Raw genomic sequence first — 144179 nt, forward strand, 5'->3', positions numbered from 1 at the left:
AGATAGTTGGTAATCACCAAAACTGTCAAACTACTTAACTATTCTCCTAACTATCTAAAGTAAAAATTATTACAGAATATTACATAGAGGGTAAAAGACACCTCATTCTCAAGAAAATAAAATAACTAGAAGTAATGAAAATTAGAAGGAGATGGTTGTTCGTTGTTCAAATTTGTAGCTTGAGCCTGTGGTTCTGCTAATGTATCTTTGTGTTTCTCTATCATCCATTAATGGAGTAGTGGATGAAGTGGCGGGGTATGGTGAGTGACGTGGGAAATTAACAGATGAAAGCGGTGGAAGATGTGGAATGAGCGACATGGGGCAGAAAGCTTTGGGAGCTCACCGTGGGGGTAAAGAATGTATGGGAGCTTCAACAAGGTTGAACCCCTGCAGTAATTTCAGGCCACACATTGCGGTCAACCATGCTAACATCACGGTCAACTGTGGGGATTGAGCACTAATTAATCTTCATGCTCATTACTTCCCCGCAACACACCTCAACGTACTTATCAAGCTATCGCTTGATCGTGCCTCTTGAACTTGCATGACCTTTAGACAATGGCAAACCTTCGATTACCATGGAACTCAAAAGAATTAACACGCTGGTTCATAAACCTGTTGCATCCGCCTGAGCTGTACACGATCACTGTCCGATCACCCCTTCAATGGACGATCTGATGCCTTGGAACTCACAAAACTCTAAACATGTTTGAACTAAACCTTATCGAGTCCGCTTTTTCAACGCCCCTTTGACTCCCATACAAACCCAATAGGAAATAAAAACTACCAACTAATGATTTATCAGGTCCGATTTTAAAGATAAAACCCGATTACTTTCTGACCCGATATCCGTCGGATCCCGTCTCTTTCGATGGATGGCTGAGATTGGCCCAGACTTCAGTGAATTAAACTGTATTTGATACACCATCACGTCCGATTTCCGAAATAAACTTTGTTCTAGTTACCCACGCGATTGTCGTCGGATCTGTGGCATGTTGATTGGATGGTCCAGATCTTCTCACTGGTTTATCACTTTCAAAAGCCATTAATAATATAAAATCAACCATTTCTTTCAAATCTTCGCATTTCTTTTTATTTCTGTTATAACATAATATTTGGTTTTTCTCTCATTTTGTGATAAAACTGAAAATAAAACTTAAATAACAATGGATGCTACAACATCTAACTCCACTTGGCGATAGTGATTTTGCCACAGAAACACTAAGAACCACAGATCAGTGCCTTCACCTCGGACATGGAGTCATATATTGCTTAACCAATTCAAATTCTATGGCATTTGTACACTGAATTCACTCCAGTATTTACAATGATAGGATGCTTGTGCTTCAGAACTAGAAATACTGCTTAAGGTACTGCCCATTGACAGGCAGCTGTAGAGTTTTACCATCAAGATTCTCTGCAGTAGTTTCCTTAAGGATTCTCATCAAAGTTTTGTTAGTGGATTCATCCAATCCATTTCCCTATGGATGATAAACAGTTGAATGAGATAAAATAGCATTATACTTCTGACAAAAGGCAACAAACTTACTTGAACTGAACACTTGAGCATTGTTTGTTATGACTTTGACAGGCCATCCAATTCTGCTAAACATGTTTTCCTCATATGTCTTGAGATCCACATAGAACCAAGCCAACACATCAGTGTATTTCCTGAAAAGCTTAATATATCTCTCCTTATAATTAAGTGAAACTTCCTTGAACAATTTGACCAGCTTGGGCTCCTTCTAGGTTCCAATATTGTGATCTTGAATCTGTTCATCCTGTGAAAGGAAACCATCACCTGTTCCTTCTTTAGAATAGGCTCCATCAAATAAGCACTTCCACACTCCTTCTGTTTGCATATTTGTATTTACACAGGCTAAAGTAAGATGCCTCTAGTTATCTTCAGCCAATTCTGCATTGTCATGCAGCATGAAGCAAGAAAAGTCATCTTTTTCCTGGCTATATACAGGTGAATTACTTGCTTCGTTATTTGCGATTGTTCTAATAAATCTTGTTTCTCTGTATATCCTCCTTTCTTCCCCACCAAAAATTGGTATGACAGCATAAGAAATATCTAGTTTTAAAACACCACCCAATTTAGCCCCCCATGACCTAGATAGTAACATTCCAAACCTAGCAGGGATATCTGCTACCACTATATCCATTACCAAACTTTTGGCTGGAATCTGGGCTAGTGACACCACCATATCTTTAATGCCCCCCAGACACTTGACTTTATGTGAATCAAAAGAATACAAGTATCTGTAAGGTTTAGTAACTTGTAGGTTTATATGTTGCATCACTGATAATGGCATAAGGTTATATGAGGCTCCTGAATCAAACATACAATTGTGCAAGAGTAAATCATGAACCAATAAAGAAATGTAGAAAGGAGGTGTTGAAGAATCTACCTCCTCCACATGTGAACCAAAAACCACTACTGGTTTATCTTCTTGCAAATTCACAATGTCATTTATATTCACATTCTGAGATAGATTGATAAACTCTGTAATATCTCTTTGATAAGCTGGTATTTTAACCAACTCTGTGAGGGGTAACTGAATTCTAATCTTTTCTAACTCTTTGGGGAAACTAAACACATGGCTCTGTTTAGTATTCCTTTCATTCTCATCTTCACTTTTCTTCATGACTGAAATCTCTTGTGGAATGGAAACAAGTTTCTCTAAAGGAATTTTTTCACTTTTGTCTTGAGAGGACTCACCTTGAAGCATTTGAGTCTTGCTACTTGTATTCTGCTGCTACTTTCCTTTATTCAATTGTTTTTCAGGTTGTGGTTCTTGTTCTTGTGGAGTCACCTTTTGTAAGGGAGCTGGAACTTGTTGCTCACCTTCATCTTCTTGACTTCTAAATCTTTTCCTTGATCTCAAGTCATATTTCTTATGTAGTTCTGCCTGCATAAAATTAGAAAACCGCTTCCAACATTCATCAATTTCATTATCATCATAGATGAAATCTGTTTCACTATATTCTCCTCCCTCAACACCAAGTTCATCTTCATCTACTGCATACAATTTGAAAATATGGTCATCATGATCCTTTGAATGCATTGGTACTCCATCAGGATCTGCCTCTATATACAGTGGTGCTTGAATCTAATCTTGATCTTTTCTCTCCCTCTGTAAAATTTGCAAAGGTTGTGTTCTATATTGAGGATTAAAATTTCTATTATGTTGTACTTGTCTCTAAGAATTCTTACTCTCTAATTCCAATTTAATCAATTTATTAGACAAATTTCTAATTACATTATTCATATCCTCTAATGTTTGATCTTGAGAGGATTCTAGTTTAGCCTTTCCCTTATCTTGGATAGGTTGTGCATCTAGTGTTTTACCTGTAGCCACCAGATTTTCTTCTATCTCTAATGCATCTGTTTGGATCTGATCAAGGGTTGGGGATCTCCTCTCCCTCAATGTGAATCCAAAATTTGACTCAAAAGCCCCTGCAAAAGTTATTTTTGCACCAGCAGGAGGGGGCTTAATCTCCATTTGAAGATTATTGTACAATTTATTGAACCTTCTGATGAATTCAGCAACACCTTCATCATATTTCTTCTTGATAACATTAAACTCTATGAGTGAATACCCATGGTCTCTTTTTTCTCCCCATCTCTGGGTGAACAGGTGCTCCATCTCTTCCCATGTTGTAATAGAGTTATTAGGAAGCCCTTTAAACCATTTTCTTGCTTCTCCATCCAAGGATTGGACAAAAAGTCTTAGAACAACATCCAGGTGTTCAACATTTAGGTTTTCTGCGAAATTACAAAATACTGATATATGATTCTCTGTTGTTTGTTCATCCTCCCCTGTGAAACGAGGAAGAATCTTCAAGTATTCTTGCAGCATTTGATTCAACTGTTGTGGCAACTGAATAGGTGCATGCCTATTTATTAAAAATGCAGGTGCTACCATATTTGCTCCTCAATTTACTGAACCTTGATTACCAGCAAATGTGGAACCTGACTGAGGAGTAAATGGAGTGTGCAAAGGTGGAAATGTAGTTATAGGTTCAAGCTGAATAACTATAGCAGATACTGAAAAAGAAACAGACTCTAAAGATTGTTCCTGACAGTTGGGTTCTTGGAATGAATTGGCTGTAGAAGGTGACACTTAGTCAATAAAAGATGAATGTGAAAGATGTGATGAATTGTTGTCTGGTGCAGACAGTGTAGGACTTGGTGTAAGTGAAGTTTTAGGCCTTCCAACCCTCTTGAAAACTATCCTCTCAGGATATGAAAGGGCTTGAACTTTCTGTTGTAAGGTATCTGACCTTGTATGGGGTCTCTTTGGAACCAGAGTTATTACTTTTATCCAAAACAGCCAAAAATTTCCTCCTCACTGAACAACCAAAGGAAACTATTGAAAACCCAGGGAAAAGTGTTCTTGTCTTCTCTCCTTGGCAATGGCATGAATTAATGTTGTCCCTTAAGAAACCAATTTCTTGGCTGTGTAGAAATTGTGCTTAAGACATTAATGTTTATAATTATTGTTACTTGTTTGTCACTTAATTGTATGTTGTATTCTCAAATGAAGGACCTGAAAGACTTTGTTTTAAACCCTCAATACTTAGGTGATATGAAAACCTCAGAATGCCATTTTATTGCTGAATATAAATGATAAATGAAGAAAGCTTGAAGAAGTCATAGACAATATGTTGTTTTACACAGAATCTACTATCTGTGACACTTGGAGAAGTTAAAGATAATATGTTGTCTTACACAGAAACTACTATCTGTAACTTAGAAGAATTGCAAAGGTGGGAACTTCAAGTATAGGAGCGCTCTTTTAAGGGATTTTAACTTCATTTACATAAGAAAATAAAGACCTGCAACTTCATTACCATACTTAAAGGAAGAAAACATTTAATGACACATAACAGAGAAGTCACAAAATCATACCCAACAATGTGTGGAAAACTTCTGATTCTTTCATTAATCAATAGTTTTATCAAGAATATAGTGGCCTAGTCTCCAGGTTCTCCAAAGTTCGAACCCCTTTCTCTGTAAATTTTCCTCTTTTTATACATTATGAGACAGTTGGTAATCACCAAAACTATCAAACTACTTAACTATTCTCCTAACTGTCTAAAGTAAAAATTATTACAAAATATTACATAGAGGGTAAAAGACACCTCATTCTCAAGAAAATAAAATAACAGGAAGTAACGGAAATTAGAAGGTGATGGTTGTTCGTTGTTCGAATCTGTAGCTTGAGCCTGTGGTTCTGCTGATGTATCTTTGTGTTGCTCTATCATCCATTAATGGAGTAGTGGATGAAGTGGCGGGGTATGGTGAGTGACGTGGGCAATTAACAGATGAAAGTGGTGGAAGATGTGGAATGAGTGACGTGGGGCAGAAAGCTTTGGGAGCTCACCGCGGGGGTAAAGAATGTACGGGAGCTTCAACGAGGTTGAACCCCCGCAGTAATTTTAGGCCACACATTGCGGTCAACCATGCTAACGTCACGGTCAACTACGGGGGTTGAGCTTTAATTAATCTTCGTGCTCATTGCTTCCCCGCAGCACACCTCAACGTACTTATCAAGCTATCGCTTGATTGCACCTCTTGAACCTGCATGACCTTTAGACAATGGCAAACCTTCGATTACCACAGAACTCAAAAGAATTAACACTCTGGTTCATAAACCTGTCGCATTTCCCTTATCTGTACGCGATTATCGTCTGATCAACCCTTCAATGGACGGTCTGATGCCTTGAAACTCACAAAACTCTAAACCTGTTTGAACTAAACCTTATTGAGTCCGCTTTTTCAACACTCCCTTGACTCCCATACGGACCCGATAGGAAATAAAAACTGCCAGCTAATGATTTATCGGGTCTGATTTTAAAGATAAAACCCGATTACTTTCCGACCCGATATCCGTCAGATCCCGTCTCTTTCGATGGACGGCTGAGATTGCCCTGGACTTCAGCGAATTAAACTGTATTTGATACACCATCGCGTCCGATTTCTGAAATAAACTTCGTTCTAGTTACCCACGCGATTGTCGTCGGATCTGTGGCCTGTTGATCGGACGACCCAGATCTTCTCGCGGGTTTATCACTTTCAAAAGCCACTAATAATATAAAATCAACCATTTCTTTCAAATCTTCGCATTTCTTTTTATTTCCTTATAACATAATATTTGTTTTTTCTTTCATATTTTTTATTTTTCTTTTATTTTGTGATAAACTGAAAATAAAATTTAAATAACAATGGATGCTACAACATATACCATCATATTTTCAAATCCAGAAAAATGAAAGAGTTTATAACCATGAGACTTCATTGCGCCAACCAAGAAGTGCATTCTACAATCCAATATGAAAAGATGTGTAAGTATGCCATATCTCCAATAAAAAATTAATGTCAACTCACAACAAAAATGAAAATAATCATACATATAAAAAATTTGCAATACAATTCAAAGCACAAAAAAAATAAAAAAATCCTGCTCATTTCTTTTAATGTTTTATTTTACCGAGTTCATTTTATATTTTAATGTTCTATTTTACAGAGTTCATTTCATATTTTGTGGTTTTGTTGTGCAACTAAGTTGCATTTAACATTAAAATGTGGAAATTAAAAAACTTAAAATAATTAAACATATTTCCTAATTTAATTTTCATATTTTAATGTTCTGTTTTACAGAGTTCATTTCATATTTTGTGGTTTTGTTTTGCTACTAAGGTGCATTTAACATTAAATGTAGAAATTAAAAAACTTAAAATAATTAAACATATTTCCTAATTTAATTTGGAACGTCTCTTCGAATTTGAAGTTATATCCACTTCTAATTTAATTTGGAACATCTCTTCCAATTTGAAATTATATCCACCTATCAGTATAATTAAACCTAACGAAGTCAGTCAATGGCACGATGATTTTCTGGAGGCTGCCATCCTTGCAGTGGTCACTTTCAGAATCCAAAAGCAGCTTGGGGTTCCCTCTCACTTTAGAGACCGGATGAAGCCGGTAGCCTACCAGCAAAAGCGACATCCAATGCTCGGACCGAACTTGATTTACCCTCTCTAGGCTAAATTTAGTATACTGGGTTCAGAGTGGCTATGGAAGCCACATGAGATGACAAGGTGACCCACGATCCGACGGCATGTCATGTGGAAAACATAAAACCGACGCTGTAGCAGCGACCTATAATGGCATCTGCACAGAAAAGTCTGTCATCTCATGGTTCCGATGATTACAGTTTCACCAAAGGTACATCAAAGTTACTGTTACATGAGTATGAGAATTGCAGGCCCAATCTTGATGCATTTTTTACGAAAGAGTGTATCTGACCTTTAGCATTTAAGGTGGGTTTGTATAATGAATAGAGGTTTGGTTCAATTTTAATGAGAAAAATTGAGGTGGGTTTGTATAATGAATAGAGGTTTGGTTCAATTTTAATGAGAAAAATTGAGAAAGAAATAAGAGAAATTATTTTTAGCCTCTTCGCCATTTGATTCTTGTAATTAGCAATCTTCATGTGAAGCCTCGCTCACTGCTTCTCTACAAACCCTGGCTGAATAAATTATTCCCAGAGTCAGCTGCCAGAATATAACTATCATTGCTATCTCTAAAGGTCTCATATTCTAAAATGAAATATTTTTTTGTTTCCATTTTCCGGGAAAAACAAAAAAATAAGTTATCTTTCTTCCCAAACCTTTTTTGGCATTTTGGGAAGATCTGTTTCACAAGGGCACTTGATGAGAATTAGTAGCAATGAGAAATATTGACCCACCCTTTTTTTATGATGATTATGAGTGGCATTAAACTCTTCAATATAGTACTTTCTCTTTCTCCCCAGCCATTTCAATTAACACGGGATATGATAAAAACTACATTTTTTATTTTGAATTTTTGTAATAAAGGGCTTCTGAATTTTCTCAATTTGTTTCTAATGTATGTTGGATGCACCGCTGGGCCACAGTTCACAGCCTAGAGAATTAGTAAAAATCCAAAAAGAGTTTGAGTGGTCTTCCAATCCCATAGTGCTCTCTCTACACCTATTTTGAAAACATAAAAATTTTCCAACCCCAAAATTCTTTTCTATTGACAGCCTTCTCAACTTAGAAGATGCAAGCACAAAAGGTTTGGTCCAAAAGATGTGGTCCAATCATTACATCGGGAGGTTTGATCCCATGGTGGTCCAATATTATACCAGACTATGTATTCTTCAGTTGAAAAGAATACCACAAAAGAGAAAAATGATAAAGATAATGCTCAATCAAAGAGAATTATAGGGACGAAACACTGCACTATGCAGAGCCCTGAAAATAATACGTCTCGTGGTCACATCCTGTGCCAGACTATTTGGTCAAATCCTGTACCAGACTATGTATACCTGCCAGCGGCTCCAGATACAAGTTTTAGGGTTGAAAAAGAACCACAAAAGAAAAAATGATGAAAAAAACGCTGAACCAAAGACAATTGCAGGGGATGAAGCCGCGCACTAAGCTTTTGTAGGGCCCCGGAAATGATGATTATTTCAAGCCTCTGATCAATTAGTTTTACCGCGGTCTGACTCCTATTTCCGCGGTTCTTTTTGTGGATTCATCGGAAAATTCCGACTCCCTTCTGAGTTATCTAATTTTTTACTCCTCAAGTGCGAAGTATAGCCCGAAAAACCGGTCGTTCGGAAATATGAACCGCCAAAAAGCCTCAGGCGTCGCATCTCTCGTCGTTTGCTTGCAAAACAGAGAGAGCACGGGCTCTCTGCTTCTGGTAAAATCCTGAAGGTGTTGATTCTCCGAAGCCCTGATTTTAGCGCTCGGAACCGGGAAAATCAAGCGTATGCAGAAGTTTAGGCTCGTTTGGAGCTGATTTTCCCTAACAATTTAGAACATCAAGCCTGTTTTGTTAAAGATCGCCCCAAACTAGAGTTCCCGGCATTCAGAAGATGGACTGGGGTTTCGAGAAGTGAACAGAGTAATTTTGCCGGCCTATCCTATTCAGAATTGTGAATAGAAGCATTCCGCTTGTTTCGAGAATCGCATTATGTAAAGAACCATCCCTTTCTAGGCAATCAAAACGGTTTTCCGGTAAAGATGTCATCGTAAACGACCTCGTTCGAGGTGTCAGCCCTGAGCAGTGGTGGTTTAGTATCTTGAATCCAGCTCAACATAGCCGGAACAACCATGGCATACAGAAAATGGCTTTTCTTCATATGCCAAATTATTGGAATTGAATATAGGCAGTCTCCCAACGCGATCGTTTTACCTATTTCTTGCTCGTTATTTTTGTTTTTATTGTTTATTTTTGTTTTTATTGTTTAAACTGAGATTACTCAAAATTATTTTTATTATTATTTTTGTGAGAATATTAAATATTTACACATCAGGGTTATATTGAGTTGTGGAATGAATGGGTTGTAGATGTTGACTTAAATAAAAAATGATTTTATTATATGAAAAAATTCTATTTATTAAATTAGCTTTAAATTGCTTTAGGAATTAATTATTAATCAATTTAATTCTACAATATATATGATAGTATAGTTTTAAAAACTCACGCTCCTTTATATATATGATAGTATAGTTTTAAAAACTCACGCTCCTTTACATGCCAATCAGCTTTTATTTTATTAAACTTAGTATCACAAGAAACTTTTTATACACAAACATTTAAGATAAATATTTAAATGTTAATATGTCATTTGAATATAAATATTAATATTTTATTTTGATTATAAATTTTTTAATTGGAAAAACTTTTCTATGGTTATTTTTTTTTCGGAGTTTTTTCACAATTAACCCTAATATTAATATATTATTAGTACAACTACATTAGTAAAACCACTTTAGTAAATGTGATTGATATAGATGGAAAAGCGTCATTTTCCATCATTTATATACCAAACAACTTTTATTTTATTAGCTTAATCTCCCCTAAAACCTTTTATACACAAACATTTAAGATACACATTTAAATGTTAATATGACATTTTGAATATTTTATTAGCATGATCTTACTGGAAGCCTTTTATACAAAACGTTTAACATCAACATTTAAATGTTAATATATCATTTTGAATATAAATATTAATATTTTATTTTGATTATGAATCTCTAATTAGGAGAGAGTTGTCATGGTTATCTTTCTTTTTAATGGTGCTTCTTTGTGACAATCAACCTAATATTAACATATTATAAAACATGTTAGCATCTAATGTGATTTAATGGACTAAAACCTAAAACTGATATCATTTTGAATATAAATATTAATATTTTATTTTCATTGCGAATCTCCTAATTAGGAGAGCTCTGTCATGGTTATCTTTCTTTTTATCGGTGCTTCTTTGTGACAATCAATCCTAATATTAACATATTATAAAGCATGTTAACATCTAATGTGATTTAATGGACGAAAACCTAAAACTGCTACTCTAGATGCATAGACTTGTACCATTAAATGTAATAGTCTAGAACGCAAAACTAACAATTTTAAAATTATCTCACAATTCATATAATCAATATCCATTAAAATAGAACCAAAAATGCAAAATATATTTCACCACAATATATATTTGTTATTCTTATATATATCCTAACTACTTATTAATGGGAATGGGAAAGACTCACTACTTCCTTTCATGGTTTTTCCTCGGTTATTTTGTGATATATATGTGGGTTTTTGTTTGTTTCCATTTGTACTCAGTAACTCATTCCCGTGTTTTGCATATTTTCTAGGAATTATCGGAGTAACATATATTTTGATGTTGTTAAAAGAGAATAGTCAAGTTCTGTGAGCAAAAATGTGCTCCAATAAGTTACAGATGGCTCAGATTAAGAATTTTGTAAACTTTTAGATGATGCCAGTAATAGTTATATCTATGTACTCTCTAAACATGTTTGTGATTAATAAAACATTTTGTGCCAATGTACAAAAAAAAACTTTCAAATGATGCAAGTAATAGTTATATCTATGTACTCTCTGTAAACACATTTTTGATTAATAAAATATTTTGTGCTAATTTACAAAAAAAATACTTATTAGCAGTTGCGTGGAACTATGATAAACAAACCACCCCTACATGAGTAGGACATCAGGAAATTTCTATTAATATAGAGTATGTTTTTATTCTTATTTATGTGGTTATTGATCGAATTCATGATCCCCGCCATAAATATTTGTTTTTTTTTCCTTTCATCTTCACATGAATTCATTGCTTTGCATTAATTCGTTCAATATTGTAAACATAAAACCCTAACCCTAAATGCATCAACGCCTCAGCTTCTGTGTCAAGCTTGCCTAATTAAATTAAATTTATTGCACAGGTAATTATAAGGAAAACAAAAGATGGAGTGTTTGAAAATGAGATCCTCTTCTTTTTTTGTAATATTCGACCAAGATTTCTATTGATATTCAAAAAATAAAAATGCAACTGATGTTTGTTGTAACATTATGTTGACCTTGTCAACCATTCCAGAAACTACTAACCTCACAAGCCCGAGAGTTACTGACATACTTTGTCATCAAACAACAAGACTTTAGCATATGTATCGCCCTAACAATTGTCCAGACATACAAAAAATACCATACTTGCTATGAATTTGATATATCGACTACACAATCGATAACCATTGGCAAAAACAGACATGTTATGGTGATAGAACAAACACAACGTAAAGTAGCAAGAGAACATGAAAAACACATGAGAGGAAATATGAATAGCAGAAAAGCATAGGTGGAATAATTCATCAAGAATGATTATTGGTTGGTCTGGAGAAGAATTTCCACTAACCATATTAACTGGTGTAGCGTTGATGATCACTTCTCCATTCTTGGGTGATATGGAATCAGTATCTGAATCTGAATTGATGTAGACCTCAATTTTACTCAGACGAACTGGGATGTCATCCATATCATATCTAATATCCCACATTATCCTTTTCAGTTCCTCCTGGCCCACAAATAGCTTATAATTATCAACATGTTTGTCTCTCGACACAATCTGGAGCAGAGAGCTCATCTATCTGTGTGAAAATATTGAGTGCGGGAAATATAGCTTGCGCTTTCTACATTTACCTGCATCTGGTACCCACTTTGGTTTCCTTTCACATACTTTGGAATCTGAATGGTACAAACTTTCACCATACTCTCATGCTTCCAAGGATTGAATTTCCCTTCAAACCTCTAGAGGCACAACATCAAAGAAATTTACCATTAACTCCCAACCAAATAGATGTTGTTTTCTAGATGAGAATGCCACAGATGAGCCTCCCCTTCGATTGATGAGTCGTTGTCGTGGTGCCATTGGACACGAGAACCTGCAATAAATCTTCACAAAAACACTTTTGGGACAACCCACAATAGAATTTTTATGAGATGATGGGTAAGGCCACAACACCAATCTCCTAATTACCAAAAACTAGAACGTGGATAGTTATGAGAAGGACCCAATATAAACATCAACTAAGTACCTATAACAATGAATGTTTCGAGCGAACGGGACACTACACCAAATAGAGTTTATAACTAAAGATGATTTATCCTCCTGAGAAATCGTAAATACCCCCTAGACAATTTAAAGGTGGACACTATTAAAACCAAATCGAAAATGAACCATTATACCAGACACCGGTGACCAATATAGGGCAGTTAAAATATATGCATGAAGGTTTGAGACATTGTAAATCAGTTGACAGGAGTACCACGCCCAACTTAAAAGAAGGCCTAGATGAGGAAGTGTGTAGAAAAAACAAAAAAACATTTGATGGATTCCCAACCCTTTTGATAACAAGGTTTGAGTGAAAAATACAGCGAGAAAATAACCCGAAGTAACCACCACCCATGACAATATCCAACTACGGAACTTGAACTAGGATGGAACACAAAGAACACAGAACAAAGATACACCATATGCATTTAAATGGCCTAGAATAACCGCATGACCACCCCGGGCCCAAATAGACTGATGAATACCTACTAGATGTTGGTCGCAAAGAGATTTGAACTGTATAACAATATTTCAACTTGAATGTAGAGGGTCCAAGTAAATTTGGTTGATAGCTCACCAGAACCCCTTGTCTAAAGATGGAAATGAAAACAACTTGTGAAAATAATTTAACATGGAAAACATAATCAACCAAAGCATGCCCTGAGAGAGTTATAACAGTATGGCACCACCCTAGAGACAATGGTGCTCTCTTCCATGCTACATTGTCAAGAGAGCATGTATATAACAAAGTCGACGAGACTTTTCTAATCCATGAATCAAAACAGGGCATGTTTCATACATTCGTCAGACGCCAAGTGTTAAACCTTAGACAACATTTCGTGTGCCTGAAAACTCATATAATTTGTCTATCATAAATGCAAGATGCTCACCTATCAGGGAAAATCCACCCTACCTCTAATCTCCCACAAGTTTGCTCCTCCATTCCTTCTTTGAAAACCTCCATAAAATGTTTGATGGTGTGATCAAAATCGACTTCCTTATACCACACCCTCATGAAATAAATGTCGCAAATAACCCACCATATGCCTTCCTTGCATGACACCTTTCTCCCTCTCCACGCATTGAGGACTTTGCGCCAAGTGGATGGCTTGGCACACTCCTCTAGGGCCACCTCCACCTTGGCCACCCAAATGCATTGCATGTCACTCATGCTCATTTTGCTGCTCATTCATCGGAAAATAGCCATCCTGAATTCTTTGGTGATTTTCTATCAAAAAAACACCCCCATCAGGGATTGAAAATGATATCCTCAATCAAAATACAATTACTAATTTCGATTTAATTATATGAATCCATAAAACAAAAACGATATTTCTAAAATATATTTTTTAATCAAAATAAAAGCTAGTTAAAATCCCCCCAGCTAACATTCCAAATCCCACTACAACATCAGCGATGACGGTTGCAGCATGTAGTTGAAACCCTCCAGCTCCCTCTGCAAGGATGGGTAAACGATGGTGGTTGAAATCAAAATGCACATATTTTCACTTTAAAAACAACTAAAATCTATGCTTGAAGAAGTTGAAATAAATAATAGCAGATTGGAATGACAACCATATTTTCATGGATTATTTTTTAATAGATTAAAGATAAAAGCAAAACAAAGAAATTGAAAAATCATTCACATACTTTTTATACTATTTGTTGGATCATATATTAAAAGGACAATATTCCTCAATTATCAAATTATGGGTATTTAAAAATTAAAAATCCTAGATACCAATATAGACCATGCCTTATAAAAACTTGTCAAAATCGAATAGAATATACAAACTATAATAGATCCATGAACACATTTGATGATGTACAACCACAAAATTGAGATGATTAATGAAATGGCCATTGGCCATGACATGAAGATTATTGGCATCATTTGAAAATTCCCACCTTTATTGAAAATAACTTAAAATGATTGTTTTTTTCCCTAAAATAATTCATTGTTATTAATCATCCACATTTTTTAAACAAGGGCACCTGCATAGTGGTAGTCCCTGCTGATATGCCCAGGTTATAACATAGTATATCCAGGTTATCTGCTGGTTTTGACAATATGTTATGATTAAGATTAATTGTTTAATATTAACATTTTCTTATGTGATTTATATTTTTCTAACAAGGATAAAAGGTACTTTTGCTTCATAACAAAACGTTGCAGCCAAAAATGCTATATAGTCTAAAGAAACCCATTCAACAAAAGTAAATTCGACGATCAATAGGTTTCCTTGCCTCGTGCTTGTAACCAACCAATTTTAACCAACGAATATCAACAATAATCATACTGCAAATGTATTCTCTAAGAACAAAGCCAACTAAAAGACAATTGTCTAAGTATTGTTAATTCATAATCTGGTTAAATTCTTTGAGGCCTTGAGTATTGTTACTTTAGAATCTGGTTAAATTCTTTGAGGCCTTGCCTGAATATGTTTGAATAGAACATTAACCCTCAAAGTCTTATATGCTGCAATTTTTAGGAAAACACCTTAAGGTACAAAAACATGTTGATAATTCTTTGTAAGTCGATTTGCCAATGTCACCCTGTTAGGTTGCACAAGTATAGTTTTCTTCTTTTTCAAAAGCAATGAATATCTCATTGAACTATAGTCATTAAAAACGGGTCTTGCAAATCAATATGCATTTGCAGACTCAACTATTCAACTATTTCAACACAGAATGTAGTACTTGTTGCACCCCAGTAAGTCCCTATGAAATGAGGTTGTGTCTCTGTAATATGTCCCATAGCAGCTGTCATTACAGCCAAAGCATAATCCAATGCATATGCAAATCCCAAAAATAAACCATATTCTTGTACATGGAATGGTCCAGTTCAAATAATGGCTAAGGCAGCAAAACACCAATGCAAACAAAGAGTGCAAATTCTTGAGAGAATTTTTTAGCGAGCAAAAAATTGGACCAAAACTAGAATGTAAACAAATTAAGAAATAACAGCAAATGGTTGGTTAGATAATGTGGATATGAATCAGTATGAATGTTAAAACCTAACTTCCAAGAATACCAAAATTGTTAAGATGTTACAAACCGTATTTCACAACAAATCCTAAACAAAATAAAAACCACCCACTAAAAAAACTTGAATGCAAATTTCATAAATTGCATGTTTAAGTACAATTGAAAAGTCGGTAAAAGAGTCTTAGTACAGTATTTGATTCATACGACCAGAAGAAAAAGGAAGGATCTGGGTCTACTCTTGTCTCCACTAGCATGGTATTTAATTGATATGATCAATGCAAATAATGGGAAAATGAAGCATATGGGTTTGCATGGGTGGTGTTGCACGGGATTGCTAAATTCCTTTCATCATCATAATCTAATATATATAAAAATTAAGGTAGCGACGAATGTATAGTTTATTAATGGTATATGCTACAGTATGGGCAACTCTTTTTTACTTTTAGACCACCATATTTTAAACTCCAAGGATAGAAAGCCTTAGCTTTGGGGATTTCACAAGGCCCCATTGAATCTTGTAATACATTATCTTTTGCATTTGGGGTCCTAAGAAATTTCACCCAGTGCCAACTCTCAGCAAGCTGGCAGGACTGGGTTATGAGTTCTTTGGTTTAGATTAGTTGGGCGGGTAGGTAACAGCTAGGCATTGTGTTGTCCAAAGCTAATAAATCTCATATTTAAGCAATTGGGCTTCTGAGAATTCAGGATTGTGGTATTGGGTTATTTGTTTAGAGTCTTGTCACAAACTCAGGTGGGTTCTCTGAAATTTCTCATTACAGAGATGGGTGATATTGAGAAACAAGTTAAAGAGCAAGTTGAAGGCCTGAAGAAAATTCTAAGCAAGGGATTCAAAGTGGTTAAGCATGCATGCGATGGCACTAATTTCTCTGTTTGCTTAATGTTCAATACTTCAAGACAAACAACATGTCAGTAGATTAGAGAAAATTTTCTGCTTAACAAAGATGAGAGAAGCCTAGTATCTTGTGTTTATGGTTAACTGATATATAATATGATTTCTTCACTTTCTTTTAGATACAATTACAAATTTTTACTGCTTTATATTCTTTTAGATACAATTACAAAATTGAAACCTAGATGACGTGGATCAAGATCATTGAGGGTAAGAGAAATTGAATTCTCCTCAAGCTTGATGCCTCCTCCGCACCTACAAAGGATCTGTATATTTGGAAAACAAAGATAATATTCATAAAAAAAAAAACTATCGAAAAATCTTCTTTGCCAGAGTCACATATTGATAGCATGACATGACAATTGTTAAACTTAGGTGAACAGTAGGGCATAGTCAAGATTGGCACTTGTTAAAATTTAACGATGGTAGAGCATGGTTCCATTGTCTATGGTTTTAAGTAAGGATCACAACTATGTGCATTGAAAGTTGGATGAGGATGTGCTTAATGGGTTTTATCATTCACCTTCTAAATTCACTTGTCAATATTGGGAGACATGTCCAAAATAAAAAGCATGAAAACTCAAAAAAAAAAAAACACTAAAATTCAAATTTAAAGTGACTTCAATGGAGACTCGAGATACCTAATAATATGGCTCAGCAGAATTATAGACCCTAAGATCTTTTTCATGAGTCTATGTTGCTCCCCTCCTTTGAACAGACACTAAGGAGATTCTGGTTGGGTAATACATTGTTGTGTATATTTCGATTTGGCCCTCAGATTTTTGTTAGTGGCATTGTTGCCTTTCTCTATTAGATGGATCATCCCACCCCACCACCTTAAGCACAATGCCTGGCAATGGAAAATTAAGTACTGATTGCAGATCCCCTGCTCAAGCTTCGAAGCAGTTGGTTTGGTTGTCCTCTTATAAGGATACACCCAATTGAACTACATGTAACGAAACTTCCTCCACAGTGGAATTCGCATTCCTCACTGATTTTCTAGATGTGTTGCACATAACCTTCATGATCCCACAAAGTAGGAAGTTGTTGAAGCCAGGCATTATATTCGTCAGTAGACGGGCGATCTCTAATTCTTCCATGAAATTGATGTCTAGGAAGAAACACTCATTTCTGAATTTCGTTCCCTTGATAACCACATCAATGAACTCATAATCTCCTATACAGCCAAAAGAGATGTCAGGTGTATTTAAATAAATCATAAGAGTGGTAGTAAATAAATCTATGAGCTGCATTTATTCCTATGATATGTTGCTAATTCTATTTCAAGAACACTGATTGACCCATATATATCATGTCATTTCCTGATATGATGCAGGTCAATTACTGATACAATGCAGGTGAAGGAAGGTAGAAGATATTTCATGATAATATTGAAATATTTTTGTGAGAGAGGGAGGGCGGTCTAGTAGAGCATTGACACTGAGGCAAAGGCACAGGTGAGTTTTATTTTCTTGCAAATTTTTTGTACCTTCGGTATGAAATAGTCCTCCTTATCTGATTAATGATGGATGTAGTTATTCCTCCTCTTGTTGGGTAGTTATTCTTCTTCTTGGGTATTTATTCTTCCCGTTTTATTGGGTATTTGTGATCTTTTGATTTTTGGCTTTTGCACAGAATGGGTGCATACACCTAAGCATTTCATAATCAATAAAGGCTCTACCAACTAACTCGAAATGGGAATCACCTCCCAAGCAAGTTATCCTGCAGGACCGACTTCACGAGCTTCCTATAGCCAATAAACTCAAGGTGCAGGGATTATCCTCTTCTTAACACTTTAAAAAATTCTCAGTGGCTTAAAATAGATATAGTCTAGGATTTCCTTTTGTATTTAGATCTTAGATGATGCCCATCAAATTTACGGTGATCATGGCTATATATTTATATTTTATTCTTCTTGATCTACCTTTCCCATAACAACTTCCCATCCAACATTCTCCAAAATCCCTCTCTAAACATGAGAACAGAAGGCTGGGATATTAACTTTTTCTACCCCTATTGCAACCTAGAACTAAATATTATTCACCGGAGCTTCTTACCCTGCTATATTTATGTATTTCCTTGGATATCACTCTGGTTGAAACCATCCCGTGGCTTCTACCTTTTAATCCATCGCATGGCTTCTACCTTTTTTCTTTACTTTTGAGACCTGATAACTATATTTATTGCTAGAATAATTACTAAATTGTTGTTTAAATAAATTTCGGAATTCTACCTCTAGGTAGAGATTAACCAGAGAAGAAATTTGTAGTGCGAGCTATGCAAGTGGTTGAGCCTGGCTCTTATCTTTCCATGCTCTGAAGTGAATAGAACCGTCTGCAACTTACCAATTCAGATCTGTTGTGAGTTATGATAACTCACAGACGGCAATGAGCACATGTGGCATCAAAGAGTTGTGACAAAATGCAGGGCAATAAAAACACATGGCATTCAAGAAATTGGTAATGGTAGTGGCAGCATGTGGCATACAAGGAAATGGTAGTGGATGGTAGTGGTAGCATGTGGGAAGCTAAAATATAAATCAAAGTTACTTTGGATACAACAAAATAGGCAAAGAAGAAATAGGGACTTTGGATATGTTAAAAGCGCAGTGGAAACATACTCCTTAAAACTTTAACTCAGACTTTGGATAAGTTATAACTTGTCACAACATGATATTCGAACCCTGCAATAAGAGGTTGATCCAAAAATTTCGTTCAAATTTCAATGAATGAAATTTTCCATTATAAAACTTTGGTTAAACTGTAATAAAACGAAAAAGAAATTGGTCAACGCATCAATTAATTGGGTGTCAACGATCTATCGACCACTATAGTCCTGCTAGCAAGGACTAATAAATAAGGCTTCATCTCTCGAGTTCAAAGTTTCTCTACACACATTTATCTTCATTATCATAATATCAAGTTACTTGTTTGCAAAGTCGAAATTTTGGTTGATCTCCTTGAAGTACTCATCATCAAGAGTGTGTTCCCACATCAACTCATTTAATTATTGCTTTAATTTATTCATTATATTATTTTATATTATATTATATTAATTAATTTTAATAAATAAGTAATCTATTTCATGACTAAAGGAAAAAAATATTATATCATTGAATCGGGTCAATTGTTAAAGAAAGCCTATTTTAAACATAAATTTATTAAATATTGAGGGATCAAATTTCTTAGAGTATAATTTGTTTTTATCATTTAATTTCATATCATGTATTAATTTCCTCAGTTTAAATGATAAAAAAATACCTTAAAAAATCGATCTATCTCAATAATGCTTAATAGATGTGGCATAACATCACTCAGATCCATGTGTCTCATCTTTGAACATGCCCCATTCAATCTTAGTCGACACCTTCAACGCTTGGTATGAAGACCACCTTTATCTGGCAGCCTAGAATCATTACTTATCTCCATATGTGTTGGCTCTCCCATTCAAAATTTCATTGACAAGGATTGCAACCAACAACTTCTCCACTCCATTGTTTCTAAGTTCATTGACAAGATACCCACTCCTTAGTGACTTAACCCCTTCAGATGCTACATTGAGGAGGAAATTCTAGATGTGGGCCCCTATAAAACTAGGAGAAATATTGAAGCAAGTCCTAGCTATGAGAAGTCGGCTCCTTCTAAATCGCAAGGCAAACTCCTACCATGAGCAGGTTCACTTTTTGCTTCATTTTCCTCTGCCTTCTTATATTTTCACAATGGATCATGCATGGACAACCAAATCTGCAGTCACTTTCGCAGAAGAATTTTCCACCCTATCTATGTTTTGTTTTTTCCTAGATAATGAACTTGTTTCAAACTTTTCCACTATCAAAAGACCATCTAGTTTCCCCTTTTCGGGGAAGATGGTCCCCTCTAGGATTTTACCAATGAAGTCTTCGTGCCAAGGTTCATAATGCTTTTTTCCCTGTATCCTATGTACAATATTTTTGTAGTTCCTTTGCCCACAAAAAAAAGATCTACCTTGACATGGATATACTTTGGTTTCTTTTTTATATGTTGCCCTATACATATGTACAAGTCTATTTGTTTTTTCGAATGTTGTCATGGACATGTGTACATATTCAATTACTTAATTTTTGTTTAATAAAATTGCGTCATTAAGCCTAGAGGCACTTTATAGCCTAGTATGAAGGAGATGTTGTTACATAATGTTACATTTAAAAATAATAAAAAAATACTTAAGTAAATTCAAAAATAGTAATAACAAAAATAATCAATGTAGTTCATAGGTAAAATATTCAATTTCCACCTTAATTTTACATCAACTTTATATAGAGAGATAAGGTAATTGAAAGTAAAAAAAATAATTTACTTTTTAGTATGAAGGAGTTGTGTAATTCCTTCACTACTTAATATAGGGTTGAGAAATGACATGTAAAAATAATATTATTGATATTATATAATGTGTCGTTTGCTTAATGTTCAGTTGACATATAATATTTAAAACAAAAATTTATTAATAGAAAAAAAATTATTTAGTGTGATATATAAATAAATTATTTCAAAGTATATAGTAAATAACATAATTTTATGTCAAGTTTATTCAAAGAAAAATAAAATAATTTAAATTAATAATTTTCTTATATTTTCACTGTTCATTGTGAGGGAGATGTGTAATTTATTTAATTCTTATGTTGACATATATTTCAAAAATATTAATAACAAAAAAAAGTGAATGTGGGTTATAAATCAAATATTTTAATATGCTTGCTAAAATATTTTAACATCATATGAGAAAGAAAAGGAAGGAGAAAGATCACATTCCATTAATAAGTGTTTCCTAATTCAAAGTATGAGAAAGATTTGTAATTACTTCAATGTTTAATATGGAATTGACATGTAACATTTAAAAATAATAATAATAACTAAATAATTCATTGTTTATATTTATATGAGAGAGATAAGATAAGATAAGATAATTATACTTATGTCCAACTAATGACCACAAAGTAGGTCAAAGGGACTATTGAGTACACTGATGTATATACAAAGCGGGAGAACCAAACGGCCTCCTATAAAAGCCACAATGCATGAAGTAAATCAAAGACATAATGCATGAAGTAAAGCAACATTTGGCCCTAGCGGAGAAGATCTAGGACCTAATAGGTCTGAGAATCAAACCCATCTCTCCAACATTTGAGGCTGAATGAATAACACTGAAGAAACTCAACAATGTTTGTTGGTAATGGCAGAAGTGTCCTCAGACACGTAATTTTATTAATCAAAAAAAAACAATTACATAATTGATTTTGCAAGAGTTTACACCCGAACAACCAAACACTCTTGCAATGAGCTATTTATAAGCTCCATGTCCTAACTACCTCTAATTATGGATCACTTATTAAATAACAAGTGTCCATTTACATTAAATGCTATTCAAACCAACTAGCTAACTAATCTCCTAAAATAGAGCCTAAGATACGACACATTTGGAGAGTCATATCTTGTTACAACAATATACTAATTTCTAATTGTCTCCATTAAATCATTAATCATTCTAGAATAATAATTATTAATTTAATTTCTTAAATTAATAATTATTTTATTTCAATTTTATAACCTATGATAATAAATTATTTTTTGATCATCTAACAGTTGGCCTGATGAAGAGCCGATGGCAAGTGAAAACTATCCACTAAATCTTGTCTAGGGGGGTTCACACATTGTTAAATGCTGGAGGACCTAGCATGTTTCCCAAGAACGAATCTGAGACGAAACTGTTGCTGAGATCTCATGTAGTAGGGTGAGGTCCCATGGATCCTCACTGATCTAGAGTTTGGATACTTACTGGTATCAATCGATCTCTTGGTGCCCCTATCTGAAGGTAGTAGCCTGAAAAATGTCATGATCCTCTATGTGGGGTCTGGTTTGATGGGAGGCTGAAGAATATGCACTTGGAACCTAAGAGCCTCCTGCATATATAGGGCCAAACATCTCTGATCAGGGTACCTGAAAAAGTCGGCGAGGGTCCGAGAATCTCTGAACAAGCAATGAAACCTTCCTCTGATCTCGTAGTAGACAGGGCATCCAAGGATGAAGTGCACCTCGGTCTCCACTTCGTGTAAATGACATACCTAGCAGAGTCTGTCTAGTCTATCCACCTGGTGGTCTGTCTCTACCTGAAGTCTATGAGAACCTACTCTGAACTGGCCTAGAGGAATGCAAAGAGCATGCATCCAGTGGTGAAACATATACTAGGGTCGAACAATGAGCCCATCTCTCAACTCCAAGAAGTGCTCAGCATAGAAGGCCATCTTTGGGTGCAACCCTCCTGGAGGATTGACCTAGGTGACCTAGACAAACTGCCTGTAGATTTCCTCCCTGATGATATTGTTTAGCTCCTGTCTAGTAGGTAAAAGGTGACCAGGAGCATCTAAGGAATATCGGAAAGGAGGGAGACGATCCAACTGAATTCCCACTGACTCTAAGAGGTTTGAAACTCCTGTAAACCAACATCTGGCTCGGCCTGAGGGAGTAGAACGGGAAATAGTCTCAGAAGAGCAATATGCCAAGTAAGGATAATGGTCCCTACTCTTTATCGAGTCTGCCAAGCCCTGGACACGATGCAAGAATGAAACCAATCTGAAGACTGTCTCAAGCCGAAAGGGCTGAGCTCCAAACTCTACAAGGATGATGTGCTGCGGCACTGTCAGTTTGCACCTAATGATGCAGCGGAGAAGAAGAATCTGGACTCTCTCAGTTGAAGCCTAGTCTGACGCAAGTAAAGACGATCACAAAATCTCTGAGCCATATAGAATATTGGGACGAATCAAGGTGTCCATGAGGCTCATCTTGGATAAGATGTCTTGGAAGTGATGTCGAAAGAATTGTTTCTCGAGAAGGGCTAAGGATCCATATCCTTTGTTGATCTGAGGCTGAAGCATTGGTTGCAAACTGAAGCGGGGACCTGAAAATTGCACCCCCAAGTAAGTATATGTGTTGGTGATCTCAATCTCCTACCCTCTGAATAGAAAGTGAAGGTTTGACATTTTCTTCACCCCATTGAAGATCATAACCTTGGTTTTACCCAAGTTGACTGTCAACCGTCAATGGTCACAGAATAGAGCTAAGGCATCCAACTGCCTTTGTAATCCTTCTAGGGATGAGGATAGGAGGACCACGTCGTCAGCAAAGAGTAGAATAGATATCAAAACCTGGTGAAGAAGGAAGCCATCAGTGTCTTGGATATGCTCGTGTAGAAATGCTTCCAACTCATCAATATAGATCCCAAACAGGGTAGGGGATAGTGGACAACCCTGTTTAACCCCAATAGTGCTTCGAATGAAATCAGACATCCCATGGGCTGTGTGAAGACAACCAAGAACAAACTCATATAAGTGCATAATAGCGATCAATAGGGTTGCATAAATGCCAATATCTCCGAGTCTCTGGAGCAAGGGCTCCCTCAGAATACAGGCAAAAGCTTTCCAAAAATCTATGAAATAACAGTAGACTTTCAAAGCGCGGTGTCATGCCTCCTCAATCATAGCACGAAGGGTGAAAATGTGGTCAATGGTCTGATGATCCGGTCAAAAACCTACCTGTCTCCTAACTCTGAGTTGTCTCTTCTCAAGATCACTAGAGAGCTTCCTATGTAGAACAGTAGCATACAACTTCAAGAATGTGTGACCCACCATGATCATTCTGTAGTTATTGGGATTTGAGCTGGAACCTGATTTGTGGATCGGATGGATGATGTGGTGTGCCCATGTCGGTGGAAAACCTTTACGAACTACATGGTTGAAGAGATCAGCCAAGTAGCTAACCAAAGCATGGAAACCATGCTTAAAGAACTCTACTTGGTAGCCTTCCTCACTGGTTTCTTTGTTGTTGTTCATCACCCAAATGGCCTCTCTAATATCTTTGTCTGAGAATCGATAACAGGAAGAGAGTGGGGAGGTAACATGAATATGGGCCTACCCGGGAATATCATAAAGGTTGGAAGTGTGAGAGAACATGGATGTAGGGTTGAGGTCAGGTGGAATAGGGGATCGTCGGGGAAGGATTTTATATCATATGGATATATGTTTTTTACTTCCAAATATGAGGTGCATGTATTGACATTTTAATGTTGAGAATCTAAATCATAAATAAATTATTTCGATCTCAACTACAAATATTTTGTAAATGCACTCCAAATTTTCTTTACATGAAAATAATAATACAATATAAATACATCAGACTATGTCTCAAGATAGCTAGTATATCTTGAACGTACAAACTCTTGGTTGAGTGAATATCTCAACCACACACCAATCTAGGAGGCTAACTAGTTGGAGGGAATCTCTCAACCAACTAGACCTCAGCAAACTCTCAAATATTAGGAATAGACTCATTCTAGAATTGATGAGCACACCAAAGACAAGTAGGAATTATATTTTTCAAGTCCCCCCTTTAATGACTACTTGTCTTGATCTCAATCAACAAATTCTAACTGTGGTCCTCATGTTTACAAACATGATAAAAAATAATATGTCGATGTCCATATAAAGGAACAACCATCTACCGAAATGCATGGGTACCAACCACTGCAACTGCCAATCTACTAGGATGTCCTTTATGTACATGGTTCAGTCAACCATTATCTACATACCTGTACCTGTACCTGCAAATCCCCCTCCATCATCATCATCATGGGTTTTCTCGGATTACCCATAACCATGCTTTGGGTTTTATCAGCTTACCCTAAACCATGCCCAGGGTTTTTTTGGCTGACCCTAAACCATGCCTATAGGAAGCCCTGTCCATTTCACTCTCATGCTTGGTTTTTAGCCTACCACAAACCTACACTGCAATGTTGTTTCCGGCTTACCACAAACCTGCACTTACATACACTATCACAAGTGGTTTCTGGCTTACGCCAAAACTACACTTACATAGTGGTTTTAAGATTACCACGAACTTTATCGGGGTACACATGCCTCATCAGGCTTACATTACACATTCCAACTCTTGGAGTTACCAGGTACATACTTTACAAATACCACTACAAAACATCCTAGACTTTCTTAATAATACATGTGTGATTCACATTACAACATAATATTGAGTATACTTTATTATTAAACACTCAATTGTTTACCTTGTTTTTCCATCTATTGCTACTTCAACTAACTAATATCCACTGCTTCAACCAACTTCTGCTAAAATCATATTCAAACTTGGTATCTTCATCTTGAATCTTTTCAGCTTCAATTCACAGTTGAGACATTGATTAGTTCTAACAAATTGCATTTACATATCAAGTCGATCAAGCTCAACATTTTTCTGTTACAAAACCCAAAAAAAAAATCAAGAACATATGATGCAGGAGCATCTGGCTAACAGGGCAAAGACGGAAGGAAGGTTGACATGGTTTCTGAAAAGGACAGAGAACACAGCTCACTGGACGGACAGTATATCTGTCTTTATTTTTATTTTTTGTTTTTATTTTACTTTTCTGTTTAAAATGCCTAAGAATAATGTAATGACTTCTAATTAGGAACAGTAGTAATTAGTTAGAATCATTTGTTTCCGAACAATTATATTGCTGTTGTAAATACATGTAAAGGGAAATGTGCTAGTTATGAAGAAGTTTCATAAATGAAATAACTACTATAACCGACAACACAAACTAACAGCAGTTATCCAGCTGTTTGAGAAAAGTGTTACAAAAGGAGGAAAACAAGCCCAATATGGGTTCGACTGTGAAAAAGAAATTACCAGTAAAGAATATATTCATTTATTCAGTGCACTTACAATCCTACAAGCGTCCTCAAATGATGTATAACTTAATATTGTGCAATTCTTTTATGGTGTGAACATTGTTAAATTACCACTATAGGTTCTGAACCAGAGCGAAAAGATATTTAAATCGGACAAAGAGTAACAACGACCAGTACAGGCCACACAACCAAGACGTTCAGGCATATACAATCATAGCAGGTATGTAAAAAAAACTACGAGAGCGATTCAAAATTTATTTCCGCACAAATTCATAGGGTTATAAATACAATCATCCAAAGTCCATATATATATATTCACATTCTCTGTTCAAAACAATTACAAGACCAACCCAGTTCGCAGACGTGGGAACTGACACAACTACAAACAGAAGCCAACTGCATAGGGTCCGAACTCATTTCTTGAATCTACCACCAAGCCTAATAGCTAAGGAACCAGGAATAGACAGCGGCACAAGGCCAACGAAAAACAAACAGACCCTACAAGTCGGAAAACCCAGACAAGCAAACCACAACAACAGAATGATTCTACCCGTATATTGTTTGGGGCAGCCGAAAGTCCAGTAATCAAGACCAACGAACGGCTCCACCTGCACAAAGGCAAACAGAACAAGGGTTAGGTTCCAACCACAAAAAAACAGAGAACTGGAATGAAGAAATTGAACAAAAGGAACGAGTGTCGTTACCTGACAGGCAAGCCATAGCCGTATTTCTCACCCGGACGAACCTCCTGCTCACAGAGGAGCCAGGCCATTAGACTCAGGAAGAACAGCAAAGGAAAAGTCTAGCATGGAACGGGAACTTACCAAGCGAAGCTGACGGAGGAACGAACAGAGCATGCCACCATAACCTGTCGAATTTGGGAGCCAACGAACCAGAGCCGAAGCGAATGTCACCATGAACCTTGCAGCTCTCGACTAGCTGTAAACCCTCATGAGTTACAGGCAGAAATTGACCAAAACGCACAGAGGCAGACATTAAGGAAGAATATATACACACAGAAATAGAGAATGTACAATGCAAAAAAATCCCACAACGCAAACCTTACCAGGGTTTCGCTGAGCGAACAATAGCATACAGGCCGAGTCTTAGAACGACCGAGACCACGAACACAACCAGGAGCACATCACTCTGTCGACCAGGCAGACAAAACTCATAAACTTACAACGGAAAACAGAGAAGTCACAAGGAATCGCCAGGAGCTCGCAGAGCCAAAGACCGGAGGAACAATGAAAACCAAATGAGCGCGAATGGTGTAAAACCCCAAGCCAAGGCGGGTTTTGCAAAATCCCGAGGAGGGACAGTTGTCCAATAGACAGACAATCAAGGTACACATACCGTAATCCAAGCAGATTAAAAATCAAATGACATTTATATCCAAATTCAATTGCATTGTTATATATATTGTGAGTACATAACACATCAGCGTTTAGATGGCGGGACCACGTGGGCTGGCCCCATCAAGTGGTATCAGAGCAGCATTTTGAGGAAGTAGAGGAAGATGGAAGTACAAAGACGAGGACGTGGGAGAGGTGCACGCAGAGTAACAGATGAGGGTTTGAGAGAACAGTTGAGAATCCTTACAGCTCGCTTGCAAGCAGTAGAGGCAGGTAGGCGAAGAGACCCGGAACTTGGGGATGATAGTGAAGATGAGGCAGCAACTGTTACAAATGGGTCAGAGGAAGAAGCCCCAGAGTTAAGACTGTTGCGATCGGTACTGTTAGCCAGCAGCAAACCCAAACCTGAGATCCCTAACTATGATGGCAGTCTGTCCGCAAATGTCTTGCTGGATTGGGTAAGTGAATTAGACAAGTATTTCAAAAATGAGGAAATTAGTGAGGACAAAAGAGTTAGATTTGCTGCGACTAAATTAAAAGGACACGCCGCCTTATGGTGGGATAGTGTCCAAGCGGATAGGAGACGAATGAACAAGTTGCCAATAAGAAAGTGGCCAAGGATGGTGGAAAAATTGAAGGGCAGATTTTTGCCTAAAGACTACCAGGTTGAGCTTTATCGACGAGTACAGAATTTAAGGCAGAAAGGTATGACTGTAAAGGAGTACACTGAGGAATTTTATCGAGTAAATTTACGTGCTGGTTATACGGATGATACTCCAGAAAAAACAGCGAGGTATGTAAATGGCTTGAGGTTGGAAATATTGGACGAGATCAGTATTCTCTCTCCCCGAAATATTGAAGAAGCCTTTCAGAGTGCTGTAAAGGCTGAAGAGAAAATTAACAGGAAACAGAACAATAGGAGAGGGAGAGGAAATGGCAGAGGACGAGGATAGTCCTACGGCAGAGGGAGAACTGCCACTAACAGCGAAGAAGGCAGCAGTTCCAGAGCTTCAGGGACAGCAGAGAAGGGAGATAGCACTAGAGGAGGTCGGCCATATCAGCGGGGAAGAGGAAATGGTCGCGGAAGGGGGACTAATGTCCAGTGCTACAGGTGCCATAAGTGGGGGCACAGATCCTTCGAATGCCTGGAAGCTGAGCACGCTGGCCAGAGGGGAGCATTTGTTGCGCAGCCTGAGGAAGCTGAAGCACAACCCCGGGAGATAGAAAACGTGGCGGAAACGGGGGAAGCTCTAATTTTGAACAAAGTGTTGTTGAAGCCAGCCAAAGAGATGGCTGAACAGACCCAGTGAAAGGCGTTGTTTCGAACAGTTTGCAAATCACATGGGAAGTGTTGTAAATTGATTATAGACAGCGGGAGTACAGACAATTTGGTTGCCACCGAAATGGTGGAAAAGCTGGGATTGAAGCGGCTTAAACACCCCACGCCTTACAAGGTGTCGTGGCTACAAAAAGGCCACCAGCTATTAGTTGATGAATAGTGCGAGGTTGAATTCCACATTGGCAAATACCAAGACACGGTGGTCTGCGATATTATGCCAATGGACGAGTGCCATATACTGCTAGGGAGACTGTGGCAGTATGATCGGAAGGTGACGCACGATGGGAAGACAAATTGCTATAAATTTGTGAAAGATGGAATCAAACATACGCTTGTATCCATCAAAGAGGAGGATGCAGCAGAACCGAGTGGAACAAAAACATTGTTAATTGGAGGAAAACAGTTTGTGAAGCAGATTGAGGAAAATGAGGTCAATTATGTGATTGTAAGGAGGACAAAACCGATGTTGCTAAACACAGAAAAATCAGAACTGCCTGTAGAAATTCAAGAGTTGTTAGAAGAATTCCAAGACATTGTAGTTGACGATCTTCCAGATAAGTTGCCTCCCAAGAGGAGTATTAGCCATCATATTGATTTTATACCTGGAGCAAGCTTGCCGAACAAGGCAGTGTATAGGATGAGTCCGAAAGACAATGAAGAAATTCGTAAACAAGTGCAGGAGTTGCTGGATAAGGGACTGATCAGAGAAAGTTTGAGACCTTGTGCGGTACCAATAGTACTTGCACCTAAGAAGGGTGGAGAATGGCGTATGTGTACAGATTCGCGGGCTATTAACAAAATTACTATTTTATATAGATTTCCCTTACCCAGGATGGACGACATGATGGATTGTCTTAGCGGAGCAGCTTATTTTACAAAGATTGATCTGAAGAGTGGTTATCATCAGATCAGAATTAGGGAAGGAGATGAGTGGAAAACAGCTTTCAAGACTAATGAAGGGCTGTACGAATGGCTGGTCATGCCATTTGGGTTAAGCAACGCTCCTAGTACCTTTATGAGATTGATGAATGAGATGTTAAAGGAATTTATTGGCAAGTTCGTGATAGTTTATCTTGATGATATCCTAATTTTCAGCAGAACGAAAGGGGAACATCTTCAACATGTTCGAAGGGTGTTAGAGAAGTTACAGCAGAACAAACTGCTGATAAACTTAAAGAAATGCACTTTCCTGCAGAAGGAGCTGGTCTATCTGGGGTTTGTAGTTGCAGAAAATGAATTGAAAATGGACCCCGAGAAGATTGCAGCAATTATAAGTTGGCCGTCACCGAAGAGCTTATTTGAGGTACGTAGTTTCCACGGATTGGCAAGTTTTTATCGAAAATTTATTAGAAATTTCAGTGAAATCTGCGCACCAATGTTAGAGACCATCAAAAAGGCTAGTCAGCCTTTTTGTTGGACCAAGATGGCAGAAGACAGTTTTCAGCTTTTGAAGCAGAAGATCACGGAGAGGCCAATCTTGAGGCTGCCCGATTTCAATAAACTTTTTCAAGTTCGATGTGACACAAGTGGAACAGTTATTGGCACTGTGCTCAATCAAGAAGATAGACCAGTGGCACTTTTTAGTGAAAAACTAAATGAGAGCCGGCAGAAATATTCCTCGTATGACAAGGAATTTTATGCAGTGGTCCAAGCTTTAAAACATTGGAGGCACTACCTGCTGGGCAATGAGTTCGTCTTGTTTTCCAATAATTCGGCATTACAATATGTAATGCAGCAGCACAAGTTAAACCATAAGAACGCCAAGTGGGTAGAATATTTGCAGAGTTTCACTTTCGTGTTAAAACACATAAGTGGGCAAGCCAACAAAGTGGCGGATGCCTTGAGCAGAAGAGCCTTTCTCTTACAGGAGAGTAGCATACAGGTACTGGGATTCGAACATTTGAAAGATTTGTACCAAACCGACATAGATTTCAAGGAAGCTTTTGAAGCCTGCCAAAATCTCGTATTGAGGAATGCAAGCCCATGGTTGGACTATAATTTACAGGAAGGATTATTGTTCAGAGGTGGGCATTTATGTATCCCGGACTGTTCAATGAGGGAGAATATTGTATGGGAGAAGCATAGTGGTGGATTAGCGGGACATTTTGGCGTCAACAAAACTTTGGAGCAACTCGGACATTTTTATTATTGGCCTAAAATGAGCAGGGATGTACAGAGATATGTAAACAGGTGTAAAGTCTGCCAACTGTCAAAAGGACACAGTCAGAATACTGGACTTTACACACCACTACCTGTTCCAAGCAGGCCATGGGACTCGGTCAACATTGACTTTGTCCTCGAACTGCCTAGAACACAGTGGGGGTATGATTCAGTAATGATGGTGGTAGATAGATTTTCAAAAATGGCTCATTTTATTCCTTGCTGGAAAACTAGTGACGCCACGTACGTGGCACACCTGTTTTTCACGGAGGTTGTTAGATTACATGGCCTACCCAGAACTATCATTTCAGACAGGGATGTAAAATTCACAGGACACTTTTGGCGCACCCTGTGGAAAAAGTTGGGCACGCAACTAAATTTCAGCTCTACGTATCATCCGCAGACTGATGGACAAACGGAAGTGGTGAACAGGAGCTTGGGGAATTTATTACGGAGTTTAACTGGAGAAAATTCACGATTATGGGATCGAGCTCTCGCCCAGGCAGAATTCGCTTATAACGATTCGCCCAATCGTAGCACCGGACACAGCCCATTTCAGATCTTGTATGGCATGCATCCTCGGGGAATACATGAACTGCGAGATTTGGGAAAGTTGGAATGGAGAAGCGCGGATGGGGAAGACTTTGCTGAAGCAATGAGCGAACTTCATGAAAAAGTCAAAGTAAGGTTGCAGGACAACGTACAGAAATATAAGCAGCAAGCAGATTCAAAGCGACGAGAGGTGCATCTTAATGTTGGGGATGAGGTCCTTGCGCACCTGCGCCAGGAAAGGTTTCCTAAGGGCACGTATGATAAACTAAAATATAAGAAAATTGGTCCATGCAAAATCCTACGTAAATTTTCAGCCAACTCTTACGAGATTCAACTGCCACCTGACATAGGCCTATCACCTATTTTCAATGTGGCGGATCTGTTCCCATATAATGCCCAAGCAGAGGATGATAGTGTGTGTTATAGACATTTTTGTGCCTAACAGCATGGAGCATGAAATGTCAATAATCTGAGGGATCCAAAGTCCCTAAACATGTTGTTCTTACCCTTAGAGGAACAAGGTCAGCAAACCACAACAATGAAAATCAGTTCTCCACCTGAATACACTCAAAACCAGGCTATTTCTGGATCATGTCAGCTGCTCCACTGAGCATCTGCGCTGAATGTCAACTGCTCCACTCTGTACTTGCGCTGAATTTCAAAACTAATGAAGGCTACCTGCGCTGGGCGAGATTGGCCAAGTGGCACAGTCATTCTGCAAGGTGTCAATTGCCCAGGAAGCTTCCAAACTGACACTTGGGTCAAGGAATTCACCTTGTGATGAGTCAGAGGGTCTTGATCTCCAAGTGGAAGCAAGAATCTCCAAGTGGACTCAAGAACTGAAGATTAACTAAAGTGGGAGAGGACACTAGTCAGCTTCATGCCAGCCTCAAGCTGACTCATCCTTTCTCCAAATCTCCTATATATAGAGCTCTCTCATGAGGTCTAAGGAGGCTGGAATTTTGGGCAAGTAAGGAAGTGTTGTTGGTTTGAGTTTAGAACTATTGGGTGATTGCTTTGAAGGAGGTGAAGAGGAGATTTCTTTCTGCTGGGAGGTGTTGCTGGATTGGGCCTATTATGGTTGTAACACTCTCAGAACTTTACTTCTTCTATTAATAAAGTATTTGAGGTTCTTCTATATGCATGTGTCTCTATGGCGAATTGATGCTTGTATATTTGATTTATTCTAATCCTTGAATCAGTTATGGATGTATGCTTCTTGTAGTTTCCTTTCTTTGTGCTTTTACAGGATCTTGGTGTAGCTGGGCTGGTGAAAGAGCAAGGAGCTAGGAGCAAGCAGCACGGAGTGAGGATTGGATCGACTATTAGCGCAAGATAACGGTTAGTAGATCATCCTTCTTTTCTCTCTCTCATCTCATAAAGAAGTAATCTTGAATAGCTTTGCATTCAGTTGTTGCTGAGGTACTATCACCCTTAGAGTGGGATAGGGTCATTCCGTATTGGATACTTTTCCCAACAACAAATTGGCGACTCCACTGGGGATCGTATCTTGTTGGTTGTTTGTGTTTTTGCTATTCATTTCATAAACAAAGGGAGTACTGAATCGAACTGTGTTTGAATCTTTCAAATACAAAGTAGAGGGCAGCTACTCTAGCTCAGTTTCTGGGCAAGTTTATGATTTGAAGAGCTGATCCACAAGGACTCTAATAAGCTCTTAGTGATAGCTTTTCATCCTCCTTGTCATCCCTTTGTGTGTCCTTGACTGATAGCTTCTGATTTGAGCAAAAACTGTGAATTTTTGAGCAATCTGTGACCCGGAAACCACCAGAAACGAAAGTTTCGTTCTTCAGTGCAGGATGTACAAAGGCTGTTTGCATTTCAGCGCAGTTCCCGAAGGGGCTACCTGCGCTGAAGGTCAAACATGCAGTATTCCACCTGCGCTGGACCAGTCCTGCCTTGTGCTGCTGGGGTTTCCTGCTGGTTCTTGCCTTGTTTTCACTCTTGTTTTTGCTGTTTGTTACCAGTCAGTAGGCCTATCTGAAACCAACTTTACTTGTCATTATTCCACCTCAGTTGTATAAAGAAACTGTGTTTGTTCTTTGAGTATTTCTTGTACATTTACAGTTTCCCATAACGAAAGTGAACTAGTCTTGTTGTGGCCTCTTAGATCTAGACCTGTGATAAAGTGTCGTTTTGATCTTAAGAGTTAGTTTGTTTGCTGTTCATAGCTGATTGAGCTTTTACTTTCGTCATTTGGTTTGAGTTTAAATATTTCTAGTGTCGAAACAAGTAAATCTTAAGGTGTCTTTTGATTTTGGACAAGTTTGTTTGCTTTCACTTGAAATTGAATTCAAAATTATGCAACAGCTTTTTTTTGTATTGTCGCACAAACATTAAGAAAGAGAAAAGAAATACCTGCATCTTTGCATTTTGCATATAAGTTTGTATGTTGATTTAGGAAAAAGTGCATTAGCGAGTGCTCTTTGATCTGTGTGAAAAGATTTTTGTCTCTCTTTTCCCTCAGTAGTTAAGATTTTCATAAGTCGAAAAGATTGAAAAAGCTTGCTTCTCATCTTAGACTGCATTTAGGAATTTGTATCAATACATCTCGTGGTGAACCTTGAAAGGCAAACTTTAAAAAGATCAACTTAAAATATATTGAATGAACCTAACAACGCTTTGAAACATAACGCAAACATCTAGAGGTCTAAGCTAGAGACGTGTTCCGGCGTCGTTAAACGTAGTGACTGTCGATCTCGACGAAGGTGGGTGATTCCTCCTGAGAGTCGGTGGCACTAATACGGACTTGTGCTCCCACGTACCGTCGCGTATATATTGGGAGACCCCTATAGGAATAAAGCCTTTATCCAATAGGAAACCATGTCGGCCGCCCTACTGATCGCAATGCAGTGAACACAGCATTCACGAAGATCGACCACTCGTACCGTAAAACATATTCTGTGGTTTTGCGAAAGGTTTGGCACACCCTCTGCCTAGATCTCTAGAGCAGTTTCTTTTGGCCTTTTTCAAACTCTATAACTGAAAAAGTCCAACCGAGCATTTGTCACTTCGGGCTCGTTAATACATCGAAGGAGACTAGAGTCATCTTTAGCTTTTTCTCGACTCTTAAAAAGTGAAAAAGCAAGTTGTGTCTAAAAGCGTCTAATAAAATTCATTCAATTCGGAAACACAAATTTCCCCTTTTAATATTTTAGTTGATCGAGTAATCCGCAATCGTGGAAGAAAGTCAATTGAAAACCCGTCGTTCGCAGAGGCTTGCGAGTCAACCGTCTTTGTCCCCGGAATTGAAAACAGTACGGGCAAAGCGAACTCGTTTAACCAGTTCAAAATCCCCTTTGAAAGTTAGAACAAGTGTTCCGACTGCATCTGAGGTTCCGGTTACTCCTAACATTTCTGGAAACCCTGCCTCTATAGAAGAAGTTCAACAGCCACAGAAGGACAGTAATACTGATCCTAGTCTGGGGGCAAATACTTGTGTAACTGGACCAGTTCCATCTGTAACCGATCCAGAAAATTTTGTTCCCCAAACAACTGTCGCTGTCGAAACAACCACTTCTTCGGCACCAGAAATATTTTACGAATCTGACAGTCTTCCTCTTCCACCGGGTTTGATTGCGATAGAGGAAATTGCAGAGGATCCGCAAGCAAGTACTCCAACTCATTTTGGAGTCGGGGTCACTCTATTTCCTTCATCAAAAGTTAATCCACCACAAGTGGAAGTCCCTGTAGAATCGCTAGGCAATCTGTTGGATAGACTTAAAATGTCTGAACAACCGTCATCATCTAGGACTGTGTCAAATGACACAGCGACAGCAGAAGCCCCTGCCGTCACTCCAACGATGTTTGCCGGCATACCAGCTGTCCCAACTAGCTCTCAACAGCTAGAAGGAGTCCACCAAGGGACTATTTCGACAGTATGGTCTGTTCCAGTTTGTTCATCCGGAGTAATACCCGGTAATTCTTATGTTGAAACTCGACAGATTGATCCTCATGGAGGTCAATTTGGGCCATCTAGTCCTCAAGGATTGACAATCCCTCTGAGTTCCGGATTGCTACCATATGGGGGGCAGTATGCTCTTTCATTACCTCCTCCGGGAGGATATCCATATGGCAGTTCTCAACAGTATTCAGGTTATACTGGAATTGCATCAAGTAGTTGGCTACCTATGCTACCTCAACAACCAAGGATTGTATATTCTATGCAACAGTGTGTACCTGTGACGAACATCCCAACCACCCCGGCTATTGTAACCGTGTCCCAAGTTCAAGCGATACCCGTTACATGTCAACCTCAGATTTCTCAGGTTGTAATGCAACAGTCGCTTGACCATGGGTCACAACCACAATCGCCAACTGGTGGGACGACACAAGTACAAACGGGTACAATTACCCCACACCTTGGTCCAATGGTTAGCATGGCGCAACAGAACATGGCGTCACAACCATGGCTTGTACAATACCAACAACCGCAGTTCCAGCAAGTGTACCAAGGTTCTGAGCAGCAGATCTTTGCGAACAGTGGACAACCGTATATCCAAAACGGTCAAAACCAACCACTTTACAGTGGTCAAGTCCACCAGCCATATCAGTCATACCAACATCAATTACATTATGCGGGTATGCAAAGACCCACTGCTCAAGCGATTCCATCGTACCCTGGTTACGCTTCGCCTAACCTGAATCAACAGTTACCATTCGTGGCAACTTTAGAGTTACCCGATTTACACCGTTTAACGAACGATCTGATTGCTTATGCCCCTTGGTGGCCAGCGATTCCTCTTAAACTTCCATCTGACATTCCTAAATTCAATGGAAATCCAGGTGAAGACTCGTCGAATCACGTGATGACTTTTCATCTGTGGTGTTCGTCGAACACCCTTAACGACGATTCGATAAGACTTCGCCTTTTTCAGAGGACATTGACAGGTCCAGCGGCTAAATGGTATATTGAATTGCCAAGAGCCTCTTTCGACAATTTTAGTTCCCTAGCCACGACTTTCTTAACCCACTTTCAATTACCGATAAGGTATGAAACGGGAACAGAAATATTAACCAACTTCAAACAGACAACTGCTACCCATATATCTGATCATATACATGAGTGGCGTCGTCGTCGTAGGATGGTGAAAACATATGTTCCCGATCAGCTGTTAGCTGAATGGTTTATAAAGTCGTTACTTCCGGCCATTACGGAAGATGTGGCCAAGGGGGGAGTCGTAACAGAGGAGCAAGTAATTGCTCGTGCACAGTATTTGGACTTATTTTATACCCAGTCTGGCACGCTCTATGACAAAATACCTGACGCCCCTAGACCAGAGTTTTCAATTCCTCCACCTCCTAAATCAAATAGTGACTCTCATGCCGGTGATGGCGTGATTGGCACAGCAAACGCGAAATCGATAAAGGCTTCGTCAAAGAAAGCCTGTAAGAATTCGGATCAAAATGCAAAAGAAGAAATTCTTGCTTCGGAAGTAAATGCCGTATCGGAAGATAAGGGCAAAGAAACCAATCAACCAGGAAGCAAGAAGAAACAAAACAAAGGGAAGAAGAAGAAACAGGGTGAGTCATCCCCTGGAAAAGATTCTTCAAACCCTCCTGGCAAAGGGAAACAAAATTATCCATGTCTAATATGTGATGATAAGGATCATAACACAAAGAATTGCCCATTCAAAGCTGAGTTAAAGAGGTCCTTCAAAAGTTCCCAAACCTCAGCTATGTTAACTGATCCATTTCCCAACCCAGGTCAAAATCTGGTTGATAGTGGAAATGCTTCCCCGTCGCAAGTCCTAATGTTGTCGGTTTCAAAACAGCAGAATGATGCTTTGATTTTGACAAGGAACAAAGATTATGGGAATCCTCAGGTGTCGAACGAAAGAGGTAAAGATCAACCAAGTAGTTCGACAACAACTTCAACAGAAGTTGTAACGCCCACCATCCCTGAATTAACAATAAAACCGCCAAAGGGTGTAGTACACAAGTCGACATTTAATCCTCGCGCCAGAGTGGCGCAGCATTATAACATAGTGGAAGATTTGGCCCAATCGCCATCCGCTATGTCGACTCTTGAAGTGCTACAAAATTGTCCAACCCAAAGGCAGGCATTGTTATCGGCAATTGGTGGGGTTGATCCTAAGGATTCGAATCTAGTATCCTTTGATCACAAGGGATATGATCCTCAGTTACCAGCTCAGCTAGCTTTCCTTATCCAAGTGAAAGCACTCAACAAAAATGTTCACAGAACGATAATTGATGAGGGAGCCTCGAAATGTATTATGTCAATGAGTTGCTGGAAAACATTAGGATCTCCGACCTTTTCGCGATCTTCGACGACATTAAAAGCTTTCGACGAAAGGACTTATACCCCATACGGTATCCTTAATAACTTGAAAGTGGAACTAGGAGGAAAAACAGTGGAAATTGATGTAGAAGTCATTGATGGAAATCTTGACTATAACATCCTACTGGGTAGACCATGGATTTATGCCATGGCAGCTGTCATGTCGACTTATTTTAGGAAGATCGCATTCCCGTTTGAAGGAGGGATTATGATCATCGACCAACAGAATTTCCTCCCTAATGGTTCACAAGTTACAGGAAGCATTCCCATGATCCATGAGAGCAACCATTCAATTCAAGATATCGGAGTAGGATTATTGAAAGACCCCACATTAATGGGAACTTTCGCGCTACCACCTCCTATTTATACAGGAAATGTACCGTTTGTAGCGACCTACAACATGATATCTTCCACGAAGGTCAACATGGATCATTCAATGGTTTTGCCCCCAAGCCCTTTAGAAATATTGTAGCAATCAATGTTTCAAGCATGGGAGGCGAGCCCAAATCAACGCTCGTCAAGTGTTTGGGTAGATAGATCTAGAGAATATGGAACCCCATTAGATCCTTGGTCGAAAGTACATGGGACTGACGAAGGAATCTTACAATCAATGATGATTGAGGGGGCACCATGGAATGATCACCACCATCGTTCCCTTCTTCCGGAATATGAAGAGGATACTCAAAATGACCTTTATCACCCTTCAGTATTTGAATTCCTAACGAATACTGTAAATACGGTGGATTCCGAGCGAAACCTATCCAATATTGAAGAGACTATAGCCATAAATATCTCGACTAAAACAGATGTTGTAGAGAATATTTATGTCGGCAAAGGTTGTTCCCCTTCAGAACTGGAAATATATAACGCTCTTTTTCGCGAATTTAGAGATGTCTTTGCATGGTCATATGATGAAATGCCAGGCATCGACTCGAGTATCGTTGAACATGAAATTAAAATGTATCCTGATGTCAAACCAGTAAGGCAACGGCTTCGGCAGGTGCACCCGAAGAAAGCCGCTGCCATCAAGGCGGAAGTTGAAAAACTCCTCCATGCTGGATTCATCTACCCGGTTCCGCTAACCGATTGGGTATCGAATATTGTCCCTGTTATGAAAAAACAAGGGACGATTAGAGTGTGTGTCGATTATAGGGATGTAAACCAAGCTTGTCCGAAGGACAACTACCCTACACCCTTCATCGACCAGATAATTGATGAATGCGCCGGATGTGAAATCTTTTCATTTATGGATGGATTTTCCGGGTATAATCAAATAAATATCCGCCCACAGGACCAGTCAAAGACTGCATTTATTTGTCCGTGGGGCACATTCGCTTATCGAAAATTACCCTTTGGTTTAAAGAACGCAGGGGCGACGTTTCAGAGGGCGATGAATTATGCCTTCCATGACATCAAGAACATCGTTCAACCTTATCTCGATGATCTTCCGGCTCATTCGCGAAAGCGGACTGATCATCCGCAGCATTTAAGAGCGATATTTCTACGTTGCCGACACTACAAGATAAGACTCAATCTGCACAAATGTGTGTTTTGCGTCGGTTCTGGTCGTTTACTTGGCTTTGTAGTCTCTAAAGATGGGATTCGTCTCGACCCCTGTAAGGTTCAGGCAATCATTAATTTGCCTCCACCTTCAAATTTGCTTCAGATTCAGAAACTCCAAGGGAAAGCAAACTTTCTGAGGAGGTTCATTCCTAATTACGCAGAACTTGCTAAGGGTTATACTCGTCTTTTGAAAAAGGATGTACCTTTTGTCTGGGACCAGGTGGCGCAAGCTTCCTTTGATGCTCTGAAAGATTGTCTAGTAAAAGCATCATTAATGTACGCCCCGGACTATCAAAGAGATTTAAACTTGTATCTAGCTGCAGCAGATACGACCATTGCGATGGTTTTAGTTCAAGAAGTCGATGGAATTGAACATCCTATCTATTATTTAAGTAAAAACTTAAACGATACAGAAAGTAAATATTCTTATGTTGAAAAACTAGCGCTTGCAGCTGTTCAAGCGATTCAAAGATTTCGACATTATGTCCTCTTTCGGAAAACTACCATCCTGTCAGATTTCAACCCCATGACTTATATACTGTCACGACAGTTGCTGGGGGGCAAATATTCAAAATGGATAGCAATCCTTCAAGAGTTTGATCTGGAATTTATAAAATCCAAATCAAAGAAGGCCCTAGTTTTCGCAGAATTATTATGCGATCTCCCATCTTCGTCCAACGATGAAACATCGGAAGAGTCAATCGTGGACAAAAGTTTGTTTCTGATATCTGTAAGCGATGAGTGGTATGGAGATATCATAGTTTATCTCCAAACCCAAAAGTTCAGGCCTAACACCTCTCGCTCCGAACAAAAACGTATACGATACCAAGCAAAAGATTACATGATCGTCGGTGACACACTTTACCGTCGTGGTGTCGATACAGTTCTGAGGAGGTGCCTTACCCATGAGGAGGCCGAAAAAGCATGAATGATTGTCATTTAGGAGCGTGTGGAGGGCATCAGTCTGGATATGCAACAGCACAAAGAATCTTACGAGCAGGATACTTCTGGCCAACCATGTTCAAAGACTGCATAACCGCAGTCAGAAGTTGCCATGCTTGCCAAATCTTTGATAGCAAAACTAGACGACCACCCGCACCTTTACAGCCAATAGTTGCTGTTGGGCCCTTCGCCAAGTGGGGCATTGATTTCATGCAATGTAACCCCACCTCGACCGGGAGGCATGGGTATATTATAGTCGCTATTGACTATTTTACCAAATGGGCCGAGGCGATGCCTACATTGGATAACACTGGTGAAACAGCTGCCCTTTTCTTTTTCAATCATGTAGTCGCCAGGTTCGGCATACCACAGGCTATAGTCACAGATCATGGGTCGCATTTTCGTAATCACATGATAGTCGAATTAGCTGCCAAGCTAGGGCTATCTCACGATAGCTCTACCCCATATTATCCGCAAGCCAACGGACAAGTTGAGGCAATCAACAAGGTCCTAAAGCGTATGTTGCAAAGGATGATCAGGGTTCATAAAAGAAGATGGCACCTAATCCTGTACTCAGCTTTGTGGGCTTACCGAACCTCGGTAAAGAACGCAACCGGGTTCACACCCTTTCAACTGGTGTATGGCCTGGAAGCAGTCTTACCGATCCAGTGCGAAATTTCGTCACTTAAACTCGCAATTGATCTTCTCCCCGGAACCTCAGAAGAAGAGGCTCGTTTCTTGGAATTAATCCAGTTGGATGAAACCCGTCGTGACGCCGCTTTGGCTAACGAAGCTCATAAGAAATGATTCAAGGCTCAGTTTGACAAAAATGTCAAACCCCGTGTCTTCTCAGAAGGTGATTTGGTCTTGCTTTATGACCAAGAATCCGATAAATTGGGAGCGGGTAAATTCAAGTCCTTATGGATGGGCCCCTATATTGTTAAAAGGGTGTTAGCAAAAGGAGCCTACGAGTTAATGGATTACGATGGAATTCCACTGGCGCAGCCCCGCAACGGGTTGTACCTCAAGCGTTACTATGCTTAAATAGTAACCGGCATGCTTTTGTTGTATTTTGTTTTCGCTAAAGTGTTTGTTCTGGTCGAATGATCCACCTTTTTCCGTTGCAGATGTCAAACCTTCTGGAGACATGTGTTGGGTATGCCGACGGAGCGAGTCGTAGTTCGCGGAACCTGTCCTCCGCAGCCTGGGCCATTTTTGATCCAAGCGGCGAGTTAGTAAGTTTCAGAGGTGTGTGTATTGGGCAATCAACGAATAACATCGCTGAGTATAGCGCGTTGATAGAAGTACTCTCTGATGCCATCACACGTGGCATACGCCGACTAATTGTCAGGCTAGACTCACAGCTCGTAGTACTACAACTCAATGGTATATATTCTGTTCGCAATCCAGCTATTTATCGCATGTTCCTAAGGGTTAAGATCTTGGAAAGACGATTTGATTCAATTCAATATCAACATATTTCAAGAAACTTAAACACATTAACTGACTCATTAGCAAACTATGTGTTAGATAGACATTTGCAACATTTATAAAAAGGACACATCATCAAAAATTGTACATATGGATCACATAAATCAACCAGAATAAAACCCGAAAATCAAAATATATAAGCTGTTTATATAAGTTCATACATAATGTTCTGTAACCAAGACAAAATTGGTCATATGACCTAAGAACTCAAAAAGATGCTAGGGGGCACCCTAGCCTAGTGGTGCTCATGATAGTACGTCACGGCCTATGCAATCATGCGCAAGAGACGAGTCCATCGTCTAGGCACACCAATGGTATGCCGCTGCATCTGTAAAGGTAACTCGTCAATCTGTACATCCGGAAGGCCACGAGTAAGGCTCTCAACCTGTTCCTGCACAGCTGTAAGGGTCTCAGTGTCGTCAAGATCGCAAATAACAACTCTCCTAGCAGGCTCCCCTGCTGGGGCAGCAACTGGCGATCTCGGACGAACTGCTGGACGAACAGGACCAATATCTGCATGCACCCAAGAGTACAATTAAAAGTCTTGACAGAATAAAGCACAACAACATTATGATTAAAGAACAATAAACAGTAATATGGTCAAAGAGTTTTACCAATGGCACCCCACTGCTCGCCATCCGGTAGCACCAAATCCGGATCACCTCGGAAATCCATACCCACATATGGATACTCAGAAAACGCCATCTCCTGGCGCTCGAACCACCTAAAGAAGGCCTCAGTAAAAGTAATATGAGGTTGATCTGCATGCCTAGACATGTGGTCAACCCACCTCTGCATGCGTGGCTCGGTCGGGGAAGGCAAGTCAAGTATGATGTACTGAGGCTGCATCAGTGGGATTTTCTCCAAGGCAAAGGCAATCAGAATAGAACCAAATCCAAAGTTCTTCAGCTTCCCGTCCTTTACCTTGGTCAATTGACTTTTCATCTGAACAAGTATTGCATCACACCAGTTGAATACTTTCGGTTGGAGACACTCCAAGGCGTGCTGCATATAAGACCTGTTGGCGACATGTAGAGCTGCGCTACCGGCCATCCTACCAATAGTAAACAGAATGGACCTGAGAGCCCGATCAGTAATCTCACGGATAACAATATTGCCGTCTCTGCTCGGCTGAGAACCTTCCCTGCAATACTGGCGGACATAATCTCTGGTGGAATCAGTCCCCCGGGCCGTACCTGATAAGGAAATGGGGGCACCTCGTCTTGACAACCCAGTCAAGAAATACATGTCCTCTATAGTCAGGGGGATGGTCTTCCCCCTAATCTGAAACACTTGGTTAACAGGATCCCAAGCATCAAGCATGTACTGCAGCAAAGAAATCTGTGCTCTCATGCTAGAGATACGGAAGAACTTCAGCAGGCCACAGTTCCGCAGCACGTTCACCGTGACCGGGTCATGGAGGGCAATCATGTCCTCCTCTTCATGTTCTCGTTCTCGCCATGTAAGGGACATTTTGTTCAAAGTTCCCTGCAAAGCAAACAAGAGAAAGAGTGAATTCCTGATTTGATAAAAAACTGGCGAAAAATTCATCAAAAATAACCTTAAAACTCAGTCCTTTTGAGCCCAGCGCAGGCAGGAAGTCTCCCACTTGCGCTGAGGGTCAGGCTGCCTTAAGGTTGCTTGACCTTCAGCGCAGGTTTCCGATCCTAGGGCGCCCTGGCAAAACCCCAGGGGCTCAGAAAGACCGAAAACAGGCAGAAAACAGGAAAAGGAAACCATGAAAAGAAAGAGCTAGGATTTAGCTCCTACCTGGTCCAGATGGCGCCGAAAATCGTCCGCAGAATCTCTCGGAATCAGCTAGTAAAAATCAAGGGGGAAGAGGCACCTCCAGAGCTCCAACAAACCAAATGCAAATGAAATGGTAAATGAGAGGTAAAAACTTCTTTTAATGGCTTTTTACACAGTTTAAAGTAAAATATTAGGGTTATAATCTCATTATCATGCAAATATTATTCATTTCTAACAAAGTTTGTTGCAGCAATTGAAAATGCAGTACTATATTTGAAAAAGAGAAAAGCTAGTAATAGTAAAAATCAAAATTTGACCATATAATCGAGTAGTTTTACCACGGAATTTATGCTCGTTAAAAAATAAAAAAGTGAGATCCGAGCAGTTTTAGCGTCATAGTTCATGCTCGTTAAAAAATAAACATAAGCTTTTGAGCAAGAGTTTCCTCCAGAGTTCAAGCTCATTAAAAAATGAACCTATTCCGGTAAATAACCATTGTGATCGTAAATTTATTAGCCATAAAAGCCTTGGTCGTGTTTGCACCCGCCACCTCCATTTCATTTGGCCAATCGTTCACCTTCATATGATTGTTTACCCATTTTGAGGAACAGCTGCGAAGAATGATTTCACTTAGCCATCCTTGTGACACTGCCGTGATTGGAAAATTCCAACCTGTACCTGGAATCTGCTGCTATCCCTGTTTATCACTCGTTCCTCAAAAGACGAGTCTTCTTTGAGCTCTTCTCTTTTGACTCGTAAAATATGAAAAGTTTGTCGAGTTTTTGGCCTTCCAGCTCGTTAAAGTTGACCGGAAGAGCTATCCCTCCTCTAGATTTTAATCTTTTTGGACCTAAGGGATTATTACACAAAAAGGTCAAGCGCTTGTTTTATTCGGCTCGTTAAAGTTATCGAAAACTCATCCCTTCTGTATTGTTTTATACTTTTTCGGACTTAAGGGATTAGATGACGAAAAAAGAATTTTGGAGTTAACTTTCTGTACCTTTTCAGACTCTCTAAAAATGAAAAGGACCGAGTTTTCCTTGTCGTTAGACTCGTTAAAATGATTAAATAGCGACAAACTTGTCTTTAGACGAGAACGAGTTTCCCTATCGCTAGGCTCGTTAAAACATAGCGATGGGCTTGCCCGAAGGGTAGGTTATAGAACAAGCATATGTTATCCTCCTCAAGCTTGACAAAAATAAAGAGGTACTGGTCAGAAATGGCTGGGGAAAAATTGGGAGAACCTCAAAGCTTTAATGGTAGCAAGTCGCTCTTGAACATGACACTTTGTCCTCCGTATCACATCGGGTTGGGTTGTTTCATTCACCGGTCTCATCACCATGGTCCTCGCCAAACCATCCACATTTGGGGTAATGCTACCGATCCATCACATCAGTGTCGTTATATGTTCAAGAGATGTGTTCAGAAAGATTCAACCGTGTCCCATCCACTGCCATACATTATCCTTCATCCACCCATGATCGCCACCCTGAATCATATTTCACAGATTGTTTTCACCTCCACTAAAATCATTAGCTCCGTTCCGTGTCACTGATGTGGGATTCATTAAGGCCCTCCTTTGACGGATCGCTTATTGTCGACTTCAGCTCATTATCCAAGAAGTCGATCTAGGAACAAACCCCCCAGTACTTTGAAGCTTGCATGCCTCAATGGCAAGTTTCTCACTTCCGGCGACAGGTATACATCAATGACCTTCGACCAGAAGATTTTGCGTGGTGTTCGACGCCAAGTCCTTTATTCACACCACGTGAATTGTACTGCAGTACCTTGAGGGTCATTGTCATTATTGGTGATTCCTCTCGCGCTTGTTAACGGTTTACATTATTGACCGGTAATCAAGCGATGTCTTTCCATGTTCGACTTCAGCGTAATTCTCACATGGATCGACTTGTACTTAGAATGAAGATCGAACGAGATTGAAGACCCCGGATCTAGTTTCATCCATCCGGGCTGCAATATATATTCGGGATATAAAGACATTTGTTATGTACATCATTACAACAGATGATTATCCTACTCAAAGGATGATAATTTCAGCAGAGAATTATCAGTCTACCATCAGACGATCGTCTGTTCTATGTACCAAAATGAATTTATAAAGCTGAGCATGGGAATGCCCGCCTCAGCTAGATCATGAAAGCAGAATGAAAAATAATGTATTGTATTGTATTTTATTACAGGGCACCTCTCAGCGATTGAATGAACTTCGGATCCTCCTGATAAAGCATTTCACCCGATAAACGACCTCATACTTTAGGGGGCAACTGTTATAGACATTTTTGTGCCTAACAGCATGGAGCATGAAATGTCAATAATCTGAGGGATCCAAAGTCCCTAAACATGTTGTTCTTACCCTTAGAGGAACAAGGTCAGCAAACCACAGCACTGAAAATCAGTTCTCCACCTGAATACACTCAAAAACAGGCTATTTCTGGATCATGTCAGCTGCTCCACTGAGCATCTGCGCTGAATGTCAACTGCTCCACTCTGTACCTGCACTGAATGTCAAAACTAATGAAGGCTACCTGCGCTGGGCGAGATTGGCCAAGTGGCACAGTCATTCTGCAAGGTGTCAATTGCCCAGGAAGCTTCCAAACTGACACTTGGGTCAAGGAATTCGCCTTGTGATGAGTCAGAGGGTCTTGATTTCCAAGTGGACTCAAGAACTGAAGATTAACTAAAGTGGGAGAGGACACTAGTCAGCTTCATGCCAGCCTCAAGCTGACTCATCCTTTCTCCAAATCTCCTATATATAGAGCTCTCTCATGAGGTCTAAGGAGGCTGGAATTTTGGGCAAGTAAGGAAGTGTTGTTGGTTTGAGTTTATAACTATTGGGTGATTGCTTTGAAGGAGGTGAAGAGGAGATTTCTTTCTGCTGGGAGGTGTTGCTGGATTGGGCCTATTATGGTTGTAACACTCTCAGAACTTTACTTCTTCTATTAATAAAGTATTTGAGGTTCTTCTATATGCATGTGTCTCTATGGCGAATTGATGCTTGTATATTTGATTTATTCTAATCCTTGAATCAGTTATGGATGTATGCTTCTTTTAGTTTCCTTTCTTTGTGCTTTTACAGGATCTTGGTGTAGCTGGGCCGGTGAAAGAGCAAGGAGCTAGGAGCAAGCAGCACGGAGTGAGGATTGGATCGACTATTAGCGCAAGATAACAGTTAGTAGATCATCCTTCTTTTCTCTCTCTCATCTCATAAAGAAGTAATCTCGAATAGCTTTGCATTCAGTTGTTGCTGAGGTACTATCACCCTTAGAGTGGGATAGGGTCATTCCGTATTGGATACTTTTCCCAACAACAGTTTGGTACAGCCAAAACGGGACACCCAACTTGGAGACAGTTCTTGGAAGAAACAATTGCCTTCGGCCCAGTCCCATGAGATTGAAGGGATCCTCAGCACCCAGGTAGCCAAGAAGACACGTAGGAAAGAATATCTACATTACCTCGTCAAGTGGAGAGACCGTCCAATGGAGGACAGCTCATGGCTCGACGCGGCGCAGATACAGAAGGCTCGTTATTCGGTGGAGGAACTCATGGAACGGAGCCATTTCTTTTACCCCGGGAGCCTGATGCAGGAGCATCTGGCTAACAGGGCAAAGACAGAAGGAAGGTTGACATGGTTACTAAAAAGGACAGAGAACACAGCTCACTAGATGGACAGCATATCTGTCTTTATTTTTATTTTTTGTTTTTATTTTACTTTTCTGTTTAAAATGCCTAAGAATAATGTAATGACTTCTAATTAGGAACAGTAGTAATTAGTTAGAATCATTCGTTTCCGAACAGTTATATTATTGTTGTAAATACATATAAAGGGAAATGTGCTAGTTATGAAGAATTTCATATATGAAATAACTACTATAACCGACAACACAAACCAACAGCAGTTATCCAACTGTTTGAGAACAGTGTTACAAAAGGAGGAAAATAAGCCCAATACGGTTTCGACTGTGAAAAAGAAATTACCAGTAAAGAATATATTCATTTATTCAGTGCACTTACAATCCTACAAGCGTCCTCAAATGCTGTATAACTTAATGTTGTGCAATTCTTTTATGGTGTGAACATTGTTAAATTACCACTATAGGTTCTGAACCAGAGCGAAAAGATATTTAAATCGGACGAAGAGTAACAACAACTAGTACAGGCCACACAACCAAGATGTTCAGGCATATACAATCATAGCAGGTATGTAAAAATAACTACGAGAGCGATTCAAAATTTATTTCCGCACAAATTCATAGGGTTATAAATACAGTCATCCAAAGTCCATATATATATTCACATTCTCTGTTCAAAAAAATTACAAGACCAACCCAGTTCGCAGACGTGGGAACTGACACAACTACAAACAGAAGCCAACCGCATAGAGTCCAAACTCATTTCTTAAATCTACCACCAAGCCTAATAGCTAAGGAACCAGGAACAGACAGCGGCACAAGGCCAACGAAAAACAAACAGACCCTACAAGTCGGAAAACCCAGACAAGCAAACTACAACAACAGAACGATTCTACCCGTATACTGTTCGGGGCAGCCGAAAGTCCAGGCATCAAGACCAATGAACGGCTCCACCTGCACAAAGGCAAACAGAACAAGGGTTAGGTTCCAACCACAAAAAAAACAGAGAACTGGAACGAAGAAATTGAACAAAAGGAACGAGTGTCGTTACCTGACAAGCAAGCCATAGCCGTATTTCTCACCCAGACGAACCTCCTGCTCACAAAGGAGCCAAGCCATTAGACTCAGGAAGAACAGCAAAGGAAAAGTCTAGCATGGAACGGGAACTTACCAGGCGAAGCTGACGGAGGAACGAACAGAGCATGCCACCATAACCTGTCGAATTTGGGAGCCAACGAACCAGAGCCGAAGCGAATGTCACCATGAACCTTGCAGCTCTCGACTAGCTGTAAACCCTCATGAGTTACAGGCAGAAATTGACCAAAACGTATAGAGGCAGACATTAAGGCAGAATATATACACATAGAAACAGAGAATGTAGAATGCAAACAAATCCCACAACGCAAACCTTACCAGGGTTTCGCTGAGCGAACAATAGCATACAGGCCGAGTCTTAGAACGACCGAGACCACGAACACAACCAGGAGCACATCACTCTGTCGACTAGGCAGACAAAACTCATAAACTTACAACGGAAAACACAGAAGTCACAAGGAATTGGCAGGAGCTCGCAGAGCCAAAGACCGGAGGAACAATGAAAACCAAATGAGCGCGAATGGTGTAAAACCCCAAGCCAAGGCGGGTTTTGCAAAATCCCGAGGAGGGACAGTTGTCCAATAGACAGACAATCAAGGTACACATATCGTAACCCAAGCAGATTAAAAATCAAACAACATTTATATCCAAAATCAATTGCATTGTTATATATATTGTGAGTACATAACACATCAGCGTTTAGACAGCGGGACCACGTGGGCTGGCCCCATCAACATAATTCATTTCACCAAGCATATACTAATTTGCGACATAGTGGAAGTTTTGGTTTCATCTTCACTGCTGTAATAGAAATGTAGCTACTTAACCAAGCATATACCAATCTACTCTACCCTGTTGTAATAGAAATGTAGCTACTTAAGCAAATGAACGATTAAACCATGAATCTATGCGCTACCCTGCTGTAATGGAAATGCAGCTACTTAAGAAAATGAACGATTAAACCATGAATCTACGCTAACATACATGTACAATAAGGAGGAGCCTTAGCTACTAGGGTTAGGCCCTAACCCCAAGAGCATCAGCCCTTTGAGTTAACTCAGTGCTGGATCAAAACAAAAATCATTCTTATTATCAAAATAATGGATTACATTAAAAACTGTCACAAATATTGCAGCTTGAAAATAAAGTAGAGTTTTACAATCAAAAGTCCAAATCCTACTGAGGTCCTAAGCCTATTTACTTATACGATTGAAGTCTCCAATGACTTCCTTAAAATTAGGGAGGCTCAGCTCCCAAACTCAAGATAACTGGTGCTTTGACTTTCACTTGCTCGGCTACATTCTAGTCCTCATGATTTGGCTAGTTGCACTCCGAGTTCATGAATGAATATTCGAATGGAGGGGTAGTAAATGAGGAGGATTTACCTCCTATAATTCCTCTCCCTTGTCCCATTCGAGTTTTGACCAAGTTCTTTGCTAAAAACCCTTGCTTTTATCCTTTAATCCTGCATTACATGCACATTAAACTACAAAGAAAAATATCCAACTCTAACTCATCTCATAAGCAAAATATAATCAAAAGTATGCAATAAGTTGTGAGAATAGTTGGTTTGACTAAGCTAGGAGGTGAATTAAGGCCCATATAAGTACCCAATGATGAGGCTCATCAATTACATGTTTACATAAATAATCTCATTGGCCTTTAGCACCTAGGCTCACCAACATAGAATCACATAAGTGCTCATACATCAAAACATATATACATAGGCACTCTAGCCTAAAACACACACACACACACATATATATGGTTCATAGTCCCAAAGGTTGGTGACTCGTTACGTCCACGAAATATTGTTCCAAGAAGAACCACCCGAAGGGACCACTTCCCACCGACTCAAACATAGAGCATGACCCCAAGAGTGTTGAGATAATATGAACCCATGACCATAGATCTCCTTAACTAGGGGGACTCAACCAATTGAGCTAACCATTGGGGATACACACACACACATGGGCATGCAGGCCCCAAAATATTTCCTAGCTCACCAACTTAAACATGATATGTACAATATGTATAAATTACGATGTATATTTGCAACTACTCATGAAGTGTTAATCAAAATCACAAGACACAAACTTACTCTATTGCTTTGGGGAAAGTAATTCACAATCTAGAAAAGAAATCTCAGACATGCAATAAGAAATCACACACATGCAAATAGTATTTTTCCTAGGGAAAGAAAACTGCTAAAAACCCCAATGCCTTCTTGCATTAATCTGATGAATAAAGATGTATTACAATTGGTTTTCTCAACTGAGCACAACCTGCAAGTGCATAACCTATCTCTCTACTCACTAAGAACTTCTGACCTAGATTTAGTCAAATTTTTCCTCTCTTGAGCCCGTATTTCCTTGTGTTGTTCCTTAAGAAATTAGGCCCCTATTATTTAGGAATTTTTTCAAAATGGATTCCACAATTCCTTAGGTTGATCATATGACTGCATGCAACACCTATACAGTCAAGGCTAGTTTACAACTAATGTTACATTTCCTTGAATCTCCACCAAGCCTGGGGAACTCAAATTCTCTGCATGCAATAGCTATTTTGGGTTGATTGATCAATTAACCGAATTATCCCTAAGTTTGACTGAAGTTCCACTGCTTAACTAGCCTTCCACTAGTTCCTCCAAAAGTTGAAACTAGTTTAACTGAAAACAACCTGAGATAACTGACCTTCGTTGCTACAAATTAGTAATCACACATGCTTAACTGAACTCTAACTCCTCCAACTCAAATTTACTGATTAAACTATGTGACACAAGCCATGCCACACAAGTTAACTGCATCCAAGTTATTTGTTTATGTGGAAATTCAAATTTTCTCAATTTAATAAAGGAAAATAAAATTGAGAATTTCTTGCTACATTTTTTAACACTCCCTCTCAGTAAGAAAGGGATTATCAACCACCCCTATCCTAGACCTATGGAACTCAAACTTCCCTCTTGAAAAGGCCTTTGTCAAAATGTCAACATCTTGTTCATGTGTCAAAATGTACTGCAACAACATTATCCACCTCTGTACACAATCCCATAAATGGTGATATTGGATACCTATATGCTTGGATCAATTGTGAAAAATAGGATTCTCAGTGAGCTTGATGTAACTCTAATTATCACAGCAGATCATAGTTAGATCCATCATCTGACCAAAAAACCCAACAAGTATATTTCTCATCTAGATTGCCTCATATGTTGCTTGACTTGAAGCCATGTATTTTGCTTTTTTCTATCTAATAGCCATAAATATTTGCTTCCTACTGTACCAGGAAAAAGCTATGGATCCAACACTGAAAATTCCACCTGATGTACTCTTTCGGTCTTATGGACTCCCCACCCAATATGCATCTGTGAATCCACACATCTTCACTCCCTTTGTCCATTTGTACCATAGTCCAAACTGGGTAGTGCCTCTGACGTATCATATAACATGCTTAGTTGCCATCCAAAATAATTTGGTTGGCCTAACCATAGCTTGGCTCAACTGGTTAATTGCATAGCACATATCTAGTCATGGGTTCAAAAGGTACATCAGTGAACACACTAGCTATCGATAAATGGTAGCATCCACTTCCTCACCTAAATTGGCATCCTCCTTCCTCTAGTTGGTCACTACAAGTGTCTCTATTGGTTTGCGACTCTCCATGTTGAATATTTGTAGTATCTGATTTGCATACTTTCCTTGAGATAAAAATAGTTCCCCATCACCTTGTCATACTTCTAACCCTAGGAAGTAGTGCACGAGACCCAGGTCCTTCATTTAAAATTCTCTTGCAAGATTTGATCGGTTGTTCATATCCAGTTAAAATTAAATCATCAACATATAATACAATAATGAGAAATTTACCTTCTACCGATATATGATATAGGTTTTCATTCGCTTCACCAAAACAAGTGAGATAGCTATTGATCCTGGTGTACCAATTATGGGGTGCTTCTTTGAGATTGTAAAATTCTCCCTTGAGTCTACACACATGAGACTCTCGATCAAAAGTCTCAAAACCTTCGGGTTGCTCAATGTACACCTCCTCCTTAATAACCCCACTGTGAATTTCTTTTTTACATCCATCTAGTGGATCTTCCACCCCATCTACATAGTGAGAGAAATAATTGATCTAATGGATGAGTACCTTGCTACAGTCGAAAAGGTCTCCTCATAGTCAATTCCCTCAACTTGAGAGTACCCCTTGGACACAAATCTAGCCTTATACTTCTCTATGCTCCTGTTTGCTACCTGTTTCACCTTGAGGATCCATATCGAACCCACTACTGATTTATTTGCTAGTCTTGGGACCACTTTCCAAACACTTTTCATTACAATGATTCGTATTCCTCCACCATTGCATCAACCCATACAAGTTTCTCTATTGCTTCCTCGAAAGAGGATGGGCTCAGTCTCTGCAAGCTTAGTCATTAGAGCCATGTATCCAGTGTACCGATTAGGCGACCTTCTATGCCTGCGTTGATTTGAAGGAGCACCCACATTCTCCCTCGCATCTTGCACAAATCTCTCCTCTTCCCTATTTCTTTTTCTACCTTCTCTAGATGCTTCTACTTGAGTGGTTGTCTCCACTCTCTGCTCCTCAATTTATGGCTACTCCAAAACTTCCTGAGGTTCCCCCTTTGGAGCTAAAATCTCCTCTAGTGGTGGGATCTGAAGCTCCCTCTCAAGAGAGCACTGCATCACTTTCTCCTCATCAAACTTTACCTCCCCTTGCACAACTTTCATTCTGAGGGATGAAAAGTACACATGGTAGTTGTGAGGAGTTTCTGTGTAACCCACAATTATCGGTTAAAGCTTCTTCTTTGATTATTTAGAGTCATGGTAGTAAACAGAGGCTCCAAAAATCCTGAAGTGTGACACATCCATCTTTCTCCCCGAGAAAGCCTCCTTCGGTGTAATCATGCCCAGAATCCAATGAGCACTCTAGTTCTATAAATAGACTATTTTGTTACATGCCTTAGCCCACAAATGTAGAGGTAGGCCTTGGTCATGCAACACCACCCTCGCTACTCCCACAATGCTACAATTGTTTCTCTCGACCACCCCATTTTGTTGTGGGTTGTGGGGTGCTATCAACTCTCGTCGAATTCCTTAATTTGCATAGAAAATTTTAAATTCATTCGACATATACTCACCTCCATTATCGCTCCTGAGAACCTTCACCTTCTTATAGGATTATTTCTCAACCAGTGCCTTTAATTCTACGAGCTTGGAGAATGCCTCATCATTCTTCCGCATGAAGAAGATCCAACACTGTCGTGAGAAGTCATCAATAAAAATGACAAAATATTTGTGTCTGGTAGGGGAGGCTATCTAGAAAGGTCCTCAAACATTAGAGTGGATCTTTTCAAGGACTGTATGTGCTTTGTTGTCCCAATCATGGAATGTGGATTTTGTGTGCTTCCCCAAAGTACATCCTTTTCATACATCATGTTTCTCAAGTGCTCCTTTGAGGAGGCTTGTGGTTATCTGCTACATAATATTCAGGGAGCTATGATGCAAATGGCCAAGTCTTCTATGTCAAATTCCAATGATATCGCGGTTCTACACCTTCTTCACCTTTGTGCTTAATGCATTACAGTCTTCCACATTTAGCTTATCCATGTTATTCACACAAACCTTGATCTGCTTCACATGTCATGTGGCTATGTGTCTTAGGAATGCCATTCCTTTGTTGAACATCACATCATAATTATGGTCTTCCAAAACTGCAATAGATATGAGATTTGTTTTTAGGCTCAGAACAAACATGACATCCTTGAGCCTGAGGGGGGAGCTTGACTCCCTTCGAAAGGTGACTGTACCAACCCCAGGTGCTCTATACCTTCCATCATCCCCCACCTTGATGTGCATCTACAAATATTTTTCCTTTAGGTCACTGAAAAAAATCTCTACGCCCTGTCATGTGGAACGATGCACCTGAGTCCAAGTACCACACCTCCCCATCACTATGCTGTCCATGCACGCGATAAGGGTAATGTCAAGCTCGAACTGTGAAGCCAAGAATTCACCCACTTTTCCTCCTGAGGTATTACTAATTTCCTTTCTGTGTGGACACGTCATGGCATAGTGCCTGAATTCATGATAATGGAAGTATTTAATTTTGGAAAAATATTTCTTCTTTCCCCCTTCGCTGGACTTTGGTTCGGCTTGATATTTCTTCCCTTTTCCCTTATTTGCCTTTTTAGCCAATGCAATTTTTCCTTCATCTTCACCCTTGGATAAAGTCCCATATCTGGTATTCATCCTTATTTCTCCTGTACCAAATTGTACCATAAGCGCTCCCAATTCGATAGTTTCTCCCCCCCATTCTCTGAATCTTGATAGCTATGCTAGCTCTTGGGAAGGGCTAGTCTTACCAAGTCTTCTTCAGGAACATTAACACCGGCCCCACGAAGTTCATCACGACATTGTGTGAACTTTCTCAGATATTGCGAAATAGTGCCATTCTTCTGAATCTTGATACTCTGAAGTTTATCCTTGAGCGTCAGCTTCTTGCGGTCACTATTATCCTCAAACAATTATATCAGTGCTTTCCACATTGAGAACATAGTTTATTTTCCGTGGATATTTGATACAATTTGATCACGTACTCCCTCCAAGATTATTCTCCTCACCATGGCTACATATTTCTTCCACTGAGAAAGGTTTTGGGCATTTGATACTTGTGGTTTTTCAAAATTTATCTTGATGTATTCTAGCAATCCATTTTCATCCAATATCATCTCCATGCAATCCTTCCATGCAACAAAATTAGAGGTGCCTTCCAAGGCATACTCTAGCCTTAGTCCATTCAAGGCCATGTTCTCAACTCTGAAGAAATCCTGTTGTACTGAGTTGTAAATTTGAACCTCTTGAGTAACAACTTTGAAATTCTTGCTCTAGTGTGAATCGTGTTGTGATAGCATGTAGAAATTACGATGTATATTTTCAACTTCTCATGAAGTTTTAATCAAAATAACAAGACATAAACCTACTCTATTGCTTTGCGGAAAGTAATTCACAATCTAGAACAAAAATCTTAGACATGCAAAGAGAAATCACACACATGCAAATAGTATTTTTCTTGGGGAAAGAAATGTGCTAACAACCCCAATGCCTACTTGCATTAATATGATGAATAGAGATGTATTATAATTTCTTTGCTCAAATGAGCACAACCTGCAAGTACATAACCTATCTCTCTGCTCACTAAGAAGCTCTCACCCAGAATTAGTCAAATTTTCCCCCTGCTTGAGCCCCTAATACCTTGTGCTTTTCCTTGATAAATTAGGCCCCTATTATTTAAGAATTTCTCCAAAATGCATTGTGCAATTCCTTAAGTTGATCATTTGACTCCATGCAATACCTTTACACTCAATACTAATATACAACTAATGTTACATTGCCTTGGAATCTCCGCCAAGCTTGGGGAACTTGAATTCTCTGCATGCACTAGCGATTTTAGGTTGATTTATTAGTTAAATGGATTATCAATGATTTTGACTGAAGTCCCACTGCTTAACTAACCTTCCACTAGTTCCTCCAAAAGTTGGAACTAGTTTAACTTAAAATAACCTGAGATAACTGACCTTGATTGCTATAAATTAGTAATCACACAGGCTTAACTGAACTCTAACTCCAACTTGAATTCACTGGGTAAATTGGGTGACACAAGCCATGTCACAAAAGTTAACTGCATCCAAGTTGTCTATTGATGTGGAAATTTGAATTTTCTCAATTTAATCAAGGAAAAATAAAATTGATAATTTCTTGTTGCATTTTTCAATACAATCCACATAGGGGTTATTCTTGAGGTGTTGGATTCCTCTCCCCCTTATATATGAAAAAACATTAGGTACTCCTCCCTCATGGCATATTTATGGCATTCATTTCTTTAGCATTGCATGTGAACTCCAAATTTTGATCTTTGGTAACCATTGTTGGAGGTCTTTGATATGCTTCTTCCACAACATCCCACACATAAGCTCCAAGTGATTGAATGTAGGTCTTCATCCTCACTTTCCAAAACACATAGTTTGTTCCATTGAACATAGGTTCCATGTTGGTATGACCTCCTTCCACGTTTTCCATGGTCCTTGATCTTTCTTTAGTTGTTAAGTTATTATGAAGTAACCGACTCTAATACCAATTGTTAGAAACCAAGACAATACTGAGAGGGGGGTGAATCAATATTATAGCAATTTTACCAAATAAAAACTTGATTTTACTTTTTATTCATCATAAAATACTTCAACAATAAATTAAATAACCATAACAGGGATTAATGCCAACAATCACAATGGAACACACAAGAACCAGTACCTTTTAGAACTGCTCTTCAATTCATTCATAGAGCGAGCTACAACTTGTTGTTACAATTTGTCTAGCTATAACCAACAAGAAGCTACAACTCCTTGATTTATCAGCTACAACTATACGGAGTTACAACCCTGACTATTCTCCAACACCCAATCGAAGGAGCACGAACCTCTGATCAGCGAACTACAACTTAATTTAGACGCTCATTGTTCCATCATTCATCCATTTTCACACTAGGATCAATGATTGCCTTCTCTGCTTTCAAAAATAATTAAATCTATGTCACCACTTCAGTAAAACACCTACAACAATATTTGATTACTTTGAACACCATCTCAACAGCTCGCTGCACCAGAAGCTTGGTCTCAAAAAAAATTGTGCCAATTCTGCTTGATGTTGAAAAGTGTGCAACAAGAAATGCTTGTTGAGAATGCAACAAGATGATGGAGCTTAGTGAAAAGATTCGCCTTCACTAAGTGGGCCCGCAGGCAAATTATGGCGCAAGTTCTATTTTTTATCACAGTGTGGATGATCACAGTGTGGGTGATCACAGTGTGGGTGACCACAGTGTGAGTGATCACAGTGTGAGTGATCAAAGTCTATTTTTAGACTGGCTGTCAAAAATAGAAAAGTCAAATATTATTGTCTCATAATAGTATTTAGACTATAAACTTTGTCTTATTCTCTTGGAGCACTTCAAGATGAGCTAAGGATGTGGTACATGCAGATCCCAGAAGGAAATACATGGTTACCTATGGGATGACTAATATTTGCATGCAGGACTTCAGTTAGAACTCAAGTGAGTTGAGTTTAGTGGACTGGAGGTGCAGTTTATAGAGTTGTGTTCAGTTTAACTTTGTTAAACTAGTTGTATTTAGTCTAACTGATCAATAGACTAGAGATGAGTTGGGTGAATTAGTTATTAATTAATTCACAAGTTATTAACTCATAATGCAACTATAGAATACATCAGTTAACTCAGTTGCATGCCAGTGCATGTTCAGTTCAGCAGGGACAGGTGTTAGAGGACCAAATTGCTATCAGTTGTGACTATAGCTGTGCATGATGATTTGCACAATCAGAGGGATTGAGTATGCCAATGAATTGGCCAATATCAAGAATTGTAGCTTGTGCTCACGTCCAACAGAGTGTGAGTGATTATTTGCAGGTCAAATACGAGTTTGGTAAGCCATTCTCATCAGTTCTTGAGCAGGTATTGAGCTGGAGAGGCAGGCAAGCAGTGGAATAGATTTGGAGATCAGATCTGAGCTGTATTGTGTGTAATAGGTGGAGCTGGTACTGGATTGCTTGTGATAAGCATTGTACTTTGTAATGTTACATGATTCAATCAATATAATATACAGATAGTGTGGGGTTTTTAGCGAGATGCTTTTTCCGGGATACATACTGTGTTAATGAGTTTGATTGATGCTTCTATGTGTGCCTGTGAATGTTTCTGCTTCTGTAAATTGATGATCAACGTAGAGGAGATTATGTATTATACATGTTCTGCTTATAATTGTATGATCAGGATAATCTCTGTGAATATGTGTTAAATTATTCAAAATTTCTACATGGTATCAGAGCTAGATGATTTATAGAAAAAGTTTCTACATGGTATCAGAGCTGCTTGATTTATAGAAGAGATTTTTACAGGATATCAAGCGAGGATTGATCATATGATCTACTATTCAGGAAGTGTTTACATTCTATTTCTTCAGGCAGAGTCTGTAATCGGGCCAGGTAGCCTCTGGATTCATCCTTCTTTTGGAAGGTGAAATATCTGGTGAATGCTCATATAGTCGATCTCTGTACAAGAAATATTGTGTTCTCACGAATCTTAGATCCGAGGCAGTTGAGTTGGTTGCTGGTGGAATTCGAATTTGCAGCAGTGTTTTCTTGGTGGCAACACAGCAATGTCTTTCAACGGATTGCAATTGGAGTATGCTCTTGAGGGCAGCTCAAACTATATTGCATGGAAGGACAGGATGAGGCAGTATTGGATGATAACGGGATGAAGGAGTTCATAGATACGGATGTCCCAAAGCCTACTGATGCTACTCAAGCTTATGCTTGGAAAAAGAAGACCGCAAAATGTCGAAGGATTCTGTTGGAGGGCATGAAGGATCACTTTGTGTCCAGCCTGCATGGAAAGACTTCTCCATATCTGATGTGGAAGGCTTTAATAGATCTATTCCAAAGCAAGAGCAATTAGAGGAAGTTGGTGCTCAAAGATAAACTCAAAAACATCAAATGCGAGAATGGTGACAGTATGCCCAAGTATCTCACGAAGTTCACTCAGTGTCCAGATGAGCTGGGAAGTGTGGGGGTTACTGTCGATGATGAGGACTTGGTGAGCTTGGCTCTCCTTGGTCTTCCGAAGAGTTGGCATTCCTATCAGGACTCTGTCAATGGTCGGGAGAAATTGCCAGGATGGGAAAGACTATGGTCAGATCTTGTGCAGGAGGAGATCAGGCGGAGCACCAGAGACGGTTCTTCATCCATGCAGGATGAGGAGAACTGTGCCTTAGCGAGTAAGGCGAAGAAGGGGAAGGGGAAGGTTTCTCTTTCAGAATCCAATTCTTCCAATGATGGGAAGAAGGTTGACAAGGCGAAGGTGATATGCTTTCGTTGTCATGAATTGGGTCATTATGCTACTAATTGCCCAAAGAAGAAGTCCAAGAAGGGATTCAGGGAAGGATCTGAAGGTGAGGCACTTGCTTCACAGTTTGAGTTGGATTTCACACTCTTCGCATGCATGGTTTCATCCATGATGGGAAGTGGTTGGTTTCTTGACAGTGGAGCTTCTTTCCACATGACCAGTGACAAAAGTTTGTTCAGTACTTTGGAGGAGAAAGATCTCCAGATACTCATAGGGATGGGTAATGATGAGAAGTATAGTGTCTCAGGTGTACGCACGGTTATTTTTCAGAGGGAGCATGGAGCTCACCTTACCTTGACTGATGTCAAGTATGTACCAGGACTGAAGAGAAACTTGGTGTCGATCGCGATGTTGGAAGACAGAGGCTATGATGTGGTCTTCAGTAAGGGAAAGGTTTTCCTTAGACACATCATCACTAGACAGGTGAAGCAGATTGGTTCACGGGTCAAGAACCTGTATGATATTGAGGTTCAAGATGCATGCAAAGCCTTGAGCAGTGAGGCAACTGATGGAGACTTGGTGGTTGAGAGGGAGCGTATATTACCTCTCAACATGTAGAGCCAGAGGAAGTCTCAGACGATAGTGGAGGAGCCACGATTGATGCAACAGCTTTAGGAGGTTGTGGAGCAGCCACAACAAGGGAAGATGAGAGGAGATCGAGTAGAGACATCTACTCATGCAGGGACCTCCAGTAGGGGGAAACTTCAAGCCAGGTGGGCTGAGGGATCGCATGCAGCCATACCTCCAGGTAGGAGGTGGGGTGATGTGGATTGATTGCCCCAAGGAGGAGGGGCAGGATCCTTGAGGTACCCAACCTCTTGGATGAGACCTTGCTACGGGAGCCCCGAATGTGTAGTAGCAGGAACTGATTGATTGGGTAGAGACAGATGCGGATGGAGCGGCCGAGAGAGTGACAGTGTAGGGAATCCCAGGACAGTGCATAGCTAGCAGGCTGCAGCAAAGGCACAAGTGTTTTTGTTAGGCTCCTATACTACTAGTGTAACCCCTTATTGTTATTAGTACAACCCCCTTATTATATTGATGTACCCATGTAGTGCCCATATTGTTACTCTTGTGCCCCATAGAAGCCCACTATTGTTATTATTGTGCCCTTACATTATTATTGTTATGTCGGCTCTGATTATGTTATGCCCCCTTAGACTCCTATTTATAGAAAGGAGGTATTTTCATTTGTATCATCGAAGACTTGTTCATTTATGTAATGTAAAGGAGGTTGCCCCCTCGAAGAGGCTGAATTCTAAGGCGTGGATCTCTCTTTTCTATCTTTTTGTGAGCTGGTTTCATAACATTTGGTATTAGAGCTTTGGATTCTAGGGTTTCGCTGCTCCAAACAGGTCATCGTGGAATTTTTGCTATAACTTTTTTTCTGTGACGTTTCAGAAGTCGCAAAAAAAACCCATTTGAGAAGAAATTGCGCTGAACCTTGGGTCCGAATTTCAGAGCTTTTGCGTGATATTTGCGGAGATATGATTTGAGGAAGCTGGTCTTTTTGCAGACTTCTGAATTACATTCAAAACAGGTGACCTGAGGAAAATCGTCATAACTTTCTCTCTGAGCATCGGATTGAAATTTCGTAAGAAGGTATAGAAAGAGGACGGACTGTAGTTTCTTGTATATCGTTTTCAGAACCAAAGGTCGAAAAATTGACACGCGGCACTTCATACAAGTTCGCTCTTCTGGAAAGGTCTATAATCAGGTCATCTTGGGAGATTGTGCATAACTCTTTCTTGGAGAATCCAATTTGGATGAGACTGGTGGCATTGGAAAGAGGACACAGAGGGCTACTATAGGTAGAAATTCAGAACTTAAATATCTGAAATTACAGATTTACAGTCGTTGCAAAATCGAGATCCTAAAATCAAGAAAAAGCAAGATGAGGAAGTTTGATGGCAAGGATCCGGTAAATTGGATACTTCAGATGGAGCAATATTTTGATCTACATGGTGTACCACTGTTACAAAAGGTATGTATTGCATCTTCATATTTAGAACCGGATCAATTTTTATGGTATAAAGGGCTTTGTTCTCGTAAACAACTTGTTACGTGGTCAATTCTCACGGAGGAAATGATAGCACAGTATGAGGATACAAAGAGCAACACCTTCTAAAGAGCAACTCCACAACAATTGGAAAGAGTAAAAGGGCTTTGTGACATATTGGAAAGTAAAATTATGGCAACAAGGAAATCCACCCCTCACAACTATAAATATGGAAGTGTTGTTTCTCCAAGCCTTCTAGAACCGACAAGGGTTACAGCACAACAATTGGAAGAAAAAAGAGAAAAAGGGCTTTTCTTACAATTGTGATAGCAAATACACTAAAGGTCATAAGTGTGCCGAGAAGAAATTATTTTACATAGAGTATGAAAAGGAGGAAGAAAAGGATCAAGAAACATCAAAAGAAGAGGATATATGCCAGGACTCAACCCCAGAGAAAGAAGAAAAGAATCAGACCATATCTTGTAAACTATTAGCAAGAAAGACCACTCCTCAAACTCTGAAGATAGAAAGACATATCAAGAAGAAAAAGGTGAAAGAAGTGAAAGATCATGTCAAGAAAGAAGAAATGAATCCAACCATATCTTGTAATTCATTGGTCGGAATTACCACTCCTCAAACTATCAAGCTAGAAGGACATATCAAGAAGAAAAATGTTCAAGAAGTGAAAGATCACATCGAGCATCAAGAAATGAATCTGACCATATATTGTAAAGGATTGGAAGAAATTACCACTCCTCAAACTCTAAATATAGAAGGACATATCAAGAAGAAAAAGGTTCAAGCAGTGAAAGATCACATCGAACATCAACAACAAGTTCTCCAACTTTTAAAGGATAATGCCACTTTGGTGCAAAATCAAATAAAACAACAGGTAGATCAACATCATAGTGAAAAATGTTTTTATGTAGGTGATTGGGTATTTTTGCTGCTACATATAAATAAAACTATTTATGAGAAGGAAATGTGGGCAATACTACATGCACTTAACAAATGGCGACCTTACCGAATGGGAAGACTCTTCAAGGATGAGGATGTGGAAGTGTTGTTTTGTGCTATTTCTATTATCCAACCAGATTGGATAAACGAAGCAAGGGATGAATGGAAGAAGGACAAAGAAGTATGGCCACTTATTCAAAAGTTGCAAAATATTCCAATGCAAACAATATTGCCAGAAATTGAAGAGGAAGGAAAAATCATATTGGAACCTGGAGTAGTCACAGAAACAAGAACCCAACAGCTACGAAATCGATCAATTTCAGAGTATCTCATCAAGTGGAAGAACTTACCTACTGAAGATTCCACATGGGAGGACAAGAATTTTATACAGAAGCATCAAGAACTACTCAAGCATTGAGGACAACGCTTTTTGAAGGAGAGGGGCATGTTAGGCTCCTATACTACTAGTGTAACCCCTTATTGTTATTAGTACAACCCCCTTATTATATTGATGTACCCATGTAGTGCCCATATTGTTACTCTTGTGCCCCATAGAAGCCCACTATTGTTATTATTGTGCCCTTACATTATTATTTTTATGTCGGCTCTGATTATGTTATGCCCCCTTAGACTCCTATATATAGAAAGGAGGTATTTTCATTTGTATCATCGAAGACTTGTTCATTTATGTAATGTAAAGGAGGTTGCCCCCTCGAAGAGGCTGAATTCTAAGGCGTGGATCTCTCTTTTCTATCTTTTTGTGAGCTGGTTTCATAACAGTTTTTCATAGTGCTAAGTGGCACAGAGAGGTGTGCAATGGTGCGATATGCATGGAGATGTTGTAGTAATGCAGATGTCAGAGAGGGAGCACTTTTTAGCAGTAGGTAGAGCTTCAGCATCAGATGGTGTTTCTAGCCCAACAGGGAGATCAGTTGGGAGGTGCAGTGCAGATGCAATGCTGGGAGATAGAACCAGCAGCAGCACGGATGCAGTCAGAGATCAAAGTGATAGAGGCTAGAGCAGTCAGATACTAAAGAGCACAGAGATGCACAGTCTTCAGTCGACAGAGGCAATAACAGTCAAAGACTTTGATGACAGAGCAAGTGGACCAGCGAGATGTGTTGCATGGAGAACATTCCAGAGTTTCAGGATCGGGTTTGAGAGGAAGCCTTTCTTGTTGAGAGGGAGTGTTGAAAAGTGTGCAACAAGAAATGCTTGTTGAGAATGCAACAAGATGATGGAGCTTAGTGAAAAGAGTCGCCTTCACTAAGTGGGCCCGAAGGCAAATTATGGCGCAAGTTCTATTTTTTATCACAGTGTGGATGATCACAGTGTGGATGATCACAGTGTGGGTGATCACAGTGTGGGTGACCACAGTGTGAGTGATCACAGTGTGAGTGATCAAAGTCTATTTTTAGACTGGCTGTCAAAAATAGAAAAGTCAAATATTATTGTCTCATAATAATATTTAGACTATAAACTTTGTCTTATTCTCTTGGAGCACTTCAGGATGAGCTACGGATGTGGTACATGCAGATCCCAGAAGGAAATACGTGGTTACCTATGGGATGACTAATATTTGCATGCAGGACTTCAGTTAGAACTCAAGTGAGTTTAGTTTAGTGGACTGGAGGTGCAGTTGATGGAGTTGTGTTCAATTTAACTTTGTTAAACTAGTTGTATTTAGTCTAACTGATCAATAGACTAGAGATGAGTTGGGTGAATTAGTTATTAATTAACTGAAAAGTTATTAACTCATAATGCAACTATAGAATACATCAGTTAACTCAGTTGCATGTCAATGCATTTTCAGTTCAGCAGGGACAGGTGTTAGAGGACCAGATTGCTATTAGTTGTGACTATAGTTGTGCATGATGATTTGCACAATCAGAGGGATTGAGTATGCCAATGAATTGGCCAATATCAAGAATTGTAGCTTGTTCTCACGTCCAACAGAGTGTGAGTGATTATTTGCAGGTCAAATACGAGTTTGGTAAGCCATTCTCATCAGTTCTTGAGCAGGTATTGAGCTGGAGAGGCAGGCAAGCAGTGGAATAGATTTGGAGATCAGATCTGAGCTGTATTGTGTGTAACAGGTGGAGCTGGTACTGGATTGCTTGTGATAAGCATTGTACTTTGTAATGTTACATGATTCAATCAATATAATATACAGATAGTGTGGGGTTTTTAGCAAGATGCTTTCCCCGGGATACATACTGTGTTAATGAGTTTGATTGATGCTTCTATGTGTGCCTGTGAATGTTTCTGCTTCTGTAAATTGATGATCAACGTAGAGGAGATTATGTATTATACATGTTCCGCTTATAATTATATGATCAGGATAATCTCTGTGAATATGTGTTAAATTATTCAAAATTTCTACACTTGATTAGGCCTACTTTTATAGATTTTTCTTTTTGCTGACTTTGGCTTTGTTTATTTTTTAATTTGTGCATGAAGCCCTTTTTTTTCCTTTTTCCTATTCATCTCAATCTTCTAGACTGTGTTTTTTGTTCTGGGCTTAATCTCCAAGTCAATCTGACCTTTACTACATTTTCTACAACTTGAACTAAGTTTTTCTGCTTATTTTTTGCATTCTGTATTTTTACAAAATTTAGCAGTGCGCCTGTTATTTTTATCTGCAGTTCATTTGGCTTAACTGCCAAAACTGATAGTTCTATTTTTTTGTGGTTAAGCTCCCTTCTCTGGCTCCCTTACCTATTTTTCTGTCATAGAACCAGTCTCCACGACCACGGCTTAATGCTTTGGGTGCTAAGCCATTTTGATCCCTATGCAAGGAAATTTCCTTTGTTAACAACTCTTATGTCGTTGGTCCAGCTTCTACGCAAAGATGCCATGCCCAACACTCAGGTTGGAGCTCCCAAGCTCCTAGATTTTTTTATTAATTGCAATTCTTAACATGTTACGGGATTCTAGGTTTCGGGTATGGTCCCACATTCTATTGTCGTTGCACCCTTCGTCGTGTTTCTATGCGAAACAACCAAGGGACAGGTCTAAGCACTTAGCCCGACACCAAGAGCTTTCACGACTCTATTCTCTATGCCCTAGGTTTATTTCTACGTGAAATGACCCAAGGGTTGGGTCGAGGCATGAAGCATGGAGCTCCCAAACCCGGTTCCTTTTATTATCCATCGCACCCATGGTCTCTAATGGATGCACGAGATCCTGTGTGGGCGCATAGTTTGTAGCCCCTTCTATCCAGGTGCATTTCTTTGTTGCACCCTTTATAAACCCATTGGGGTCATGCTATTGGGTCAAGGTGCCCCATGGGGGCCACCCAATCGTGCTTTGATTGGTTGTGAATTATTTTGTTGTATATCCTCTGTGTCTTGGCACCCATTTCCCAATGCATTCCTTCGTGTTCTGTTAACAAACTTCTGGGTTCTATCCTACGAGCTGAGTTGTACCATGGGGTCCTACCGATGCAACAAAAGCCAATGAAATGACTCTTCGGTCTTAGTCAATTACAAATGTGTCTCGGCTCCTACTGCACGGCGCTCTCTCTCTTTATAAAATTTTATATATTCTGGGTTCATCCCATCGAGATGACTTCACCACTGCCATGTGTCGACCTATGAGTGGCACCCAGAAAAGAGTCATTTGGGTGCCCAAAAACCCTTAATATACCTGCCACGTATCCATGTTGACGTCACCACTGACCACTCATGTGTTGCCATCTGTCAATGTGAGAGGAGAGAGAAAGGTTCCCCGAGGACTTGGTTTTGTAACCATTTCTTTGTTAAATTGTTTTATAGCTTACTGGCCATTTTCTTTATTTTTCATATATTTCTTTTGGGTCAACTCTCCTGTCTGTTTTCACTTTATTATCCTTCCAAGATATACCTCGGAGCTCGCCCTCACCGGGCTGAGTTGGCAGAGTGGGCCTCCCGCTCAACTATTCATTTTTCTATGTTATATGTTGTCGTGTCCTGACACTTACCTCCTTGTCCATCCCTTTGTGCACCAAAAGGATTGTGCCAAGGTAATTCCGTCGGGTGGGCTCCACCCACTCATTTCATCACGACGCTTAACTTTGTGCCAATAACAAATACCACTGGGGTGAACCCGTTGGGGTAGCTTCGTCGGGGTATCTTTGCTGAGCTATCCTATAATGTGGGCTCCTACAGCCCAATGAAGAACCTTCCTGACATTGTGTTGTGGTTGCAAGTCAACCCAAATATTCACATAGAGGCTTCACCGCTAGGTTTGGCAATTGTGCCAACTTTGGTTGTGTGCCAAAGGTCCCCCAAATCTCTACTAAATCTGTTATTTTTTACTTAGGGTCACCAAACTTTGACTAGCTCTATATTTTCATCTAGGAGGCCTTTTCATAACTTCCATATACCGTTGGAAATATCTTTCAAATCACTTTCCATCTGGGTTATAGTTGGATTTGAGATTGTATGTTGCTCCAAAATTGGCTCTAAATCCACTACACTGATTATGATCATTTTCCCTTCTTGTGTGCTTGGAACCTACTCCATGAGGAATTTCTTTGACACCTGTTCCACCTGCTGCCACTTATTGACATCAATGAAAACGTATTTCCAAAAACTGCAGAGATTCTTCATGGAGAGTTTTAATTCCATGGAGACACCTCTAGCAACCAACTGGAGGAAGAAAACTACCACTTTAGGTGAAGAGGTGGATGCTACCATCTACCAGTAGTTAGTGGGTTCACTAATGTATCTAGTGAACACACAACCAGATATGTACTATGTAGTCAACTAGTTGAGCGAAGCTATGGTTAGGCCAGCCAAATTGTATTGGAAGTTAGCTAACCATGTCTTATGGTACCTCAAAGGCACTACCTAGTATGGATTATGGTACAGACAGACAGAGGGAGTGAAATTGTGTGGCCTCACTGATGCATATTCGACAGGGAGTCCATCTGACCAAAAGAGTACATCAGGTGGAATTTTCAGTGTTGGGTCTGCAGCAAGTTCCTAGTACAGTAGGAAGCAAAGTTTTGTGGCACTCAGCTCAGCAGAAGAAGAATACATGGTTGCAAGTCAACCAGCATGTGAGGCGATCTGGATGAGAAAGATACTTGTTGGATTGTTTGGTCAGATTATGGATACAACTATGATCTATTGTGATAATCATAGTTGCATTAAGCTCTCTGAGAATCTGGTATTTCACGATCGATCCAAACATATAGATATATGGTATCATCATTTACAAGACTGTATGCAGAGGCGGATAATATTTCTATAATACATTCTGACAAAGGAACAAGATGTTCACATCATGACAAAGGATTTTTCAAGAGGGAAGTTCGAGTTCCACAGGTGCAAGATACGGGTGGTTGATAATCCCTTTCTTGCTGAGAGAGAGTGTTGAGAAGTGCAACAAGAAAGTCTCAATTTGACTTTTCCTTGGTCAAATTGAGAAAAATCGAATTTCCACATCAATGAACAACTTGGATGTAGTTAACTTGTGTGACATTGATTTTGTCACTCAGTTAGCTAGTACATTCGAGTAAGAGGGCTTGGAGTTCAGTTAATCATGTGTGATTGCTAAATTTTAGTAATCTAGTTCAATTATATCTAGTTGTGTTCAGTTAAATTAGTTCTAACAATTGGAGGAACTAGTGGAAGGTCAGTTACACAGTGGGACAGTAGTCTAACTCAATGATCATCCAGTTGATTGATCAAATCAACCTAAAATAACTAGTGCATGCAAAGAATTCGAGTTCCCAACTGTGATGGAGATTCCAATGCAGTGTAACAAGAAGTTTTAAACTAGTTTGAGTGTACAGGTGTTGCGTGCAGTTAGATGATCAAACCTTGGGAATTGTGCAATCAATTGGAGGAAAATTCCTAAAAAATAGAGGCTAATTCTCTAGGATTTTTGCAAGGAAATAAGGGCTCAAGCAGAGGAAGAAATTGACTAATTGTGGGTCATAGTTTCTCATTGAGAAAATAGATAGGTTATTCACTTGCAAGTTGTGCTAAGAGCAGGCAAGCAATTGTAATATATATTTATTCATCTGATTAATGCGAAGAGGCTTGAGGGGATTTTCCCAGTTGAGTTCCCCTAGAAAAAATACTATGCATGTGTATTATTTCTTATTGCATGTATGAGATTGTTGTTCTAAATTATGAATTGAATTTCACAAATCAGTAGAGTAGAATTGTGTCTCTTGATTTAGATCAAAATTTCTTGAGCAGTTGCAATTCTATCACCATATTTCTACATTCTGAAGCATGGAAGTTGCTAATGACCACTTGCCCTGAGGGTAATTGAATTGACTTAGCTAATTATTACTTAATAATTTTGTTATGTGACTGAGGCCAAAAGTCTTAAGTCAAATGATGTTCCATTGTAATAATTTCTATAGGTGTTCTCGACTCCATATTCTTTTATAATGTATACTATGAATGGAAGTTTGAACATGGACTATATTAAATGAAATTATAGCTTCTTATTATATTTACCTATTTTTATTGATCTTCTTTGTATTTGTATAGATTACTAGATTTTTCATTATAGGACAATATGACTTTTTAATGGATTCTCTATGTATCAAATTTTGGAAATAATACTGAGAGGGGGGGTGAATCAGTATTATCTAATTCTTCTAATAAATCTTCCTTATTTGTTCTTTGAATTATTTTTGCATGTCAGTACCATAAAATAATGAGCATGAACAAAGAAAACAGATAGTCACACCAAAGAACACAAGATGTAAGGTGGAAACCCAATGTGGGTGAAAACCACCTGCTGCAATATGTCTCTATCTTCTTTCAAATTAGAAACTCCTTTTACAATGGTTTTGTACTGGTGCAGTCCTTTACCAGTACGCAGGCTGCAACCTGCAGAGAGCTACAACTCTCTCTCGTTTTCCAGTCTCTCCTGGAAGGGAGCTACAACCCCCTACTTCTTTTCTTACAAGGACCACTTTTCAAACTGGATCCATAAGCATCAAATGATCATCAAGTATAAGAAAATCACCCAGTCAACTGTAGTAACCAGATCAACAATAATAGAACCAGACCCAGAACACCTTATCAACAGAAAAATACAGTCAAACAAAATGTCTTAAGACAGATATGCAGTTCTTCTTTCTCTGGTCTGCGTGCATACGCACTTCACCTTCTGTTCCCCTGCGTATACCCGCAGAGACCCTTCTGCTGCACTGCGTGTCCACACGCTGCTTACTGTTACTGCAGGTACGCACCCAGAGACACTATTACGTCGCGTACTATTGCTGCAGGTACGCGCCCAGAGATACTATCGCGCTGCATACAGTTACTATGCGTACGCACCTGAACCTTCGTCGCTCTGCGTACCCACGCAGGTCTCCTGTTTCTGCTCTGCGTACCCACGTAGATCTTCTGTTTCTGCTCTGCGTACCCACGCAGATCTTCTGTTTCTGCTCTGCGTACCCACGTCGCTCTCCTGTTAGACACCTGCGTACTCCTGATTAGGGCCAAATAGGCAGCCCACCAGAGTGGCACAGATGCTCAGATGCCCAGATCTGATCGTGCGCTCGAGAGATCACCCTTCACAGATTCACTTTCATAAAGATCAAGCTTTTAAGACCATAACCCAACATATTTCAGATCTTAAGATATTCAATTGCAAAAGATGCCTAGCCAAGTGATCTCCTTTGCTTTATATAGGCAAGCTCCTCCTAAAATCATGGATCAATACCACGAGCCAAAACCATAGAAACACAAATACCGTCGGCTAGTTAAACATAAGAAACCCCACGTGTGCTTTTCTTTGCCTTGAAATGTGTGCACTGGGGTATGCACCTCCTGGACGGCTTATCTGCGTATCAGGCCGCGGTCCCTTCACGGTGTACCTGCGGGTACGCACTTTCTGAACTGATCTCCTGCGTACTTCTTAATTTTCAATATATTGAGAGCCTTGCCATGGGGGTTGCCATCAAGTACAACATCTGTAACATATATAGCCATACCAGAAACATAATGCCAACAATCTCCCCCTTTGGACTTGATGGCAACCTTACAAACTTCAGCTTCATTCTCCCCCTTTGACATCAAGGGCAAAGGGTTATGCTCCCCCTAAGAACATGCTCCCCCTGAATATGAACCAGATCTGCAGCGAAGAACCATAATCCACCATGAAAGAGATAGAGACATATTGCAGCTACTTCCAAGATCTCCTTCTGCACATCCTCCATAATGCCAACAATGCATTATATGCTCCCCCTGAACCTGTACCATCAATCAGAAGAGGTTCAGCAATAAGATGATGCATCAACAACCCCCAGCTTTTGCCTGAGGTATTCAAAAGTGTCTCTGGGCAATGGTTTGGTGAGTATATCAGCAACTTGTTCCTTAGAAGGAACATACTCCAACTTGATCTTCTGTTCAAGCACTTGTTCCCGGAGAAAATGATACTTGATTGGTATGTGCTTGGTTTTTGAATGCATAACAGGATTCTTTGAGATGCTGATTGCACTTGTGTTATCACATAAGATGGGGATTGGTGGTGTACAAGTGATTTGAAAATCCTGCAAAGTCTGCATCATCCAAAGGAGTTGGGTGCAACAAGATGCAGCAGCAACATATTTCGCTTCAGATGTAGACAAGGCAATCGAACTCTGTTTGTTGCTGAACCAAGATACCAGTCTGGAACCCATAAAGAATGCACCACCACTTGTGCTTTTCCTGTCATCCACGCTTCCGGCCCAATCTGCATCTGTATAAGCATGAAGTGTAAGATCTGTATCTCTAGGATACCATAAGCCATAATTTTGAGTCCCTTGAAGATATTTGAAAATTCTCTTCACTGCCTGAAGATGAGTCTCCTTCGGATTTGCCTGAAATCTTCCAACTATTCCAACTGCATGCATGATGTCCGGTTGGGTACCTGTCAAATAAAGTAAACTTCCAATCATAGATCTGTAGGTTGGTTGATGTACTGCTGCAGATTCATCATTTGCACTGAGGCTACATCCTGTGACCATGGGTGTACATACTGGTTTTGCATCTTCCATACCATATTTCTTCAAAATCTGTTTGAGATACTTGGTTTGAGATAAAAAGATTCCTCCTTTTTGTTGGATTTGCAAACCAAGGAAATATGTCAGTTCTCCTAGCAAGGACATTTCAAATTCTTTCTGCATGACCAAGGCAAAGCTTTGACTCATAGCTTCTTCATTGCTGCCAAAAATAATGTCATCTACATACACAACAAGTATTAGCAATTTGTCATTTTCAACTTTTATATAAAGATTGCTATCTGCTGATCCTTTTGAAAAGCCTTGTTGATGAAGATATTTGTCCAAACGGTAGTACCAAGCCCTTGGAGCTTGTTTGAGACCATAGAGAGCCTTTTTCAATCTACATACAAGATTTGGATCATTTCCAATGAACCCATCTGGCTGTTCAATGTATACTTCTTCTTCCAAGTCTCCATTAAGAAAGGCTAATTTCACGTCCATTTGAAATACTTTGAAGTTTTGAAAACTTGAGAGAGCAAGGAACATTCGGATGGCCTCAAGTCTTGCAACAGGAGCAAAGGTTTCTTCAAAGTCTATTCCTTCTTGCTGCGCATACCCTTTACAAACAAGTCTGGCTTTGTTTCTAATTACTTCCCCATTTTCATTCAATTTATTTTTGAAGACCCATTTTGTTCCGATAACATTCTTATCCTTTGGTCTAGGAACCAGCTCCCAAGTGTTGTTCTTTTCGATCTGCTCAAGTTCTTCATCCATTGCTTTCACCCAACATTCATCTTTGCATGCCTCTTTCACATTTTGTGGTTCAGTAGAAGAGAGTAATGCCAAATAGCTTGAAGCTTCTGCAACTGTTCTTCTTGTTTGTACACCTGTTTCTTTCTGCCCCATAATCTGAGATTCTGGATGATTCTTCTGGACATATTTGGATGGAGTCTTTTCTTCTATTCTTGTTTGCTCCTCTGGTTCTTCTTGAGGTTCTTCTTCTTCATCATTCTGTCGTTAGGGGTAGCCTTCATCTTCTTCGATGTCTTCATGGTGTACTTGCCTAGGAATGTATCCCTTCTCATCAACCACTACATCAATGCTGTCAACAATTCTGCCAAGTCTTTTATTGTAGCATTTGTATGCTTTGGTATGTGGAGAGTAACCAAGAAGAATGCCTTCATCTGCTCTAGGTTCAAGTTTGCCAAGCTGCTCATCAGTATTCTTGATATAGCATTTTCTCCCAAAGATTTTGAAGTGCTTTACCGAAGGAGTCCTACCACTCCAGAGCTCATGAGGAGTTTGAGTGCTGTTCACCCGGACATTTGTTTTGTTGAGAATAACAGCCGCAGCATGTGCAGCTTCACCCCAGAAAGTTGCGGGAGTTCCTGACTCATCAAGCATAGCACGAGCCATTTGTTGGACTGTTCTGTTCATTCTTTCCACAACTCCATTTTGCTGAGGAGTTCTTGCTGTAGAGAATTCTCTTCTTATCCCATGTTCTTCACAGAAATCGAAAATTTCATTTGAAGTAAATTCCCCACCTCTGTCGGATCTGAGGCACTTAATTTTGTGACCTGATTCATTTTCAACCAAGGCTTTGAAGGATTTGAATTTTTCGAATGCTTCATCTTTGTGCTTCATAAGTCCTAACCAGACAAACCTGGAGAAATCATCAATGAATAATATCAAGTATTCTTCTCCTCGAGGTGTTCTTTTCCTGAAAGGACCGCATGTATCTGTATGTACTAGCTCAAGAGGCATGCTAGTTGATCCTTCTTTCTCTGGAAAGTTAGTTCTGGTTTGTTTTCCAAACTGACATGATTTGCATATGGTGTTGTCAGGAATTTTGATATCTGGAAGATCGCGCACTGCCTGATATTTGCATGCTTTCCTTATTTTTGAAAAGCTTAGATGTCCCAACCTCCAATGCCATAACTAGTGCTCATCATCCTTGCTCAGATAGCATTGTTGTTGTCCTTCTTCAAATATGTACAGATTATTTGGAGTTCTTTTGCCTTTGATCACTGTTTTACCTGTATCAAGATCTCGAACAAGACATCCATTTGATCTGAATATAACCTCGGTTCTTTGATCACACATCTGGCTGACACTTAGAAGATTATGCTTCAATCCATCAACATACAAAACATTTCCAACCTTGACCTTTTCTTTTAACTGAGCAATGCCTTTTCCTTTTATAGTTGCAGGAGTATCATTTCCAAAAGAGACTTTCTTTCCTTTTTCTAGAACAGAATATGACTCAAGTTTTTCTTTATCACCTGTCATATGCTTCGAACATCCACTGTCAATGTACCATATATTTTCCTATCCCTCTGCATAAAATGCTATCCCACATCTTTCTGTTTGTGGTTCCTTTATTCTCCATGTTTTGGTGCTTGAGGCTTGTTCCTTTTTCCGCTGAAACCTGCTCCTGCATTCAGAGTCTTCATGACCAAAGTTATTGCAAATAGAACATTCAACTTCATTTTCAAGAACTGAAAAGTTGTTATAGGTCCTTTTTGTAATCCCGGTCATACTTCTTTGTTTTTGAGCTTCCCTAGTCATGATCGTTTTATATGCAACACATTGAGCTGCTTTGTGACCAAAGTTATGGCAAGAAAAGCATTGTCCATTGAAGAATCTTCTGCGGTTATTGAATCTACCAGCCAATTGATTGTAATTTCTATTGTCATCTATTCTTGAACCAAATTGAGAAGATTTTACCTGTGGCTGGTTGTATCTTTTGTTCACCCTTAAGATGGATTGCCCCTGATAGTTTCTGTTTGTAATTTGTCCCTGCTTTACCTGATGATCTTCATTGTGCTTTTGCTCATTTCTTCTTGCTGCATCAAGATAACTTTTTGAGGTGGATGCTTGAGAAGTTTCTCCATTATAGCCCAGACCTGTCTTGTTTAGTGGAGACTGCTGCACATTGATAATCTCATCCAAAGTTTCAGATCCTTTGACAAACTTGAGATTAATAGCTTTTGTTTTCTCAATCTCTTTTCTAAGACCAACAATTTCACCTTCTAATTTTTCAAGATGTTTTTCCTTTTCATCAATTTGAAATTGTAGAGTATCAATGATCATATTCTTTTCTTCTATACATCTCTTGAGTCTAGTAATTTCATCATAAAGGTTATCCACATCTATAGCATCCATATAATCATCATCTTCAAATGCCATTAACAACTTATATTCATTACCTTGTTCATCTTCATCACTGTTTGATAGACCATCACTATCTTCATGAGTGTAGTAGCTTTTCTTATTCACATTCTGTTTCTTGTTCCATCTAGCAGGTTCCTTTCCTTTATCCTTATAAGGACATTTTGCAGCATAATGACCTACTCTTCCACAAGAAAAGCATTTAAAAGGTAACTTACCTCTGAACCTTCCAGAACCCCTTTGAAGATTTCTGACAAAATTTGATTCTTCTTCCTCTTCTTCTGGGACGTGGCTTGCTTCATAATAATCTCCTTTGCCTGATGCCTTGAAAGCAGCTTCTCTTCTGTCTGATGGACCTCCCTTTCTCATTTCATAAGCAGTTAGAATTCCATGTAGCTGAGACATAGTAAGAATTCGTAGATTTTCCTTTTCTTCTATTGCAGATACTTTAGATTCAAACTTGGGGGATAATGATCTTAGAACCTTTTCAACCACAATAGCCTATTTTATTTCTTCACCCAAATTTTTCATACAATTAACAACCTCATCTACCCGAAGAAAATAGTTAGCCACACTTTCATCATTATACATTTTGAGAGTCTCATACTGAATTCTGAGAGTTTGAAGTTTAGCACGCTTTACCTGTTCATCTCCTTCATAGCTCGTGACAATTTTGTCCCATATCTCTTTTGCGGATTTATAGTGCATTACCTTCATGAATTCCGATTGGGATATACATCCTAATAGAGTACTGACTGCTTTCGCATTTGTTTCATACTTCTTTTTCTCGGCTGTCTCTGTAGGAGTAGTTGAAGGAAAAGCGTAGCCTGTCTCTATGATGTCCCAAACTTCTGTACCAAGAGATTGAAGATAGGCAGTAACTCTTACCTTCCAATAATTGAAGTTTGTCCCATCAAAAACCGGTGGCCTGATTGATGCTTCTCTCTCGTAGTTGCTCATGATGAACGATCAACCTTCAAGCGATCAAGCTTCTCTAAAGGACCTGCTCTGATACCAATTGTTGGAAATAATACTGAGAGGGGGGGTGAATCAGTATTATCTAATTCTTCTAATAAATCTTCCTTATTTGTTCTTTGAATTATTTTTGCATGTCAGTACCATAAAATAATGAGCATGAACAAAGAAAACATATAGTCACACCAAAGAACACAAGATGTAAGGTGGAAACCCAATGTGGGTGAAAACCACCTACTGCAATATGTCTCTATCTTCTTTCAAATTAGAAACTCCTTTTACAATGGTTTTGTACTGGTGCAGTCCTTTACCAGTACGCAAGCTGCAACCTGCAGAGAGCTACAACTCTCTCTCGTTTTCCAGTCTCTCCTGGAAGGGAGCTACAACCCCCTACTTCTTTTCTTACAAGGACCACTTTTCAAACTGGATCCATAAGCATCAAATGATCATCAAGTATAATAAAATCACCCAGTCAATTGTATTAACTAGATCAACAATAATAGAACCAGACCCAGAACACCTTATCAATAGAAAAATACAGTCAAACAAAATGTCTTAAGACAGATACGCAGTTCTTCTTTCTCTGGTCTGCGTGCGTACGCACTTCACCTTCTGTTCCCCTGCGTATACCCGCAGAGACCCTTCTGCTGCACTGTGTGTCCATGCGCTGTTTCTTCAACCGCGCTGCTTACTGTTACTGCAGGTACGCACCCAGAGACACTATTACGCCGCGTACTATTGCTGCAGGTACGCGCCCAGAGATACTATCGCGCCGCGTACAGTTACTGTGCGTACGCACCTGAACCTTCGTCGCTCTGCGTACCCACGCAGGTCTCCTGTTTCTGCTCTGCGTACCCACGCAGATCTTCTGTTTCTGCTCTACGTACCCATGCAGATCTTCTGTTTCTGCTCTGCGTACCCACGCCGCTCTCCTGTTAAACACCTGCGTACTCCTGATTAGGGCCAAATAGGCAGTCCACCAGAGTGGCACAGATGCTCAGATGCCCAGATCTGATCGTGCGCTCGAGAGATCACCCTTCACAGATTCACTTTCATAAAGATCAAGCTTTTAAGACCATAACCCAATATATTTCAGATCTTAAGATATTCAATTGCAAAAGATGCCTAGCCAAGTGATCTCCTTTGCTTTATATAGGCAAGCTCCTCCTAAAATCATGGATCAATACCACGAGCCAAAACCATAGAAACACAAATACCGTCGGCTAGTTAAACATAAGAAACCCCACGTGTGCTTTTCTTTGCCTTGAAATGTGTGCACTGGGGTACGCACCTCCTGGACGGCTTATCTGCATATCAGGCCGCGGTCCCTTCACGGTGTACCTGCGGGTACGCACTTTCTGAACTGATCTCCTGCGTACTTCTTAATTTTCAATATATTGAGAGCCTTGCCATGGGGGTTGCCATCAAGTACAACATCTGTAACATATATAGCCATACCAGAAACATAATGCCAACATCAAAGCCATAGAATTTGACTATATTCTGAGTTCATTCTGCCCCTATTGTATAACAGGTATTTTTCTCAATTCTATTAGATAGAGCTTCATGCATATTTCATAATTCTATTTTGTCTTTTAGAACTTTTAATTCCATAAAAGAGTTATAACTCAGGTTTTTCTGGAAAGTTGTTGTTACATTATACTGACTTTGGTCTTTACTTTTAGTGTTTTTTATTATATTATAGTTCTATTTATGTATAGCCATACTGATGTGTAGACATAATGAATATTGTTTACTTGTTTTGTTCTACTTTGTTTCTAATCTTTTCTTGAATACATAGGTCTTTAATATAGACCTAATGTAGTATGCGTTAAACTCTTTCAAAGTTAAGTAGAATTTATACAATCAATATTAATAATTTAGTAAATAGAGAAATATGTTTTAAAGCTATACTTGGGAATAGTTCCATGATACATAGTTTAAAAATAGAAAAATAGTTCATAAAACTCATTATTCTAACATTTAATTCCATGAATCATATCTAACAATAACTAAGTAAATTTTCATGTTTTCTCTTTTCTTTTTAAATTGCATATACACACAAAATAATTTGAAATACAAGATTACAAATAATAAAGGCGTTTCATATTCGAAAAACATAACGAAAATTAGAAAGTAAGAATACCATCTTATCAATTCTTTTATTGTAGAAATTGAGTCTAGAGCTACTAGGCTCCACCCTACCGTGACTTGTTTTCCTCAAAAAAAGTTAGTCCCCTCAAGCTTCCAAAATGGTCTCCAAGTCCAATTCACTTTTTCTTTTATGTTTTGTTCATTTTCCTCTCACCCAATTCTTCACTGTGTGACTCATTAGGCCAACAAAAGAAAAGAAAATCTCCCTCTTTCAAAAGCAGTGGGTAGTTGTTAAATACCTCCAACTAATCCACCAAGTGGCAGGTGTTTACTTGCTCATTAATGAATTCCACTTCCCCACTCCCAAAGACAATGTCATTTCTTTTAAGGGAAGATATTAATCAATAACTTTCCATCATCATTAATAATCTAATCCTCAAATTAGATGCCTAGGTCTTGTTTATAAGGGGTAATTAATTCCATCATTAACTTGCAGCCATGGTTCTCTTTCCCATAATTTTGTATTAACAACATAATAATAAAAAAATCACATTTAGAACTTATTATTTTCATAAAACTGATAATCTAGTTTCAAATAATTCTTTAAATTCAGAACAACAAACACATTGAATATATACAAATTTAGAATATGAACTCTAAGTCAAGGGATATCGCATTACTCACAAAAGTGAAATAAAATAATTATTGAAACATAGATGTTTACCTCGTAAATATTGTGAACCACCCAACTTCTTAACTCTAGGCTTAAGTGGTGGTGAACTGTAATCTTATATGTAAAATATTTGTTCTTTGGGTAAGTTGGACAACATTTATATTAATTTGTAAAAACAAAAACAAAAAAAGTTGTCACTATGACCACTGACCTTGATCGAGGTGGATATTGGTGGCCACCCGCCTATTCCACTTGGACCCCAACATTGTTTCTTTCAATTTCATCAATTGTAGCACAATTTTCTATTTTTGGGAGTTTTTAGGTCCTAAACTTCTAAAGTCGATTTAAGGTCCAAAAATACATTCTCTGGGAAAACGAAGAAACCAGAGAAGTCCTAGAATTTTTTTAAAATATTATTTATTTTCCTTCTCATAGAGATCTTCAAAATTAGGTATTATGATATCCAAACGGAGATCGTATATAAAGTTGCGACCCCAGAAAGTTAGCAGTCCAACTTACCCTAACGGGGCCCAAAACCATTGATGCTTCATTTCCTAGGGTTAGGGTTTAACACTTCTTCTTTATGATATAAATACCTCATAGCCTCATTGTAACACAGTTCATAAGGCATGTAGTTATCACATCTCTTCTTAAAGGTAACCTACCATTGCCCGAGCTAGTTTGTTTTCATTTTGCATTTAAACAATTTTCATTATTTGTTATTAATCAATTAAAGTTCAATTTTCATTGTAACTTTGTGTTTCTATTTAAATCTCTATCTCATTTCATTCCTACATAAATTTGGATCAACCTGCCACTAGGGAAACCAAATCAATATCATAGTAGCATAATTTTTTTCATGTATTTCACATTTTTCGTTTGGTATGGTCCATCAAAATTATGCAACATGGGTACTCCCTGGATGCAAAATCAAATTCCACATCTAATGAGTGATTTCACTCGAAATTTGAGTAAAAATATAGGGAGATAAGTTGAAAACGCAAGTTGAAAAAATATTTTTTTTCTTTTTTTCCCTCCAAAATTTGATGAGGTAATATAAGCTTATTTTATTATTTCCACTCTTATTTTATAATATTCCTTACGAGGCCCATTTTAGACCTCAAAATTTCTCTAATTCTTTCTGCATTCTAGATCTCTCTTCTAATTTTTGGATGGGTGGATTACACAAGATTGCAGCAGAAAATTCTAATCATAATTGGGCCCTAAAATTAGAGAGATTGAGAGGACCCTTTCTCCCGCTATGATGCCTTGAACCAACTAGGAGCACCATAATATCAAAAGGATGGAAGGAACTCCAAAGGCCGAGAACAAGTAAGATGGAAACAAAAATACCAAGGGGAGAAGTACCAACCAAATTGAGGCTTAAAAGGACCCTGAGATATCGAAGAACCAGTAGGGAGTCTTGAAGGGGTGACAAGAACCCTAGCCAACCATGAAAATTGAGCTAGAGAGTAATGGTAAAAACATATTAAAAAAAAAACAAGACAGAGCTTGCTTATTCCCTTTAAAAATAGAACTAACAAACATACCCTAACAGAGGTCTCCTTCCTTCTATTAAGAATTGGGGAAGAAATCCCAGTAATAAGCCCAAGCCTAAAAATAAAGATACAAAGAAATATAACTAGGATGACAAGCCAAAGTGAAAATGGACTTCCAAAATAATAAAAACCACCAAAATAAAACTTGTAGACTGCAATTGAAAGGAGTATCAAGTGAAATTGTGAACAAGGACCTATGTGAAACTTATTGCTTCTCTCCAAAATTCAAAGTTGAAACCTGAGTAGATGAACGAACATGAGCCTCCCTAAGAAACCCAAAATATACCTACTTGTTGTTGGGCTGAACATAATGGCACTTCCCTCTAAAGGCTAAGATTTTAGTCCTAACAAAGAAGAGAACGCTCTTCCATGTTGTTAAGAGGCTCCAAAGACCAAAAAGTTGATCAAAACATATGCTTGAAAAGCAATCAAACCAAAAAACATATAGTTTCTTACCAAGTTCAACTAGAAAATACCAATTCCGCATATTCATGCCCCTTTCTTCTCCATGAAAGCTTCCTTGTCTTGTCTACCTCTTGCACACGAATTATTAAAAAATGGTAAGGCCACCAATCTTTTCCTCTATACAAAAATCAGCTTTTGTATATGTATATTTCCATAGCTTGCAATCATTGTGAATGTCAGTTTCCATATATTTTGTTGTGTGGAGAATTACAATTGTCCAATATTTTGGGTGGACTCACCTGATGATGTCAGTTTAATATCTCAATTTTTTTCAAATTTCTTTCATATATATATATCTATATATATATATATATATATATATATATATATATATATATATATATATATATATATATATATATATATATATATATATATATATAACCAGAAATTATATTGTTGTCCCTTAAGAAACCAATTTCTTGGTTGTGTAGAAATTGTGCTTAAGACATTAATGTTTATAATTATTGTCACTTGTTTGTCACTTAATTGTATTTTGTATTCTCAAATGAAGGACCTGAAAGACTTGGTTTTAGACCCTCAATACTTAGGTGACATGAAAATCTCAGAATGTCATTTGATCGCTGAATATAAATGATGAATGAAGAAAGCTTGAAGAAGTCATAGACAATATGTTTTTTTACACATAATCTACTATTTGTGACACTCGGAGAAGTTAAAGATAATATGTTGTCTTACACAGAAACTACTATCTGTAACTTAGAAGAATTGCAGAGGTGGGAACTTCAAGTATAGGAGCGCTCTTTTAATGGATTTTAACTTCATTTACATAAGAAAATAAAGACCTTCAGCTTCATTACCATACTTAAAGGAAGAAAACATTTAATGACACATAATAGAGAAGTCACAAGATCATACCCAACAACGTGTGGAAAACTTATGATTATTTCATTAATCAACAGTTTTATCAAGAATACAATGGCCTAGTCTCCAGGTTCTCCAAAGTTCGAACCCCTTTCTCTGTAAATTTTCCTCTTTTTATACATTATGAGATAGTTGGTAATCACCAAAACTGTCAAACTACTTAACTATTCTCCTAACTGTCTAAAGTCAAAATTATTACAGAATATTACATAGAGGGTAAAAGACACCTCATTCTCAAGAAAATAAAATAACTAGAAGTAATGAAAATTAGAAGGTGATGGTTGTTCGCTGTTCAAATCTGTAGCTTGAGCCAGTGGTTCTGCTGATGTATCTTTGTGTTTCTATATCATCCATTAATGGAGTAGTGGATGAAGTGGTGGAATATGGTGAGTGACATGGGAAATTAACAGATGAAAGCGGTGGAAGATGTGGAATGAGCGACGTGGGGCAAAAAGCTTTGGGAGCTCACCACAGGGGTAAAGAATGTACGAGAGCTTCAACAAGGTTGAACCCCTGCAGTAATTTCAGGCCACACATTGTGGTCAACCATGCTAACGTCACGGTCAATTGCGGGGGTTGAGCTTTAATTAATCTTCGTGCTCATTGCTTCCCCACAACACACCTCAATGTACTTATCAAGCTATCGCTTGATCACGCCTATTGAACTTGCATGACCTTTAGACAATGGCAAACCTTTGATTACCATGGAACTCAAAAGAATTAACACGCTGGTTCATAAACCTGTTGCATCCACCTGAGCTATACACGATCACTGTCCGATCACCCCTTCAATGGACGATCTGATGCCTCGGAACTCAAGAAACTCTAAACATGTTTGAACTAAACCTTATCGAGTCCGCTTTTTCAACGCCCCGTTGACTCCCATACAAACCCAATAGGAAATAAAAACTATCAACTAATGATTTATCGGGTCCGATTTTAAAGATAAAACCTGATTACTTTCCGACCCGATATCCGTCGGATCCCGTCTCTTTCGATGGATGGCTGAGATTGGCCCAGACTTGAGCGAATTAAACTGTATTTGATACACCATCACGTCCGATTTCCGAAATAAACTTCGTTCTAGTTACCCACGCAACTATCATCGGATCTGTGGCATGTTGATCGAATGGCCCAAATCTTCTCGCGGGTTTATCACTTTCAAAAGCCATTAATAATATAAAATCAACCATTTCTTTCAAATCTTCGCATTTCTTTTTATTTCCGTTATAACATAATATTTGGTTTTTCTTTCATTTTGTGATAAAACTGAAAATAAAACTTAAATAACAATGGATGCTACAACATCTAGCTCCACCTGGGGATAGTGCTTTTGCCACAGAAGCACTAAGAACCGCAGATCAGTGCCTTCACCTCGGGCATGGAGTCATATATTGCTTAACCAATTCAAATTCTATGGCATTTGTACACTGAATTCACTCCAGTATTTACAATGATAGGATGCTTGTGCTTTAGAACTAGAAATACCGCTTAAGGTACAGCCCATTGACAGGCAGTTGTAGAGTTTTACCATCAAGATTCTCTGCATTAGTTTCCTTAAGGATTCTCATCAAATTTTTGTTAGTGGATTCAGCCAATCCATTTCCCTGTGGATGATAAATAGTTGAATGAGATAAAATAGCATTATACTTCTGAAAAAAGGCAACAAACTTACTTGAACTGAACACTTGAGCATTGTTTGTTATGACTTTGACAGGGCATCCAATTCTGCTAAACATGGTTTCCTCATATGTCTTGAGATCCACATAGGACCAAGCCAACACATCAGTGTATTGCTTGAAAAGCTTAATATATCTCTCCTTATAATTAAGTGAAACTTCCTTGAACAATTTGACCAGCTTGGGCTCCTTCTGGGTTCCAATATTGTGATCTTGAATCTGTTCATCCTGTGAAAGGAAACCATCACCTGTTCCTTATTTAGAATAGGCTCCATCAAATAAGCACTTCCACACCCCTTCTGTTTGCATATTTGTATTTACACATGTTAAAGTAAGATGCCTCTAGTTATCTTCAGCCCATTCTGCATTGTCATGCAGCATGAAGCAAGAAAAGTCATCTTTTTCCTGGCTATATATAGGTGAATTACTTGCTTCGTTATTTGCGATTGTTCTAATAAATATTGTTTCTCTATACAGCCTCCTTTCTTCCCCACCAAAAATTGGTATGACAGCATAAGAAAAATCTAGTTTTAAAACACCACCCAATTTAGCCCCCCATGACCTAGATAGTAACATTCCAAAACTAGCAGGGATATCTGCTACCACTATATCCATTACCAAACTTTTGGCTGGAATATGGGCTAGTGACACCACCATATCTTTAATGCCCCCCAGACACTTGACTTTATGTGAATCAAAAGAATACAAGTCTCTGTAAGGTTTAGTAACTTGTAGGTTTATATGTTGCATCACTGATAATGGCATAAGGTTATATGAGGCTCCTGAATCAAACATACAATTGGGCAAGAGTAAATCATGAACCAATAAAGAAATGTAGAAAGGAGGTGTTGAAGAATCTACCTCCTCCAAATGTGAACCAAAAACCACTACTGGTTTATCTTCTTGCAAATTCACAATGTCATTTATATTCACATACAGAGATAGATTGATAAACTCTGTAATTTCTCTTTGATAAGCTGGTATTTTAACCAACTCTGTGAGGGGTACCTGAATTCTGGTCTTTTCTAACTCTTTGGGGAAACTAAACACATGGCTCTGTTTAGTATTCCTTTCATTCTCATCTTCACTTTTCTTCGTGACTTAAATCTCTTGTGGAATGGAAACAAGTTTCTCTAAAGGAGTTTTTTCACTTTTGTCTTGAGAGGACTCACCTTGAAGCATTGTAATATCCCTCCCCTTAATAATAAATAATAAATAATAAAAATAATAAATAATACAAATAAATAATAATAATATAAATAATAAATCACTTAATAATAAATAATAAAAATAATAAATCATAAATGTTAAATAATAAATGATATTTAAAAGTATACAAGAAAATAAATAAAAATAATAAAAATAAAAATAGTAATAACTATACTAAAGCTTTAAATAAGAATAAATAGAAATAAAACAATAAAAAAATCAGTAAAGCTAAAAAACAAAAGAAAAGTAAAGAAATAAAACAAGAAAGCTAAAAATCAAAAGAAAGTTGCATGTAGACACATGGAGTGTGTGCATGTGGTTCCCCTTCCAATGTTGTTCTATTTAATAGATGGTGAGGAAGATGAGAGGAATTCCTGCATTCCATCATTCCGAGATTCTATCTTTCATTCTCTTGGGAGAATGGTGTTCTAAGACTTAGGAGTCACTGGCAGTAGTACGTTGATTGAGGGCTCGGGGGTGGCCAGTTGTAGCAGAATCCTTGCACAATTGAGCCTACGATTGGGTGGAGAGTCGTCCCCAAAACCTTGTTGCGGTAAGCCTACTTCTACCACAGGTAAGCACTATTCATTTAGTTTATTGATTACATATTTATCTGGCTAGATAAGTGCCACTCTGATTTAAATTAAATGTTGATTAGTAAAGTTAATTAGATATTTATTTTTGGACTGTTACATATGGTATCAGAGCAAGTTTCAACCCTTAGGGCCTATGGGCATCTAAATTTTTTTTTATTTTGTCGAGATATTTAACTTGACTTGTTTTTGAAAGTTACAGGATGCTTACTTTCCTACGAGTAATTTCCACGGCAACTGAACTTTGGAATCAGGGTTTCTAGATTCCACAATTCTGATTTGTTTTCATTAATTCGTTAGCCATTTCTAACAATTGTTTGCAGGCTCTACCACAAACTGAGTGGTGTGTATTTTTATGATAGGTATCAGATAAAGCTCGTTTATCATAAATTTATATATTGCGGTTCTGAAGGATAATTTGGTTCTGTGATCATTTTGTCTGGGAATTTTTTTTTTTATTTGTGTTTGGTATTCATGGCAAAGTTTGATAAATATTCATGTGAATTCTCAAAAGGTTTTATTAAATTGGACACCCTAGTGGTCATTCTCTCATCTCACTTTACCCAAATCCTCTGTAGCAATAATAATAAATAATTCTTGGAATGAATCATTCTATGCATTTGACGCATGCATCGATGTTGCCGGGAGCATTCCATATGGTGGGTTTGTCACGAATTGGGGGGTAAGGTTTCTTGCCATGAAGGGGACCCACAATATAATCATTACTACCATCTTTTCCAACATTGTTATAAATTTTGGAGAGTGAAACTGGGCATCAGAATAAAATCAGATAATATATTCGACCAACAATGGAGTAAAATTTGGGCTGCGCAGGCCTTAATACATGTTGCTATGTTTCCCTGAATTTTCCGTCGTAGCTCAAGTGCAGTGGTCACAATATCTTCCATACTTTACTCCTAAGGACGTTGCATAGTACAAGCTTTGGTTTACCTGGCGTGTTTCCCTTTCCCACTCACCTATATTTATTTTTCTATCACATATTACCCATAGACAATAGGTACAGTTTCTGCTTCGAGTCCCCATGATGGGAGGTAAGGACTAAAATGCCATCAATCAGGGGACTCAATGCAACAAGAACAACACCTAGCGTATTCGAGTGTATTCGGGATTCGCTCGGTTTCCCATCTGCAAGCAATCGCATTTCTCCTAATTTCATGATCTGTCGTAGCTGGTTAGCATATTCATAATCATAATTAACAGTTGTCAACATACAATGTTGTTAAACAATTGCTAAAAGAGTTTTAAAACACTCTATAAATGGATCTTATAACTAGGAAGACGTTTCTAGTAGATTTCAGAAATTTGGCATAAATTTATATAATAACCATTTGTCATTCGTAATTAATTATATTAAATAAATGTTAAAAGATTAAAAATTCATTTATATTCAAATTTTATTTTTGTTGGAATAAAAAGGGATATTTTAAAAAATATATGTATATGGGTCTTATCACGGGTGTTATACCACCAATAGTATGGAGCAATGGTCGTCGTATGACCTGTTACACACCATTACAAGGTGATATAATTAGATTTTTTATATTAAAAAAAAAACTACCTTCTTATGTTGATTCCTGTGATAATAAACAATGAAACCTTCATACGCATTACGATTATCCAATGTGTTGGGTTCCATCTTTGTCGGATAAAACACCGTCACGGTGTGTAGATCTTTATGAAGCGGCAAAACAAAATTATCTCTGCACGGGCATCTGTTGATTTATTTTTTTATACAGTCGGCTATTTCATGCTTTGAAACCACAAACATAGCATAGCTGATAAACTTATACCTATGAATTTTTTTGTGGAGTAAATGTCGTTGCAGATTATAGTAAAGGATGACTTCCCTAACACTGTATTAAAATTGAACCTTTTGTGCAAAAAAGGGTCTCATTACCTATCAAAAAAGATGTAGAGTGGTTTTAGAAAGTCAATAAAAAAATAACAAAAACGTTTGTAATGAGAGGCTGGCTTTATGGAATGACAGATCGAATAACTGCATTAACGTTGTTAGATTTTTTCAATGCTATCTTAATCTTAATCTTGAATTGTGAAACCTTTTAAAAGAAACCATTTGAAAGATCGAAAACTGCGTTCATTCATATGTTGTTACATGTTTCCAACGCTCGCCTGTTAACCGGGTGAATGGCCTATGTGAATGATGCACCATGATAATTGATCTCAACGGACTATGACAGAAACATTTAATGCTTTTATCTCATGTACTTGATGGTTGCATCACGGGGCTGTATAAAGGTAAAATTCTACCTGCATATTTCAATTAATTCCGAAGTGTGAATTGACTATGCTTTTATCTCGTGTACTTGATGGTTGCATCACGGGGCTGTATAAGGTAAAATTCTACCTGCATATTTCAATTAATTCCGAAGTGTGAATTGACTTTGCATTTAGCATGCATGTATGTCTGAATCTGATCGACTTTCGCTTTGTTTTAGCATGCATTGCGTGTCCAAGTCTGACATTTGTAAATCATTCTTTTTTTCATCCGACTATTTTTATTTTGACTTTATAATTCTAGAATCTTACAAGCTAGGGAACTGCTTACCATGACTTTTTCCAGGGTCTATTTCCACATAATTTTTCAGCAAAAAAAAAAAAAAAAGTCTTTTCATTTTCACTCTGCTTGGTCCATCGCTAAAATTAGTTTTGTAAGCAATGTCTAATTTAAGTGGTGAAGCTGAAGTATTAGCATGTCCATTTGAATATTTTGGTTTGAAGATCTCTGCTTTTCTCCCAAAAAGAAGTGTTCCCATTTGAATATTGCAGTTTCAGATCCCTTAATAACCGCAGAAAGCATCCGAAATATTTATGCACGAGATGAAGATTCAAAATTTCTGCATTTAAAACTGTAAGTTGTGGAAATTTGTAAGAATTTCGTCCCAAAAATGGATTTGAATACAGAAGATTGGTTAAAAAGGGCACAAGAACTTTTTAAGTTGCATTCAAAAAAAAAAAAAACTGTAAAAGTTCGAGGGAAAATTTATTAGATATTCTTTCAATTAACTACTCACCACCAGTTCATCTTACAACAAAGTTTACATAGCACTTGAAGTATTTGGATAATTGAAGTTGAAATTTGTCACCAATTAAAGTGCTCTAAAATAGTGAAATGTGTTCCAATTCACAATGGATAAACTCTGATATCTTATTACCTTTAGATGATCATTGTTCACTAGCATATGTTCATTATTTTAGTGTTCAATCTAATCTAAAAACACAGAGATAACATTCCTTGAATGTTGATCATACTATTCACTAATTATTTGGGTTGGATTGTTGTTCTCGTTGTCCTTTAGCAATAGCAGTTGCTTGGCATTTCTCTGATCTATTATTGCAAGAACACAACTATCTCAATATGATCTTCTAATAAATTTAATTTTACACTGCCATTGCCATTCAGATTACATGTATCTGCTCATTTACTACTATATTCTCAATGGCAAATGGTACAGACTTGAATTTCAGTTTAGATGTTGAGTATAATGTTACATGAGGTTTCGTGATTCAAGTTAATTACATATAGTGGATAAAGATGTCAAAAGAGAAATGGAAAGGAGAAACTTGCTAATGATAGTTCATGTGATTATGGCCAACTTGGATCGTAGAGAAGAAGTATCACAACAGGGGTAAGAAATCAATAAGAAGAAACAACCGATTTTAGAACATAATGGAAGAGTTGGTATAATCATGACTTGGTACTCTAAAGGTATCACTATAAGGTCTATCTAAGGATGATGCACATAAAGAAGAAAATATTGGCAATCAACTAATGAACTTGAAAAATCAGGGTAATAATGAAGGTTATTTTAAGGAACCTGTAAGGTTTGATAAATAGAATGATTGGAGAAGATAAGTTGTGTGCATAACAACATCTATAACAATGGGAGAGCCACATTGTAAATTTTTTCATAGGTGACTAACTATATGAATGAATTATGGATAACAAGACGTATGATAAGGAGATTTTATTATGTTGATCTCTTCAAACCAGAAAAGATAAGCGGATTACACTTGGTAGTTGGAAATAGTAACAACATTTCCAAGGTATATCAGTGCTATAGGAGAGGAGGAAAAACCACAATGATTGGAGGTGAGAAATTCAAGTCAATAGAATGAAGTGAAGAAACTTCCATTTTTGAAACCAATAGACATGGAATAGTAGGAAATCAAGACAAGGAGAAAAAGAAAAATATATCTATGAATATCAGATAGGAGAAAATGAAGGGATGTTCTATCAAGAAGAAAGTTCTTTTAAAGGTATTAATGAGTAGAGCTAGAAACATGATTGGTAATGATCATAATGATGATCTACATTTTTTTAAAATGTGAAGGTGTGAAGTTGCATGATGACCAAATGATAATAAACGAGGAAGATATAGGAAGGAATGTTGCTAGAAATTTTAGACGGATACCTTGAGAAGGATTGTGTACATAGTGACAAAAGAAGTGAAAGTCAACTAATAGAGATTGTACTTGACTCATTATTTCATGAGTAGGACTTTCCATAACGTTAAAAGAGGTCGTTTCCAAGTTTCTCATGGACAATGATGGTAGTAGTGCTTCCAACCGTTTTAAAATTTAAAATAATGATACTATTTAATAAGAAAGAGTCATTTTCCCAACTTGATGAAACTGAATTTATGATAAAGCAATCAAGTGGTATTGAGATACGAACTTTACAAACTCGACAAGATCAGAAAATATTTCTATGGATGAAGCACTGATTGTTAAATAAGTCAACATGGATTAACAAATCCTTGCAAGTAAATGAAGCATGATATAAAATTAAATCATGATGAAAAAATGTTTATATGCAATTGCATATAGCGGTATTGGAATCAGTAAGCCAAAGGGTAAATGGATGTAAAATCAAAGGAATTAATTTTGAGATAGATGAGTTAAATAATGATGCTATCACTAGGAAGAATATATGATGAGAGATTAAGACTCAAGATGATGAGGCTCATGTGAAATTTAACGATATACTTAGATGATTATACCATTGGTGTCATCAATCAGATTACGGACTATTGGAAGGCACATCCAATTCGGGAGAATGAAGACCCAGCCACTGGTTTTGTCAAGAACCTCTCTGAGATCAAAGTGGTCACAAGAGAATGGGCAAAGCAGAAGAGACAACTGGATGACCAAACTCTCTCTCAAGCGGAACAAGCAATTGAAGGCCTCGAATCCCACTCAGATGGTACATACTTATCCCCTGACCAGAAGTCTATGTTCGAAGAGCTCATTAAAAAAAGATCCAAGATACTCAGGGATAGGGAGGACTCCTGGAGACTTAGAAGCAGAGCCATCTGGCTAAAGGAAGGGGATGAAAATTCAAAGTTCTACCACCGTTTTGCAAATGGACGAAAGGCAATAAATACCATCTGGGAGCTACAGGATGAACAGGGATACTCGGTGAGCAGACCTGGAGAACTGGCACATCTTGCCACCTCACACTTCAGGAACATATACAAGGCCCCAGAACAAGCAAACCTTCTTGAAATCATGAGAGTGGCAGAACTCTTTCCAAGATTTGTAGATGAGGAGGAAGCAGACGAGCTTATTAAAGATATATCTATGGAGGAACTGGAAGCGACAATCAAAGGTTTTCAGAAGGACAAAATTCCGGGCCCGGATGGCTGGACTATTGAATTCTACTCAGCCTTTTTCGATCTGCTAGGGCAGGACTTACTAAATGCTATAAATCACTGCTGTCATATAGGATCTATCCCCTCTAGTATCAAAGCTACCTTTATAGCCCTTATTCCCAAGACAGACAAGCCTGTCTCCTTTGATGAATTCAGACCTATCTCGCTCTGCAACTGCCTCTATAAGATATTGGCCAAAATCCTAGCAAATCGGATCAAACCCATTCTATCTGCCAACATATCCTCTGAGCAGTTCGCTTTCCTCCATCGACGACAGATCCATGAAGCTATTGGCACTGCACAAGAGCTTCTTCACTCTATGCAAAGCAAAAATTTAAAAGGTATGATCCTCAAGGTGGACCTATCAAAAGCTTTCGATAGGGTAAATCTTCTATACATCCGAATGCTCCTTACCCATCTGGGCTTCCCTTTCCTATTCATTAAAAGAATCATGTGCTGCATCTCTGATGTCCCATTCAGCGTTCTCCTCAACGGCATACCTTCCCCTTTCTTCACTGCTGGAAGGGGCCTTAGACAAGGATGCCCACTATCCCCCCTTCTTTTTCTTCTCATTATGGAAGGATTAAGTAGACTTATTGCATCTGAGCACAGAAGAGGAAGATTAAAAGGGATAAAAATCACGGATAACTGCTTCCTTACACATCTCCTTTTTGTGGACGATGTTTTGATTTTCCTAAATGGCAGCATGGCTGACACATCGACGCTAAAACAGGCTTTTGATCTCTTCCAGAAAGCATCAGGAATGGTTATAAATGTTCATAAATCCACCATAACAGAGCTCGGCTGCACCCCACAAGAGGTCATCTTCACAAAAAACCGCTTCCCTTTTCAAATCCACCCTATGGAGGAAGGATTGAAGTATCTAGGGTTCAGGGTGAAGCATGGAGGATACAAAATAGCTGATTGGATTTGGCTCATTACCAAAGTGGAGAGAAGAGTAAATGTCTGGTACAACAGATATCTCACTAGGGCTGGGAGACTCACTCTTATTAAATCTGTACTTGAAGCAACGCCAGTGTATTGGATGTCACTGGCTTGGATACCGAGAGGGATTCTTTCCAGACTACAGAAAATTTGCTGCAGATTCTTATGGAAAGGGAACATGCAAGGAAATCTCTTTGCCTGGGTAAATTGGGACTCCATCGCGAGACCAAAAAAATGGGGTGGCTGGGGGATAAAGAGACTGGATCTATTTGCAAATGCTCTAGCAGCCAAGCTGGGCTGGCAACTCCTCACTACAAACAGCCTCTGGACGAAGGTAGTCATGGAGAAATACATCGCACCAGAGAGTATATACAGCTGGGTATGCAGGGAACAAAGAGGAAGTGGTAGACAATCAATCATATGGAAAGCGGTCATAAACTCTCTACCCCTAATCCGAGAAGGCATCACCTGGAGAATCAGACAAGGAAGCTCTGTTCGAGTTGGTATTGATCCTTGGATCGGTTGTGGGAATATGCACAATCTTCCAGCACAGCTCCTAACCCACCTCAGGAATCGGGGAGTCACGCATATTTCTCATATTGCAGACCAGGAAAACTCCACTTTTCTCCAGCAGGCCTGGAGGACATACCGAGACCTTCACATTCCAAATCAGTGGAGACAGATATGGGAGAATTACACAGAGGCGCTCTCACAAGCACAGGTTAGAATCACAGAGGAAGAGGACGAAATTGTCTAGGCCCTAGCAAAAAGTGGTTCATACACCCCAAAAGAAGGATACCTACAGCTCATGCAGCCACTAAAACCAGACAATATGCTACAATGGTGGAAATCTATCTGGCATCTAAAAGCAACCCCCAGAACACGCCTTCTCATGTGGACAATTCTCTTCAACAAGATACCTACAGGAGCAAACCTAAAAAAGCGGTCCTTCCATGGACCTTTCTGGTGCCATTTATGCAAAATGAATGACGAAGATACTGAACACCTCTTCCTCACATGTCCGGTAGTCAAAGAACAGTGGTCTCTTATTACTACAATGTCTCCCTCTATACAGCTATGGCAGGGTCACTCTATTAGTGATGCCTGGGAAAACTGGCAGGCTCGACACAAAGGAAAAGATAAGAATATCCCCCTCTTGATGTGCTGGTCCATCTGGACAGCAAGGAACAGAGCCATTTTTGACCAAAAGACTCCTCTCTGGCCTGTCATTATAGCACACCTCTTTGCGGACCTAGCTCTCATTCCTGAAGATCCTCCACCTGCCCCCATAGGACCATCACCCCGGAGCTCATAGACAAATCCTATCCCTGGGCCTATTTTGATGGCTCAGCCCAAGAGACTGGCTGTGGGGGGGGGAGCCCTACTCTACCTGAGAGAAAGCCACTACTACATGCTGCAAATTCACCTGGGAAGGGGCACAAACAATTTTGCTGAGCTTATCACTGCAAAACACCTCATCACTTTTGCACATGAAAAAGGCTGCACAAAACTACAATTGTTTGGAGATTCACAGATTGTCTGCAATTGGCTTACAAGGAAATCAACATGTTCTGTTTTCTCTTTGAGACACATTCTGGAAGAGGCACTCAGACTAACAGATGCTTTTGAAAAATTTGAATGTCGACATATCTACAGGGAGCGCAACACTCGGGCGGACTACCTATCCAAGCAAGCAGCGCAGAGGGAAGAAGCGGACTGGCTAATACAAGAAGAACTGGATGGAACCTTCTTTCAGCACTACCATCGACCCTTTGATGATCTTCAGGCACAAAGGGACACTCAGAACTGAAAGGGGTCCCATTATGCCCAACAGATGCTTTTTTTTGTTTTTTCATTTACATGCTATTTAGATAGAACTGATAATATGGACAGCAAACTATATTTTTTTTGTGTCTCCTTAAATGGGAGGCAGAACTCACGGTTGCACAGCACAGCAAACACAGTTTATATGGTATCTCTATTTTCTGTTTTCTATTATAGACAGAAGCTTTTTGGACAGACACCTCTCCGGAACTCCCTGCGTGGACCAACAGTTCGGAGAGAGAATGGTTATATTCATATGATCATATCTCTGTATCTTTTTCAGTTTTTCTTTTTTTGGAACTCAGGATAGTCTCCTACAGAACTCTTTGAGAGACACACTGTCTCAGTATGAATATGCACAGCATGTACAGAATGTAATTTCAAATGACTAATAGAAATTACGACTTTTTCCATGGGAAAAAAGATTATACCATTGGTGTAAATGGTCAACTACCTAGTAGAAAGAAGTCAAACTGATTATTGAAAAGCCTTTTCTAACTTGTTGAATGACTAGTTTTGAACCCACGACCTCGACTACAACATACACGTCTACTACCAACTAGGGTACACAATGTGGCTTAAGAGTTATGATGCTATGAGGCTTATTGACATGTGATTCATTTATGTGAAGTTATGATATGTCTTTGATGCAAATACGTTGATGATCTAACTTACGAGGGTATTCATAAGGTGAAGTATGCAATAATTGCGTACAAATTTATGATATGCATGAGCATGCAGTTCGTTATTAGTGATAATGCTACGCTTAACAAAGATGAACGTTCTCATGGTGACATGCAAGAGTTGGCATGTGGATTATTTCCTATGATACTATGATGGTATGGTTAATGCATTGGATGCATGTGGAGATGTGATGACTCACAGGACTCCACAAATGGGCCAAGAGGGCCAGTTTATTTGATAATCTCGTGCGAGCCCATACGCACGAGGGAGAATAAGTAACACAATATGGGCTGGGGACAAAACTCAATCAACACTACATATGCCAGTGGTTCCTTTGTCTTGTGTATAGCTCTTGATGGATAGCTCTAGAAGAGCTATGGGAGCATCTTGAGGAGGCCAAGTGCCTGATGTTCTAGGCTTGGTGCCTGTTATTGGATTGGGATGCCGAAGTCTAGAAGGGATGTAAAGGACTTCGATGCCTGGGGCTGTGCGCCTTAGTAGCTATGGAGGGAGTGGGTCAGCCTTGCCAGATGCCCGGGGTCATTGAGTACCAAACCGGATGCCTGCCTTGGGGCAGATGAGGTCTAAGTTAGGCGCGAGCCTTGGGGCCAGCCTTGGACTAGGATACAGACCGGGTCAGGCTTAGCCTGGTGCCGAAAGTGGGAAAAAGGACAGAGATTCCTTGAGATTTCCCGGGGTGTTGGGGACTTTCGATGCCTGCTGGTTATACTAGTTCAGCAGAGGGTGTTGGCAACAGGAAGTAAATAAAATCATAAATAATAAAAATAATACATAATACATCATTCAACATAACTTCGAGACGAAGTTCCTTAAAGGAGGAGAGTATGTAATATCCCTCCCCTTAATAATAAATAATAAATAATACAAATAAATAATAAATAATAAATCACTTAATAATAAATAATAAAAATAATAAATCATAAATGTTAAATAATAAATTATATTTAAAAATATACAAGAAAATAAATAAAAATAGTAATAACTATACTAAAGCTTTAAATAAGAATAAATAGAAATAAAACAATAAAAAAATCAGTAAAGCTAAAAAACAAAAGAAAAGTAAAGAAATAAAACAAGAAAGCTAAAAATCAAAAGAAAGCTGCATGTAGACACATGGAGTGTGTGCATGTGGTTCCCCTTCCAATGTTGTTCTATTTAATAGATGGTGAGGAAGATGAGAGGCATTCCTGCATTCCATCATTCTGAGATTCTATCTTTCATTCTCTTGGGAGAATGGTGTTCTAAGACTTAGGAGTCACTGGTAGTAGTACGTTGATTGAGGGCTCGAGGGTGGCCAGTTGTAGTAGAATCCTTGCACAATTGAGCCTACGGTTGGGTGGAGAGTCGTCCCCAAAACCTTGTTGCGGTAAGCCTACTTCTACCACAGGTAAGCACTATTCATTTAGTTTATTAATTACATGTTTATCTGGCTAGATAAGTGCCACTCTGATTTAAATTAAATGTTGATTAGTAAAGTTAATTAGATATTTATTTTTGGACTGTTACAAGCATTTGAGTCTTGCTACTTGTATTCTGCTGCTACTTTCCTTTATTCAATTGTTTTGCAGGTTGTGGTTCTTGTTCTTGTGGAGTCACCTTTTGTAAGGGAGCTGGAACTTGTTGCTCACCTTCATCTCCTTGACTTCTAAATCTTTTCCTTGATCTCAAGTCATATTTCTTATGTAGTTCTGCCTGCATAAAATTAGAAAACCGCTTCCAACATTCATCAATTTCATTATCATCATAGATGAATTCTGTTTCACTATATTCTCCTCCCTCAACACCTATTTCATCTTCATCTACTGCATACAATTTGAAAATATGGTCATCATGATCCTTTGAATGCTTTGGTACTCCATCAGGATCTGCCTCTATATACAGTGGTGCTTGAATCTGATCTTGATCTTTTCTCTCCCTCTGTAAAATTTGCAAAGGTTGTCTTCTATATTGAGGATTAAAATTTCTATTTTGTTGTACTTGTCTCTAAGAATTCTTACTCTCTAATTCCAATTTAATCAATTTATTAGACAAATTTCTAATTACATTATTCATATCCTCTAATGTTTGATCTTGAGAGGATTCTACTTTAGCCTTTCCCTTATCTTGGATAGGTTGTGCATCTAGTGTTTTACCTGTAGCCACCAGATTTTCTTCTATCTCTAATGCATCTGTTTGGATCTGATCAAGGGTTGGGGATCTCCTCTCCCTCAATGTGAATCCAAAATTTGACTCAAAAGCCCCTGCAAAAGTTATTTTTGCACCAGCAGGAGGGGGCTTAATCTCCATTGGAAGACTATTGTACAATTTATTGAACCTTCTGATGAATTCAGCAACACCTTCATCATATTTCTTCTTGATAGCATTAAACTCTGTGAGTGAATACCCATGGTCTCTTTTTTCTCCCCATCTCTGGGTGAACAGGTGCTCCATCTCTTCCCATGTTGTAATAGAGTTATTAGGAAGCCCTTTAAACCATTTTCTTGCTTCTCCATCCAAGGATTGGACAAAAATTCTTAGAACAACATCCAAGTGTTCAACATTTAGGTTTTCTGCGAAATTTCAAAATACTGATATATGATTCTCTATTGTTTGTTCATCCTCCTCCGTGAAATGAGGAAGAATCTTCAAGTATTCTTGCGGCATTTCATTCAACTGTTGTGGCAACTGAATAGGTGCATGCCTATTCATTAAAAATGCAGGTGCTGCCATATTTGCTCCTCAATTTATTGAACCTTGATTACCAGCAAATGTGGAACCTGACTGAGGAGTAAATGGAGTGTGCAAAGGTGGTAATGTAGTTATAGGTTCAAGCTGAATAACTATAGCAGATACTGAAAAAGAAACAGACTCTAAAGACTGTTCCTGACAGTTGGGTTCTTGGAATGAATTGGCTGTAGAAGGTGACACTTAGTCAATAAAAGATGAATGTGAAAGATGTGATGAACTGTTGTCTGGTGCAGACAGTGTAGGACTTGGTGTAAGTGGAGTTTTAGGCCTTCCAACCCTCTTGAAAACTATCCTCTCAGGATCTGAAAGGGCTTGAACTTTCTGCTGTAAGGTATCTGACCTTGTATGCGGTCTCTTTGGAACCAGAATTATTACTTTTATCCAAAACAGGCAAAAATTTCCTCCTCACTGAACAACCAGAGGAAACTATTAAAAACCCAGGGAAAAGTGTTCTTGTCTTCTCTCCTTGGCAATGGCGCCAATTAATGTTGTCCCTTAGGAAACCAATTTCCTGGCTGTGTATAAATTGTGCTTAAGACATTAATGTTTATAATTATTGTTACTTATTTGTCACTTAATTGTATGTTGTATTCTCAAATGAAGGATCTGAAAGACTTGGTTTTAAACCCTCAATACTTAGGTTATATGAAAACCTCATAATGCCATTTTATTGTTGAATATAAATGATAAATGAAGAAAGCTTGAAGAAGTCATAGACAATATGTTGTTTTACACAGAATCTACTATCTGTGACACTTGGAGAAGTTAAAGATAATATGTTGTCTTACATAGAAACTACTATCTGTAACTTAGAAGAGTTGCAAAGGTGGGAACTTCAAGTATAAGAGCGCTCTTTTAAGGGATTTTAACTTCATTTACATAAGAAAATAAAGACCTGCAGCTTCATTACCATACTTAAAGGAAGAAAATATTTAATGACACATAACAGAGAAGTCACAAAATCATACCCAACAGTGTGTGGAAAACTTCTGATTCTTTCATTAATCAATAGTTTTATCAAGAATATAGTGGCCTAGTCTCTAGGTTCTCCAAAGTTCGAACCCCTTTCTCTGTAAATTTTCCTCTTTTTATACATTATGAGATAGTTGGTAATCACCAAAACTATCAAACTACTTAACTATTCTCCTAACTGTCTAAAGTAAAAATTATTACAAAATATTACATAGAGGGTAAAAGACACCTCATTCTCAAGAAAATAAAATAACAAGAAGTAATGGAAATTAGAAGGTGATGGTTGTTCGTTGTTCGAATCTGTAGCTTGAGCCTGTGGTTCTGCTAATGGATCTTTGTGTTGCTCTATTATCCCTTAATGGAGTAGTGGATGAAGCAGCGGGGTATGGTGAGTGATGTGGGCAATTAACAGATGAAAGTGGTGGAAGATGTGGAATGAGTGACATGGGGCGGAAAGCTTTGGGAGCTCACCGCGGGGGTAAAGAATGTACGGGAGCTTCAACAAGGTTGAACCACTGCAGTAATTTCAGGCCACACATAGCGGTCAACCATGCTAACGTCACGGTCAATTACGTGGGTTGAGCTTTAATTAATCTTCGTGCTCATTGCTTCCCCGCAGCAACCTTAACGTACTTATCAAGCTATCGCTTGATTGCACCTCTTGAACCTGCATGACCTTTAGACAATGGCAAACCTTCGATTACCACAGAACTCAAAAGAATTAACACTCTGGTTCATAAACTTGTCGCATTTCCCTGATCTGTACGCGATTATCGTCTGATCACCCCTTCAATGGACGGTCCGATGCCTTGAAACTCACAAAACTCTAAACCTGTTTGAACTAAACCTTATCGAGTCCGCTTTTTCAACACCCCTTTAACTCACATACAGACCCGATAGGAAATAAAAACTGCCAGTTAATGATTTATTGGGTCCGATTTTAAAGATAAAACCCGATTACTTTCCAACCCGATATCCGTCAGATCCCATCTCTTTCGATGCATGACTGAGATTGCCCTGGACTTCAGCGAATTAAACTGTATTTGAGACACCATTGCGTCCGATTTCTAAAATAAACTTCGTTCTAGTTACCCACGCGATTGTCGTCGGATCTGTGGCCTGTTGATCGGACGACCCTGATCTTCTCGCGGGTTTATCACTTTCAAAAGCCACTAATAATATAAAATCAACCATTTCTTTCAAATCTTCGCATTTCTTTTTATTTCCGTTATAACATAATATTTGGTTTTTCTTTCATATTTTTTATTTTTCTTTCATTTTGTGATAAACTGAAAATAAAATTTAAATAACAATAGATGCTACAACATATACCATCATATTTTCAAATCCAGAAAAATGAAAGAATTTATAACCATGAGACTTCATTGCGCCGACCAAGAGGTGCATTCTACAATCCAATATGAAAAGATGTGTAAGTATGTCATATCTCCAATAAAAAATTAATATCAACTCACAACAAAAATGAAAATAATCATACATATAAAAAAGTTACAATACAATTCAACACAAAAAAAAAAAAAAATCCTACTCCAGCGAAATTTAATATTTGTTTTATGTTTTATTTTACTGAGTTCATTTTATATTTTAATGTTCTATTTTACAGAATTCATTTCATATTTTGTGGTTTTGTTTTGCAACTAAGTTGCATTTAACATTAAAATGTGGAAATTAAAAAACTTAAAATAATTAAACATATTTCCTAATTTAATTTTCATATTTTAATGTTCTACTTTACAGAGTTCATTTCATATTTTGTGGTTTTGTTTTGCTACTAAGGTGCATTTAACATTAAATGTAGAAATTAAAAAACTTAAAATAATTAAACATATTTCGTAATTTAATTTGGAACGTCTCTTCGAATTTGAAGTTACATCCACTTCTAATTTAATTTGGAACATCTCTTCCAATTTGAAATTATATCCACCTATCAATATAATTAAACATAACGAAGTCAGTCAATGGCACGATGATTTTCTGGAGGCTGCCAACCTTGCAGTGGTCACTTTCAGAATCCAAAAGCAGCTTGGGGTTCCCTCTCACTTTAGAGACCGGATGAAGCCGGTAGCCTACCAGCAAAAGCGACATCCAATGCTCGGACCGAACTTGATTTACCCTCTCTATGCTAAAGTTAGTATAGTGGGCTCAGAGTGGCTATGGAAGCCACATGAGATGACAAGGTGACCCACGATCCGACGGCATGTCATGTGGAAAACATAAAACCGTGTACGCTGTAGCAGCGACCTATAATGGCATCTGCACTGAAAAGTCTGTCATCTCATGGTTCCGATGATTACAGTTTCACCAAAGGTACATCAAAGTTAACTGTTACATGAGTATGAGAATTGCAGGCCCAATCTTGATGCATTTTTGACAAAAGAGTGTGTCTTGATGCATTTTTGACAAAAGAGTGTGTCTGACCTTTATCATTTAAGGTGAGTTTGTATAATGAATAGAGGTTTGGTTCATTTTTAATGAAAAAAATCGATAAGTAAAAAAGAATGAGAAAGAAAAAAGAGAAATTATTTTTAGCTTCTTTGCCATTTGATTCTTGTATTTAGCGCTTTTCATGTGAAGCCTCACTCACCGCTTCTCTACAAACCTTGGCTGAATAAATTATCCCAAGAGCTAGCTGCCAGACTATAACTATCATTGCTATCTTTAAAGGCCTCACATTCTAAAATGAAATATTTTTTTGTTTCCATTTTTCGGGAAAAACAAAAAATAAGTTATCTTTCTTCGCAAACCTTTTTTGGCATTTTCGGAAAATCTGTTTCACAAGGGCACTTTCTTCCCATGTTTTTTTTATGATGATTATGAGTGTCATTAAACTCTTCAATATAGTACTTTCTCTTTCTCCCCAGCCATTTCAATTAACACGGGATATGATAAAAACTACATTTTTTATTTTGAATTTTTGTAATAAAGGGCTTCTGAATTTTCTCAATTTGTTTCTAATGTATGTTGGATGCACCGCTGGGCCACAGTTCACAGCCTAGAGAATTAGTAAAAATCCAAAAAAAGTTTGAGTGGTCTTCCAATCCCATAGCGCTCTCTCTACACTTATTTTGAAAGCATAAAAATTTTCCAACCCCAAAATTCTTTTCTATTGGCAGCCTTCTCAACTTAGAAGATGCAAGCACAAAGGGTTTGGTCCAGAAGATGTGGTCCAACCATTAGATCTGGAGGTTTGATCCCATGGTGGTCCAATACTATACCAGACTATGTATTCTTCAGTTGAAAAGAATACCACAAAAGAGAAAAATGATAAAGATAATGCTCAATCAAAGAGAATTATAGGGACGAAACACTGCACTATGCAGAGCCCTGAAAATAATACGTCTCGTGGTCACATCCTGTGCCAGACTATTTGGTCAAATCCTGTACCAGACTATGTATACCTGCCAGCGGCTCCAGATACGATACAAGTATCAGGGTTGAAAAAAAACCACAAAACAAAAAATGATGAAAAAAACGCTGAACCAAAGACAATTGCAGGGGATGAAGCCGCGCACTAAGCTTTTGTAGGGCCCTGGAAATGATGATTATTTCAAGCCTGTGATCAATTAGTTTTGCCGCGGTCTGACTCCTATTTCCGCGGTTCTTTTTGTGGATTCATCGGAAAATTCCGACTCCCTTCTGAGTTACCTAATTTTTTTACACCTCAAGTGCGAAGTATAGCCCGAAAAACCGGTCGTTCGTAAATATGAACCGCCAAAAAGCCTCAGGCGCCGCATCTTTCGTCGCTTGCTTGCAAAACAGAGAGAGCACGGGCTCTCTGCTTCTGGTAAAATCCTGAAGGTGTTGATTCTCCGAAGCCCTGATTTTAGCGCTCGGAACCGGGAAAATCAAGCGTATGCAGAAGTTTAGGCTCGTTTGGCGCTGATTTTCCCTAACAATTTAGAACATCAAGCCTGTTTTGTTAAAGATCGCCCCAAACTACACTTCCCGGCAATCAGAAGATGGACTGGGGTTTGGAGAAGTGAACAGAGTAATTTTGCCGGCCTATCCTATTCAGAATTGTGAATAGAAGCATTCCGCTCGTTTCGAGAATCGCATTATGTAAAGAACCATCCCTTTCTCGGCAATCAAAACGGTTTTCCGGTAAAGATGTCATCGTAAACGACCTCGTTCGAGGTGTCAGCCCTGAGCATTGGTGCTTTAGTAGATGTTGACTTAAATAAAAAATAATCTTATTATATGAAAAAACTTTATTTATTAAATTAGCTTTAAATTGTTTTAGGAATTAATTATTAATCAATTTAATTCTACAATATATATATATAATAGTAGAGTTTTAAAAACTCACGCTCCTTTACATGCCAATCAGCTTTTATTTTATTAACTTAGTATCACTAGAAACTTTTTATACACAAACATGTAAGATAAATATTTAAATGTTAATATGTCATTTGAATATAAACATTAATATTTTATTTTGATTATAAATTTTCTAATTGGAAAAACTTTTTTATGGTTATTTTTTTCTTGGGAGTTTTTTTCACAATTAACTCTAATATTAATATATTATTAGCACAACTACATTAGTAAAACCATTTTAGTAAATGTGATTGATATAGATGGGAAAGCGTCATTTTCCCCCATTTATATACCAATCAACTTTTATTTTATTAGCTTAATCTCCCCTAAAACCTTATATACACAAACATTTAAGATACACATTTAAATGTTAATATAACATTTTGAATATTTTATTAACATGATCTTACTAGAAGCCTTTTATACAAAAACGTTTAACATCAACATTTAAATGTTAATATTTCATTTTGAATATAAATATAAATATTTTATTTTGATTATGAATCTCCTAATTAGGAGAGAGTTGTCATGGTTATCTTTTTTTTTATTGGTGCTTCATTGTGACAATCAACCTACTATTAACATATTATAAAACATGTTAGCATCTAATGTGATTTAATGGACTAAAACCTAAAACTGATATCATTTTGAATATAAATATAAATATTTTATTTTGATTGTGAATCTCCTAATTAGGAGAGCTCTGTCATGGTTATCTTTCTTTTTATCCGTGCTTCTTTGTGACAATCAACCCTAATATTAATATATTATAAAACATGTTAGCATCTAATGTGATTTAATGGACTAAAACCTAAAACTGCTACTCTGAATGCATAGACTTATACCATTAAATGTAATAGTCTAGAATGCAAAACTAACCATTTTAAAATAATCTCACAATTCATATAATAAGTATCCATTAAAATAGAACCAAAAATGCAAAATATATTTCACCACAATATATATTTGTTATTCTTATATATATCCTAATTACTTATTAATGGGAATGGGAAAGACTCTCTACTTCCTTTCATGGTTTTTCCTTGGTTATTTTGTGATATATATGTGGGTTTTTGTTTGTTTCCATTTGTACTCAGTAACTCATTCCTGTGTTTTGCATATTTTCTTGGAATTGTTGGAGTAACATATATTTTGATGTTGTTAAAAGAGAATAGTCAAGTTCTGTGAGCAAAAATGTGCTCCAATAAGTTACAGATGGCTCAGATTAAGAATTTTGTAAACTTTTAGATGATGCCAGTGATAGTTATATCTATGTACTCTCTAAACACGTTTTTGATTAATAAAATATTTTGCGCCAATTTACAAAAAAAAAAAAACTTTCAGATGATGCGAGTAATAGTTATATCTATGTACTCTCTGTAAACACATTTTTTATTAATAAAATATTTTGTGCTTATTTACAAAAAAAATACTTATTAACAGTTCCGTGGAACTGTGATAAACAAACCGCCCCTACATGAGTAGGACATCAGGCAATTTCTATTAATATAGACTATGTTTTTATTCTTATTTATGTGGTTATTGATCGAATTTGTGATCCCCGCCTTACATATTCGTTTTTTTTGCCTTTCATCTTCACATGAATTCATTGCTTTGCATTAATTCATTCAATATTGTAAACATAAAACCCTAACCCTAAATGCATCAACGCCTCAGCTTCCGTGTCAAGCTTGCCTAATTAAATTAAATTTATTGCACATGTAATTATAAGGAAAACAAAACATAGAGTGTTTGAAAATGAGATCCTCTTCTTTTCTTGTAATATTCAACCAAGATTTCTATTGATATTCAAAAAATAAAAAATGCAACTGATGTTCGTTGTAACATTTTATTGACCTTGTCAACCATTCCAGAAACTACTAACCTCACAAGCCTGAGAGTTACTGACATACTTTGTCATCAAACAACAAGACTTTAGCATATGTATCGCCCTAACAATTGTCCAGACATACAAAAAATACCATAGTTGCTATGAATTTGATATATCGACTACACAACCGATAACCATTGGCAAAAACAAACGTGTTATGGTGATAGAACAAACACAACATAAAGTAGCAAGAGAACATGAAAAACACATGAGAGGAAATATGAATAGCAAAAAAGCATAAGTGGAATAATTCATCAATAATGATCACTGGTTGGCCTGGAGAAGAATTTCCACTAACCATATTAGTTGGTGTAGCGTTGATGATCGCTTCTCCATTCTTGGATGATATGGAATCAGTATCTGAATCTGAATTGATGTAGCACTCAATTTTACTCAGACGAACTGGAATGTCATCCATATCATATCTGATATCCCACATTATCCTTTTCAGTTCCTCCTGGCCCACAAATAGCTTATAATTATCAACATGTTTGTCTCTCGGCACAATGTGGAGCAGAGAGCCCATCAATCTGTGTGAAAATATTGAGTGCAAAAAATATAGCCTGCGCTTTCTCCATTTACCTGCGTCTGGTACCCACTTTGGTTTCCTTTCACATACTTTGGAATCTGAATGGTACAGACTTTCACCATACTCTCGTGCTTCCAAGGATTGAATTTCCCTTCGAACCTCTAGAGGCACAACATCAAAGAAATTTACCATTAACTCCCAACCAAAGAGACGTCGTTTTCTAGATGAGAATGCCATAGATGAGCCTCCCCTTCGATTGATGAGTCGTTGTCGTGGTGCCATCGGACACGAGAACCTGCAATAAATCTTCACAAAAACACTTTTGGGACAACCCACAATAGAATTTTTTATGAGAGGATGGGTAAGGCTGCAACACCAATCTCCCAATTACCAAAAACTAGAACATGGATAGTTGTGAGAAGGACCCAATATAAACATCAACCAAGTACCTATAACAATGAATGTTTTGACTGAACGGGACACTACACCAAATAGAGTTTAGAACTAAAGATGATTTATCCTCTTGAGAAGTCGTAAATACCCCCTAGATAATTTGAAGGCAGACACTATTAAAACCAAATCGAAAATGAACCACTATACCAGACACCAACGACCAATACAGGGCAGTTAAAATATATGCCTGAAGGTTCGAGACATTGTAAATCAGTTGATAGGAGTACCACACCCAACTTAAAAGAAGGCCTAGATGAGGAAGTGTTTCCGGGAAAACTAGTGTCCATTTAGAGCTACTAGTCCCACTAAGACGAGTAGCTATCTTAGAAACAAACAATTCAAAGTAACTTGTGTTTTTCTTTATGAGAGATAGATGAGAGAGAAGCAGAGAGTACCAAACTCAGTCTTTCGCTTGGCTCCTTGCTTGTTTCCTCTCCCCTTTGATAGAGCTTCGCCACTCGCTTCTCACTTGTCCCGCTTCAAAGAACACCTGTAGAGTCAAAGCAGCAAAATACCATCAAAGCATAGAGATCTATAACCATAAACAATGTAGAATCAGATGTACATTAACCATACAAATGCATACACAAATACAAGATTCAGAAATATACAAGTATATGGAGGAAAACTCAAATAGCTTTATTGATAGAAGTAGTAGAAGAGAGGATTACAACCCAGCTGTCTGATCCAGCATCATCCTCCCAGCATGAAAGCCCTCTTCACCTCATGAAAAGCAAATCACCCAACAATATAATGTCTCAAAGAGAAAACCAACAGCACTTCCTTACAAATTACAAAATTCCAGCCTTTGGATCTCTAGGATGAGGGTTCCATATATAAATGTTTGCAGAGGAGTGAGCCAGCTTCTGGGATTTTGATTAGTGTCATTTCACTGATAGTTCTTGGTTCCACTTGGAGATTTCATGATCTCTTACTCATCCCTAGGCGAATTCAGAGAGGCAAGTGTCATATGAGCAGTTTCTAGAAGATTCTCTGAGTTTCCACCTAGCAAACTGCCTCTGCCATTTGTTTGCTCTCGCTCATCGCACCATACAGAAGGGCTTTTCAGTATGCATCACACCCTTTGTGTGTAGAAGGTGAGATGCATCACACCCTCATCATGGAGCAGTCTGTATGGTCTAGTTTTGACCAGTTCTGAGCAGTTTTTCAGAGAGAACTTCTGGGAAATGATGTAATCAGTTGACCTTGATCCTTTAGGGTATGAAACAAAAATTTTAGGGGTTTGAGAGCCCTTTGTTTATCGATATATGTTATTGGGGTTGCAATGCCAAAATATGTCTATAACAGTTGCCCCCTAAAGCATGAGGTTGTAAATCTTCTAATGTCGGGTGAAATGCTTTATCATGAGGATCCGAGGTTTTTCGAACTGGAAGGTGACCTGTAATAAGATACAATACAATACATTATCTTCATAATATTTTCACGATCTAGCTGAGGCGGGTATTCCCATGCTCAGCTTTATAAATTCATTTTCATGTACATAGGACAAACAACTGTCTGTGTGACAGACTGATGATTCTGGTAGATCCATCATCCTTTAGCTTGGATGATTATCTGTGCAGCTATGGAGTACATTTGATGCTTTTATTTTCCTAAATATATCGTAGCCCGGATGGATGAAACTAGATCCGGGGTCTTCAAACTCGTTTAATCTTCGCCCGATGTACAAGTCGATCCATGTGAAAAGATGTTCTGATGTCGAACATGGAAATACATCACTTGATTACCAGCCAAAGATGTAAGCTGTTAACAAGCGCGAAAGGAATCACCGATAATGATAATGACCCTAAAGGTACTGCAGTACAATTCACGTGGTGTGAATACATGAGTCAATGTTGAACACCACGCAAAATCTTTCAGTCGAAGGCCATTGAAGTAAAACTGTCACCAGAAGTGAGAAACTTGCCATTGACGCATGCACGCTTCAAAGTACTGAAAGGGTTGTTCCTAAATCAACTTCTTGGATAATGAGCTAATGTCGTCAAGAAGTGACCCGTTGTAGGAGGGCCTTAATGAATCCCACATATACGACACGGAACAGAGCAAATGATTTTGTGGAGGTGAAAACGATTAGATGATACAAGATTCAGGGTGGTGGTCATGAAAGAATGGAGTACGAAAGTATTGTAGTGGATGAGGCGTTAGCTGGGTTGGTGAATTCTCTGAGCAACTTCTCTTGAACATATCGGTGACACTGAAATGGATTGGTAATGTTAACCCCAAAATGGATGGTACGGAGGACCAATGGTGATATGACTAGTGAACGGAATAACCCAACCCGACTCAATCATGATGATGGAGTGAAAGTGTCATGTTCAAGAGCGACCTGCTACCAATGAAGTTCTCCAAGTTTTCTTCCCTTTTTCCCCAGTCATTGCTAACCAGTACCCCTTTATTTTTGTCAAGCTTAAGGAGGATAACATATGCTTGTTCTATAATTTGCCCTTCGGGCAAACCTATCGCTATGTTTTAGCGAGCCTAGCAACAGTGAAACTTGCTCTTATCCATACGGACAAGTTTTTCGCTATTGTTTTAACGAGTTTAACGACAAAGATAACTTGGTCCTTTTCAATTTTAGAGAGTCTGAAAAGAGACGGAAAGGAAACTCCAGTAGTCCTTTTTCATAGTATAATCCCTTAAGTCCGAAAAAGTATAAAATAATACGAAAGGGATGACTTTTCCGATCACTTTAGTGAGCCGAAAAAGACAAGCGCTCGATCTTTTTGTGTAATGATCCCTCAGGTCCAAAAAGATTAAAATATAAAGGAGGGATGGCACTTCCAATCACTTTAACGAGCTAGAGAGGCCAATTGCTCGACAATATTTTCATATTTTACGAGTCTAAAAAGAGCTTAAAGGAGACTCGTTTTTGAGGAACGAGTGATGTTTTCGGATAGCAACTGGTTCCAGGTAAGGTTTGGAACTTTTCAATCACGACAGTGTAAAGAAGGTGGCTAATAGAATCACTCGTCGCAATTGTTCCTCAAAAGGGTAAACAATCAAGTGGAGGCGTATGATCGGCTAAAAAGGTGGAGGTGATGGTAAGAACACGACCAAGGTTCAAAAGCTGATAGCAATGCGATCACAAAGGTTATTTACCGAAGGTGGGTTCATTTTTTAATGAGCTTGAACTCTGGTGGAACATATGCTCATTGCTAGGTTTATTTTTTAACGAGCTTGAACTTCGTGTAAACCTGCTCGTGCCAGTCATCTAATAAGGATGTCTCTCATCAGTAGGTTCATTTTTTAGGGAGCTTGCCCCATGCGAAACTTTCCTCCGATCCTTTTGTATGCAAGCTAGGAACGACCAACTACTGTCCTAAGGGTTAAAGAACTACTAAGGTTAGGTAGGATAGTTTCTCGACGGGAAACATTTCCTTTACTTTGTCGTCACTGGTGGTCCCGACAAAGGTGAATGCTGGATCAGACCAATCACCTAACTCAAGTAGCTGAAGTTAGTAAAACTACGGGGTTAGAGTTACACTGGTCACTTTTCACTTGCGTAAAGAAGGTTTGCATGCCCCTAGGTATAAAGAGAAGTAGAGTTTCTAGGTTACCATATGGAAGTTCTTGCATTAAAGCAAGGTTGTTTCATCCACGTAGCAGCGAAAACACTTCCTTGGCTTTGTCCATCGAAATATACAAAGGTGAATGGTGGGAGCTTCCAATCACATAACCTACGACAAGGAAATATTATTCCAGACTGATCCCATTTTCCTAAGTGGATGGGTGTGTCAGATTAGTCATATATCCTACGAGGAAACCTACCTTATATCTGGGGTTTTTCTACCGAAGCAGACTAGGGCGCATGCCCCCTGGGTTTAGTCACATTCACCGAATCACTCGCGATCATCAGGTGGACGGACTGGAGGTTGATGAGACATTCCTTATGCAAAAAGACCATTTAGGGATGGCATTTGACTAGTAGCCATTTTTGAATCAAGGAATGAAATCTGGTCAACGAGCTGGACCATTCTGCCTTCATACGGGAAACACATCACCCAAAAGAGTGAGGAAACAATAGCTCCCATGCTGTAAATGTAGTCACGCCCAAGGAGTAGATTGTAATCTAGAGGCCCTTGGACTACCATCACGTTCAGATGAACAGTTTTCCTTCTCAAAGTTATAGGCAAATTTGGAAGGATCCCTAACAGTCGACTAGTTCCTTTATTGAAGCCTGACAGATTTCGAATCTCAGGAAGAAGCAATGGCGAACCAAGTGCTTTCCAAGTAGTTGAGGAAAGGATACTCACAGAAGCCCCTTCATCTATGATAGTACCAGCCATGATCATTCTGTAAGCTTGTACTATGATTCGGAATGGTACATTAGATGGTAGGCGGGGTCTCGCTAGTAGATTCCAATCAAAGGAAACGACTAGATTGGTTAGAGGAGGGACTGAATAAACGGCCGGATGAATCTATTGAAATGAGGAACTTCCTTCCTGTGGTAGAGGAACGGGTAGATTTCCCCCTATTCATCAGATTCTGTGTTAACGAAAAGAATCTGAATGGTGTCGTTCTCATTCTTTTAGGAGATTGTATCAATTGAAGGTGGACCTTCTGAAGAAAAAACTGGGTCGACTGCCGTCTCGACCTATTGACTTTGGTCTGGTGTGGACTCAGAAGGTTTATCTTCAATGATAGGTGTTTCGACCGACAACGGAGGTGTGTCAATTGGATTTTCAACTAGTGATGGACTTGACAAGAGTTTCTTGTATCCAGGAGGAAGTTGTTGCGATGAAGTAGGATGGTTATCCAAGACTCTTTTAGCTTCATCTAGGAAAGGGCAATGGTGGAGGGCATGATCGCCTTCACACAACCTACAAGGAAATTTAAATCTTCCTTTTTGCCCATTGACTTCATTTTCACTAGTTGACGGTGTACTCTCAACATGATCGATAGAGGTTGAAGACACTAGATTGTGCAAGCGGGGAGACCAGTCTCTCAAGATCTGCGGGATGCAGGGGCAATCTCGATGATAGTGGTCTCCTTTGCAAATGACACACAGAGATTTGGGTTTGGATGGTGCAGTGTGTGGATTTTTGCCAGACGATGCATGGTTGCCCCCTTTCATCGTTGGCTTCTTCTTCTTCTTCTCCTTCCCTTTCTTCTTCTTCTCAGTTACTTGGTTTTTAGTGTTACTAGTTTCACCAAGCAAAGAAGAAGAAGGAGAGGGAGAAACAAACGAAGTGGAAGGTGGGGGAGAAACTTCAGTATCATCTGGTTGCTGATTTGATTGCTGAGGATTTACGATGTTTTGAACGACAGAGGTCGAGAATAGCCATACTGGCAAGCCAATTGTGAGTCCTGAAAGGGACAATGTAGCCATGTGTGGAGCACCAACATCTCCCCAAGAGGAGAAAGGACTAGGATTTCCCCCAAGGAGAAATCCTTGATTGTTGGACTCCATTTCTCAACCTAAGACCAATGAGGGAATAGTGATGTTATTCTGAATAAAATAAATTTTACGACGCTTTGACACAACTTTCTTTTTCAATTTTTAAGAGTCGAGAAAAAGCTAAAGATGACTCTAGTCGCCTTCGATTTTTAATGAGCCTAAAGTGACAAGTGCTCAAATGGACCTTTTCTTTTAAGGAGTCTGAAAAGGGACGAAAGTGACTACTCTAGAAATATTAGACAGAGAGATTACCAAACCAATCGCAAAACTGCAATATACACCTTAATGGTAAATTATAGAGAAATTACCAAGGACTTTACGTACGGCAGTCAATCTTCCCGAATGCTATGTTCAGTGCATTGCGATCGATAGGGTGGCAGACATGGCTTACTAAGGATAAAGGATTTCAGCCTATTGTGGTCTCCAAATATATAGTCGACGGTACGTGGGAGCACAAGTCTGTACTGGCACTTGTCGTATCAAAGAGGAGGAATCACCCAACCTACGATGAAAATGATAGTTACCAAGCTTTACGACGCCGAATATGTCTCTAACCTAGACTTCTAGATGTTGTGCGTTAGGTTCCAAAGCATTTTTATGTTCATTGAAGTTTATTTTATAGTTGATCTTTATTAAGAAGTTTTCCTTTCAAGTTTCATCGCGTGATGTAGATGTACAACTCCTAAATATGCAATCTAAAATGATAAACAGTCGTTTATTTTCTTTTAGCAATGAAAATCCTAGCTACTAAGGAAAGAGAAATATGATTCTTTCAACATAGAACAGAGAGCACACACTAAATGCACTTTTCCTAAATCAAATTCCACATGCAATCTAAATTCAAATGCACATGCATGTATTTGTTTTTCAGTTCCCTTAATGTGAGAATGACAAAGTGACACTTTAACAATTTCTTTTCAAAAACGAAAGGAAGACTAAGACGACACTTTCTCTTTCGAAATGAAAACTATTTTCGACACTTCAAAGAATTGATAATTCAAATCAAATACAATGGCAAAAGTGTAATCGACTATCTAAAAGAGGAAGACTTTACGACACTCTTTTCTTGACTGAAAATGACAGTTGCGACACTTTCAAATCAAAAGACAACAATTCGATTAAGCTATTGTTTTCAAAGGAGGACTGTAAATGATGAAAAATACATAAAAACATTCACAATTCCTTATGAATGGAGGCTGAATAATGTGAAGGAAGAAGGTTTCAACAATGATATATTAATCATAGACAGTAAAACTACTGAATAGAGCTGAAAACAATGAAGAAAAAACCAAAATCTAGAGGCAGAAATAGTCTCATTCAATCATCGCACCTGTCCTTAAGGAAAACAAGGATGCATCTCACCTGCAGCACACAGGAGGTGCAATGCATCCAGACTGCCAATGAGAGACAGTGCGATGGTCCAGGGACGAGACTAAGCTTGGTTTTCACCCACAGTTTGCAACTAAGTTCAGGGATTTAGGCCGAGCTTATGATAGACAGTAAACACAAAGTATAGGGGCTGATCTAATGAGGTTATTGAGCTACCACCCAGGCACTTAATATGTTTGCAAGTCAGATGTTCAGTTCATAAACCAACCCAAAGATTGACTGAAATAGCATTGATCTACTTTGCAGTTGCATAACAAAATCAGTTCGAAGGCTAGCTGGCTTAACTTTAGGCTCCGTCTGTAGTTTATAAAGCAAACAACAGTAACAAACAAACAAAATATTCGCTCCTTAGTGGAGACACCATTTTGTTTCCGGGAAAACTAGTGTCCATTCAGAGCTGCTAGTCCCACTAAGACGAGTAGTTATCTTAGAAACAAACAATTCAAAGTAACTTGTGTTTTCCTTTATGAGAGATATATGAGAGAGAAGCAGAGAGTACCAACCTCAGTCTTTCGCTTGGCTCCTTGCTTGTTTCCCCTCTCCTTTGATAGAGATTCTCCACTCACTTCTCACTTTTCCCGCTTCAAAGAACACATGTAGAGTCAAAGCAACAAAATACCATCAAAGCATAGAGATCTATAACCATAAACAATGTAGAATCAGATGTACATTAACCATACAAATGCATACACAAATACAAGATTCAGAAATATACAAGTATATGGAGGAAAACTCAAATAGTTTTATTGATAGAAGTAGTAGAAGAGAGGATTACAACCCAGCTATCTAATCCAGCATCATCCTCCCAGCATGAAAGCCCTCTTCACCTCATGAAAAGCTAGATCACCCAACAATACAATGTCTCAAAGAAAAAACCAACAGCACTTCCTTACAAATTACAAAATTCCAGCCTTTGGATCTCTAGGATGAGGGATCCATATATAAATGTTTGCAAAGGAGTGAGTTAGCTTCTAGGATTTTGATTAGTTTCATTTCATTGATAGTTCTTGGTTCCACTTGGAGATTTCATGTTCTCTTACTCATCCCTGGTCGAATTCAGAGAGGCAAGCGTCATATGAGCAGTTTCTAGAAGATTCTCTGAGTTTCCACCTAGCAAACTGCCTCTGCCATTTGTCTGCTCTCGCTCATCTCACCCTGCAGAAGGGATTTTCAGTATGCATCACACCCTTTGTGTGTAGCAGGTGAGATGCATCGCACGCTCAGCATGGAGCAGTCTGTATGGTCCAGTTTTGACCAGTTCTGAGCAATTTTTCAGGGAGAACTTATGGGAAATGATGTAATCAATTGACCTTGATCCTTTAGGGTATGAAACAACACTTTTAGGGGTTTGAGAGCCCTTGGTTTATTGACATATGTGATTGGGGTTGCAGTGCCCAAATATGTCTATAACAAGAAGTGTGTAGAAAAAACAAAAAAACATTTGATGAATTCCCAACCCTTTTGATAACAAGGTTTGAGTGAAAATTACAGCGAGAAAATCACCCGAAGTAACCACCACCCATGACAATATCCAACTACGGAACTTGAACTAGGATGGAACACAAATAACACAGAACAAAGATACACCATATGCATTTAAATGGCCTAAACTGACCACATGACCACCCCGGGCCCAAATAGACTAATGAATACCTACTAGATGTTGGTCGCAGAGACATTTGAAATGTATAACAATATTTCATCTTGAATGTAGCGGGTCCAAGTAAATTTGGTTGATATCTCACTAGAACCCCTTGTCTGAAGATGGAAATGAAAACAACTTGTGAAAATAATTGACCATGGAAAACATAATCAGCCAAAGCATGCCTTGAGAGAGTTATAAGAGTATGGCGCCACCCTAGAGACAATGGTGCTCTCTTCCACGCTACATTGTCAAGAGAGCATGTATATAACAATGTTGACGAGACTTTTCTAATCCATGAATCAAAATAGGAATGTTTCATACATTCACCAGACACCAAGTGTTAAACCTCAGACAACATTTCGTGTGCCTGAAAACTCGTATAATTTGTCTATCATAAATGCAAGATGCTCACCTATTAGGGAAAATCCACCCTACCTCTAATCTCCCACAAGTCTGCTCCTCAATTCCTTCTTTGAAAACCTCAATAGACTGTTTGATGGTGTGATCAAAATTGACTTCCCTGTACCACACCCTCATGAAATAAATGCCGCAAATAACCCACCATACAGCCTCCTTGCATGACACCTTTCTCCCTCTCAACACATTGAGGACTGTGTGCCAAGTGGATGGCTTGGAACACTCCTCTAGGGCCACCTCCACCTTGGCCACCCAAAGGCATTGCATGTCACTCATGCTCATTTTGCTACTCATTCATCGGAAAATAGCCATCCTGAATTCGCTGGTGATTTTCCATCAACAAAACGCCCCCTTCAGGGATTGAAAATGATATCCTCAATCAAAATACAATTACTAATTTCGTTTTAATTATATGAATCCATAAAACAAAAGTGATATTTCTAAAATATATTTTTTAATCAAAATAAAAGCTACCTAAAATCCCCCCAGCTAACATTCCAAATCCCACTACAGCATCAGCGATAACAGTTGCAGCATGTAGTTGAAACCCTCTAGCTCCCTCTGCGAGGATGGGTAGATGATGGTGGTTGAAATCAAAATGCACATATTTTCACTTTAAAAACAATTGAAATCTATACTTGAAGAAGTTGAAATAAATAATAGCAGATTGGAATGACAGCCATATTTTCATGGATTATTTTTTAATAAATTAAAGATAAAAGCAGAATAAAGAAATTGAAAAAGCATTCACCTACTTTTTATGCTATTCATTGGATCATATATTAAAAGAACAATATTCCTCAATTATCAAATTATGGGTAATTAAAATTTAAAAATCCTAGATACCAATATAGACCATGCCTTATAAAAACTTGTCAAAATCGAATAGAATATACAAACTATAATAGATCCATGAACACATTTGATGATGTACAACCACAAAATTGAGATGATTAATGAAATGGTCATTGGCCATGACATGAAGATTATTGGCATCATTTGAAAATTCCCACCTTTATTGAAAATAACTTAAAATGATTTTTTTTTCCCTAAAATAATTCATTGTTATTAATCATCCGCATTTTTTAAACAAGGGCACCTACGTAGTGGTAGTCCCTGCTGATATGCCCAAGTTATAACATAGTATATCCAGGTTATCTGTTGGTTTTGACAATATGTTATGATTAAGATTAATTGTTTAAGATTAACATTTTCATATGTGATTTATATTTTGCTAACAAGGATAAAAGGTACTTTTGCTTCATAACAAAACCTTGCAGCCAGAAATGCTATACAGTCTAAAGAAACCCATTCAACAAAAGTAATATTCGACAATCAATAGGTTTCCTTGCCTCATGCTTGTAACCAACCAATTTTAACTAGCGAATATCAACAATAATCCTACTGCAAATGTATTCTCTAAGAGCAAAGCCAACTAAAAGACAATTGTCTAAGTATTGTTACTTCATAATCTGGTTAAATTCTTTAAGGCCTTGAGTATTGTTACTTTAGAATCTGGTTAAATTCTTTGAGGCCTTTCCTGAATATGTTTGAATAGAACATTAACCCTCAAAGTCTTATATGCTGCAATTTTTAGGAAAACACGTTAAGGTACAAAAACATGTTGATAATTCTTTGTAAGTCGATTTGCCAATGTCAACCTATTAGGTTGCACAAGTATAGTTTTCTTCTTTTTCAAAAGCAATGAATATCTCATTGAATTATAGTCATTAAAAATGGGTCTTGCAAATCAATATGCATTTGCAGACTCAACTATTCAACTATTTCAGCACAAAATGTAGTACTTGTTGCACCCCAGTAAGTCCCTATGAAATGAGGATGTGTCTCTGTAACATGTCCCATAGCAGTTGTCATTACAGCCAAAGCATAATCCAATGCATATGCCAATCCCAAAAATAAACCATATTCTTGTACATGGAATGGTCCAGTTCAAATAACGGCTAAGGCAGTAAAACACCAATGCAAACCAAGAGTGCAAATTCTTGAGAGAATTGTTTAGCAAGCAAAAAATTGGACCAAAACTAGAATGTAAACAAATTAAGAAATAACAGCCAATGGTTGGTTAGATACCGTGGATATGAATCAATATGAATGTTAAAACCTAACTTCCAAGAATACCAAAATTGTTAAGATGTTACAAACCGTATTTCACAACAAACCCTAAACAAAATAAAAACCACCCACTAAAAAAACTTGAATGCAAATTTCATAAATTGCATGTTTAAGTACAATTGAAAAGTCGGTAAAAGAGGCTTAGTAGAGTATTTGATTCATACGACCAGAAGAAAAAGGAAGGATCTAGGTCTACTCTTGTCTCCACTAGCATGGTATTTAATTGATATGATCAATGCAAATAATGGGAAAATGAAGAATATGGGTTTGCATGGGTGGTGTTGCACGAGATTGCTAAATTTCTTTCATCATCATAATCTAATATATAAAAAAATAAAGGTAGCCATGAATGTATAGTTTATTAATGGTATATGCTACAGTATGGGCAACTCTTTTTTATTTTAGACCACCATATTTTAAACTCCAAGGATAGAAATCCTTAGCTTTGGGGATTTCACAAGGCCCCATTGAATCTTGTAGTACATTATCTTTTACATTTGGGGTCCTAAGAAATTTCACCCAGTGCCAACTCTCAGCAAGCTGGCAAGACTGGGTTATGAGTTCTTTGGTTTAGATTATTTGGTCGGGTAGGTAACAGCTAGGCATTATGTTGTCCACAGCTAATAAATCTCATATTTAAGCAATTGGGCTTCTGAGAATTCAGGATTTTGGTATTGGGTTATTTGTTTAGAGTCTTGTCACAAACTCAGGTGGGTTCTCTGAAATTTATCATTACAGAGATGGGTGATATTGAGAAACAAGTTAAAGAGCAAGTTGAAGGCCTGAAGAAAATTCTAAGCAAGGGATTCAAAGTGGTTAAGCATGCATGTGATGGCATTGATTTCTCTGTTTTCTTAATTGTCAATACTTCAAGACAAACAACATGTCAGTAGATTAGAGAAAATTTTCCACTTAACAAAGATGAGAGAAGCCTAGTATCTTGTGTTTATGGTTAACTGATATATAATATGATTTCTTTATTTTCTTGTAGATACAATTACAAATTTTTACTGCTTTATATTCTTTTAGATACAATTACAAAATTGAAACCTAGATGACGTGGATCAAGATCATTAAGGGTAAGAGAAATTGAATTCTCCTCAAGCTTGATGCCTCCTCCGCACCTACAAAGGATCTATATATTTGGAAAACAAAGATAATATTCATAAAAAAAACTACTTCGCAAAACCTTCTTTGCCAGAGTCACATATTGATAGCATGACATGACAATTGTTAAACTTAGGTAAACAGTAGGGCATAGTCAAGATTGGCACTTGTTAAAATTTAACAATGGTAGAGCACGGTTCCATTGTCTATGGTTTTAAGTAAGGATCACAACTATGTGCGTTGAAAGTTGGATGAGGATGTGCTTAATGGGTTTTATCATTCACCTTCCAAATTCACTTGTAAATATTGGGAGACATGTCCAAAAGAAAAAGCATGAAAACTCAAACCAAAAAAAAAAAACACTAAAATTCAAATTTAAAGCGACTTCAATGGAGACTCGAGATACCTAATAATATGGCTCAGCAGAATAATAGACCCTAAGATCTTTTTCACGAGTCTATGTTGCTCCCCTTCGTTGAACAGACACTAAGGAGATTCTGGTTGGGCAACACATTGTTGTGTATATTTCGATTTGGCCCTCATATTTTTGTTAGCGGCATTGTTGCCTTTCTCTATTAAATGGATCATCCCACCCCACCACCTTAAGCGCAATGCCTAGCAATGGAAAATGAAGTATTGATTACAGATCCCCTGCTCAAGCTTCGAAGCAGTTGGTTTGGTTGTCCTCTTATAAGGATACACCCAATTGAACTACATGTAACGAAACTTCCTCCACAATGGAATTCACATTCCTCAATGATTTCTAGATGTGTTTCACATAACCTTCATGATCCCACGAAGTAGGAAGTTGTTGAAGCAAGGCATTGTATTCGTCAGTAGGTCGGGCGATCTCTAATTCTTCCATGAAGTTGATGTCTAGGAAGAAACACTCATTTTTGAATTTTTTTCCCTTGATAACCACTTCAATGGACTGATAATCTCCTGTACAGCCAAAAGAAATGTCAGGTGTATTTAAATAAATCATAAGAGTGGTAGTAAATAAATCTATGAGCTGCACTTATGCCTATGATATGTTGTTAATTCTATTTCAAGAACACTGATTGACCCATATATATCATGTCATTTCCTGATATGATGCAGGTCATTTACTGATACAATGCAGGTGAAGGAAGGTAGAATATATTTCATGATAATATTGAAATATTTTTGTGAGAGAGGGAGGGCAGTCTAGTAGAGCATTGATGCTGAGGCAGAGGCAAAGGCGAGTTTTATTTTCTTGCAATTTTTTTGTACCTTCAGTATGAAATAGTCCTCCTTATCTGATTAATGATGGATGCAGTTATTCCTCCTCTTGTTGGGTATTTATTCTTCACGTTGTTATTGGGTATTTGTGATCTTTTGATTTTTGGCTTTTGCAAAGGATGGGTGCATACACTTAAGCATTTCATAATCAATAAAAGCTCTACTGACTAACTCGAAATGGGAATCACTTCTCAAGCAAGTTATCCTGGAGGACCGACTTCACGAGCTTCTTACAGCCAATAAACTCAAGGTGCATGGAATATCCTCTTCTTAACACTTTAAAAAATTCTCAGTGGCTTAAAATAGATATAGTCTAGGATTTCCTTTTGTTTTTAGATCTTAGATGATTCCCATCAAATTTACAGTAATCATGGCTATATATTTATGTCTAATTCTTCTTGATCTACCTTTCCCATAACGACTTCCCATCCAAAATTCTCCAAAATCCCTCTCTAAACTGATGAGAACAGAAGGCTGGGATATTAACTTTTTCTACCCCTATTGCAACCTAGAACTAAATCTTATTCACCAGAGCTTCTTACCCTGCTATCTTTCTGCATTTCCTTGGATATCTCTCTGGTTGAAACCATCCCGTGGCTTCTACCTTTTTATCCATCCCATGGCTTCTACCTTTTTTCTCTACTTTTGGGACCTGATAACTATATTTATTGCTAGAATAATTACTAAATTGTTGTTTAAATAAATTTCAGAATTCTACCTCCAAGTAGAGATTAACCAAAGAAGAAATTTGTAGTGCAAGCTATGCAAGTGGTTGAGCCTGGCTCTTATCTTTCCATGCTCTGAAGTGAATAGAACCAGCTTACCAATTCAGATCTGTTGTGAGTTATGATAACTCACAGACGGCAACGAGAACATGTGGCATCAAAGAGTTGTGACAGAATGCAGGGCAATAAAAACACATGGCATTCAAGAAATTGGTAATGGTAGTGGCAGCATGTGGCATACAAGGAAATGGTAGTGGATGGTAGTGGTAGCATGTGGGAAGCTAAAATATAAATCAAAGTTACTTTGGATACAACAAAGTAGGCAAAGAAGAAATAGGGAATTTGGATATCTTAAAAGGGCAGTGGAAACATACTCCTTAAAACTTTAACTCGGACTTTGGCTAAGTTATAACTTGTCACAACATGATATTCGAACCCTGCAATAAGAGGTTGATCCAAAAATTTCGTTAAAATTTCAATGAATGAAATTTTCCATTATAAAACTTTGGTTAAACCATAATAAAACGAAAAAGAAATTGGTCAACGCATCAATTAATTGGGTGTCAACGATCTATCAACCACTATAGTATTGCTAGCAGGGACTAATAAATAAGGCTTCATCTCTCGAGTTCAAAGTTTCTCTACACACATTTATCTTCATTGGCATAATATCAAGTTACTTGTTTGCAAAGCCGAAATTTTGGTTGATCTCCTTGAAGTACTCATCATCAAGAGTGTGTTCCCACATCAACTCATTTAATTATTGCTTTAATTTATTCATTATATTATTTTATATTATATTATATTAATTAATTTTAATAAATAAGTAATCTATTTCATGACTAAAGCAAAAAAACATTATATCATTGAATCGGGTCAATTGTTAAAGAAAACCTATTTTAAACATAAATTTATTAAATATTGAGGGATCAAATTTCTTAGAGTATAATTTTTTTTTTATCATTTAATTTCATATCATGTATTAATTTCTTCAGTTTAAATGATAATAAAAAAAAAAAAAAAAACTTAAAAAAATCGATCTATCTCAATAATGCTTAATAGATGTGGCGTAACATCACTCGGATCCATGTGTCTCATCTTTGAATGTGCCCCATTCAATTTTAGTCGACACCTTCAATGCTTGGTATGAAGACCACCTTTATCTGGCAGCCTAGAATCATTACTTATCTCCATATGTGTTGGCTCTCCCATTCAAAAGTTCATTGACATGGATAGCAACCAACAACTTCTCCACTCCATTGTTGCTCAATTCATTGACAAGATACCCACTCCTCAATGACTTAACCCCTTTAGATGCTACATTGAGGAGGAAATTCCAGATGTGGGCCCCTATAAAACTAGGAGAATTGTTGAAGCAAGTCCTAGCTATGAGAAGTCAGCTCCTTCTAAATCGCAAGCCAAACTCCTACTATGAGCAGGTTCACTTTTTGCTTCATTTTCCTCTGTCTTCTTATATTTTCACAATGGATCATGCATGGAAAACCAAATCTGCAGTCACTTCCACAGAAGAATTTTCCACCCTATCTATGTTTTGTTTTTTCCTAGACAATGAACTTGTTTCAAACTTTTCCATTATCAAAAGACCATCTAGTTTCCCCTTTTCGGGGAAGATGGTCCCCTCTAGTATTTTACCAATGAAGTCTTCGTGCCAAGGTTCATAATGTTATTTTCCCTGTATCCTATGTACAATATTTTGTAGTTCCTTTGCCCACAAAAAAAAGATTTGCCTTGACAAGGATATACTTTGGTTTCTTTTTGATATGTTGTCCTATACATATGTACAAGTCTATTTGTTTTTTCGAATGTTGTCATGGACATGTGTACATATTCAATTACTTAATTTTTGTTTAATAAAATTGCGTCATTGAGCCTAAAGGCACTTTATAGCCCAATATGAAGGAGATGTTATTACATAATGTTACATTTAAAAATAATAAAAGAATACTTAAGTAAATTCAAAAATAGTAATAACAAAAGTAATCAATGTAGTTCATAGGTAAAATCTTCAATTTCCACCTTAATTTTACATCAACTTTATATAGAGAGATAAGGTAATTGAAAGTAAAAATAATAATTTATTTTTTAGTATGAAGGAGTTGTGTAATTCCTTCACTACTTAATATAGGGTTGAGAAATGACATGTAAAAATAATATTATTGATATTATATAATGTGTCATTTGCTTAATGTTCATTTGACATATAATATTTAAAACAAAAAATTATTAATAGAAAAAATTTATTTAGTGTGATATATAAATAAATTATTTCAAAGTATATATTAAATAACATAATTTTATATCAAGTTTATTCAAAGAAAAATAAAATAATTTAAATTAATAATTTTCTTATATTTTCACTGTTCATTGTGAGGGAGATGTGTAATTTATTTAATTCTTATGTTGACATATAGCATTTCAAAAATATTAATAACCAAAAAACAAATGAATGTGGGTTATAAATCAAATATTTTAATATGCATGCTAAAATATTTTAACATCATATGAGAAAGAAAAGGAAGGAGAAAGTTCGCATTCCATTAATAAATGTTTCCTAATTCAAAGTATGAGAAAGATTTGTAATTACTTCAATGTTTAATATGGAATTGACATGTAACATTTAAAAATAATAATAATAACTAAATAATTCATTGTTTATATTTATATGAGAGAGATAAGATAAGATAATATAATTATACTTATGTCCAACTAATGACCACAAAGTAGGTCAAAGGGACTGTTGAGTACATTGATGTATACACAAAGCGGGAGAACCAAATGGCCTCCTATAAAAGATACAATGCATGAAGTAAATCAACATCTGACCCTAGCGGAGAAGATCTAGGACCTAATAGGTCTGAGAATCAGACCCATCTCTCCTAACATATCAGGCTGAATGAATAACACTGAAGAAACTCAACAATGTTTGTTGGCCCGATAAAGAGCTGGTGGCAAGTGCAAACTATCCACTAAATCATGTCTGGGGGGGTGGTTCACACGCTGTTGAATGCTGGAGGACCTAGTATGTCTCCCAGGAACAGATCTGAGATGAAACTGCTGCTGAGATCTCATGTAGTAGGGTGAGGTCCCACGGATCCTCACTGATCTGGAGTCTAGATAATTACTGCTATCAATCGATCTCTTGGTGCCCCTATCTAAAGGTAGTAGCCTAAAAAATGTTGTGATCCTCTGTGTGGGGTCTGGTCTGATGGGAGGCTGAATAGTATGCACTCATAACCTAAGAGCCTCCTACATATATAGGGCCAAACATCTCTGATCGGGGTACTTGAAAAAGTCGGCGAGGGTCCGAGAATCTCTGAACAAGCAATGAAACCTTCGGCTGATCTCGTAGTAGACAGGACATCCAAGGATGAAGTGCACCTCGGTCTCCACTTCCTGTAAATGACATACCTGGCAGAGTCTGTCTAGTCTATCCACCTGGTGGTCTATCTCTACCCGAAGACTATGAGAACCTACTCTGAACTGGCCTAGAGGAATGCAAAGAGCATGCATTTAGTGGTGAAACGTATACTGGGGTTGAACAATGAGCCTGTCTCTCAACTCTAAGAAGTTCTCATCATAGAAGGCCATCTTTGGGTGCAACCCTCCTGGAGGATTGACTAGGTGACCTAGACGAACTGCGTGTAGATGTCCTCCCTGATGATCTTGTTTAGCTCCTGTCTAGTAGGTAAAAGGTGACCAGGAGCATCTAAGGAAGGAGGGAGACAATCCAACTGAATTCCCACTGACTCTAAGCGGTTTGAAACTCATGTAAACCAACATCTGGCTCGGCCTTAGGGAGTAGAACGGGAAATAGTCTCAGAAGAGCAATATGCCAAGTAAGGATAATGGTCCCTACTCTTTATCGAGTCTACCAAGCCCTAGACATGATGCAAGAATGAAACCAATCTGAAGACCGTCTCAAGCCGAAAGGGCTGAGCTCCAAACTTTGCAAGGACGATGTGCTGCGACACTGTCAGTTTGCACCTAATGATGCGGTGGAGAAGAAGATTCTGGACTCTCTCAGCTGAAGCCTAGTTTGACGCAAGTAAAGACGATCCCTAAATCTCTGAGCCATATAGAACAATGGGACAAATCAAGGTGTCCATGAGGCTCATCTTGGACAAGATGTCTTGGAAGTGATGTCGAAAGAATTATTTCTCGAGAAGGGCTAAGGATCCATAGCCTTTATTGATATGAGGCTGAAGTGTTGGTCGCAAACTGAAGTGGGGACCTGAAAATTGCACCCCCAAGTAAGTATACGTATTGGTGATCTCAATCTCCTCCCCTTTGAATAAAAAGTGAAGGTCTGACTTTTTCTTCACCCCATTGAAGATCATAACCTTGGTTTTACCCAAGTTGACCGTCAATTGTCGATGGTCACAAAATAGAGCTAAGGCATCCAGCTGCCTCTGTAATCCTTCTAGGGATGAGGAGAGGAGGACCACGTCGTCAGCAAAGAGTAGAATAGATATCAGAACCTGGTGAAGAAGGAATCCATCAGTGTCCTGGATATGCTCGTGTAGAAATGCTTCGAACTCATCAATATAGATCCCAAACAGGGTAGGGGACAGTGGACAACCCTGTTTAACCCTAATAGTGCTTCGAATGAAATCAGACATCCCATGGGCTACGTGAAGACGACCAAGAACAAACTCATATAGGCGCATAATAGTGATCAATAGGGTTGCAGAAATGCCAATATCTCTGAGTCTCTGGAGCAAGGCCTCCCTCGGAATAGAGTCAAAAGCTTTCCAAAAATCTACGAAACAACAGTAGACTTTCGAAGAGCGGTGTCATGCCTCCTCAATCATGGCGCGAAGGGTAAAAATGTGGTCAATGGTCTGATGATCAGGTCAAAAACCTACCTGTCCCCTAGCTCTGAGTTGTCTCTGCTCAAGGTCACCGGAGAGCTTCCTATGTAGAACAGTAGCATACAACTTCAAGAATGTGTGACCCACCATGATCATTCTGTAGTTATTGGGATTTGAGCTGGAACCTGATTTGTGGATCGGATGGATGATGTGGTGTGCCCATGTCGGTGGAAAACCTTCACGAACTACATGGTTGAAGAGATCAGCCAAGTAGCTAACCAAAGCACGAAAACCGTGCTTAAAGAACTCTGCTTGGTAGCCTTCCTCATCAGTTGCTTTGCTGCTGTTCATCACCCAAATGGCCTCTCTAATATCTCTGTCTGAGAATAGATAAAAGGAAGAGGGTGGGGAGGTAACATGAATTTGGACCTGCCCGAGAATATCATAAAGGTTGGAAGTGTGAGAGAACATGGATGTAGGGTTGAGGTTAGGTGGAATAGGGGATCATCGGCGAAGGATTTTATATCATATGGATATATGTTTTTTACTTCCAAATATGAGTTGCATGTATTAACATTTTAATGTTGAGAATCTAAATCATAAATAAATTATTTCAATCTCAACTACAAATATTTTCTAAATGCACTCCAAATTGTCTTTACATGAAAATAATAATACAATATAAATACATCAGGCTATGTCTCGAGATAGCTAGTATATCTTGAACATACAAACTCTTGGTTGAGTGAATATCTCAACCACACACCAATCTAGGAGGCTAACTAGTTGGAGGGAATCTCTCAACCAACTAGACCTCAGCAAACTCTCAAATATTAGGAACAGACTCATTCTAGAATTGATGAGCACACCAAAGACAAGTAGGAATTATATTTTTCAAGTCCCCCCTTTAATGACTACTTGTCTTGATCTCAATCAGCAAAGTCTAATTGTGGTCCTCATGTTTACAAACATGATAAAAAATAATATGTCGACGTCCATATAAAGGAACAACCATCTACCGAAATGCATGGGTACCAACCACTGCAACCACCAGTCTACTAGGATGTCCTTTGTGTACATGGTTCAATCAACCATTATCTACATACTTGTACCTGTACCTGCAAATCCCCCTCCATCATCATCATCATGGATTTTCTCGGATTACCCATAACCAAGCTTTGGGTTTTATCAACTTACCCTAAACCATGCCCAGGGTTTTTTTGGCTGACCCTAAACCATGCCTATAGGAAGCCCTGTCCATTTCACTCTCACGCTTGGTTTTTAGCTTACCACAAACCTACACTACAAAGTGGTTTCCGGCTTACCACAAACTTGCACTTACATACACTATTACAAGTGGTTTCTGGCTTATGCCAAAACTACACTTACATAGTGGTTTTAAGATTACCACGAACTTTATGGGGGTACACATGCCTCATCGGGCTTACATTACACACTCCAACTCTTGGAGTTACCAGGTACATACTTTACAAAGACCACTACAAAACATCCTAGACTTTCTTAACAATACATGTGTGATTCACATTACAACATAATATTGAGTATGCTTTATTATTAAACACACAATTGTTTACCTTGTTTTTCCATCTATTGCTACTTCAACTAACTAATATCCACTGCTTCAACCAACTTCTGCTAAAATCATATTCAAACTTGGTATCTTCATCTTGAATCTTTTCAGCTTCAATTTGCAGTTGATTACCACGAACTTTATGGGGGTACACATACCTCATCGGGCTTACATTACACACTCCAACTCTTGGAGTTACCAGGTACATACTTTACAAATACCACTACAAAACATCCTAGACTTTCTTAACAATACATGTGTGATTCACATTACAACATAATATTGAGTCTGCTTTATTATTAAACACACAATTGTTTACCTTGTTTTTCCATCTATTGCTACTTCAACTAACTAATATCCACTGCTTCAACCAACTTCTGCTAAAATCATATTCAAACTTGGTATCTTCATCTTGAATCTTTTCAGCTTCAACTTGCAGTTGATAGATTGATTAGTTCTAACAAATTGCATTTGCATATCAAGTTGATCAAGCTCCAAATTTTTCTGTTACAAAACCCAAAAAAAAAAAATCAAGAACATAATTCATTTCACCAATCATATACTAATTTGCGAAAGTTTTGGTTTCATCTTCACCCATGTGAGATGATTGTTCCTCTTGTTTCTTTACCTCTTATAAAACAAAAAAAATCGCTAGTGTTGCAGCTTGTCTTATGGGCTTCAATGTGGCACATTTCTGCTACTCAACGCAACTCCTTAACAAGGTCGCAAGCTGCTCCTCAATGTAGCTCCTTAATTTTTGAAAAATTAAACACCCAAAGACCGAACGTTGATGCTCTGGTCCTTGACTGCTGAACTGGATGTGCAAATTTGAACACCGACATGGCCTCCACAGATCACAACACAGGTTCCACCGATCAGGCAGCAAAAACAAACTCACACAGAATTTACTACCTCTACGTGTACACAGTAATAGTTGCCTTCCACCTCACTAGTCTGCAGCTCGACCTTCTCACTAGTCTGTAGTTGCCACCTTTAAATTTCTTTTGAGATGCACAACAAACAACAGAACCTGCGAACTGGTAGAGCCCACACGACATTATGCTTCAAGTTGGCTTCACTCTAGCTCTGGTTCTGGCACGGTTCAACAGTCAATGATTCGATCGCAAAGCTTGATTTCGATTCAGATATAACCTTGTATATCATTCGTTGGTCTCTGCTTCTATGATCCTCGCATAGGCGGGGCAAGTATATGCCTCCTCTTGCAGCAAGATTGAAGTAGAGATTGAGGATGTTGGGATAGTTGTTGTAACAATCTAGAGAGCATAGTTTCCTCGTAAAACTACCTTCTCACAGAGCATATGTAGACATGCCCACAACCTATCGCTTTACCCCACATGCACTCATGCATTCTTCTGTTTCTATCCATTCATTAATTTTCTTAGCAATAACGTCATATGACTGGCATTCGTACAGCATAGTGCCATCCTTCGAGATGGACTTCTCAAGCACACAACATGCTCCAGAAGACGATATAGAAAGAGCGCAAACTCCCCAGGAAGCTTCTCGCATATTATGCGTTCGTAAACAACTTGTAGCGTTGTAACCGAAACAAGGGCTAAGGTTATCAAAAGAAGCTTCATTACACCCACTTTTTCTTTACTGTTCTGAACTTCAGTTGTTGTTCTGTTATTAAATGAAAACGTGTGTAGCACCAACCATATAAATATCTATAAGAGATGCAGGTAAATTCCACATGATAAACGCATATAATCTCCTCAATTCCAGAACAAAGACGACAATGATTATCTTAAGTGTTAAATCTCTATGCTCATGCTTTCATGCCTTTGCAGCTTATATAAACATCCACCATGCACAGAATTGAAAAAAAGAACTCCATTTGAGCTCTGTCATTCCTAACTGGGCCAAACAAGCCGCCCATTGAAATCCACAAAATAGTGGCTTTCCTGCCAGCGCAGTTCAGGTTGGACAGCCTTCTCCACATGGGATGCGCACGCTTCACTATCGGCTCAGACTTTATCATGTAGCTTTTATCTCTAGCCACATAGTAACAACAAAGGGTGGAAAAACGAACAAGAGGAGGAAAAACAAACACTCATCAAACTCTCTATTTCCCTTGGCTCAAAAGGGGCGAAGCCCAGGCTCAAACGAGCTCTGATACTAACAAATATTTTCTAATCCAAATTGTATTTGCATAAAAATAATAATACAATATAAATACATCGGGTTATGTCTCGAAATAGCTAGTCTATCTTGGACATACGATCTCTTGGTTGAGCGAATATCTCAACCACACACCAATCTAGGAGACTAACTAGTTGGAGAGAATATCTCAACCAACTAGACCTCAAAAAACACCCAAATATTAGGAACGGAATCATTCTAGAATTGAATTGATGAGCATACCAAAGACAAGTAGGAATTATATTTTCCAAGTCAACTATGTCTCTATTACATCAAATAAGTCAAAATAAAAAAATTCTAAGTAGTTAAAATATTTTAATAGTGTGTTTCTGAAAACTGGATAAATCTATCTCAACTCTAGATTTATCAAGAGCCAAGAGGTATCAAATCTCTTGAGGCGTAAATATTTTCTCAATTTTTGCATTCAAGAAAAAGTTTGTTGTTTCAGAGATCAATTTTACTAGTGTGTTTCTCAAAACTGCATAAATCTATCTCAACTCCAGATTTATCAAGAGCCAAGAGGTATCAAATCTCTTGAGGCATAAATCTTTTCTCAATTTTTGCACTCAAAAGAAAGTTTGTTGTTTGAGAGATTTGATCTCTCTCGGTATTTGGAAAATATGGCCTTAAGATGGATCTATGTTGTTGTAGATATGCACATAAGTAGTATTTTATTTTATTTTATTGCACATAATGTTAAGTGACAACATCTTCCTATACTCTACCATAGAGCACCTCAAATGCAATCAATTATAAAGATAATAATATTATCAAAATGTAGAATAGCTAAATTACACATCCCAATATTTCATTTAAAATTTTATTTCCATCTTTACTATTATTAATTTCCATACCATTATTAATTTCCATATCACTTTTAATATCATATCTATATATTTTCCCAAAAAAATATAATTTTATGTTTCATTTCATAAAAGAGGTTATGTTTTGTATATGCTCTAAGAGCGTGCATAAATATCCATAAGAAAAAACCACAAACACATTTTCAAGTTAAAGAAAAAGGCCCTACACAAGGTGTTACAATCTAAAAAGCAACAATAATTTATTTCTCTTTATTCTTTTGAACTTTATATCCCCTAAGTCCCCATAATTAACATATCACAATTTTGTTTCATGAAGTTTGTAAGCAAGGTCATGCCCTTATTGCAATCAAAAATTTGGATTCATAAGATCTATTTGTTTCCTTTTAGAACTATATTGAATAGTGTGGTTTGCTAGGGGGAAACCACACTATTCATTACTTCTTTTTGGATTTTTATTCACCGTTTTATGTTATCAATGGGTCAAAAGGCTCATAGTAGAGTAATAATAGTAGGGGTCATCCAATGTAAGATGGATTAGTTCCACTATTCTTGATATTATTAAATAATCTACCCATTATGGTACTTAGTATTGAATAAATATAATGGATATCATTTAATCAGGTCCACTAAATAGCCAGGAGATTGTATGATCAAGATTCTCCTAACTAATTATAAAAAAGATAAAGTTCTCTTTATGAAAAGCATGAAGTGTATATGATTTGGAACTTATCTCATTTTGAGATTATCATCTCAAAAAGGGAAGTGAACAATTTCCTTCCATAAAAAGATCAAATACAAAGTGTTAACCAACATTAAAAGTTTTGATATTAATAAAGTATGAAAAAATTAAATTTATATTTTATAATTGAATAGAACATTTTCATATAAAAAAGACAGTCTATTTTTCCATAAAAATGTAAAATTCAAAGTATTAATCTACATTAAAAATATCAAATACAAAATATTAATCTACATTAAAAATTTGATATTAATAAAATGTAAAGAATATTTGTTTTATAATTGGATAAAACATTTTCATATAAAAAAGACCCATATAAAAATGACAAACTATTTGTTAAATGACAAGTATTTAACACCTAAACTATAGGTTTTCATAATCTAAATTTGGCATCCATTAAAATTTTCCAAAATCACCCTATTCCACATAATTTCTAACAAAAGTAAAAGGTTTTAAAAATACCCTATTTGTTAAAATGAGAAACTATAATTTCTAACAAAAGTAAAAGGTTTTAAAAATACCCTATTTGTTAAAATGACAAACTATTTGTTAAATGACAAACATTTAACACCTAAACTATAGGTTTTCATGATTTAAATTTAGCATCCATTAAAAATTTTCAAAATCACCATATTCCACATAATTTCTAACCAAAGTAAAAGGTTTTAAGAAATACATTTTTACCATCTATGCATAATGTATTTGCAATATCTCTAACACTTTCTCCAAATATGTTATTTAAAAAACTGAAATAAAAATATTGAAACATAGATATTCACCTCGTAACTATTGATATCCATTCAACTTCTTAACTCTAGACTTAAGTGGTGGCGAATTGTGATTTTATATTGAGATCCATTTAACATCTTAACTCTAGACTTACGTAGTGGTGAATTGTGATCTTATGTGTAAAGTATTTTTTTGGTAAGTTGGGAAATGTTTATATTAATTTACATTTAAAAAAAAAGTTATTATAATTATAGGTCTCAAACCAAACTAATAGCATAGATTTTGTCCATATAAATTGTCTAAACTAAAACAAAACTAAAGAGAAAACAAAGTTTAAACGATTTTGAAGATCTACCAATAAACTTAGGACCAAGGTCTCCTATGATTGCAACATCGCTACTACTAGTGCACATGATATAAGTCAAGATAAAGATCATTTATTTAGAGGGTAAGTCCACCTAAATAGTGTCAAGGAATTCATTGTCCTCTTTTGAAGTGGAAAACTTTGAATCTACAAGCTTTTTGGCCAATAGTGATACCCTCTCGATCAACTTCCTCAATTGCTTTTGGGTTTTATCAATGTATAATAAAATTTCATGTTTGGTTTCCAAACATTCTACCAACACTTTGCCCATAATGGTTGCATCTATCAATATATGCTAATAATTTGCTTGTACCTGGTTTGTTAGGTTTTGGTGTTTCTAGTGTTTGGAACTCAACCTCCAACCTTCTCCTCAACCTCTACATATAATATAAAACATATTTTAGTGCTAACTTCCTTTCTGCATTCTTCTAATTTCTAAAGGGGTGGATTGCACAAATATTGCAACAGAACATTCTATGCAAAATTGGGCCCTAGAACTAGAGGGATTGTGAGGTTCCCTTCTCCCCTTATGACACCCTAAACCAACTAGGCACACCATAATATTTAAAGGATTGAAGGAACTTAAAATATCAGGAGAAAGTAAGATAGAAACATAATACCACACTGAGAAGGACCTGCCAAATTGAGGCTTAAAAGTACCCAAGGATATCGCAAAACAAGTAGGGAGATTTGAAGGGGAGACAAGAACCCTAGTCGACTATGAAAACTGAGCCAAAGGGTCAAGGTAAATAAATCAACAAAAAACCATGACAAAGCTCACTTCTTCCCTTTTTTTTCAGAAGAATTGGGAAGAAATCCCAACAACAATCCCAAACCTCAAAATAAAGACATAAAGAAACAAAACTAGGATGACAAGCTAGAGTAAAAATGGACTTTCAAAATAATAAAAACCACCAATACATGACCTATAAACTACAACTCAAAGGAGTGTTAGGTGAAGCTGTGAACAAGGTCACGTGTGAGACTTGCTACTTCTCTCCAAAATTTGAAATTGAAACCCAAGTTGATGAAGGAACTTGAACCTCCTTGAGAAACTCATAATATACTTGTTTATTATTGTGTTGAACACAATGATCCTGCCTTCTAAAGACTAAGATTTACTGCTCGAAGAGAATGCTCTTTTAGATTGTTAAAAAGCTCTAAAGGCCAAAAAGTTTACTAAAACAAATGCTTGAAGAGCAATAAAATAAAAAAACATATAGTTACATTACCAAGTTCTACTAGAACATAACAATTCGACATACCTGTGCCCCTTGTTGTGAAAGCTTCCTTGTCTTGTCTATCTCTTGCACATTGATACAAATGGTGAGGCTACCAACCTCTTCCTCTAAATAAAAGCCAGCTTTGTTATGAAACCTTTCTCAAGTGCATGTGCCCAATTTGAATTCAATTGCCATGAGGGAGGAGATTTGTTCGTCCACCTCCCAGAGTATCATCTTGTTTAATCATTGTAGGTCTCTGCATTAATGAGCACCCAAAGTGGGGGCTTACATGTAAAATATTATTGATAACACAAATTAGCCATTTCTTTTGTAAGCTTGGTAGGACTCTCTAATTTTCGAGTTTATATGTCCATTATTCACTCTGCTATGGGGGGAGGGTAGCACAAGATTCGGACCCAAGATCTCCAGTTCGGTGAGACTTCATTCCTCTCCGGTTTGGTAAGACTTCATTCCACAGCCATCGCCACTTGAGCTACCCCAAGCGGACCACAAATTAGCCATTTTAAAAAGGGTAGTTAAAATGTTTTAGTTTTTTTTAAGAGAGCACTTTAACCATTAAAGTTTTTGACTCAATTGAAATTTTCTAAAATCACATATTTTCATTTTTTAAAATGTGTTTTGGAATACATAAATAGATTTAAGGCTCTCAAAAACGTGAGGGACACTCATATTGTGCAAATTACAAAGTTGAGGCTTACAATTCTAAGAAATCTCCACTAGATTTTAGACAAAATCAACCAGAAAATATGACCTGAAAAAATGAAGAAAAATTATCTAAATATATTTTTCTAATGAACTTTAATTAAAATTCATTAAAATTTCGTTAAAATAACAAATTTGAATAGTTAAATTACTTAGGATTTCAAAAAAGTTCAATCTTTAAATAATATTATTAAAATAATAAATTTGGATTAATATTATTATATTAAGTGAGATTTTTTGAAAACTTTTCCATTTTATTTTCTGATCTAATTTGTCTAGAATCCGATAGGGAATCATTGAAATCACAAGTTTGACCGATGAACTCTACAATTGAAGTGTCCCAAATTTTTCAGGATGTTGAATCTATATATATTGTTAGATCTAAGACTTTTGTGATCCACAATTTAGAAAAATAGTCTTCCAGATTAATCACATTGTAAAGATTGGGTCAACGTTTCGAACCAACTAATGTGGTTTATCCTCTAGACAAGGTGAGAATTCAATCGATCTGAGAGAATAAATAGCACGGATGCATCATTGTTCAGTGTTAGCCATTTAAAAATAGTCGTTCGTGAAATAAAAATTAGTTAGAAACAAGTTTTTATTTAATAAATAATTAATAATTATCGAAAATTGTCATAATTTATTAATTTAAATAATAATAAAATCTAATAAAATTATATTATAAGCTTGGGTTGACCTAGTCAATGTGAATTAGGAAAAAAACTAGCCATTATCATGATATAATAAATAATAATAATATTAGTTTATTGGTAAGGGTTGACCTATCAGGTAGAAAACTAGCCGTTATAATAATTAATTTATATAATTAGGTTAAAAATTAGTTATATGGTAATAAATTAGTTGTTATGTAATGAATTAGTACGTATAATATTAAAAATAAATAACTTATTCATCAATTCAAATAATAGTATTATCCAAGAATGATTTATAATATTATTAATTGGTTATGATATAATAAATTGGTTGTTGAACATAGCAACAAGAAATACTAAAAATAGCATTCAGTGTATTCCAATTTTAATTTTTCCTTGAATTAAAATTTGAATTTAGTCTCACCAACTGCTTGAAAAATAATTAATTAATTCATCTTGAGTTAATTAGTTGGAGAAATTCAAGTTAGAAGTCTTCGTGAAGTCATGCAACAGTTATCCCTTAAATTAAGGAAGTTATCCCTTAATTAAGGAGATAAGGATGAGTTGTATTTGAGTTGTAATTAGTTAGCTCAGTTAAATGAGTTGAGTCTAGTTAAATTAGTTCCAAACAGTTTTAGGAACTAAGTGTGAGTTCAGTCAATTAATGCATGCATGCATGCAACTAGTGTACTCCAAACAGTTTTAGGAACTAAGTGTGAGTTCAGTCAGTTAATGCATACATGCATGCAACTAGTGTACTCCAGATAACTGAGGATCCTCTCATAAATAACTCATGCATGTCAGTTTAGACAAAGACCTAGTTGAGATTAAAGACAGGGACATTGTACTATCAGTTGGAGGAATTTTCCTATAAAGGAAACTCATCCATGCAGAAGGAACAAGGTTCTTTGAGGATTGCACAGTTTTACAGGGTGTGAGATCAGTGTGAGTGATCAATGTTAGACTTGGTAACAGTAAGATCACCCAAGAGAAACAGCGCAAGGAAATAGGAGGCTTGGAGGGCAGAGGAGAAGGTTTGTGAGAAGCCTTGTTTGCTTGTGAGCATCCAGGAGGATTGTACTGAGAGTTGGCTAGCTGTGAGAGCTAAAGCTTTGTGTAATCTTGATGTATTTCCACCTTGTATGATAATACAGATAGTGGGGTTTTTAGCTGAGGCTTTCCCCTGAGTATTTTTAGTGTTTCATGTGTATTGATTCTTCTTCTGGTTATATGTGTTCAGCTTGATCTTGCTCAAAGTTTTAAGCTTCCGCAAAGTTGATAGTAGAAGTAGGTTATAGTATTTTTCTTTGGTATATTGCATTATCGAGTTAACCTGCAGCAGTTTCTCTACAAGATGTGTAGAGAGCAGAATTTCTACATGGTATCAGAGGGAGGTTTTGTAGAAAAAGTTCTACATGGTATCAGAGCAAAGGTTATCAGAGCTGTGAACAGTTTACTAAGAAGAATTTGAAGTTTGAAGTTCAAGGTTGCAGGTGCAAACCGAATTCACAAGATGGGACATTATGCAACTAATTGCCCATCGAAGAAGTCCAAGAAGGGATCCTCGGAAGGATTGGAAGGTGAGGCATTAGCCTCTCAATTCGAAATGGGCTTTACCCTCTTCACATGCATAGTGTCATTGATGATGGGTTTTGTTTGGTATATTGACAATGGAGCCTCATTCCACATGACTGGTGATCAAATTTTATTATGTACCTTGGAGGAGAAAGACCTCAAGATGTGCATAGAGATGGGTGACGACAGAAGGTATAGTGTTTCAGGAGTGGGCACAGTTACTTTTCTGAGGGAGCATGGAGCTCCTATCACCTTGACTGATGTGAAGTATGTGCCTGGACTGAAGAAGAACTTGGTATCTATCGTGATGTTGGAGGACAAAGGCTGCGATGTTGTCTTCAGTAAAGGAAAGGCGTTCTTAAGACACATAGCCACGGGTCAGACCAAGAGGATCAGGATTCGAGTAAAGAATCTCTATAAACTAGAGGTAGATGATTGTGTTGCATTGAGTTCGAAAAAAGAATTGGTGCAAAGCCAAGATATTTGTGAGTTATGGCATAGACAGTTTGGCCATTTTCATCATGGGGCATTGAAGACAATGCAACAGATATCTACCGAACTTCCCAAAGGTAAACTTGAGCAAGTTGACACATGAAAAGGTTGTACCTTAGGAAAGTATGCCAAGCCTTCCTTTCATGATCGAGACAGTCGAGCAGAGGCGATCTTAGAGTGAGTTCACACTGATGTGTGTGGACCATTCTCGACGACATCCACAGTGAAGCAAAGGTATTATGTGATTTTCATTAATGATTATTCTCGTAAATGTTGGATTTATTTCATACAGAAGAAGGATCAAACCTTCTCAAAGTTTTGTGAGTTTAAAGCTTTGGTTGAGAAAGAATCAGGGAAGAAAATCAAGGCCTTGAGAAGCGACAACAGTGGAGAATATGTCTCTCAAGAGTTTAAGGACTTACGTGCAGTGGAAGGAATTAAACGGGAGTTGACGGAACCTCATAACCCACAGCAGAATGGGGTGGCCGAGAGGAAGAACAGAACGATTGTAAGGGCAGCATGAGCGATGCTGCATGACCAAGGCCTACCATTTCATTTGTGGGTTGAGGCATGCAACATAGCAATCTATTTGCAGAATAGAAGCCCGCATCGCATACTTGGGATGAAGACATTAGAGGAAGCTTTCTCCAGTAAGAGACCAAATGTGGGTCACTTCAGGATCTTTGGCTCATTGGTATATGTCCATGTAACAAAGGATGCACGGAAGAAGCTTGAGCCGACAGTAGAGTTGGGGATACTTGTGGGGTACACTAATACACCCCACAACTATCGGGTGTATTTGCCTACTAGTCGGAGGACAGTGGTTCACAGAGCTCTCAAGTTTGATGAGCAGAAGGCCATGCGAGTTTCCCTTGAGGGGGAGATCAAACTACAAGTTGTGGAGGAACTACTGGTTCCTAAGGAGGAGGAGCCTCAGACTGATGCGGAGCAGCCACATGCAGAGGTTTCAGGAGTGGAGACATCCACTCAAGCAGAGTCTTCCAGAGATGAAGGGAAGTGTACAAGAGAAGCTAGCAGATTGTTGTCGGATGCAAGAGAGAATGTGGGAGAACCATCTTCTCAACAGATACAGAGGAGGTCACCTCAGAGGTACACTAGATACATAGCCCTTGTTGGGGAATGTGTTGAGACCGAGTCATCTTCCTTTGAGGAAGCAGTGCATCAACCAATTTGGGTTGATGTTATGGTGGAGGAGTATGACTCCATAGTTCGGAATAGTGTTTGGGATGTGATTCCAAGGCCGAAGAACAAGTAAGTTGTGAGTTCCCGTTGGCTTTACAATGTAAAGCAAGTTGTTGATGGTAGTGTGGAGAAGCATAAGGCAAGATTTGTTGCCCGTGGCTTTTCACAGGTCGAGGGGATTGACTATGATGAGACTTTTTCTCCTATCACAAGGTACTCATCTATCAGATCTATATTGGCTCTATCAGCACAGATGGGTTGGAAGATCCATCAGATGGATCTGAAGACTGCATTCCTCAATGGCCAGATTGAGGAAGAGGTGTACATAGAGCAGTCAGAAGGTTTTGAGACCTTCGATCGTGAGTCGCACGTGTGCCGACTCAAGAGATCTTTGTACGGGCTGAAGCAAGCACCTCGTGGTTGGTACACTAGGATCGACAACTACTTCACCGGGTTGGGCTTCACAAAGAGTGAAGCGGATGCGAACCTGTACCACATCATGGTGAAAGGTAAGCAGTTGATCATTGTACTTTATGTTGATGATCTCATATTGACAGGTGATCAATTGATCATGTCTGCAAGGAGGACCTTGCAAGAGAATTCGAGATGAAAGACATGGGTCTCATGCATTACTTCCTTGGCATGGAAGTATGGCAGAAGGATGGGGAGTTTTTTGTGTCTCAGGGCAAGTATGCTAATGAGATACTCGGGAGATTCCACATGGAGAAGTGCAAGGCCATGCAGACTCCTCTAGCAGGTAACTGGAGGAAGGAGGATGCTACTTCAGGAGAAGTAGTAGAGGCTACTGTGTATAGGCAGCTTGTGGGTTCACTGATGTACTTAGTGAACACATGACCAGATTTGTGCTATGCGGTGAACCAGCTGAGTCAAGCGATGGTTCAACCTACCAAGATGTTTTGGAAGGTGGAAAAGCATGTATTGAGATACCTTAGAAGCACATCTTAGTATGGATTATGGTACAGATGGACAGAGGGGGTGAAGCTATAGGGCTTCACTGATGCAGATTGGGCAGGGAGTCCATCAGATCGGAAGAGAACATCAGGAGGGATTTTCAACCTTGGGTTAGTGGCAATTTCTTGGTACAATAGGAAACAGAGGTTGGTTGCACTCAGCTTGGCAAAGGCAGAATACATGGCTGCAAGTCAAGCAGCATGTGAGGCCATCTGGATGCAGAAAATCCTAGTTGGTTTGTTTGATCAGAGGATGGATCCAACTATGATCTATTGTGATAATTAGAGTTGTATCAAACTCTTTGAGAATCCAGTATTTCATGATAGGTCCAAGCACATCGACATCTGGTATCATCATCTCAAAGACTGTGTAGCAAGGAGGATCATGTTGCTGCAGTATATTTCGACAGAGGAGCAAGATGTTGACATTTTGACAAAGGCATTGTCAAAGTGTAAATTCGAGTTCCATAGAGACAGGATCAGGGTGGCAGATAATCCCTTTCTTGTTGAGAGGGAGCGTTGAAAATAGCAACAAGAAATGCTAAAAATAGAAAAGCTAAAAATAGCATTCGGTATATTCCAATTTTAATTTGTCCTTGAATTAAAATTGAGAATTAAAATTCGAATTTAGTCTCATCAGCTGCTTGAAAAATAATTAATTAATTCATCTTGAGTTAATTAGTTGGAGAAATTCAAGCTAGAAGTCTTTGTGAAATCATGCAACAATTATCCCTTAAATTAAGGAAGTTAACCCTTAATTAAGGAGATAAGTATGAGTTGTATTTGATTTGTAATTAGTTAGTTCAGTTAACTAAGTCTAGTTAAATTAGTTCCAAACAGTTTGAGGAACTAATTGTGAGTTCAGTCAGTTAATGCATGCATGCATGCAACTAGTGTACTCCAGATAACTGAGGATTCTCTCATAAATAACTCATGCATGTCAGTTTAGACAAAGACCCAGTTGAGATTAAAGACAGGGACATTGTACTATCAGTTGGAGGAATTTTCCTATAAACGAAACTCATCCATGCAGAAGGAACAAGGTTCCTTGAGGATTGCATAGTTTTACAAGGTGTGAGATCAGTGTGAGTGATTAGTGTTACACTTGGTAACAGTAGGATCACCCAGGAGAAACAACGCAAGGAAATAGGAGGCTTGGAGGGCAGAGGAGAAGCCTTGTGAGAAGCCTTGTTTGCCTGTGAGCATCCAGGGGGATTGTACTGAGAGCTAGCTAGCTGTGAGAGCTAAAGCTTTGTGTAATCTTGATGTATCTCCACCTTGTATGATAATATAGATAGTGAGGTTTTTAGCTGAGGCTTTCCCCTGAGTATTTTCAGTGTTTCATGTGCATTGATTCTTCTTCTGGTTATATGTGTTCAGCTTGATCTTGCTCAAAGTTTTAAGCTTCCGCAAAGTTGATAATAGAAGTAGGTTATAGTATTTTTCTTTGGTATATTGCATTATCAAGTTAACCTACAACAGTTTCTCTACAAGATGTGTAGAGAGCAGAATTTTTACATTGGTTACTAGTATTATTAAATTAATTAATATAAGGTTGAAAAATGTATAATACTATGACCTAAACTAAAATTTTATTAAGAATATATGGTTTAAACTTCATTTGATTTACCCAAAACCTCAATAAGGATTTTAAGCTAAAGGAAAGCTCACCTCATTGAGAGGAGGAAAGCAAAGAAGATATAACCAACAATGGGAGGAGGGCAAATAAATCTAAGAGGGAAAATATATGAAGCCAAAAATGATAGGGGTGAGGAGAGGGCGGAGGAGTTAAGAAGAGAGAGCTGGAATCCAACTTTTACTTAATTTCCAGCCATCATTGCTATTAAGTTTTTTGGCATGCCTGTCAATCTCAATTTCCTCCCTGAGTTTCCGGTGGTGGAAATGACCAATTTTAGCAATGCCCTTTGATTCTTCAATGCAAACATGGTGTTTTGATTTCTCAGCATGTTCTGCAAGGGCAGATGTGTGGGAGCAATTGTGTCTGATGTCAGCAGCATGCTCATTGATCCTTTGCTTAATATACCTACTAGTTTCTCCAATGTAGGTGATACCACAGGAGCAGGGAACGAGGTAGACCCATTTTGAGTCCTTTGGGTCAATAGGGTCCTTAATCGATCTAAGAGAATTCTTAATGGTCTTGAGAGGTTTGAAGGAAGAAGAGACATTAGTCTTCTTAAGAATATGGGCAATCCTGTCAGTGGTTCCTTGGATATATGGGAGAAAAACCTTAGAGATAGGATCAACAAGGGTGGGTTTAACCCTCGACTCTTTGCTAGCTCTGTGGAAGGCCTTGAGGCTATGGGATCTATTGTACCCATTATTTTCAAAAACCTCAAGAAGATGAGATTTCTCCTGATCAAGGTGGTCATCATCGGAGATTCTTAGAGCACGGGTAGCGAGAGTGCTAAGAACCCTAATTTTCTGAGCAAGGAAATGATGAGAATTGGCATGGAGGTACTATTTCGTGTGAGTCTTCTTTCGAAAAACTTGGTGACAGACGGAACCATCCTCCCTCCTAGAAAGGAGGATGTCAAGAAAGGGAAGGTGACCATTCTCCTCAACTTCCATGGTGAACTTGATGGAATCTGATTGAGAATTCAGGTGCTTGAGAAACAGATCTAGTTTCTCTCATCCATGAGGCCAAATGACACAAGTGTCATCGACAAACCTCTTCCATTTTTTAGGACGGAATTTGGCGGATGCAAGGGCCTTGGTCTCAAAATCTTCCATGAACAAGTTTGCGACAATGGGGGAGAGAGGGGAACCCATCGCAACACCAAAAGTTTGTTCATAGAACTCACCTTGGAAACTAAAGAATGCAGAGGTGAGGCAAAGGCCAACCAACTTGGCAGTGTCTTTATCAGTGATACAATTAATAATATCAATGGCTTCTTGGATGGGGATTCTGGTGTATAAAGAGACGACATCAAAGCTCACTAGTAAATCTCCAGGATCTAACTTGATATCTTTCCACTCTTGAATAAAGGAGGCAGAGTCTTTCACAAAAGAATCAGTGCAACCAACAAGAGGTTTGAGCTTTTGGGCTAGGAATTTAAAATGGTCTTAGATCAATTAAGGACCCTATTGACCCAAAGGACTCAAAAGGGGTCTACCTCGTTCCCTGCTCCTGTGGTATCACCTACATTGGAGAAACGGGTAGGTCTATTAAGCAAAGGATCAGTGAGCATGCTGCTGACATCAGACATAATCGCTCCCGCACATCTGCCCTTACAGAACATGTTGAGAAATCAAAACACCATGTTTGCATTGAAGAATCAAAGGTCATTGCTAAAATTGGTCATTTCCACCATCGAAAAGCCAGGGAAGCAATTGAGATTGAGAGGCATGCCAAAAAACTTAATAGGGATGATCGCTGGAAATTAAGTAAAAGCTAGACTCCAACTCTTGCTTCTTAACTCCTCTGCCCTCTCCTCACCCCTATCCTTTTGTGGCTTCATATGTTTTCCCTCTTAGATTTATTTGCTCTCCTCCTGCTATTGGTTATACCTTCTTTGCTTTCCTCCTCTCAATGAGGTGAGCTTTCCTCTAACTTAAAATCCCTATTGAAGTTTTGGGTAAATCAAATGAAGTTTAAACCATATATTCTTAATAAAGTTTTAGTTTAGGTCATAGTATTATACATTTTCAACCTTATATTAATTAATTTAATAATACTAGTAACCAATTTATTATATCATAACCAACTAATAATATTATAAATCATTTTTGGATAATACTATTATTTGAATTGATGAATAAGTTATTTATTTTTAATGGAGTTGTCTTTAGTGCGACTTTTTGGAAATTCCGGTGATGGAATCTGGCGGAAAAAATTGAGGTTAAATCTTGATTTGTATTATTTAAAATGGTTTTTTAACTGCATATTTGGATTCAGCACCCTGAAAAACCCCTGGAACGCTTTGATTGTGCAGAAATTAGCAATCAAACTTGCGATTTCAATAAATTGTTGCGGAAAAACCCCGGAAAAGCTTCCAAAAATTCTCTTTAAAGACAACTCCATTTTTAATATTATTACCTACTAATTCATTACATAACAACCAATTTATTACCATATAACTAATTTTTAACCTAATTATATAAATTAATTATGTTTTCTAGCTAGGTCAACCCTTACCAATAAATTAATATTATTATTATTAATTATATCATGATAACCACTAGTTTTTTTCCTAATCCACATTGATTAGGTCAACCCAAGTTTAAAATATAATTTTATTAGATTTTATTATTATTTAAATTAATAAATTGTGACAATTTTCGATAATTATTAATTATTTATTAAATAACAAGTTTCTAACACATCGATTGATTTCTCACCTTGCCCTGAGGATGAACCACATCAGTTAGTTCGAAACCTGACCCAAACTTTACAATGTGATTAATCCGAAAGACTATTTTCTATATATATTATCAAAAACAATTTAAACAAACAAATCAAAATTTCAACACAATTTTTTTCCCACCATAAATTTGAAATCTCAAATAAATAATTAAAAAATAAATATCTCCCCATAAATTATATCACCCTATTTCCAAAATCCGGAGGGAAAAAAAGAATTATATAATTCACCGTTTTAACATCCTATTCCCAAATTCCGGAGGGAAAAAAAGAATTATAAAAATTAGATTTCAGCATTTTAAAATGTGCCCTATTTTGTTAAATAAAAGGGAGGGGTTGGTTCCCACAAGAAGCAACTATATTGGGCCCTCTTTTTTATACATATATATATACATATCAGTCACTGTCACATCCAATCGCAATGGAACAGCATAGGCTGCAGAGCAGCAACACAATAGAGGATCGAATGCGGGCAGGGTGCAAGTTAGCCCACTGCCCCCTATTTTGTTAACCTTCTCACGTTAAAATGTGCCCTATTTTGTTAACCTTCTCAAGTTATTTATTAAACGCGGTTAAGCAAGTCAATGGCACTGTGTACGCTGTAGCAGCGACATGTAGTGGGCTCGTGCACGTAAAACATCCGTATTTCTAACGAGAAACGCGGAAGGAGAGTAAATGATGAAGAGAGCGCACGAATGAGAATTGCATGGATTGATGCCGCGCACTAATCTATTGCAGGGCCCCGGATATGATTAATTGAAGCCGATGATTTTATCGTGTTCCGACTCCTATTTTTGTTAAAATTCGCCCCAAACTAGATTTCACGGTATTCAGAAGATGGTATGGGGTTTCGAGAAGTGAACAGAGTAATTTTGCCTGCCCATCGTACTCAAAATTGTAAATAGAGGCTTTACGCGTTTTTGTGAGAATCATATTATGTAACGGACTATTCCTTTCCCGGCAATCCAATTGGTTTTCCGGTAAAGATGTCATCGTAAACGACCCTGAGCATTGGCGGGAAACAGTGGTTTAGGATCTTGAAGCCAGCTCAGCATAAACGGATCAACCATGGTATACAGAAAATGACTTTTCTTTAGATTCCAATTTATTGGAATTGAATAAAGGCCAAGTCTAATGACCCAATTTTTTACCATAGAAATTGAGATTTGGTTGAGTTCGCATACATATTAATCAAGAATTAATAACTATTTTTCTTTTCAAATCACAAACAAGATGGTCCATAAGAAATTATAAATTTAAAAGTGGAATTTGAGAAGGCGGCTATAGAATTTGCTGGGAAATAGTGATATAGTAACTTGAACCCAGCTCAGCATAGCCGGATCACCCATGGTATACAGAAAATGACTTTTCTTTATATTCCAAATTATTGGAATTGAATAAACGCCGAGTCTAACAACGCCATTTTTTACCATTTTCATGCTTGGTTAGAAATTGGGAGCTTGCATACATATTGGCATTAATAACTATTTTTCTTTTCAAGTCACAAACTAGACGGTACATAATAAATTATAAATTTAAAAGTGGATTTTGAGAGGAAGACTATGTAGAATTTGCGGCATTGTTATTTTATTTATATTAGTTATTTTAACTAATAATATTAATATAATGATTGTTAACGACGTTGTCTACGGATATCAGAAATATTTTTTATGGCAGTTTTTTTCTCTGATGAAAAAAAATAAAAAATCATAGTGTTTGAACTGGTTTTTGATGGTGGAAATAGATTCGTCACCATCAAGGACTTTTGGGGCACCCAAAATCTTGAAATTTGACAGCTGTAATCCAAATTTTCAAAAATTTCTAGGGGATTTTGTCATAATCTTGCAGGGATTTCCATTAGTTTTCAAGCTAATTTGTGGATTGTTTAAACTACGGTATTGTTAACTAATAAGATACCAAATTTGTTGAAAATTTGTTTATTTATTTAATTAATTAAAAAATGTATATAGTTGGATTAACCAACTAATGTGGTTCATCATAAAATATTTTTGCTATATTTGTACATTGTTAATATTCATAATCGTTCAAAAGAGTTTTCATCGTATTTAGGGGTGTTTCATGTGATATAGAATGTTTGGTGTGTGGATAACCCTTGGTGGTTCCATGGTCGACAAATATAGTAGAGTTAACTTGCTCCTTGTTTGTCAAACCTCTGTATGGATATTCTTGCAACATTATTTTTTAAGCATTTGAGATCTATGGAATTTGGTAACTTTCTCCATGTTGATGGTTACATTAAAGTTTGGTTACTTGCTTGAACCATGCCTTGTAATCTTGGAGGAGGGTGTAGAGCCCTAGATGACATAAGCACACTTGGTTGCTTACATAGAGACTTATACTTGAGTTGAAGACATGCACTCAAAAAGATCATGTAAAGATAGCATACTAGGAGAAGCAAATGACTTTAGAGAAGCATCAAAAATTTATGGAAGAGGAGGATTGGACACATCTCCCATGGGAACTTTTATTATTGAACATATTCATGTCATTCAAGGCTTTCCCTTACATGCAGATCCATATCAAACATCTAAAGTTAGCCACATGGATTGATAATATTTGAGATATTTTAAGTTAGCTACATGGATTGATAATATGCAGTAGGCAATGAGGTTTCTTTCGCGATCCTTCTTGATGCCATGCCATGTACATCAAAGGAAATAATAGCAAGAAAAGGAAAAAGGAAATTTATGGTTATGGATCATACATACCCTCCTCAATACTTTACTGTTATGGCTATGGATCATATATACCGACCTCAATACTTTACAATGGCGACACAGAGAAAATAATCTCCTAGCATCTTGATAGTGGCTAACCCTGGTGCCATTGTTTCATAAATCTCACCCTTTACTTGTGGGAGACTTGTAACACAACTTTCAAGCTATTGTGGGGTTGTTGGATTTGTACAGACTACAGAGAATTTTACAGGTACACATAGGTGAATGGAAACTGAGATGAAGTCGAGTCCTAAAAATTGGCCCTTGGCATTTCCTAATGCCTTTGGTAACTTGTTAAACCTTCTAAAAACCTAACATC

This window comes from Pinus tabuliformis, chromosome 5_2, assembly GCF_031772625.1.
Source record: "Pinus tabuliformis cultivar Carrire ecotype Pingquan chromosome 5_2, CPIR1, whole genome shotgun sequence".
NCBI classification, from domain to species: Eukaryota; Viridiplantae; Streptophyta; class Pinopsida; order Pinales; family Pinaceae; genus Pinus; species Pinus tabuliformis.